Source organism: Lissotriton helveticus, chromosome 5_1, assembly GCF_964261635.1.
Source record: "Lissotriton helveticus chromosome 5_1, aLisHel1.1, whole genome shotgun sequence".
NCBI classification, from domain to species: domain Eukaryota; kingdom Metazoa; phylum Chordata; class Amphibia; order Caudata; family Salamandridae; genus Lissotriton; species Lissotriton helveticus.
The window spans coordinates 1623611368-1623753932 of record NC_136065.1 but is presented as its reverse complement, the minus strand read 5'-3'; the positions used below and the strand labels follow the sequence as shown (position 1 = coordinate 1623753932).

General features: G+C 40.5%; 41 non-coding genes across 41 annotated transcripts; all 41 read left to right on the top strand.

Annotated features, from left to right (window-relative positions):
* The first annotated feature begins 64979 nt into the window (after window positions 1–64979).
* TRNAR-CCU (transfer RNA arginine (anticodon CCU)) lies at window positions 64980–65052 on the top strand. The gene has a single exon. It is a non-coding gene; the product is annotated as a tRNA-Arg (tRNA).
* A 646-nt stretch (window positions 65053–65698) lies between these two features.
* On the top strand, window positions 65699–65771 carry TRNAR-UCG (transfer RNA arginine (anticodon UCG)). Its single transcript has one exon. It is a non-coding gene; the product is annotated as a tRNA-Arg (tRNA).
* A 3157-nt stretch (window positions 65772–68928) lies between these two features.
* Window positions 68929–69001, top strand: TRNAR-UCG (transfer RNA arginine (anticodon UCG)). Its single transcript has one exon. It is a non-coding gene; the product is annotated as a tRNA-Arg (tRNA).
* Window positions 69002–72110: 3109 nt separating this feature from the next.
* TRNAR-UCG (transfer RNA arginine (anticodon UCG)) lies at window positions 72111–72183 on the top strand. Its single transcript has one exon. It is a non-coding gene; the product is annotated as a tRNA-Arg (tRNA).
* An 802-nt stretch (window positions 72184–72985) lies between these two features.
* On the top strand, window positions 72986–73058 carry TRNAR-CCU (transfer RNA arginine (anticodon CCU)). The gene has a single exon. It is a non-coding gene; the product is annotated as a tRNA-Arg (tRNA).
* A 646-nt stretch (window positions 73059–73704) lies between these two features.
* Window positions 73705–73777, top strand: TRNAR-UCG (transfer RNA arginine (anticodon UCG)). The gene has a single exon. It is a non-coding gene; the product is annotated as a tRNA-Arg (tRNA).
* Window positions 73778–75299: 1522 nt separating this feature from the next.
* Window positions 75300–75372, top strand: TRNAR-UCG (transfer RNA arginine (anticodon UCG)). The gene has a single exon. It is a non-coding gene; the product is annotated as a tRNA-Arg (tRNA).
* Window positions 75373–76894: 1522 nt separating this feature from the next.
* Window positions 76895–76967, top strand: TRNAR-UCG (transfer RNA arginine (anticodon UCG)). Its single transcript has one exon. It is a non-coding gene; the product is annotated as a tRNA-Arg (tRNA).
* Window positions 76968–77769: 802 nt separating this feature from the next.
* On the top strand, window positions 77770–77842 carry TRNAR-CCU (transfer RNA arginine (anticodon CCU)). The gene has a single exon. It is a non-coding gene; the product is annotated as a tRNA-Arg (tRNA).
* Window positions 77843–78488: 646 nt separating this feature from the next.
* On the top strand, window positions 78489–78561 carry TRNAR-UCG (transfer RNA arginine (anticodon UCG)). Its single transcript has one exon. It is a non-coding gene; the product is annotated as a tRNA-Arg (tRNA).
* An 802-nt stretch (window positions 78562–79363) lies between these two features.
* TRNAR-CCU (transfer RNA arginine (anticodon CCU)) lies at window positions 79364–79436 on the top strand. Its single transcript has one exon. It is a non-coding gene; the product is annotated as a tRNA-Arg (tRNA).
* Window positions 79437–80082: 646 nt separating this feature from the next.
* TRNAR-UCG (transfer RNA arginine (anticodon UCG)) lies at window positions 80083–80155 on the top strand. The gene has a single exon. It is a non-coding gene; the product is annotated as a tRNA-Arg (tRNA).
* An 803-nt stretch (window positions 80156–80958) lies between these two features.
* TRNAR-CCU (transfer RNA arginine (anticodon CCU)) lies at window positions 80959–81031 on the top strand. The gene has a single exon. It is a non-coding gene; the product is annotated as a tRNA-Arg (tRNA).
* A 2241-nt stretch (window positions 81032–83272) lies between these two features.
* TRNAR-UCG (transfer RNA arginine (anticodon UCG)) lies at window positions 83273–83345 on the top strand. Its single transcript has one exon. It is a non-coding gene; the product is annotated as a tRNA-Arg (tRNA).
* A 3109-nt stretch (window positions 83346–86454) lies between these two features.
* TRNAR-UCG (transfer RNA arginine (anticodon UCG)) lies at window positions 86455–86527 on the top strand. Its single transcript has one exon. It is a non-coding gene; the product is annotated as a tRNA-Arg (tRNA).
* A 1563-nt stretch (window positions 86528–88090) lies between these two features.
* TRNAR-UCG (transfer RNA arginine (anticodon UCG)) lies at window positions 88091–88163 on the top strand. Its single transcript has one exon. It is a non-coding gene; the product is annotated as a tRNA-Arg (tRNA).
* An 802-nt stretch (window positions 88164–88965) lies between these two features.
* On the top strand, window positions 88966–89038 carry TRNAR-CCU (transfer RNA arginine (anticodon CCU)). Its single transcript has one exon. It is a non-coding gene; the product is annotated as a tRNA-Arg (tRNA).
* Window positions 89039–93791: 4753 nt separating this feature from the next.
* On the top strand, window positions 93792–93864 carry TRNAR-CCU (transfer RNA arginine (anticodon CCU)). Its single transcript has one exon. It is a non-coding gene; the product is annotated as a tRNA-Arg (tRNA).
* Window positions 93865–98617: 4753 nt separating this feature from the next.
* TRNAR-CCU (transfer RNA arginine (anticodon CCU)) lies at window positions 98618–98690 on the top strand. Its single transcript has one exon. It is a non-coding gene; the product is annotated as a tRNA-Arg (tRNA).
* A 3158-nt stretch (window positions 98691–101848) lies between these two features.
* On the top strand, window positions 101849–101921 carry TRNAR-CCU (transfer RNA arginine (anticodon CCU)). Its single transcript has one exon. It is a non-coding gene; the product is annotated as a tRNA-Arg (tRNA).
* A 1555-nt stretch (window positions 101922–103476) lies between these two features.
* On the top strand, window positions 103477–103551 carry TRNAR-CCU (transfer RNA arginine (anticodon CCU)). The gene has a single exon. It is a non-coding gene; the product is annotated as a tRNA-Arg (tRNA).
* Window positions 103552–105782: 2231 nt separating this feature from the next.
* On the top strand, window positions 105783–105855 carry TRNAR-UCG (transfer RNA arginine (anticodon UCG)). Its single transcript has one exon. It is a non-coding gene; the product is annotated as a tRNA-Arg (tRNA).
* Window positions 105856–106657: 802 nt separating this feature from the next.
* Window positions 106658–106730, top strand: TRNAR-CCU (transfer RNA arginine (anticodon CCU)). Its single transcript has one exon. It is a non-coding gene; the product is annotated as a tRNA-Arg (tRNA).
* A 3117-nt stretch (window positions 106731–109847) lies between these two features.
* On the top strand, window positions 109848–109922 carry TRNAR-CCU (transfer RNA arginine (anticodon CCU)). The gene has a single exon. It is a non-coding gene; the product is annotated as a tRNA-Arg (tRNA).
* A 1521-nt stretch (window positions 109923–111443) lies between these two features.
* Window positions 111444–111516, top strand: TRNAR-CCU (transfer RNA arginine (anticodon CCU)). Its single transcript has one exon. It is a non-coding gene; the product is annotated as a tRNA-Arg (tRNA).
* Window positions 111517–112162: 646 nt separating this feature from the next.
* On the top strand, window positions 112163–112235 carry TRNAR-UCG (transfer RNA arginine (anticodon UCG)). The gene has a single exon. It is a non-coding gene; the product is annotated as a tRNA-Arg (tRNA).
* An 839-nt stretch (window positions 112236–113074) lies between these two features.
* On the top strand, window positions 113075–113147 carry TRNAR-CCU (transfer RNA arginine (anticodon CCU)). Its single transcript has one exon. It is a non-coding gene; the product is annotated as a tRNA-Arg (tRNA).
* Window positions 113148–116305: 3158 nt separating this feature from the next.
* Window positions 116306–116378, top strand: TRNAR-CCU (transfer RNA arginine (anticodon CCU)). Its single transcript has one exon. It is a non-coding gene; the product is annotated as a tRNA-Arg (tRNA).
* A 1554-nt stretch (window positions 116379–117932) lies between these two features.
* Window positions 117933–118007, top strand: TRNAR-CCU (transfer RNA arginine (anticodon CCU)). Its single transcript has one exon. It is a non-coding gene; the product is annotated as a tRNA-Arg (tRNA).
* A 2231-nt stretch (window positions 118008–120238) lies between these two features.
* TRNAR-UCG (transfer RNA arginine (anticodon UCG)) lies at window positions 120239–120311 on the top strand. Its single transcript has one exon. It is a non-coding gene; the product is annotated as a tRNA-Arg (tRNA).
* An 802-nt stretch (window positions 120312–121113) lies between these two features.
* TRNAR-CCU (transfer RNA arginine (anticodon CCU)) lies at window positions 121114–121186 on the top strand. Its single transcript has one exon. It is a non-coding gene; the product is annotated as a tRNA-Arg (tRNA).
* Window positions 121187–124302: 3116 nt separating this feature from the next.
* On the top strand, window positions 124303–124375 carry TRNAR-CCU (transfer RNA arginine (anticodon CCU)). The gene has a single exon. It is a non-coding gene; the product is annotated as a tRNA-Arg (tRNA).
* Window positions 124376–127533: 3158 nt separating this feature from the next.
* Window positions 127534–127606, top strand: TRNAR-CCU (transfer RNA arginine (anticodon CCU)). Its single transcript has one exon. It is a non-coding gene; the product is annotated as a tRNA-Arg (tRNA).
* A 1554-nt stretch (window positions 127607–129160) lies between these two features.
* Window positions 129161–129235, top strand: TRNAR-CCU (transfer RNA arginine (anticodon CCU)). Its single transcript has one exon. It is a non-coding gene; the product is annotated as a tRNA-Arg (tRNA).
* A 1521-nt stretch (window positions 129236–130756) lies between these two features.
* On the top strand, window positions 130757–130829 carry TRNAR-CCU (transfer RNA arginine (anticodon CCU)). The gene has a single exon. It is a non-coding gene; the product is annotated as a tRNA-Arg (tRNA).
* Window positions 130830–131475: 646 nt separating this feature from the next.
* TRNAR-UCG (transfer RNA arginine (anticodon UCG)) lies at window positions 131476–131548 on the top strand. Its single transcript has one exon. It is a non-coding gene; the product is annotated as a tRNA-Arg (tRNA).
* An 839-nt stretch (window positions 131549–132387) lies between these two features.
* On the top strand, window positions 132388–132460 carry TRNAR-CCU (transfer RNA arginine (anticodon CCU)). Its single transcript has one exon. It is a non-coding gene; the product is annotated as a tRNA-Arg (tRNA).
* A 1554-nt stretch (window positions 132461–134014) lies between these two features.
* On the top strand, window positions 134015–134089 carry TRNAR-CCU (transfer RNA arginine (anticodon CCU)). Its single transcript has one exon. It is a non-coding gene; the product is annotated as a tRNA-Arg (tRNA).
* A 2231-nt stretch (window positions 134090–136320) lies between these two features.
* On the top strand, window positions 136321–136393 carry TRNAR-UCG (transfer RNA arginine (anticodon UCG)). The gene has a single exon. It is a non-coding gene; the product is annotated as a tRNA-Arg (tRNA).
* Window positions 136394–137195: 802 nt separating this feature from the next.
* TRNAR-CCU (transfer RNA arginine (anticodon CCU)) lies at window positions 137196–137268 on the top strand. The gene has a single exon. It is a non-coding gene; the product is annotated as a tRNA-Arg (tRNA).
* Window positions 137269–140384: 3116 nt separating this feature from the next.
* Window positions 140385–140457, top strand: TRNAR-CCU (transfer RNA arginine (anticodon CCU)). Its single transcript has one exon. It is a non-coding gene; the product is annotated as a tRNA-Arg (tRNA).
* The last annotated feature ends 2108 nt before the right edge of the window (window positions 140458–142565 follow it).

Here is a 142565-nt window from a genome sequence, read left to right as displayed (position 1 = left end):
CACAAATGCAATAGGTTTGGACATGTAAGGTTTTAGGTTCAGTGTCTGCCTGCCCTCAGTTATTGAAAAATGCAGTCACCAGTGTATCGCTTGTGTGCATTGTCAATTTAAATAAATGTGGAAAAATACTAGCTGTAGTGTCGTCTTTTACTGTGGCAAAAATAAATGTGGATAAATACAGAAAAAATGCCCAAAAAATAAATATGGATAAATACAGACGGAAATGGCAAAAAAATAAATACCATAAAACCGGGAGCCCTATTTGTGATGCAGCCAACCATATACTTTTAAGTACATTATAACCTCGCAGTAAATGCTAACTTTAAAACGGCTGCATAGAAACATGTTGTGTTTGGTGTCAAACACCTTGGAATCATACCTCCCCGCAAGTAACTAATGGGGGAGGTATGATTCCACCCTCCTAAAGGGACATATGCGACACACTGGCACACCCAGGATCAGCTTTCTCGACCTGGGCATCACAAAATGGATGGTGCCAGCCACAGACACAATTCTGCCCTCCTGCTGCTGAGCCAAGCTCGAGCAGGGGAATGCTTGACAATAGGCTTCCTGTCACAGGGAGGTGTAACCACCTCCCAGACAGGCTTTAGGTTGGGGCTGGGTGGGTGCACTCTGAGAGTGCTTAGATGTCTGCACTGGGGCACATTTGGTGTCCTTGTGCATAGTCCAGCTCAAACCGATTGCAGGAGCCATTTACTCCTGCTCTGGTGCAAAACTAGACAAAGGACATGGGTGTAGCCACCCCTCTGTCCTGACCCTCCCATAGGTGGGTCCCCTGAGTTTGTCCCACCCCTTCTTTGCGTATAAAGTAGGAACTCCTGACTACAGGACTTTAGCTTTTTATCTGCACTAAACTCTGCTACAGAAACCAAGTACTTAGATGATCCACACTACACTGGATGACTGAAGAATCTCCCTTGGAGTAAAGGAGGTACTCCCCTGCAAGGCAGGCACCTAAACGCATCTGACCGGTTTGCATCTGCCGAGCTCCTGAGGACTCCGAAAATTTCTGCGACACAAGAGTTGGGTTCCCGAGATCTATGAGGTTCATCTGCGATCTCAGCTATTCTGAGGCCCGTGTCCCTCATGGGGACCGAACCCCGTGTACTTTTGCAGCAGTATATGCTTTTCTGCCACCCCTGATGCTGTGCGTTTGGCTACTTGTAGTCCTGATCCCGAGCAGTCTTTCCACTGAAGATTTCTGGTCTACACTCCACGAGTGTTCTGTGGGTTGGTATTTCGTAATTCATCTCAAGGTCCCTTTATGATCCCTGGTCTGTTGGCCTGTGGGTCCCTGTGAAGGTAACTTTAACTTTCCATGGGCTTTCCAGGTTGCTCCAGATATGCCCTGACTCGTCATTGCTTGGAGAGCCCCAGGACCTTGCTGGTCCTCACCAAAGCTGATTTCCTCTGACTGCATGGGTTGCAGTTGCCAATGCTTGTTGGTGTTCCATCTGGACACTGACCCCCCGGCACTCGACATCGTTAGTGGGACAGCTCACCTCCAGACTTTGGTCATTGTCGACATCTCCTGGTCCCTGTGGCTGCAGAGTCAAGCATGGTGTCAACTCACCTGAATCGTCCGACTTCGGTGCGCATTCTTCTACCGAGCCCCTGGTCACCCTGAAGTGACCCAGACTCTGTCCCCTCTGCTTTCAGGTTCTTCTCACCTCAAATCAAGGCTTGCATTCCACTGGACACTTTTCACCTTCCCGGCAGCAGCACTTTTCCACATCACAGCATTGTAAATGACGAAGATTCCTGACATCACTTGACACCTATGCACCCGGCTTCCCTGCGTTAGGTAACACTGGTACTCTGGTACCTACAAGGGTGCTGGCCATAGAAACTTCTATTCTATCACGTTAAACTTCGTTTTGGTTGCTCAGTGACTTCATTATTTGCCATTTTAATCTGAGAAGAAATTTTCTCCTCTTTCTTTCTTCACTTTGGTAATTGAAACGTTTGTTTTTAAGGTGGTCTCAATTTTCTTTCATCAATTTGTGTAGCATTTTCTTCTTGTGATTCTTTATTTGAATATAAATTCTCAAATTCCTCTAGTATTACATAGGTCCACTCAGGGGTCTTCTATTTATTGTTTAAAATTCTCAGTCGTGGGCTTCTTTTTGTGTTTCTCACAGTTGACTGTTAAGACTGAGTTTGACTAGTGACCTCATTCACTTGCTCTAGTCTCTCCTTTGTTTTCCTCAAATAGTATCTCATTTTTTTCACTACACTTGGACAGTTATCACCCTTGATGACTCTTGTAACCTGAACTGAAGTTTCACCCTCTTCATCTTTTTCTAAAGTTCTTTCATTTTCAGTATGTCTAGGCACAATCTGTTCCTGATCTGAATCCCTCTTTACCTGTTCCTGTACAGGTCTTATTATTGTTATTTCATTCGCCTGAACTTGTTCTTCTTCCTCCAGTGGCGTAACGAAACTTGAGGGGGCCCCCTGCAAAGCACATGGAAGGCCCCCCCCTCGCGGCGCGGGCCACCATGCCTCCCCGGCGGCGCGGCCCACCATGTACCACTTTGCCCTACCACCCAGAAATCTAGCATATTTTGCTTTGAAACCTCCAACATTTAAATGAAATGCCTCTATCTTGTCTTTCTGTAAGTTCTAGTGAGAAAGTGGGAAACACTCTCAACATACACGCTATGGCATGTGCAACAATCCTGTCAAAAGCAGATTATGTAACTGAGGCAAGCAATCAACAATGCCAAGGAGTGATCCTATTGTCTCATGAACTGCCTATGGCTGAAGAACAATGAAACCCAAACCTGTAATTCCATAAAAACTACTGGACTGACAATATACATGAGAAGTACACAAGCTATAACTCAGTATCCTGCGAAAGTCAAGAGAAATAGACTGTTGAATTATCTGCATGCTACACAGTAGCGACTGTCAAGGGTTGTGCATGATAATAACGTGAACTGAGGAAGGAATTTCAATCATAATGTCTTTATTAGTAAGCACTGCAAAACAGGCAGGCAAACAAGCCAGGCTGAGGAAGAAAACGGTTTGGATGCTTCAGAACACTGATGCAGATGTTTGTTTTAATTTATAATTTCTGTAGTGTAAACAATGACTAAATACAAGATTTAAAGTACACGTATTACAGACAAGTGCAAGCAACACCATAAATAACACTGTATGTAGAATAAAAACAAACCATATCAGCAAGTACCTAATGACAATCTATACAAACTGTAGTTGGTAAAGGAAAAGAAAAAGTGCAAATACTTTCAAAGTGCAAAATTAAGCAATCACCAGTCCAGCAATATACATAAAGCAAGCATGTTTTGCAAAACAATCCAACTTTCTTCTTGCATCAAGGTGAAAATACTTTCAAAGTGCATGGTAAAAACAAGTCCAGCAGTATGCAAAAATGAAGCCAAGTTAGTCAAACAATTCCCCGCTTGGTGTGTGCATAAAGGCACATATATTTCAAACCAACTGATAAACAACAACTACAGCACATTCAATAATCAAACCAGTTTAAACTATCAATTCCCTTTTTGAAGGCTCAAATATGTCAAAGTGACTAGCAAAACAGTAACAAGTACAGCAGACAGCAAAGCAGCATACATAAATCAAACCTATTTAGTCAGGCTAATCCCCTTTGTTTGTGCATGAAGGCATAAATATTTCAAAGTGCCTTGTAAAGTAAAAACAATTTAGCAGCATAAACATCAAACCCACCCAGTCAAACAATGCCCCTTGTATTTTTGCATAAAGGTGCAAATATTTAAACGTGAGTGATAAAAACAACAACAAGTTTAGTAGCATAAACATTAAACCAGTTATGACAAAGTATGCCCCTTTAGTTTGGGCATAAAGGAGCAAATATGTAAGGGACCGTCAAAACAATAACAAGTGCAGCAGCAAAATAAACAAAGCTGTTTACTTAAATAATGGCCCTTTTGTCTGTGCAAAAGAAAAGTGTCAAGGGGGTGCATATATGTCAGGTTAATCTGTATACATTTCTTCTTGCCTCTATAAACGCATGTTCAGAATACTGAGGTTGCCTATATATAAGCGAACAATATTTAAAGTATGATATACTGGCAGACAGGCAGAATACCATATTACTTACTGCTTCCTCATGGGACTCCTCACAGGACAGATACATGAAGTAGGAACAGTACTTGCAGGAGCCTGATGAAATGTATTGCAGAGTTTTAAGGGTGATACAGCAGAAAACAATAGTTGAACACAAGGCTGAAGACTGCTGCTTACATCAGGAAGAGTGACTGGCAAATTAGACCGGTGGCTGAAGGCTACTACTGCTTGGTTCACTGAACTGGAGAGATTTACTTGACTGAAAGAATGTTTGCCTCTTGGCCTTTCTTTGTGCAAAGTCTTCTGTAAAAGCTTTCACATTTATTTTTCTTGCTCGATCGCTCTCGATGCTTAAAGTGGCAAGCCCCGACAGCCTTTCCTGCGTCATTGTGCTTCGGAGATAGTTTTTGATTAATTTTAACTTTGAAAATGACCTTTCTGCACTGGCTACAGTAACTGGAATTGTTAGAAAAAGTTTCAGTGCTGTTGCAACATCCAAAACACTGGGCAGAATTGCATGGTTTCTCAAAAATAAAAGGTCAGCCAGATCCTTTATTGTGCCATCTGAGATAAGTTTTATTTGTTCTTTCAACACTGCCTTGAAAGCGATGAGTTGTTGTGGAAACTCTGGGGACAAGTCTTTTTCTTAATGAGCTGCAAGGGTCATGGCTGCTTCAAACGACTCCTCCTCAGTAGCTCTGAGGATTTCTGAAGGCATCATGGAATGGAAGCATTGGATTATGGTGTTCAAACCAGCAAAACAACTTTTTATCTGATTTTCAACAATATCTATGTTAGCATAAAACACAGACACCTTAAAATTGTCTTCAGGATTGCACAGCCTTTGGTATTCACAGAGTTCATCGAAGTGTTTTTTTATGCGTTATGGTCGTTTTTATGTGTAAAATGCAATTGAATTCCCCATGCAGCTGCAAGTAAAGATGCTGAGCTTTAACATCGTCAAACTGTTCTCTGAAACTGGCAAATGTATTCGCTGCAGTACTTAACATATTTGATGCTTGTAAAAGGTCCAGATCTTTAGACTGAAGCAGTTTCAACACAATATTTATTGTCTCCAGCACTTTGGACTGGATTACAACCATTACCACAAATTCAAAAGTCTCCATGCACTTCCGAAGACCCTGAGATTCTGTGCGCTCCTCAGCCTTTTTAGACTGCAGTAAAATTGTAGTGAGTGCTTTCATGATGTCCATAAAACGATAGCGTACAGCATGGAGCGCATCATGTCTGGATGCCCAACGTGTTGGACAGAGTCTCTTCAGTGTTGGCTTTGAATGAGTTGTGCTCTCTTTTGTAACCGTAAGAAGTTCCCACCGTTTGATGCTTTGGCTGAAAAATACATACACTTTCTGTATAATATCATAAAATTCTGCAATTTCAGGAATGTGCATGCAGGCATCATTCAACACCAAATTGAGATTATGAGCAGCACAGTGTACATAGACCGCATTGGGTTCTTTCTGTCGTATTCTGGTTTGCACTCCACTATATATACCACTCATTGTGCTGGCACCATCATATCCCTGACCTCTACGTTTATTAAGCATTAGGCCTTTGTCCTCTACAAGCTTTACAAGTTCTGTTGCTTTCCCCTCAGCACTTTGGTCTGTAATTTTATAGAAACCAACAAAGCTTTCATTAATTTTGATTTCAGTTGGAATTTCCTCAGTGTTCAGGGATAGTGTCACATATCAGATGACCAGGCTTAATTGGTCTTCTTTTTTAATGTCCTGCGTTGTATCCATTATAACGGAGTAAAATGGTGCATTTTTGATTTCACTTACTATCTCATTTTGCACTTTATTTGAAAGTATTTCAATCAGCTAATTTTGAATAGCAGGACTCAAGTATTTAACTCTACTCTCTCTTGTAATCTGATGGTTTAGAACAGGATCATATTGGGCCAAAAGTTCAATGACTGCCAGAAAGTTCCCACCATCTTTTTCTTGCAGTTTTTCTCTATGTCCTCTGAAAGGTAAATTGCAAGTTGACAACAGAAGTGTAACATCGATGATCCTACTCAGAATTAGTGTCCAATAGTTCACCTGCTCTTTGTAGTCGGATACCAGTTGTGTATAGATCATCTCATCCTGCCTCCATCTTCCATGTACAGCACAAGCCGCTAAATGTGAGTGCATCATTTCATGTTCTTTAATTTTTCGAGATATGCCTTGCCAATCTTTAATACCATTAGCCCATGCTTGCTGATAGGATGAAAGTTTTCTATCTCCAAAAAGCCAACAAGGTTCACAGTATGCACTGTCCATTTTTAAAGCGGAGCACAACCACAGTCTTGGAGTCTTATCTCCAGTCCTATTTTCCTTTTAGTAGTACTTTGTGGAAAAGCACCTGTTTTTATTATCTCGTGGGAAGGGTCCTCTAGGCTTGCATGGGCCACTTGCAATGACAAACCTTCGTAACTCAGTATCATGCCAAGGTTTGTCTAAAAAGTCTAAAAAGTTCCCTCTATCACTCGGGTACAAATCCTGGCAAAACTGGGTACTGCTTGATTCTAGTTCTTCTAAGTCTAAATCCACATCCTTACTCATGTCTTCAGTTTCTTCTTCAATGTTAGGCAATACTTCAAAAACAAGTAACACATTTGAAGGTTCTTCACGTTCTTTTGATACATCTGGTGCACTTATAATTGCATAATAAGCTGGATTTTTACAGTTTCTGTTTTTTCAATTCATTCAAACCTCATGTCACTTTTATTTTGAGGCTTACACCCTTTTCTTCAAATCACCACTTCTTTTCTTGCACCCCCCTTTTTAGAAGCAGGTTGCTCTCCCCTTTCACCGTTAGCATTGAAGATGTATAAATGTATATAAACAATTTTGTTGCGATGGAGTAATTAATTAAAACTCTCCCTTTTTTGATTAAAAACTGTTTTTGTGTCAGATAGTTGCTTTACCTTGCTAAGACTTTTTGCTGATTGTTTCTATGGAGTAGAACAATTCTTATACTCATCTAAATAATGAAAAATGAGTAACTGTGAGCTCATCATTTGTCTGATTTAAAGAATTATTTCGGTTTGGACCACTGTTTTTTGATATCAACGATCACCCAGGTCCACGAACCGTATTGGGTTACCCCATTCTTGTAATGGGCACTTACAATTTCAGCACTTCCTTCACTTGTTTGTAATATTAGACTCAGAGATTCGTCTGCTGGTGGTGTTTTCTCAGTCTCTGAGCTTCCTTCAGTCACTGGTAGCAGTGGCAATGCTGCTTTGTCTCCTGTTGATGAGGCAGCTGCATCGTCTTCCAGTAATGATGCATGAGATGATGATGCGTCATGATCACCTTGAGACCTAAACATAGAGTCAATTTTCATAAATTTGCCTTTAAACTCCTCTTGTTTTGATTTAATTTGCCGCTTTTGAGCACCGCTTAAATACTTTCTTGGCTGTTTGCTCATTTCTTTGATTAAAATGTAATTGTAGAAAGTCAATGTAGTAGTAGAGTCCACGAATATGAAGGTAGCAGTAAGAATATTTTGTGTACACCTGACCACCAAGATTGTAATTGTAGGTTTGGTTCCACCAATACTGCCTAAAAGGAAGCGAAATACAAAGCATTATTATTAAACACTACGGTAGCTTAACCATAATAACTATTCATGTAGAGAGTTAAGTAAGGCCGGGATACTTGAAGGCAGGCACTGGCGGAATGGATGCAAAAAGGGGAGAGATACAAGAGAGGAGAGGAGTTGGCCTAACGGCTGGGGTGGTCGACCTCGAATCTGGGGAACTGGGTCCGACTCTAGCCAATGACGCTGAACATCCTGTGCAAATCGCTTAATCTCCCTGCCTAACAAAAATGAATGTGTCCTCATGTAACGCAACTGGTGCGATGTAAAGCGCTCTGATAGCAGATATCTTCGGGTCAAGTTCGTGCTATTTAAAACTCAGTAAAAGATGAAACAAACATGCACTGAGTACTGACCAGCATGTAGAGCACAGCGACTGTGACCATCGGAACTCGTGGCTGCTCGAGCTAGATACCTCAAAATCACTTGAGTAGCCTTTCCAATGAGAAGCACTGGCAAATGCCATTGAGTTAGAATTGTGTTTGCTGAAATGTTTTAACAAGCTTCACTGGCCTACAGCAGGGTTACAGGTAGCATGGGTGGCAACAGCTTGCCTTAAGCTTCCCTAACACGAGGAGCAAGCACTGAGCAGACAATAAGTGCATGCAGTAGAGGTGGAAATTTTCCTCTCAGACTCTCACCTCACCCCCCCCCCCATACACACACACCAGTGCCCCCTTCATCTTGCACAGATTCTCCTCTCAAAATCGCTAGTATTGGTACATGCCTCAGTGGTGGTGTCAAATGTAATGTCGCAGCGGCGATGCAAGCTTCTGGCCTCTCACTCTCTCTCCCACAGTTTCCAGAACTGTTATGAATATTGAATAGCCTTCTGGTTTCCTCACGACACACGTGCAGCAGAGCAGCAGGTCATGTGTCCCAAAATTGCCCTTCCCTTCCTACTATCTGTATGTTTAATTGTTGACTACTGTGGGCCAAGGGCAAAATACGGAAGAAGAGTGGACTTGGTCAGACCCAATTATAAGAGGGTCCCACAAACATTTTCATGCAAGGGTTAGCGAGGCTTTTAATTATGCTTCACGCTAATTAATTCCCCTAATCCCACCTCCTCCACCAGACAGGAACCATCAACAAAAATATAAATATGTTAATAGGCGCCATTTGTCCTCGCCTCATCTGTAATACTGGGAGCATACCTACCAGGCCTTCTCTTTACAAAGTGTGTATGCGGTGGGTTAGAGCGAGGGCGGTGGGGTGTTGTTGGTTGAAACCAGCATTTCTGTAAAAACTTAGCAGGATAAGGATGTTCCAGACCAGTCTAATAGTTCAATGCAAGCTACAGAAGTGCAAACGCAAACGTCTAATAATATGCCTGATCATAAGTAACTGACAAAGTATGAATAGGCAAAACTTTTCACAAATAAACAGATCAGACCTATAGCGTTGATCACAGGTTTGTCAACGTAACAACGCACCCTTGTACTGAGCACAGGTTGTCGCACAAGGCAGAAAGTGCAATACATGCACTCTTTCAGCTGAGCTATAATTTGTACTCAATCATATCAACATTTGGGCTCTCTCACTAGTGCTTCTAAGAGTTTCATTTCTACTGATCAAACCAGATCAGGCGACACCTACACTGTCAACCCAGACCTAAAGAGAAGTCATATGTGCATCCATCCACATTAAAATAAACATTCTGGTGTGCTCCAGCCTGTATCAGGATAATACTCCCCATAACTCCTTCCCTTGCCTAATGCAGAAACAAAATGGCTCCAGCTTTCTTTTGGCTTAAGGCCTCGCTCTAGGTTCCTGGAAAAATAGCTTCTTCTAGTTTACAACTTTGTAAGAATCATTTGTCTGCTTTAGCGGGTAGGACAGTTCAGCACAATAATGCAACTGCTTGAGCAGTCTTTTTAAAAACATTTAGCCACAAGCTTGGCTCATAAATCTGTCCTTAGGAGATCAATAAAAAGAGCTCCAGCGAGGTGGCTTATAGTAACACTGGTATGAACAACAACATAAGCTGATCAGATTCGGCCTGTTAAGGCTTGCCTTGCCATTTTCTACAATACAAGAGTTTTAGAAGGATCGTTCTCTGTGGATGAGGTTTTGTGCAGCTGAATGACATGGGAGATTCACGAGTTCCAGCAATATGTCTCACAAACAGCTGCGCACAACAGTACTTACACCCTTGTCCAACAATGGAAATTCACTCAACAGTTTGGTTCCATGTAGGACAAACAGATATGCATTCGATTATACGTGTAACAAACCCTCCTGGTACAGCGATAATATTTGTTAAAAAATGCATTCTTCCCAAAGCAGATGCAACCATGACAAACTCTTGTAAATGCCAGAACAAGAACATCAAATTCATATCTCACTCCGTTGTCACTCAACGCCAACCGCAGTATAGCTCTGCAAAATACCATTCATTATTAGTCACTCAAGCCAAGCAGCGTTTATCAGTGCTGCAGCAATGTGTCACATGACACAACACAAGCAAGATGGAGTTGGTTTAGTTTTTGTGTTTGCTGCCTGGGCGCCCACAGTAAAAGGCATATTTCCACAAACTATCCTTCCTCCCAATTACAGCTGCGCAGAGCAATACACGTGTGCAGTAATTGTGTAAACGTTACATTTGTTATCGTTCCTGCAGGTTATAGTGACAGTAACACAGCTGCTCTCGGCAGACGCAGTTCAAATATTGATCCCACCCACCTGCAAAAGGCAAAAGGTAACGTGCAAATTTATCAGGGTGGGTGGTTATCGATGGGTGTGTTATTTCTTTCACGTATCTTAGTCTAAGCCCACCTGATTCTATGAAATGGCGGCGGGCCGCGGGACAGGCCTTTCATTCTTTCACTTTCCGCCCAGTCCAGTCCGACACTCACTCACAGGGTGACGGAGGCCATGGCCGGAAGCCCCCCCACCATTTCGCACTTGCTCTCGGGGCCCCGGCCCCCCAGGCCATCGAAGACTCTGACTCGGGCCCGGCCGGGGCCCCACACGCACCATGATTTCGAACACTGACTAGACTGTCTCAGGGTGGCCCTGGCTGGGGCCCGGCTGGCGGCCGCACCATTTACAAGACTCCAGTCCCACTCCAGCCAGCCTCCCAGGGGGGCCCCCAGCCGGGGCCCAGCCCGCACCATCTCAAATACTCGCAGGCGCCCCGGCCCCCTGCCGGCCGAGGTCGGCAGCGCTGCGCACCATTTAAGAGCCTCACTGCCTCAGCCTACAGGCCAGCGTATTGTATTGTCCTGCTGAGTGACGTGAGGAGGGGCCCGGCCGGGGCCCCCAGGAACGTGGGGCCCCCCTGCAACACGTGGTCTGCGGGGGCTTGTGTTACGCCCCTGTCTTCCTCTATCTACAATTTGTTCTTCTGCTGCCTGAACATGTTCTTCTTCTCCAATCTGTCCATGCTCAGGTCTTTGAATAGTTCTGGTTGCCGTTGCCTAAGTATGTTCTTCTTTTCCTATCTGGTCCTGCTCAGAGTCACGAGTAGCTTTGTTCACTTCTTCCTGAGCGTGTTCTTCTACACCAATCTGAACTAACTACTTTCTTGTCTCTCTAATCTGGTTCTTCTTCTTGTTTGAATAACAACTTCAGGTATGTCAATCACTGGTGTCCACCCCCCCTGACTTGTGCTCGGTTGTTCCTCGTCTATCACTTCAGAATCTATCACTCTAGATTCTCCGACTTCACAACCTTCAGCTGTCTCAACTGGTTCAATCAGTTGCTGTGCTCCTTCAGTAGGGCCTGCAACTCTATTGGTATGACTGGCATGTGGAGGAGTGTGGCTCACTGGTTAGAGGAGGCAGACCTGGAAGCAGACCTGGAAGCAGAGGTCAGCCCGGGACCAGCGTTCAATTCCCGGCTTGGTGGGGTCTTGAGTCCTAAAAATGTCCATGGACTCAACAATTCTCGCTCCGGTGCCTACTCAATTCACGGGTTCCGACTCTGGGCAATAGCTTGCTTAATCTCCACAACGGCCCCTCGTGGCAGGATGCCTGGCTTTCACCTTGCGGATACCCTGCCGGGGTTATCTCACAGGGGAATACCAGGAAGGGTTCCCTAAGCAAGCGCTTAGAAACCGCTCGGTGATTTGAGCTATATAAATTCCTGTACATTTACATGTATATAATACAAGAAAGTTTAAATAGGGTCTGAGGCCAAAGTTTAAAGACTTAACAGGATATGTAGCCCTTTTTTACCACAGGGTTAAGGAAGAAGTCTACAAACGTAGACAATGGTTCAAGGAGTGAACCAATCCCGGAAATGATTGGACGACCCAGAGGTGGTCTCGTGGGCTTGTGAACCTTTGGGAGGACATAAAAATAAGGCATAATTGGATGCTTAATCTGTAAATAGATCGCCTCATGTTGTGTAATCCAGCCTTCACTTAAAGCTTCCTCTACTATATTAGAGATGTTGGATTTGATTCTCTCAGTGGCATCCTCTTTAAGGGGTCTGTAAGCATTTCTATCACCCACTGTTGGTGTCTCATGTTCCCCTACAGAGCGGTGCCTCCTTTATCCTGAGCTGTTGCCAGGTGGGGTGAGGTGTTTTCTCCATACTGTTGAGTTAAGGAGTGATGGAGCATAGTCCAATTTAGATGGATAAGTCTGACATACTAATTATGTAATGCATAGACTGTTGTGAAGGGACAGTGTTATCATTTTCTTAGACTTTTGTGGTCTTCTTTGTATCTCTTGCAGATTTCTTAACAAATACGAGAAGTGGAACCTGTGAGAAATAGACCATTGAGCTATTTCCTTTCACATTGTATCCTTTTGTGCTATTCTTTTTTTGCACTTATACATATTATCACTGTTCGTTGCAGTAGCATCAATATTTTATATTAGCGTTAGGTGAATTTTTGCCTATTTCGCTGAAACATGTCGACCAATTGAACTAAAACAGACAGCTATCTGGTCAAACTGTCTTTTTCTGCACTGTTTTTAACTTTTGAACGTAGTAGACTACAATAAATCGCTGGGTCTTATTACGCCTCAATTTTATATTTCACTTCATTCACAGCACTGCACTTTCCCATACATTTTCTATTTTCACTTGCTCACATCTGGTCCCCCCAAAATTGAAAACATCCTTGGGCTCCTCCATCACTAGGGTGGAGTTGCAGCCCTGTTAAAGGAGACCCAGATGATGAAGTATGTCACCTGGAATGGTGAGTGATGGGAATCCATACAAGTGTTGTATATTTTTACACACATCTTTTTAGTCTCAGTTCATGACCACACTTTTTCCCTTCACTAGACTTCAGGATATTATGTTGGTGTTATGACTGGCATGTATCCAATTGGGTAAACCTGCACACTTCACTGCTGTAGTAGCTACCAGTATGACTTGACGTGTTTTATCCCACCTGGGGGCTAGGCACAACTTTCTGGCATGTTTCTTCACTATCACCCAGTCTCCAGGATTCCAATCATGCGCCTTTGTTGGCTGCCTGGCAATGGCATCTTCTCAAACCTGGTGAGAAACAGAACGCACTAGGTCAGCCAGTCCTTTGCAATAGTCCAATACCTGATCATCAGTTATATTGATCAATTAATGTCCTGGAATAAATGCTTGTTTTATTGCCCTTCCAATGAGTATTTCATGTGGACTCAATCCTGTTTTTTTTTTTTTCAGGAATACTTCGGAGTCCCATCAACACAAGGGGCAATGCATCTGGCCATTTCAGTGATGTTGATGCACACACCTTTCCTAACCTTGACTTGATTGTGCCATTTACTTGCTCAACCACTCCAGAAGCCTCTGGATGGTATGCACAGTGCAGTTTTTGTTCAATATTAAATGTTTCACAGATTAATCGGATTATTTAATTTTAAAATGAGGTCCTCTATCTGATTCCAAAGTGACTGGGAAACCGAAATGAGGAATCAACTCTTTTAACAGTAATTTAGCAACTGTTAGACTGTCTGTTCTCCTAGTGGGATATGCCTCCACCCATCGTGAAAACAAACACACTATGACAAGGACGTACTTCATTCCGTTGCTTGGAGGCAACTTTATGAAGTCAAGATGCAGTCTTGTGAATGGTCCTTCTGCCTTTCCAATTTTTACCCAACTGACCACTGTCTTCCTGCCTGGATTTAAATCCTGACAGATTAAGCATCTTTGGCAAAGACTCTCTGCGACTACCCTGGACTTTGGATTGTGCCAATTCTGTCTGAATAGTCTAATCATTGCATCCCTACCAACATGTGTGTCCCCATGATACATTCTTGTCATTCTGGAGAGTAAAAAGTCTGTCATGACTGGTCTGCCATCGGTGTATACCCATACATCATCCCCTGTTCTTTTTTCACAACCTGACCTCATCCAGTTTTCCTTTTCATTTGTCTCTAATTCAACCTGTAATTGTCTAACCTCAACCCATGTTTCTAAAGCTGAAAAAAAACATAAGTTGGCAGCTGATTTTACTTGTTTAAAATTTCTGTTAAGTGCCTTGTAATTTCTTGCACAATATTGAGCAATTTGGTCAGTATATCTGTTACTTGCTGCCACATAGTCACTTCCTGACTGTGAGCAGCACACTTGACCACTGCTATTTCCTTTGGCAATTGTATTGCTTCCAGCAACTCCTTTATATTTTTGCCATTTCTTATAGGAGGTCCTGAATAAGTTAGAAATTTCCTCTGCATCCAGAGCTGGCCAAAGTCGTGCACAACCCTGAAACCATATTGACTATCCGTAAATATGGTTATTCTCCAATTTTTCTCAATTTTGCATGCCTTTGTTAAGGTCACCAATTCGACTACTTATGTAGACTTGACTCCCGGTAAATAGGATGCTTCAATGACCTCTGATATTTTACATACAGCGTAAGCTGCACTGAGTCCTCCCCCCGCTGTTTTCATGCATGACCCATCTACAAATAGCTCATGATCTGGTTCTTTCAGGGACACTTCTTTTATGTCTGGATGGGGTTTGGTACACATTTCAGTCACATCCAGACAATCATGATCCAACTCATCTTTCACTTCTTCACAACATGGGTCTGGCAATAATGTGGCAGGATTCATTATTGTACATCTTATTACTGTCACATTTTCTGCTCCCAGAATCACTCTTTCATACTTAGTCATCCAACTAGGGGTAAGGTGCTGTATTCTTGTTAAAAGAATCTCAACAGAATGTGGAATGTAAACTTTGGCTGGATGTCCCATCATAATCGATTCACTTTGCTCCAGTCTCAAACCAGTGGCAGCTACTACTTTTAAGCAGCCAGGTAAAGCTGAATCCTCAGGATCCAGAGTAGCAGAGAAATATGCTACTGGACTGCGGCTTAATCCATGCCTTTGAGCCAGAACTGAAAGTGCACAATTTTCTTTCTCACAACAGAACAGTGCAAATTATTTTGTATAGTCAGGCATGCCTAAGGCAGGGGCCTCACACAGACAATTTCACAATTTCACGAATGTTTCCATGCACTCATCATTCCAGATAATCGGATTCTTTGCTCTTTTTCAAGACAACTCAATCAATGGTTTTGCCAGCAGGGAAAACTCGATTATCCACTGCTTACAATACCCAACTACTCCAAGAAGTAGGCTCATCTCCCTTTGTGTCTGAGGTAGTTGCGTTTGTTTGATTATTTTTATTCTCTCTGGGGTAACTTTTCTGACTCCTCTTGTGGCCTAAATATTTAACTTCTTGCTGACAAAACTGCCATTTTCCTGGAGACACCTTGTGTCCTCCTTCGGCCAAATGGTTCAGTAAAGCAATTGTGTCAGTGACACAATCTTCTTGTGACTTTGATGCCACCAGTAGGTAATCCATGTACTGAACCAGGATTGAATTTCTGGACATGACCAATGTTTCTAGAGACTTTTTCAGAATTTGATTAAAAATTGAGGGACTCTCCGAATACCCTTGAGGAACTCAGCACCATGCTAAGACACGGTCTTCGAACCTAAAGGCGAATAAATATTGGCTGTTTGGATGCAAAGGAATAGAGAAAAAGGCTTGTCATAAATCAATTACTGTAAACCAACCTGCATTCCAGAGTATCTGATAAAGGATCACAGCTGGATTTGGCACTACTGGGCAACAAGGCACTACAATTTTGATAATCTTTCTCAAATCCTGTACTATCCTGTATTTTCCACTAGGCTTTTTAAGTCCCATTATTGGCGAATTACAAGGACTACCCATTATTTCTTTTAAAATGCCTTGTTTAATTATTCAATTAATTTGTGGAGCAATTCCTGCTTTCACTTCTGGACTCATGTTGTACTGTTGGGTGTTTGGATAAACTGCACCTTCTTTCACCATCACTTTCACTGGATCTACCTTTGACATCAAGCCTATATATTTTCCTGTAAAATCCCACACTTCTGGACTCACTGTGGTTCTCAGCTCTTCTGGTAATGCATTTTCAGTCATCATTGAATACATCTCATCTACTTCAGTACTTTGCTTAGCAAGCATCATTTTGAACACAATGTCTTCATCAAGGGTTTGGAAAGCAACACCATCTGTTGTACAGTAGATCGTGCATTTCATTTTGTACAATAGATCTCTTCACAACAGATTTACTGGGCTGGAATTGCAAACTACAAACCGATGCATGTCTTTAAAATTTCCAATATGTACTTCCATTGTTTTTGTGATTGGGTGTGGCGGGATGGATGAGAATAAGTACGCTTTGGGTTGAGGTAACGCAGCCTTTATTGATTTTACCAGACGCCTTCGCCTGGGCACATTCCTATAATATGGCAGGGGTGGTTCACTGTCTCGACGCGCTGGGGAACTCCTCTCCTTCCTCTGGTCTAGGCCTGGTTTTCCTCCCTCCCGTGGAGTTCTGGGAGATGTAGTCGCCCTTGCTTCCGTCTTGAGGGCCGGTTTCAGCTCACATAAAAAGAAAAGAAAGGCTCTAAGAAAAGGGCTCTGATTCACTCAGCGTGATAGGGAAAAGGGAGTGAGGAGACACACGTTAATAAGAATTACGTCATGTCGGTAGTGCTGGCAGGGAATGGGGAGCAGTGTAGGGATGACGGCGTCGGGTGCTCTATGGAGGTTTACAACCTCTTCTACCCGCCCAGCCCACGATACGATCACGTACCTGGTTGAGCCACACTTCCCTTGAAGCGTGGCTGGGCGAAGCGCCTTGTCGTTGGCCTCCTGGCTCTGCACTCGCTGTCCTCATTTCTTTGGGGGCTTCTCCTTCCGTCTCTCGCTGCTCTCGTTGTTCCCCGCTTGTTCCTCTCCTTGACTGCACGTCTCCTCCTCTCCAGACCTCCTCGTCTTCTCCCGGTCTTGAACAACACTCTCTCTCGGTAGAGCCGGCTTTTACTTCCGGGGACTCAGCTGACCAGGGGGCGTGTCCGGACTCAAACTCCGTCCAGTGAAAGAAACAGTCCCCCTCCTCGCGTTGGACGACCGAAGGGTAAGAAGACCCTCCTTTCCAGCCCTTCGGTTGTTGCTGTAGCGGAGAGAAAGAAGGGAACAGGCGTCGAGGGGATGTAGAAGAAGAGGGAACCCCTTCCGTCCCCTGGTCACATTGGGGTTCTAATCTGTTGATTCGACACTCATACAACTTGGATAGATTTTCCCGAGAGGGGTAGGTTTGGGATGTCTGCTGTTCTCACAGCAGACCACGTAGCCCCAGTATCCAATAGAAAAGTGATATCACTACCTTCCACTTTCCCATCAGTATATGGACTTGACTGATCTACAGGCAAGGATGCACCAAGCATGCACTCCTCTTCCTCCCCCCTCACACACCGTAATTGCACAAAGTCCATCTCATCATTATCGTTCTGCAAAAAATATTGTTTAACCACAGAATTTTTCTTACCAATTCCTTCTTATTTGTTATCATCAATAAAGGCACTGCTACTGTTAGAAATAATGATACTGAGATCACTAATAAAATACTACATATGCAAGCCGTAGGAGAGTAGGATCTGCTTCTTATACTTACCCCCACTTTTTGATGATGTTTTATTGTTTTCGAATTAGAGTGACTGGGATCCTGCTGTTCAGGACCCCAGTCAAGCTGATTTCTCCTCTAAATTCATTGAATGTTCTTTAGGTACTCTCCAGTTTTGATTCTCGGGTACCCTTATAAGTCCCCAGTATATGGTATGCTATGTATCTAGGGCATAGATACCCTAGAGGCCTCCCACGGGCTGCAGCATATATTATGCCACCCCTGAGAGACCATTCAAAATGACACCACAGGTCTGCTACTGCAGCCTGTGTCAGGTGGTGCATGTACCCCTTACTTAGATATAGGTTCACTATATCTACCTTACATCACTGCACATATAAACCTATCAGTCACCCCTATGGCAGGCCTCATCAATCCTGAAGGCAGGGTGCTGGGGTTTATGTGAGAGGGTGCCCATGCATGAGCAGAGCCCCTCTGCAGCCTATGGAACCTATTATCTGGGGTTGTTTGTGATGCAGCCAACCATATACTTTTAAGTACATTATAACCTCGCAGTAAATGCTAACTTTAAAACGGCTGCATAGAAACATGTTGTGTTTGGTGTCAAACACCTTGGAATCATACCTCCCCGCAAGTAACTGATGGGGGAGGTATGATTCCACCCTCCTAAAGGGACATATGCGACACACTGGCACACCCAGGACCAGCTTTCTCGACCTGGGCATCACAAAATGGATGGTGCCAGCTACAGAGACAATTTTGCCCTCCTGCTGCTGAGCCAAGCTCGAGCAGGGGAATGCTTGACAATAGGCTTCCTGTCACAGGGAGGTGTAACCACCTCCCAGACAGGCTTTAGGGTATTGGGGCTGGGTGGGTGCACTCTGAGAGTGCTTAGATGTCTGCACTGGGGCACATTTGGTGTCCTTGTGCATAGTCCAACTAAAACCGGTTGCAGGAGCCATTTACTCCTGCTCTGGTGCAAAACTAGACAAAGGACATTGGTGTAGCCACCCCTCTGTCCTGACCCTCCCATAGGTGGGTCCCCTGAGTTTGTCCCAACCCTTCCTTGGGTATAAAGTAGGAACTCCTGACTACAGGACTTTAGCTTTTTATCTGGACTAAACTCTGCTACAGAAACCAAGTACTTAGATGATCCACACTACGCTGGATGACTGAAGAATCTCCCTTGGAGTAAAGGAGGTACTCCCCTGCAAGGCAGGCACCTAAACACATCTGACCGGTTTGCATCTGCCGAGCTCCTGAGGACTCCGAAAATTTCTGTGACACAAGAGTTGGGTTCCCGAGGTCTAGGAGGTTGATCTGCGATCTCAGCTATTCTGAGGCCCATGTCCCTCATGGGGACCGAACCCCGTGTACTTTTACAGCAGCATATGCTTTTCGGCCACCCCTGATGCTATGCTTTGGACTACTTGTAGTCCTGATCCCGAGCAGTCTTTCCACTGAAGATTTCTGGCCTTCACTCCACGAGTGTTCTGTGGGTTGGTATTTCATAATTCATCTCAAGGTCCCTTTACGATCCCTGGTCTGTTGGCCTGTGGGTCCCTATGAAGGTAACTTTAACTTTCCATGGGCTTTCCTGGTTGCTCCAGATGTGCCCTGACTCGACATTGCTTGGAGAGTCCCCAGGACCTTGCTGGTCCTCACCAAAGCTGATTTCCTCTGACTGCGTGGGTTGCAGTTGCCAATGCTTTTGGTGTTCCATCTGGACACTGACCCCCCAGCACTCGACATCCTTAGTGGGACAGCTTACCTCCAGACTTTGGTCATTGTCGACATCTCCTGGTCCCTGTGACTGCAGAGTCAAGCATAGTGTCAACTCACCTGAAGCGTCCGACATCGGTGTGCATTCTTCTACCAAGCCCCTGGTCACCCTGAAGTAATCCAGACTCTGTCCCCTCTGCTTTCAGGTTCTTCTCACCTCAAATCATTTTTTTTTATTTTTATTTTTTTTATTATTGAGAGTTCATACAAATACAATGCAATACACAGTAAAACGAATTTTTCCCATTTTAAATACATAAATACATATATATACCATCAATGATAAAAATTTCCGGAAGCCATTAAACTCTTGCCACCCTCCAGGCCGCAACCGGAGCCCAGAGTCACAGACCCATTTCCCTTGTCTTAGCTCCCTTTAATTCATAAAGTGCTTCCTCGATATTATGTATACCCAACATTCTACACATCCACATTTGAAAAGTCGGTGCTTCTGTATCCTTCCATGCAGCGCTAATTAAAATCCTCAGTATTGCTACAAAGATAAAAACTAGCGCTTCAGCCTCAGTGCACATATTCAATTTCGCATCACATCCAGTAATTATCAGGGTTGGGGATAGATTAATCTTAACATCTAGCAGCCCCTCTAAAAACAACTCTATCTCAGTTTTGATGATATTCAATTTTTCGCAGCCATAGAACATGTGTATGATGTCAGCTGGTCCATTTCCACATCTAGGACAATTGCTGTCCGCCATTTTCCCCCAGGAAAATAATTTTGCCGGTGTGTAATACAAGTTGAATAAAGTTTTATAATGTTGGGCCCTAAGATTCGAGGATCGAAGAAATCTTTTATCCATCGCTAGGGCCTTATCCAGATCTACTTCCGGATCTCCCAACTTTATGGACCAAACTGATTCCATTTTAACCATATCGTCCGATGACCCTTCAATAAATATTTTGTATATGTCCTTAATTCTCCGGCCCCCCGACTTCAAATACTCCAATAATTCACATCTCTTCGTCAGGGTAATACGTGGCCTTATTGATTTAATTCCGTTAACAATCTGTAAGTACTTAAACTCTTGACAACCTTGTAGCAAGAACCGCTGCTTGAGTTCTTCCAACGATCTGCACTCATCCTTGACCATTATTTGCCCCAACGTGACAATACCCTGACTCTCCCAGTACCGCCATGGTCCATCCCTACTCAGGTTTGGGAATAGTGTTGAATTCCAAAGTGGTGTGAGATGGTGATACCTGGGTATAACTAGGGTTTTCTTAACGATTGACCACATACGCCATACATCTTCCAACGTTTTATACCCAAGTTTCTTATAATAGCTCTTCTGGGTTCTCCTCAGCAACACACCTACTGCTTCACTACCCAGTGTTAGCTGAAAGATTGATGGTATATCCTCCTGCCTAAAGGTTGGACCACCTGGATGAAATAGGATTGCCATATCAATAAGAAGACATGCCCAGTGGTAACTCCTTAGATCTGGGAGTCCCAACCCACCTCTTTCCTGTGGCAATGACATATATCTATTTGACCTCCTTATTTTACCATAATGCCATAGGAATTTCATAAATATGTCTTCAATTTCCTTAATGACCTTCTCATCAATTTTAAATGGAATAGCCCTGAATGTATATAAAACCTTGGGAAACATGGTCATTTTTATGACATTAGCCCTACCAATTATTGACAACTGGAGTGAGTCCATCCTTTTTAGGTCTTTTTCCATTGATTCCATGAGTGGTGAAAAGTTACTGTTAATTATTTTTCCTGGTTCTGCATCTATTGTTACACCCAGGTAGATGACAGAGTCTACATATCTGACATCCTGTTTGGCTACCTTTTTGGAACATAATACTTGTGTTTTATCCACATTTAATCGGTAGCCCGACACACCACCAAACTGCCCGGTTATATTAACTAGTTCCCTCATAGCTGACTCTGGATCATTAGTGATAACGGCTAGGTCATCTGCATATGCGAGAAGTTTTGTCTGGAACCCATTGGTGACTACCGGATTGATGGCAACGCTATTCATTATTTGGGCAATTAAAGGATCTATATAAAGCGCAAACAGGATTGGTGAGCACGGACACCCCTGTCGCGTACCCCTTGTTATATTTATCCTCCCAGATCTTTCTCCCATCAACTGGATTCTTGCCGTAGGTGTGGAGTACATTGCCTGGATAGCTTGACAGAATCTTGGGCCAAACCCCCTTGCCTCCAAGACCTTCCACAGGAAGCTCCATCTGACACGATCGAATGCCTTCTCCGCATCGAGGAGGATCATTGCCACCCTTTCACCCCTAGCAGCCCCGATGTCAAATAGGGTTATAGCTCTCCTGATATGGTCGGTAGTACCCCTGCCTGGGATAAACCCATGCTGCCAGGGGGAAACCAAGGTAGCAACAATCCTCCCCATGCGAACGGCCATGATCTTTGCATACAGCTTATTGTCACTATTTATCAAGGATATTGGTCTGTAGGAGCCGGGGTTAGTCTTTGGTTTCCCTTTTTTATGGAAAATCACTATGTTGGTTTCTTTCCAAGACTCGGGTATTACACCTGTATTCATGACACCTTTGAACAAATCTAAGAGCATCGGAGTTGTTTCGCCCCTTAAACTCTTATACATCTCTAGCGGTATAGCATCAGGACCCGCAGCCTTCCCACTTGCCAGATCTTGCAAGGCCTCTGATACTTCAGACATGGTGATATCTTGTTCCAAGGAATCTATATGAGCCTGTTGTAACTTGCTACCCATGTCTAGCCAACTTGTATTTAGAACCTCTGCTCCCACTTCCTCCTGATACAATTCTTGATAACATTTTCTAAAGGCATCTAGAATTTCACCTGATTTATCATATGTTTGACCCTCATATTCTATTTGTGTCACTATATTCTTGGAAGCCACCTGCCTAATTCGTAGTGCCAGTGCTCTTCCTGCTTGCTCCCCTGTTTCATATAGCCTTGATCTCTGCGACTGATATTCAGCTGCCGCCTTTTTAGCTAGCTGTTTCTGGATCTCTGCTTTTAAAGAATTTACTCTTTGTAGACTCTCAGTGGATTGAGCCCCTAAACTTATATCCTGTCTATGCTGTGCCTCGGCCTCAATCAACTTGCCCATCAAAAGTTCTCTTTCCTGATTGATCCTTTTCCAAACCCGAGTAGTGTAACTAATGGTCTCACCTCTTAGTCCTGCCTTGAAACTGTCCCATACTACACCTCTAGATGCGCTGTACCTATTAGCATCAAAAAAGGCCTGGGTCCAAATCTTCATATGTTTTAGATAATCCATATCCGCTAATAGTTTTTTATCAAAGGTCCATGGCCTAGGGGCTTTTCGTGGTTTGTTAATATCCATGGTTAAGACTAGAGGATTATGGTCTGACAGAACTTTTGGAAATTTGGTTATTTGGACCCTATTTAACTGGGTGGTCGAGATCATAAAGTAATCCAATTTCGAGTATTTATTAAAAGGATGCGAGAAGTACGTGTACCCTGGGTCGCCTGTCTCTAAGTTCCCCCACACGTCAGTTAATCCATGTGACTGCATCATTGATGTTACTGCTCTGTAAACTCTCGGCTTCCTACCTGCGTAGGGTCTATCATCCGAGAAATTAGCTGAGATATTGAAGTCTCCACATAATACTATAGGGGTTGGCCAGTCAATTAATTCATTTTCTATATGACTGAAGACCTCAGACACATCTATGTTAGACCCGTGTACCGAGCATATAGTAAAACCCAAGTTCATTTCACAGATAGCCCATCTACCCATAGCATCCGCCTTGCACCTTTTAGCACCCCCTAGCCCGACCTTACTGATAATAGCCACCCCTCTTATCATAGAGGTCTGGGTTGAACAAGACAGTAGTTCATATCCTTTTAGGTTTAACCAATGTTTTTTATTCCAGGGTAGGTGGGTCTCCTGTAGACATATGATATCTAGGCCCAACACATTAAGATATTGTTCAAACCTACCCCTCTTTTTCCAATCATTTAATCCTCCTATATTAAGAGATTCAATCCTGAGCTTAGGCAAAACTATACATCAAACATTGCCAACTCAACAGCCTGTCCAGATAACTAGTAGATACACGATGGGAATATGTCCTTTGTTTAGAAATTACTCTTGCATTTATGAACACATTGTCGGTACAAACTCTCTTCATTTTAATGTTTTCGCCCCCCTCACCCACCTCCCTCCATCCCTCCCTCCCCCTTAACTTTCCCCCCACCTCCTTGAACCCTACCCCCCGCACTCTCCCTGGCAAGGCGCCCAGACATAGTCTGTGCATGTGATGGGTGCAGCATAGCAATGGACTCAATAAACCTACTTACTAGTGTATACCTCGAGAGGAAACCCAAATCAATACATGTCTTTTAGGACTATTTTCAACTTTTTCAACATAGAACAGCCCAAATCCTCACATAACCTATAATTATTGCCCCAAAAGCACTTTCCCCCCGTGTAAATGCCCCTGGTACATGAACGTGTGGTTAGAATGCTTCAATTCCTATCTATTAATTATACAGAATCAAGGAACTCTTGGGCTTTAACCTCTGAGGAAAAGTACATTGTTTTGGCCAAATAAATTACTTTCAGCTGTGCCGGATTTATAAGATAGACCTGGATTTTTTTATCTTGAAAGGGCCTAATTAATTGTCGTAGCCTCCACCGCCACTCCACCGTGGAATGGCAGAAGTCCGGTCTAACGATAAAAGTGACCCCCTCTCCGGTTCTCCTTGCATCCGGTCTTGCTTTCTCTGCCACAGATTGTCTTAGGATAAAGTTTCCAAAAAATACCAAGATTGCTCTGGGCTTATCACCTTCTTTCGTGTTCTGGCGGATCCTAAATGGTGTCCGGTGTGCCCTCTGAATTTCTAGGGCCCAATTCCAGCTGGCCAGCTCCGGGAAAGCTTTCTCAAATAGATTCACTATGTAGGCTTTAACATCGCCCCCTTCCCGACCTTCAGGAATGTCAAGGACTCTTAGATTGTTTCTCCTCAACCTATTCTCCAAATCTTCCAGCTTCCACTGGACATCCTGTGCCTGAGCTCCAAATGATTCCACCTTAACAGTGGCTGCAGCGGCTTCATTCTCGGTGGCGACCACTCTTTCCTCTAGGTTTGAAACCCTATCCCCCACATTCGCAGTCGCCTTGGACAGCTTCCTAACCACATTCTTCATTTTCCTCATGGCCGCTTGCGCTTTCACGCTATCCTCTTCCCGATGTGCAAGAATTTCGTGATGAATTGCCTCCAGCATCGCTCGCTGAGTAGCCTCCTGGGAATCCTCAAAGTTATGTTCTCGAATCGAATTGCCTTGGAGCAGTGTAGATGGCGAGTGATCAAAGGCCAGCTTCATCTGTTTTTTTGATGGTGCCAACGTCTTGACCGCAGTAGTAACCAGCTCCCCCTCTGGGTCACTCTCTGTCTCTGGGTTACTTCCATCTATGTCTGAGCTTTGTTCCTCTTCATCCTCTGACCAGTCTGCCTCCTCCGGCACTGAAACAAAGCCCTCACTTGGTGTCTTCTCCTCCTCCCTTTCTTGCACCTGATTCCCGTTTGTCAGGGGGATATCGCTCGACTGCGCTGCTCCTGGCTGTACCCTATCGTGATTTTTCCCCATGCTGCCCGTAACCTTCTTAACTGTAGGGCTGTTGCGGGTGCTGATATCGACCCCTATTAAGCTCTTAGTCTCGCCTCCGGGCTCCTCACCCTGGTTGAACTCATTGCCTCCTGACATGCAAAGTATGCCCGAGTCTTGAGTAGAGATTTGGCCCTGGGTCATACTTCCAAACATACACTCAGAGTCACCAGTCGTTTTTGAGCTTACCCCGGCTTCCGGCAATTCTGTCTCAGCCCGTTCCTCAGCATCAATCTCCAGTTCGATATCCGCCTCACCTCCTGAGGCTTTGATCTCCTTCTCCCTTCCAACGCGGCTGAACATATCAACAATGCTCAGATTGGCCGTGGCCAACCTGGTCCTCACTGTAAGTGGCCTCATTTCCTTTGATGATTCCTGCGATTTCGGTTTCACCTTTCCGCATACTTCGGGCTGAGTGTTAACTTCGTCCGGGTTTATTTGCCCTTCTGAACTGGGATTGATATTTTCCACCACTTTCTTTTTAGCGGCTTTACCAACATTATTTTGCTTCGGGGCATCTTACACAGCTGCCGCTTCTCTCCCACACCGCGCTGCCTTGTAGTCACCCAACCCGTGATCTCCGCCTTGACTCTGACCACAAGCTTCACTCCGGCGCCTCTGGTGCCTCTGAGTCCACTCCGCCTTCCTGCTCCACGAACTCCCCCTGCTCCGCCTGCTGTGATTGGTATGCCGCTACTGGAAGCCGCTGAGAGGCTGTCGGTGCACAGATCCGAGAACGCCCGGAGCATGTCGACTGAAAGATGGTATGTTATATCCATCCGTGCCGTCCCTTTCTTCGCAGTTTCTTCTTTTCTTTCCGAGGAGGGTTTTATGGAGAGTTTTTACGAGATCTGCGAGGTCTACACAACAGCTATCATGTTAAATCTGGAGCCCTTGCTTCTCAACTCAAATCAAGGCTTGCATTCCACTGGACACTTTTCACCTTCCCGGCAGCAGCACTTTTCCACATCACAGCATTGAAAATGACGAAGATTCCTGACATCCCTTGACACCTATGCACCCGGCTTCCCTGGGTTAGGTAACACTGGTACTCTGGTACTTACAAGGGTGCTGGCCTTAGAAACTTATATTCTATTGCGTTAAAATTCGTTTCAGTTGCTCAGTGACTTCATTATTTGCCATTTTAATCTGAGAAGATATGTTCTCCTCTTTCTTTCTTCACTTTGGTAATTGAAACGTTTGTTTTTAAGGTGGTCTCAATTTTCTTTCATCAATTTGTGTAGCATTTTCTTCTTGTGATTCTTCATTTGAATATAAATTCTCAAATTTCTCTAGTATTACATAGGTCCACTCAGGGCTCTTCTATTTATTGTTTAAAATTCTCAGTCGTGGGCTTCTTCGTGTGTTTTTCACAGTTGACTGTTAAGACTGAGTTTGACTAGTGACCTCATTCACCTGCTCTGGTCTCTCCTTTGTTTTTCTCAAATAGTATCTGTTGGAACTGGCCCTTTTTGCAGGGTCATCCCCAAACTTTTTGCTTCTTCCTCCCTTATTTTTCCTGACCCGTGGCTGTTGGCAATAGGACTCTTCGCACTTTACCACTGCTGATCAGTGCTAAAGTGCATATGCTCTCTGTGTAAATTGTATTGTAATTGGATATACATGATTGGCATATTTGTATCACTATGAAGTCCCTAGTAAAGTGCACTGGGTGTGCCAGGGCTGGTGATGACAAATGCTACTAGTGGGCCAGCAGCACTGATTGTGCCACCCACAGGAGTAGCCCTAAAATGATGTCTCAGGCCTGACACTGCAGTGCCTGTGTGCAGTTTAGAACTGCCATGTCCTCCTGGTCAGTGTCCCCACTGACCAGGCCTAACCCTTCCCTTTTTGTGCACATCAGCCACCCCTATGGAAGGCCCAAGGTACCCCCCTGGGCAGGGTGCAGTGTATGTGAAAGGTAGAGCATGTACTGGTGCAGGTAACATGTTCTGGTAGTGAATTTCAGCCATTTTCGTTTTTCACTATTGTAAGGCTATCTTGCTCCACAGGCTGCTACTAGTAGTACTTGCCACTAGTACTGCCACTAGTAGTATTTGCATTACCAGCCCTGGCACACTTAGTGCACTTTACTAGTGTCCAAAGCATCTAAACCAGCAAAAACGAAATCCAGCTCAACATCAAAAATACAGGAGGTAGAGGCAAAAAGATAGGGGGAAACCACGCCAAGGATGCCAGGTTTAACATTCACCATTCGTTCTCAGGGTAGAACACTTGCGATCTTGGCTTCCATTTAACAATAAAGTCATCATTCCGGGTTTACTTTCAGTGAACATGTGCAGTCTTCCCCTTACTCAGCTTACTTCAGTTATACATGAGAGTCCCAATTGAGCACTAGTGATAAAGTCAGAAAGACAAATAATAATTTCACAAACAAAATGGTTTCACTGTATAACACCCATCTCTACTCTATTCCCTTTACTTATTAATACCTTCCCCACATTATCATTAGTAAAATAGCTTGTTTTTGTTTCAGCTAAGCAGATGCCATGCACGGGAGTCTTCAAGACTCCATTTTAGTGTTTTCTGCTCATGCACAAGAATTTCCCTCCAAGCGTTAGCTCATCATACTGCGTAGATGCAGTTGACACATGCGCAATAAAGATTTCCCCATTTAAAGCAGTTTTAGTCCTTCGTCCATGTTATTCACGTTAATAAAAACATAAGCAAACTTCACTAACCTGCATGTTTATGTGGTGTGATGGAGCGAGATAGAAAACAAAATTTTGTTTAAACTCGCAAAGTCACATTTCCATAACATGAATAAAATTATTAATGATTTGTGATATGTCGTGCTAATACAACTTAGATTAAAACTTTACACGTGGGGGGACTAACATGTGTGCTCATAAACGTGCATATTTGTTGCATCTTTTTGTTCGTGCAAAATAATAAAATAATTTATTGTTTTTGTTTTTGTCATTACTAACTGCTGCAAACTTAAAAGAAGCATGTGCTTGTTTTGCTTTTCCTTGTCTGTGTGATGTCATTTCTACTATTCTAGGTGCATATGGGTCTCATAGAAAAACGGAGACTGGTAAATATAAATGCTGCTTTATTTGTTTGCAATGGCTAGGTAACATTTTGATTAATCGGGTGGGTTAATTAATTAGTAAACCATGGGGTGGATACAGAATATACTTTATTTCTTACATTAATACTTTTCTTGTGTTTGTTTTATACTAGAAAACATAAGTTGCCTGCTTTTGGGCCTAGTCATTTGAGCCGCAGAAAAAGAGCTGATCTATAATTCTGCAGAAAGTCACGAGACGCCCATTCTGAATTAAAACGTTTATTGAAGCTGCATTCACAAAGCAAAAACTGATGAGCTGACATCATTCTGTCGGACATGGCCAAGGTCGAAAGTGAACATTTTGTCAGTCCTTAACTTGGCATCCGCGGAAGTTGTACTGAAAGTCTATGGAAGCTGCGAGGATGACTTAATACAAAGTTGCAATCGCAGGAAGCTTCTGGCTTCACGTGGAAGAGACAATGGTCTTTGTAAGACATGATTTTGTGGAACTTTTTAAGAATCGGGTGACATGTCACTTGTCACTCTCAACCAATGGGACGTCGAAGATTTCTGAAAACTTTCCTTTGCTAGTTTAGTTAGCGTAGAAAGGTATAAAAAGTCATGCCCTTAGGGTTGGGCTGGCTGCTGCTTTCTGACTTTCCGATGAGGGTGATGTGCTGCTGGACTTTGCGTGGAGCACGTAAGAATCCTCAAAGATCTTTACTTTAATTTCTGTCTATTTAGCTCAGTTAGGGAAATAGGTTTTAGAAATGCTAAACTTTATATAATTTCTTTAAAATTGATTCAATTGCTTAAATTGTATTTTTCTCATATTTCTTACCATCATGCTTGCTATATTGCAAATAAATTTCATTTATAAAACTTTCAACTTATATACCATAATTTAGAAAATAAAATCTTACTTTTGACAAACAAGCTGGTCTTGGTTATTCAGAAGTATAGGTTACCATTAGCTAGATCACGTCGCCTATGGTGGTCGTTTAAATGGTTGGGTTTTATTCTAATGACAATATTCTTTCTGCAAATGTATAAATATGTATATAGTTTGTAGATAATGTGTATATAGATTTATTCTGACCACCTGATTCAGTAGGCCCCAAATATATCAGGTTCATAAATGGGTCCATATTTAGCATAGAATTTTGTTTATAGGTTATGAAGTTGGGTAGCGTAGTTTATGATATATTTTCTATAGCCCGCTGGATCAATTCTCTGGTAGCAGAAATTGATGGTTGCTAAGAGGTAACCAAGGTAATATGTTGGTTGCTAAGGGTTACGTCATGGTATGGAAATAGGATCAATGTTTTAACACATGTTAAGTTCGTTTTTCGTGCCTATCTGTAAGCTATACCGGTATAGATTGTGTGGCGAGAAATTAGTCACGCAAGCCATCTGTTCAGTTTGTAGTGATATCGCCGAGTATCACAAGAGGTATCGCCGTGTACCATAGTGTTGTCGCCGAGCAGCACAGTTTTAGGGCTAGGTCTGAATCTTGTATAGTGAGGATTTTCTAAGAAATCAAAGCAGCATGAGAATAGGGACAAAGCGCCTTCCATAAAACTCACTGTGATGAGAGTATTAGTTATATCCGAGCTTGAGTGAAGGGTAAAATTAACGTCGGTGCATGATTATCTATAAACAGGTTAGAGTCCTGTACGGGTACATGTTTCATATCTATAAACAGGTGAGAGCCCTGTACGGATAACGTCGTTATTTTGCTAACGGTGCATGAATTCTATAAACAGGTGAGAGTCCTGTACGGATTTCATGTGTGTTTAAATTTAGGGAATTTTCCGTGTAAAAGTGCGAGTTTGAATTGTATTTTATGTTCAAGTGGAACTCTTAGAACTTTCACTTCGCGGTGGGTTCAGAGCAAAGCGAGTTCATAATTATACGTGTTAGAAGGGTGGGGTAAGGTTACTCTACTGACAATTGAAAATTATCCTTAGTGTGAATAGCGCCGTCTATTCCGAAGTGTGGATACTTGAATGTATGTAAACTATCCTAAATAGTGAAACGAACAGATGTTGTCTTTATAGTCATTGTTAAGAATTAATTTACATTGAAAAGTGTCCTTAAAATGGCGCTGTGAAAAGATTTTGTGAAGGAGGGGTAAGCGCCTGGAGTGAGAAGCGAGAAACCGCAGCTGCTGTGTACGTCACAGAGCCGCGCTGAGATTGGGTGACCTACGTCACAAGCTGTATTCTGATTGGCTCCTGAGTCTCTGACGGCCTGTGAGCTGATTGGTCCTTCGGAAAATCTCCAAAATTATTGGTCGAGCTGAAAAGTGACACAGCTCAACTGCCATTGGCCTGTTGGTGTGTTTCGCGCACGGATTGGTTGTTTTGCGGAACATCCCGGAAATATTTTACGAACGATTTTGTGAATTAAATTTAACTTTTAAAAATGAGTTATCATTTTAAACATGTTGAGAAAAAGACAACATTATTTCAGAAATGTAAGAATTTATTTTCACCTGACAAGAAAATCGAAACGCGAGGTGGTAAACTACTTCATAAGTATAAAACACCTGCAGCGTACATGGAAGGTGAATACGGATATCATACTGTCTTATGGTTCGACAGTTGGAAACGCTATACTAAAAACGACGGTGTTTTAGCTTGGCCTGATGATGGTTCATTTAATGTAAGAGTTTTAAGAAACTTACGAGAGAAAATGAATGCTCTTGTTCCAAAACCGAGACCAACTCAATTTGAAGCTTTAGTTGAGTGGGAAGACGAGATGTATCAGTTACAAAGAGAAGCTAGTGGAATTAAAAGACCTTCTAAAAATCCATCATGGAAAAGAGAAACTCATGAAGATAGATTGCGAATGTGGAGACAGGGAAACATGAGTGAAGGATTATATTTAATTCATGAAATGGTAATGGGTTCTCCTACAGGGAAATCTATGGAAAGTGAATCTGAGGATGCAGTTATGGAAGAAATATATACAACTGCTAGAAAGAAACAGCCTAATCAGCCTTTGAGACCTCCTAGATCATGGTCTACTCCGGTGGTTTCTACTGAAACTTCACCGAGTGCACCTCCAATTAGTGAAGCTCCTAAACTTTATCCAAATAATAGTGAAATCACTGAAACTCCTAGAAGATCAGAATTTGAGAATGTTCGAAATGAAGGTAGACATTTTTCAATGACTCCAAGAGCAAGGGAACCTCCAAAAGATTATGCAAGAGAGACAAGAAATGTTGAGGATGTTGATTATAATGAATATTTAAGGTCTAAAGAAGAATTAATTAAAAGAATGACAAAAGGCATGGAAGCTGTCACAGTTCCAGTAACAATAGGTCCTGTTCAGCCTGTATTTGATCAAAGAGATACAAACAAAAACGGATTAACTATTCCTTTAAATACAGAAACTCAAAAGATTACTGAAAAATTTTATTCAGACTTGACTGAATTAAACACTTCTAGATCGAGAATGCCTGATTTAACCTTTAATGAGGATTTATCTCCAAAAACACCAATGGGTGCTATGTCAGATGTAGGAAGTCCTGAAGTCAGGGTAACCACACCAAAACTTGATGTGGCCAAATTAAAAGCGAATATAGAAGAATTAATAATTGGAACAATTGGCCCAGATAGTTTAAATTACTATCGGGATGATGAACTACTATTCATTTGCAAAAGTATTCAGTGGAAAACGAAAAATAAATATGATCAATTAGAGGACCTAGCTGCAGAACTTGAAATCGATGTAAGTAAACAAAAGAATTTTGCAAAGCATTACAGATTAGACTTTTCAGAAAGTGACATTGAGAGTTTGAACTCAATGGGAAGAATAGTTCACATTAAAGATTTGATTGTCTATATCAAAAAGCTAGGAGAACTGAACAAATGGAGAGTGAAATGGACCAAAAGAAAGGAAGATGAAAGATTGGAAAAATTGTCAAAACAATTTCCAATGAGAGAAGTTGCAGGTGGAGGATATGTTCATGTCCCATGGTCGAGACAAGACATTCTGTTATTCACAAATGACTTTCCAAAATTGAGGGAAAAACCAGTTGAGTGGTACAGACAAGTCGATAGATTTATCAAAGTGTCAAAAGTTCTGTGGATTGATTTAGATGGATTTTTTGATATTGTCGTTCCATCTGATCTTTGGACAGAATGCAAAATATCGATTAGTTGGCCAAAAGCAGAACCTGAACGAATTAAAGAAACAGGTGCCCCAAATCCACTTGTAATGGATTTTTATGAGAAAGTAATTGTTTGGATGAAAAACAAGATTCCACCCAAAGAAGTTGATTGGGTTAAAATAGAAAGAACAGAACAAGAAACAAAAGAATCAGTTCATTCTTTTTATGAAAGACTATTGTTAATCTTTAAACAATACAGTGGTTATGAAAAATTAGATGAAAAAGACATGAGTCATTTTATCTATAGATTTGTTTATGGACTAAAACCTGAAATTGGAGAAATGATCAGAACTAGTATTGTCGGATGGCAAGCACTATCTGTAGATGATATTCTAAGAAAAGCAAAATATTGTAGCGATGAATTAGAAGTAAAACAGAAGAAGCTGAAGGAGAAAGCCATGTGGGCTCAGGTAAAGGTGGCTGAGCAACAGATTGCCAGCATGGGAAATAAGAACACTAATTTTGTTCAAACTGGAAATACAAACCAGATACAAGGAAAGTTTAAAGGTAATAATTTCCCAAAGAAATTTAGCCCAAAGATAGAAGAGCTGAAACAAAGATTACCTTGTTTTAATTGTGGCGAAATTGGACATTGGAGGGACGAGTGTCCTCATCCTCCTAAAAACTTAAAGAATCCCTTATTGAATCCACAGATGCAGAATGGTGTTAACCTGCAGCAACAGCTACAGATGCAACAGGGGTTAAATGAATTTAATATTCAGCGACAGTTACAACAACAGCAACAACAACAGGTGAATAATCGTCAAGACCAATTGCCACAACCACCTTTTCCGAATTGTGGGGGAGTTCAAAAATATAATCCAAACGTGGGATTTCAGGGATGTGAACAGGTAATAAAACCACAAAAACAGCAAAAGCAGCAAAGGGTTCAAATGCAAAATGCTTCACAACAATTTTTATTAACAGAAAGTCAAGACAGTGATTCTGATGATTATTGCTGACGGTGCCCGAGAGAGGAGGAAGAGTGTGTTGTTGGAGCCACTCTTGAGGTTGACCAGTCTGGTCCTTATGTAAACGGGAAAGTTAATGATGTAGACATCACTTTTCTAGTGGACACTGGTGCTACCCGTTCTACTGTTAGATCAGTGGAAATTGAAAACCTACCTCTCTCTGGGGATACCATCCAAGTTGTGGGAGTAAGTAATCAGCAAATTAAAACAGACTTAACTGATCCAGTACCAGTTGAAATTGGAAATTACAGAGACAAACACAGATTTGTGGTTTGTAATAGTAGTCCAGTAAATCTATTAGGTAGAGACATCCTATGTAAAATGAATTGCAGAATATATTGTTCTCCTGAAGGAGTTGAGTTACAAACAATGGAGGAAGATGGTTTGTACAGAATGACAATGATGATGATGGAAGCAGAAGAAACGAAATTGTTTCCTGCATTTGAAGAAAAGGATTTACCTCAAGAGCTAAAGGAAACAGTGAAATCCGAAATATGGGATTTTACTGGGAATGAGATGGGTCTGATGAAAAACGTAGATCCTGTAAAAATAGCATTAAAACAGGGGATAGAATTTCCAAACACTCCACAGTATAAAATGAAAATAGAGACAATTGAAGGTATTACACCTATAATTGAAAAGTTAATCAAGCAAGGTGTATTAAAGGAAATGAAGAGTAGCTCTTGTAATTCACCAATTATGGGAGTTAAAAAGTCTAATGGAACATTTAGGATCGTACAAGATTTGAGAAAGGTTAATCAAATTGTCATTCCATGTTGTCCTGTGGTTCCAAATCCAGCAGTAATTCTATTTCAGATTCCACATGATGCTGAATGGTACACAGTTATTGACCTTTGCAATGCATTCTTTACTGTTCCCTTACACCCAGACAGTTATGAAATCTTTGCTTTCAGATTCCAAGGTAAGACCCTTGGATGGACAAGAATCCCTCAGGGCTATACTGAAAGTCCTTCAATCTTTAATGAATTGTTAAAAAGATCATTAGAAGATTTAGACTTACCAGGTAGGTCTACGCTGGTGCAGTATATTGATGATTTGTTAATAGCTGCAAAGACAAGAGAAAATTGTGTAACAGACACAATAATTTTGTTAAATCGCCTTGCAGAAGAAGGACATAAAGTGTCCCCAGCAAAACTACAGTTTTGCAAACAAGAAGTAAAATATCTTGGTCATAGAATTGCAAAAGGAAAAAGACAAGTAACAATAGAGAGAATAAAAATGATTCAAGCAATGTTACCGCCAAGAACACAAAGACAGGTCAGAATGTTCCTGGGAATGGTAGGTTACTGTCGACAATGGATAAGTGGATTTTCAGTAATTGCAAAACCACTACAAAAATTGACAAAATCAGATGTAAAAGATCCAATTATTCTCAATGATGCTGAGATGGAATCTTTTGAGAACCTGAAAAAGAGCTTATGCCAAGCTCCTGCTTTGGGTATGCCAAATTATGAGAAAGATTTTGAACTGTATTGCAGTGAGAGAGAAGGATGTGCATTATCTGTGTTAATTCAGAGACATGGAAATCTAAAGAAACCTATTGCATACTTCTCTGCAGTTCTTGATCCAATTGCAAAAGCATTACCAGGTTGTTTGAAAGCAGTTGCAGCTACAAGTATCAGCCTTGAACAAAGTGAAGGAATCATTATGGGATTTCCTGTGAAAGTTTTTGTGCCTCATTCAGTTGAAATATTACTGACAAGAGGTAAGACTCAACATTTAACAAGTAGCAGATTGACAAAGTATGAGAAAATCATACTGGGAGCAGATAATGTTTCGATTTCAAGATGTTTGAATCTGAATCCTTCTACATTACTGCCTGATTCTGAAATTGTTGATGATATTGAAACTGAACATGAATGTTTAGATGTCATGGAATTCTGCACAAAACCAAGAAAAGACATCAAAGACAGACCCTTGTCTGAATCGGATTTTGTCTACTTTGTAGATGGCTCATGCTTAAGATCTGAAGGAGGCGTCTTGAAAGCTTCATACTCAGTTTGTACAGTTGTAGATGTTGAAGAAGCATCATGTCTTGAAGGAGTTCGTTCAGCACAAGTGGCTGAATTGATTGCTTTAATTCGTGCATGTGAAATATCAAAAGATATTAGAGTTACCATCATTACTGATAGTCAGTATGGGTACGGAGTTGTGCATGATTATGGACAACTCTGGTCACAGAGAGGATACATGACATCAACAGGATCACCAATTAAAAATGCAGTTTTCATTAGAAGATTAATTGAAGCAATACAATTGCCAAAAGAAATTGCCATAGTCAAGTGTGCAGCGCACACTAGAGGAACTGATTATATTTCCAAGGGAAATGCCTTCGCAGACGAAACAGCAAAGTACTGCGCAAGGAAAAATTATTCATATAATCGGGAGAGGAGTAAAGAAACTGATTCAAATTCATTAATGCTAACAACTGTTGTAGAAACGTGGCATGAGATTAGAGATTTACAAAACGAAGCAGATGATGAAGAAAAAGACCTATGGTTAAGATCAGATTGTAGACCACGTGAAGAAGATGGAGTGTGGGTTTACAAAGATGGCAGAATAGTCTTACCAAATTGCTTGATTGCTGACATGGCCAGATTATATCATGGTCCTGCACATTTAGGAAGAGATTCTATGGTCAGACTTTTTAGAGAAACATGGTTCAATACCAAATTTAGAACCATTGCAGAATCTTTTTGTCAAAGGTGTTTGTCATGCCAACAAATGAATCCAAACAGAAAATCAGTGGTGGGGACAGGAATAATTGGTCGAGAGGGTGGTCCCTTTACCAGGTTACAAATAGATTTCATTGAAATGCCCTTACACAACTGTTTGAAATATGTACTTGTAATTGTATGCTTATTCTCAAGATGGGTAGAGGCTTTCCCTACACGACATTGTGATTCAATTACAGTAGCAAAACTAATGCTCAGAGAAATCATCCCAAGGTACGGTTTTCCAGTCACTATTGAGAGTGATGGAGGAAGCCATTTTGATAACAAACTGTTGAAGTTAATTTGTGAAGCTTTGAGCATTGAGCAGAAAATACACTGTGCATACAGACCAGAGGCATCAGGTGTAGTCGAACAAATAAATGGAACTATCAAAAACAGAATTGGAAAAATGTGTCTAGAGACAGGAGTTAAGTGGACTGATGCTCTTCCACTTGTTTTGATGTCATTAAGAAGTACACCAGATAAAAAGACAGGTCTGAGTCCTCATGAAATTTTAATGGGAAGAGTTATGAGGCAAGCTTTTGTACCTGTAGGTAAACTGTTGAGCATAAATGACAGTGCAATTTTGGATTACTGTAAAAGGTTATCTGATATGGTAACTTCTGTGTCTAATCAGGTGGGAACTGAAGCTCAATCAAATGAAAAAGTTTTGACTCATGATCTGAGACCTGGCGATTGGGTCAGAACGAAAGTACATCGGAGGAGGAATTGTCTATCTCCTAGATGGCAGAAACCTAGGCAGGTAATCTTGATCACTACTAATGCTGTAAAGTGCAGAGGATTGAAGCGCTGGATTCATCCAAGTCATACTATTCCAGTACCAACTCCTGAGAGTTCTGATGTTGAAAGTGATACCACAGATGATTCTGATTCTGAAGCAGAAGATAGAACAGAAGGTGAAGTAATTCCAGATTCTGAAGATCGACAAGAAAGTCGACATCTGGAAACTGTGCCAGTGAATGGAAATCTGACAAGAAAAGACTTAGAAATAATTGAAATAGATTCTGAAGGTGAAGAGAATCTGTTAAAAGGAAAGATAACTGAGGATTCGGTTGTCTCTATTGAAGACAAAGAAGCTGAACCAAAAGAAGTTTCAGACCAGGAGAGTATCGAAAGGCAGAGAACAAGCTCTGAAGTAAGGAACAATAATCCGAAATCTGGGAAGCTAGAGGTAATTGAGGAAGAAGAGGAGAACGAATTACCAAGTACCAGTGATGGAAGACAAAGTGAAGTTCCTGAAGGAGTGAAATTGCCGAATAGAGAAGTTCCTGAGTCAATTGAAATTTCAGACTACGAAACTGAAGAAAGTGACGTGGAAGGTGGAAGTGAAAACGGAAAGAAAAGGACTTGGAAGTCAGAATCAAATAATTCTGAACCAAAGAAGAAGTACGTGAGAAAAGCAGACTACTGGCCTGGTGGAAGATTGAGAGTAAGATTGATCAAAAAGCCAATAGAACAAGTTGAAGAAATCAGTAGTCAAAAGAGTCCAGGAAAAGAAGTTGGAGTTGGAAGAAAAATTGAAGTGATATCGAGAAAAGGGAAGAGAATAATTAGACCAAACCAGAAATACAAGTCTCCTGAGTGGACTTACTTAGTAATTCCACCTGTTATTGACATATATGATAGTAGTGAAGAAGAAAACGAAATCCAAGAAATTAGTGACAATGATTGAAGTACAAAATTATTAAATTGGCAAAAGGCTGAAGAAATCCTGTTAGTTGACATAAGGTCGAAGAAAAACTGTTTAGTTAAAGAAAACTTATGTATGACATAAGGTCGAAGAAATCTTGTTTAGGATTATAAAAGAAAAATATATTTTAAAAGGGAGGTGTATATAAATTTTAAAATTTATTTTTATTTTTGAGGCTAAAACTAACCTAAAAATGCCTTATGTTAAGGAGAGCACTTCAAAGTGTTCTGTTTTTAAAAGATGCTGTAAGATGACTCTGGTGTGTCTGCTCATTTTAGTTCTGCTCTGGTTGGTACTAGCTGTGATTATACCTTTAGAAATGAATAGAGAATTACACAAAGTTAACATAACAAGCAAAGCTCTGGTTAGCCAAACTAAACATAGTGCATCTGCAAAAGTAATTGATCATCAGCCTAACATTCATCAAGATAAATCAATTGGTGATTTTTCAAGCAATACATTCACAAAGCTATTGAGTGAATATGTAAAGGTAATGGATGCAAAGGACTGTTATGTCTGTGTTAAGTTACCTGCTTCTGTTTCTGAGGGAGTAACATATAATATGCTTCCTCTCACTTATGCTGTTACATGTAGTGTATTAACTAGTTTATTTTATCAAACTGGTCGTTTAGAATATTACTATTCAAATTATGATGAAATTTTTGCTAATGTTAAGATTGATAATGCTTTAAATAAGCATAAGAAAGCAAAACAATTGAGAGAATATTTCCTTGTTACTAACGAACTCACTTACGAGTATGCTTACAAGAATAATCTAACATGTAAATTAAGTGCTGAAGGAAAGAAATTTTTGAATATGGTTGAGGAGAGAAGAGCAATTTATAAGAGAAATGAATTAGTCAAGCAGACTAAGTCATCCTTCTGGCAAAAAGAGGATGAGAAATTAAATGGCAAAATGCTTGAAAATATTGCAATTCACATAGACAAACCAGTTAGTGGAAAACTTTGCATTAGAAGAGATAACACACTTTTTGATAATTATTTTGTAGGTGCAAGCAACTGTGAAGATACTTATCAGATTATGGGAGGATGGGGATTTAAAGGTGGAAAAGATCCTATCTTCCCTGGAATTTATTTTGTTTGTGGTGACAAAGCTTACTATAACCTTCCTGACCATTGGTATGGAACTTGTTATGTGGGAATTGTTTTTCCTAAAGTGTTTCATGTTGACAGAGATTCAGAAGGATTGTTTAAAATTCATAATTATGTAAATAGAGCTAAAAGAGAAACTTTTACTGAAGTTCTGGGAGATATTTTTCAAGCTGTAATACCTTTTGTTGGTATAACCCTAAATGCAGGGAGAATCAGAAAATTGTCCACTATAGTTGATAGATTATCAACAGACACTGCTGATGGATTTCAATTAGTGAATGTTGAAGTTATTGCAATTAGATCCATGGTAATTCAAGATCGTCTTGCTTTAGACATACTCTTAGCAAAAGAGGGAGGAGTCTGTGGCATTTTACATATCCAACATTGCTGTACATATATACCGGATGAAAGTAAGAATATTGAAATGTATATTAAGAATATTACACAAATGCATTCAGAGATAATTCCTTTAGAAGAAGAAGATTTTACAGGGAAACTTTCAAAAAGGTTTCAAGCAATTAAAAACTGGTTTCATAATATCGGAAGTTCAATTCTTGGCAAGATTCTGGCACCTTTGATTATAATAGTATTCATTTTTATTTTGACTAAAGTAGGTTGTTTGTTACATAAAAGAAAGAAACAGTTGAAGGAAAAGAAGAGAATCTATAAACTCAGAAAAGAAGAGGAAAGGGAGATCGAGTTACAGGAGTTACATAGAGAGCGTCATGTTAATTGCAAAGATTATGCTGAAACAGACTTTTAGGTTTACTAATACAATTGAATTTGAATCGATTTCTTAAAAATTTAATTTACCAAAATTTTGAGTGCTGGTGTGGGGATTTGTTAATCACCAGATGAGGGAGTTGATGGAGCGAGATAGAAAACAAAATTTTGTTTAAACTCGCAAAGTCACATTTCCATAACATGAATAAAATTATTAATGATTTGTGATATGTCGTGCTAATACAACTTAGATTAAAACTTTACACGTGGGGGGACTAACATGTGTGCTCATAAACGTGCATATTTGTTGCATCTTTTTGTTCGTGCAAAATAATAAAATAATTTATTGTTTTTGTTTTTGTCATTACTAACTGCTGCAAACTTAAAAGAAGCATGTGCTTGTTTTGCTTTTCCTTGTCTGTGTGATGTCATTTCTACTATTCTAGGTGCATATGGGTCTCATAGAAAAACGGAGACTGGTAAATATAAACGCTGCTTTATTTGTTTGCAATGGCTAGGTAACATTTTGATTAATCGGGTGGGTTAATTAATTAGTAAACCATGGGGTGGATACAGAATATACTTTATTTCTTACATTAATACTTTTCTTGTGTTTGTTTTATACTAGAAAACATAAGTTGCCTGCTTTTGGGCCTAGTCATTTGAGCCGCAGAAAAAGAGCTGATCTATAATTCTGCAGAAAGTCACGAGACGCCCATTCTGAATTAAAACGTTTATTGAAGCTGCATTCACAAAGCAAAAACTGATGAGCTGACATCATTCTGTCGGACATGGCCAAGGTCGAAAGTGAACATTTTGTCAGTCCTTAACTTGGCATCCGCGGAAGTTGTACTGAAAGTCTATGGAAGCTGCGAGGATGACTTAATACAAAGTTGCAATCGCAGGAAGCTTCTGGCTTCACGTGGAAGAGACAATGGTCTTTGTAAGACATGATTTTGTGGAACTTTTTAAGAATCGGGTGACATGTCACTTGTCACTCTCAACCAATGGGACGTCGAAGATTTCTGAAAACTTTCCTTTGCTAGTTTAGTTAGCGTAGAAAGGTATAAAAAGTCATGCCCTTAGGGTTGGGCTGGCTGCTGCTTTCTGACTTTCCGATGAGGGTGATGTGCTGCTGGACTTTGCGTGGAGCACGTAAGAATCCTCAAAGATCTTTACTTTAATTTCTGTCTATTTAGCTCAGTTAGGGAAATAGGTTTTAGAAATGCTAAACTTTATATAATTTCTTTAAAATTGATTCAATTGCTTAAATTGTATTTTTCTCATATTTCTTACCATCATGCTTGCTATATTGCAAATAAATTTCATTTATAAAACTTTCAACTTATATACCATAATTTAGAAAATAAAATCTTACTTTTGACAAACAAGCTGGTCTTGGTTATTCAGAAGTATAGGTTACCATTAGCTAGATCACGTCGCCTATGGTGGTCGTTTAAATGGTTGGGTTTTATTCTAATGACAATATTCTTTCTGCAAATGTATAAATATGTATATAGTTTGTAGATAATGTGTATATAGATTTATTCTGACCACCTGATTCAGTAGGCCCCAAATATATCAGGTTCATAAATGGGTCCATATTTAGCATAGAATTTTGTTTATAGGTTATGAAGTTGGGTAGCGTAGTTTATGATATATTTTCTATAGCCCGCTGGATCAGGTGCGCATTAGTTTTACACAAAACAATAGTATTAACTTGGTAGTAACTTAAAGGAGCGGATTGCTTTCAAGCAAGTTCCTTTTCTACGAGTCCTTGCTCCTTCAATACCATTTTCTAAGCATAGTTTATTGAGAAAAGCAGTAAGGGAAGAAGAAGTGTGGGGTTGTAAGTTGTTCTCCTCCTATTTCTCTCCACTTGTTAGCAATGCAAAGTCTCCATTATAGCATAGAACAGAGCGTTAAAGTCGTGGATGGAAGAGGATGAAAATGGGAAGTTTACTTATGAAGAGAACTGAAAAATATCCTGTGTGCAGACACCGGTGTCTTACCTTTGAATACATTTAAATAATGCCTCTAGAAAATAGGTATAAACGTGTGCCTCAGTGGCCTAATGGATAAGGCACTGGCCACCAAAGCATCCACCTGAGGTACAAAATAATATCCTGACTCTTCTTTTTCCAGAAAACTAGATATATTTATTACAGGCTTCCTCTGAGAAGCTTAGGAGGGATTAGGTACTTTGAAACTGTCCCATTTTACTTTTGTACACTTCAGAGTCATGTTGGTGTTAGGAAGCTACAAAGTTGATTTTTAAACACCTATCTTTGTCAGATGCATGTTTGACCCGGCAGAAGATATTCCTTTGGCAAAAATGATTTGAATTGGATTGGTGTGAATGTTGTTTCTAGAGGTGGTGACAGGTTTCAGCTACTTGAGTAGGTCAAGTCAGGATTCATGAAACTTTTACAACCTATGTGAGTTTGTAAATTTGCATATCCAGGAAAGAGCAGTTTGTACTACATTCAAAGCTGTTTCACTCCACTTCTGGAAACATCCAGAGCTATGTAGAGCATTCGACTGAGCTTTAAACTCATGAAGAAAGAGGTTTAAGTGCAAAAAAGAAAACAAAAGCTAATCGTGCAGGTGACATTTTCTTTATCTAGATTCCTAAAAAGTGCTTTAATTGAAAGGAGCTGAAAAAACACAATGGGATGTAAACCTGAATAACTGTCAATAATATATTCTCCATCCATTCATACCACCTACATTATAAAAATCGGTGTGGTGGAACGCATGAACGCGGGGCCTAATGGATAAGGCGTCTGTCTTCGGATCAGAAGATTGAGGGTTCGAGTCCCTTCGTTGTCGGTTTTTGACAATGGTCACACAATTCAGGTTTCCATTCAGAATGGAAGCAGGCTCTTCGAATACTCTTATAGCCATCATGTTCTCATTCCTAATTAATAATAAAGTGGAGTACATACTGCACAGTCATTTAGATTGGAACTTCAGTCTAAAATCATGTGCATTTTAGTGGCATTAAAAAGTGCTTCAATGCTAACTCAATGAATATGTACTAGGTTTGCAGAATTTTGACTTGACAGAATGGTTTTTAGCTTAAGTGCGTGTCGATGAACGGCAAGGTGTGTATGTATGTGTTCATGGAGTGCTTCAAGTGTAAAATCTGTATGATTTGTGCAGTTAAAGTGCTAATTTTGCCTATGAGAAAGAAAAGTACTAAGAAGAGTTATAAAGGATTGGCACATTGGCTGCCGTTGCTGATGACACAGTTGGCTAATTTGTAATGCACTGGCCTATTAAGTTGCAGAGTGTGGTTGAACTTGGTTAGGAGACTTGGTGCCTGTTTCTGTGTCCTGCTGAAGAAAAGGACGGTTTGATACCACTGTCAAAGCCCAGTTTATTGCGAAAAGCATCCATGGAAGAAGAAGTGTGGAGTCGAAAGTGGTTCTCTCTAATTTGTCTCCACTTGCTAGAAATGCAGTGTCTCCATTATAACATAGAACAGAGTGCATTATAGTTTGTTTATTGTATAGTTAATAAAAACCGTAACAATGTACATAGAACAACGTTCTGCAAACATTAATTTGAAATAATTACCATTTTTTTTAACTTATCACAAAAGGCATAAAAGACAATTCATGAATCAATATTTATACATTTCACAAACTTATAAAATAACCTATTGTGTGAATATGTGTGACTGTATTTTTTGGCCAAAAATACACTCATCTTGCTCCTAGCCCTGAGTTTGAAAAATAATATATGGCAGTAGTTCAATAGGTGATGTTTTTAACTCAAGTAGTCAGTGATCACACCTGTTTCATCTTCTCATTTTGTCACGATCGCCCCATATTGAGATTATCTCATTAAAGTGCTGCTGCTTTCAATAGTTGATCATGAACTTGTAAAAACTTTATCATTCTACAGTTCATTTGGGGATCAGTTGGATCCAGACCTCTAATGATGGCGGTTCTACACAAGCTTATTCCTCTATCTAGGAAGACTCTCTTTAGAAAAGCGACACACTCTGGTTGCAGCTTCTTACAATGACATATAAGATGAGTTAAGTCTTCCTTTTCATAGCCGCAAAGACGACATTCTTTTGAGTCAATGTGCTTCCAATGTGGCTCATCGCCCAGGGTAGGAAATTTGCCAAAACGCAACGCCATCAGTTGTTTTTTAATGTAGATAGAGAACGTAGTGTCTACATAGGCCACCGGTTTAAGATTTTTATTATTATTAATCACTGTCCATGAATGAGAACGATGAGAAAAGATGCCTTTATCCGTTATCAACAAATGAAATTTTGCTGCTCTGTTTAGTGCCAGCTTAAATGATGAGATAGGCATATTTGTATGCCAAAGATTAGTAAAACATGTTGCCTTAAGTGCACTGGTCAACAATTTGTTAGCCTGCGATTTTTTATGCATTTCTAATTCCAGCCATAACAATTTGTTGAGGCTATTTTCCCCTGCGCTTTGCTTAATTTGATACCACACCTTTATATATGCATAAAGTCTGCCCAGCAATTCGTTCATTAGTTCAAATTCTAATCGCATTTGCGCAGGCAAAGCGATTGTGGGAATTTGAAAAACCTTTTTATAGATTCTTGTAGTTAATTTATTAAGATTTTCAGAGTCCTTTCCATGCATGGCCGCACTGACATATGATAAGGTTGGCAGAGCTTTTGCCAGAGATAATCGCCAGGAGCAGCCTTAGGGATGGCCCTACCAACTTCTTTGCCAATTACCTAAATGCAAATATTAATGGTGACCCGTCCTGAGTTCTTCAGAAGCGGTCGCTCCCCACGCTGCTCCCTGCTCCTATCTGTGGTATCGTAAGAAACGCCATTGAACTTTGGAACCTACTCGACACTACATCGCCGGAAGTCGCCTTCCTTACAGAAACCTGGATGAGCGCTTCCTCAGCTCCAGACATCGCCATAGCCATCCCGGACGGCTACAAGATCATCCGAAAGGACCGCACCAACCAAACAGGAGGAGGCATCGCCATCGTCCGTAAGAACACCATCTGCATCACGACCAGTTCCGACAACAACCTCAAAACCGCCGAACACCTTCACTTCCAGATCCACACCGACCCCAAGACCACACTCAGAGGCACCCTCATCTACAGGCCACCAGGACCCCGCACACAATTCAGCGAAGACATCACTGACTTCATCAGCCCACACGCCCTCCCCTCCAAGGACTACATTCTACTGGGAGACCTCAACTTCCACCTTGAAATGAAAAACGACAGCAACACCACCGCCCTCCTGGACAACCTGGCCAACCTCGGACTCAAAAAACTTGTTGATACCCCCACCCACTATGCCGGACACACGCTTGACCCAATCTTCAACCACACCACAGCTCTCCCTTGGACAGACCACAGCTGCGTTCATTTCATCTACAATAAGTCCACAACCCACAACCTCCCACAACCAGTTACCTGAAGAAACTGGAACAAAATTACCACCGACCAGCTCTTCACATCGCTCCACCAAAACCCTCCTGCCAAATCACTGGACCCAAACCAAGCTGCCACCAACCTCACACAATGGATCACCCTCAGCGCCGACGAACTTGCACCCCTGAAAAACCATCAATTCAAGCAAGGTAGCAAAAAAGCCCCCTGGTTCAACGATGACCTTAAGAAATCCAAGAAGTTCTGTTGCACTCTCGAGAAAGCCTGGAGAAAAAACCCAACCACTGACAACCTGACCACCTTCAAGAACGCCACCCGCAAATACCACCAACTGATCCGATCCTTCAAGAAATCAGCATTCAAGGATCGACTTGACAACAACGCCCACAACAGCAAGGAACTATTCAACATCGTCAAAGAATTTACCAACCCCACCGCCGGCACCAATGACATCACTCCCTCCCAAGACCTCTGCGACTCCCTAGCCTCATTCTTCCACAACAAAATCGCCAACATACATAACAGCTTTGAAAACCAGCCCGGAGACCAGTCCGCTCCACCCACCTCCGAACCAAAACCCCCCTCTAACAACCTTTGCGCTTGGAACCCAATCACCACTGAAGACACCATCCGCCTGATGAACTCCATCCACTCAGGATCGCTAACCGACCCATGTCCCCACCACATCTTCAACAACGCAGACTCCATCATCGCACCCCATCTCCAAAACGTCATCAACTGCTTCCTCAACTCCGCCACCTTCTCGGAAAGCTGGAAACATGCCGAACTCAGCGCCCTCCTGAAGAAACCCACAGCAGACCCCACTAACCTTAAGAACTACCGCCCCATCTCGCTCCTCCCATTCCCTACCAAAGTCATTGAGAAAGCCGTCAACAGTCAGATCGCCGCCTTCCTCGAATCCAACAAATCCCTCGACCCCTCACAGTCCGGCTTCCGAGCCAAACATAGCACCGAAACCGCCCTCATCGCAGCAACAGACGACATTCGAACACTACTGGACAACGGAGAAACAGTTGCCCTCATCCTACTTGACCTCTCCGCAGCCTTCGACACAGTCTGTCATAGCACCCTCATACAACGCCTCAGCAATGTCGGAATACAAGGAAAAGCATTGGACTGGATCATCTCATTCCTCGCCGGAAGACCCCAGAGAGTCCGCCTCCCCCTTTTAGATCAGAGGCCACCGAAGTCATCTGCGGCGTACCACAAGGATCATCACTCAGTCCCACCCTCTTCAACGTATACATGAGTCCCCTCGCATCCATCGCGCGCCAACACAACCTCAACATCATCTCCTACGCTGACGACACCCAGCTGATCCTCTCCCTCACCAAAGACCCAAACACCGCCAAAACCAACTTACACGAAGGAATGAAAGATGTAGCCGAGTGGATGAAGAACAGCCGTTTAAAACTGAACTCGGACAAAACGGAAGTCCTCATCTTAGGCTCATCCCCCTCTGCTTGGGACGACTCATGGTGGCCACCGGCCCTGGAAACCGCACTCATACCAACGGACCACGAACGTAACCTGGGCTTCATCCTGGACTCCTCCCTCTCGATGACCAGACAAGTCAACGCCGTCTCATCATCACTGGTTCAACATCCTACGCATGCTCAAAAAAATCTTCCGTTGGTTCCCCACCGAAACAAGAAAAACGGTCACCCACGCACTGGTCACTAGCCGACTGGATTACGGAAACACCCTTTGCGCCGGAACCACAGCTAAACTACAGAAAAAACTCCAACGCATCCAAAACGCCTCAGCCAGACTCATATTAGACATCCCCCGCCAAGATCACATTTCCGATCACCTGAAAGACCTCCACTGGCTCCCCGTCAACAAGAGAATAACGTTCCGTCTCCTCACCCACGCACACAAAGCCCTCTACGACCTAGGACCCGAATGCCTCAACACGCACTTGTCCTTTTACACCCCCACCCGACAACTGCGATCGTCCAATCAAGCCCTCGCCGCAATTCCGCGCATCCATAGATCCACCATGGGAGGTAGATCCTTCTCCTTCTTAGCGGCCAAGACTTGGAATTCTCTCCCCACCCACCTCCGCCTTACACAGAACCACCTCTCCTTCAGAAAGCAACTAAAAACTTAGATATTCGATAGGTAAAATACCCCCCATCCCTCAAGCGCCTTGAGACCCTCTGGGTGAGTAGTGCGCTATACAAATTGTTGAACTTGAACTTGAACTTGAATGCCCCTGCTCTCTGTGTCATGTAATTTTTCTGGTCACGAAGGGATAACTTATCATCTATGTAGTATCCCAAGTACATATAGCTGGATATTTTTTCCAATTGTTTGCCTTCTAGCCAGATGCTGCTTTGTGGGGCTAGTCCATTGGTAATGAGCATTGTTTTTGTTTTAGATGAATTAAGTTCCAACTTATTTGTAGAGCCTAGTCATACCAACTTTAGTTAAGCTCAAGAGGATAATGTCGTCTGCATAGGCAAGATGAGAGAGTTGTAACTTGCCTAATTTCGGAGAATGTGAGTTGGTACTGTGAAGTTTTCCAGAAAGATCTGATATAAATAAGTTAAATAGATGCGGAGCCAGCACGCATCCCTGTTTCAAGCCAATAGTTGTATATACTTTTCTCGAGACACCATACCCGAGTTTCACTTGAATCCAGGTATCTGTGTAAAATAATAACAAACCACTCAATATTCTCTCCGGTATTTTCCATGCTTTCAACTTTGCCCACAGCAAATTCCGGTCCACACTGTCAAAAGCAGCTTTTAGATCTATGAAACACAGATGCAAGTGCTGTTTCTCACGGTTACATTTTTCTGCTATCATAGTGATTGATAGGATATTCAAGATAGTTCCAATCTCCTTTCTAAAACCTGTTTGGTTAATTGGGATCAGATTACGTTCCCCAGACCAGTTTACCAGATCTTCAAGAATTAATGAGGCATAATATTTAGGTTCTACATCCTGTAAGGCAATTAGCCTGTAATTAGTTGGGTTTGTTCTTTCTCCTCCTTTAGAAAAGGGGGATTTGATTGATCTTTGCCAGCAGTCGGGTACTTGATTATTAATCTCTACATCCACATAAAGCTTCTCTAAGTGTGAGCTCCAGTATTCAGAGGCATGTTTATAGATCGCCGACGGAATGCCATTCGGGCCTGGAGCCCCGTCGTTTTTGCCTTATTTTATTATATTTTCTATATCCTCTCCTCAAAGTGGTTTGTTACTAGGACTAAGTCTTGCATAAATGATTGAGTCAAATCCGTTGGTAGTGAGTGACAGTCACCTATGTCCATTCATTTTAATTTATTTGAAGTTACTGTTGCTAGTTGTTTCTGTTGACCGTTCGGTGACATCTGTTTGAATTTCTGAGAAAGAAAGTTGACCCATTCCAGCTCCTGAACGTTTGGCATTAGGATGTTTCGGTGCCTAGTCAGTTGATTTATCGTATGCCAAAATTTGTTTGAGTTTGGGTGCCTTATGCTGAAAATTAGTTTGGTCCAAAAGCTCTCCGTTTTCCCTCTTTTGAATTCCCATATCTTCTTTTTGTATTGTTTTCTTAATAAACAAAATTTCTCCAATGCTTCCTCTTCTGTGTTTTTTGATTGTGACTTCCTTTGTGTTCTTTTTAAGTCCTTTTTTAGATCTTGCGCCTCTTTCGGTAGATCTATAGTTGGGTAATATCTTTTATCCTTACCTTGGGTTTTTTCATTTTCATCTTTAGTTTGCCTAGGAAAAGAAACCAGGTTGAATCTTATTCATAGGTTAATTTGCCAATTCAACCAGGATATCTTTTATTATTGAGAACCACTCCGATTTATTAGTGTTTGTCCACGTAATACGTTTTAAATTAGTTGTGTTTATTTGGCCCTCTGGTATATTGGAGGACTGACATCTTTCCACGTGAAAGTTGAATTTGATGTGTTGAAACGCATGGTCGCTCAAGGTGGTGTACTCTATATAAAAACAGACCAGCAATGGCATTAAGGAAAGAGTTAGAATTGTAAAAACAGGTATCGTTTGTGCCCTGGGGCCATAGTATGTTTTTTCGCGGGCGGTCTTCCTCCGTCCTTCCATTGAGCACTCACATTCCTTGGTATTCGAGATCTGTTACTAATTGCTGGCACAGTCGATCCTTATGAGCCTTCACCCCAGCTTGAGATTGCTGTTGAACACACCAATATGTGTTCATCCGGTGTGAATATCAAGTTAGAGTTAAAATCTCCAGTCACTATTAGACTCCATGTAGGCTCGGCACAGCGTAGACCTGAAATTGTTTTGCTCAAAAGAGCATTTTTTTCCTTTTTAGTTCAAAACCTCGGTTGTGTATAGTAGTTAATGAATATTATCGTTCTTTTATTGACTGTGTTTTGATCCGAGAATTTAATAAGTTGTATACTAGGGTCAGGAGATTTCAACTGTTCAGTTTTAATTTTTAGAGCAGTAGATACGTAGACTGTCAGTCCGCCTATTGCACAGCCATATTGCTTACATTTTTCTGCTGCTACAATATAATGGATGAAGCCTGATATCGGGAGATCTTCTTGTGGCTATGTCTCTTGCAATGCAAATATGTTACAATTTGCCCATTCCTTTAGTGGAAAACCCTTCTCGAGTAGTTGCCTTGTCCCAGCTATATTCCAAGAAAACATATGTATAAATCCAGATTCAGCGTAATCCTCCCTTTCTTTCTTTTGTCAATTACTCCTCTTATTGCTAAGTAAGCTGGGAAGCCAATTCCATTGATCTAAGTTTGAATTGAACTCCCCATTAGGATCTTTATATGATCTCTCTGCGGACTGGGCTGTATTACTCCTACCTTTAGCATTTTGTAAAATTGAGTAGATCTGTGTATGTGCTACCGTCTTATCTGATTTCCTATGTTTTTGCTCTGTATGAAGTTCTTTCAAGAGAAATGGATAATGGGGAATAATGGGTGCTGATATTTGTGTACCCCATGCTAAAAATGGATCAGAACTATTTAATATTATTTGCGCTAGCTCTGGCGTTTTCCATGTGGTTAATGTTTGTTCTTTAGCTACTTCATTATTCCCTGGAAGAAATTGGATAGCTACGAGATCTGTTGATTGTATATTCTTTAGTTCCGTAGTTTCAGCCATAAGTTTCAAAAAATTGCTTCTATTCAGAGTGTTGTGCCTGCCCTGCGTTTCATATTCAGGTGTCCATATTACCTGTTGGTGTATCTCATTGTACTGTGTTGTTCCCCATTTTATATCCCTAACTTCACGATTCTTCAAATGCGATTTGTCCTGATTTGAGATACAGAAGCTTAGTTGACCATGTAACAAGCTGCATTGCTTTGCTGTATTGAGTCGTGGTATTGGGCATTGGCATGCTTCTGAAAGGCATTGGTCACTCGCTTCTTTTACTGTCTGTAGAGATGAAGAAGTCATTTTCTCTTTCTCTGCTTCTGTGTTAATTTCCATAGGGGTAATTATTCGAATAATTGCATTATCTGTTTCCCTATTTACTGGGGGTTCCAATGTCGATTTTTGGGCATTCAGCTGGGTTTGTGGCTTTGATATTGATTTTAACTCAGTTGTTTTTAGATGTCCCTCAATGTGGTTTCTTCCTATACCGCTTTTCCTTTCTTGCGACTGCAATCTCATTGGGGTAGCTGTTGTCTGTGTTTTATACTACTTATGGCAATGGCTAACCGCATCGTCAGCAGTTTAGCAATCCGTGTGTTTTTTTCCCATTTTCCTATATTAAAGGGTTTACCTGGTAGCACCACCTTCTAAGAATCTTTCATTGGTTGTGATGAACAAACCTCTCTTTCCGGTATGGTTGGACCCTTAAGTTTTTTTTCAGAACCTGAGTCGTGTAAATGTACTTATCTCCTGTTCCTTCAGTAGAAGAAGCGGAGTTACGTAAAGATCAGTCCAGTTTATTTTCAGAGATGTTCTTCTTAAGATCCATCTGCTTTGGATTTAGAAAAGATTGAGTATACTCCAATGCCTCGCTGAGGCTCAGAGGCAGGTGTTTTGTTTCTTGCTTTCCTTTCCTTCTGTCTTTGTCTTCTTGATTGCGTCGGCTTCATTTCTTGTTGTTCAATTATATTGTTCTTTGCTATTGCATTATTAGTTCCCATGTATTCCGCGTTCCCGGCTAAGGGGTTTTGTGCTTCGTTCTTTTGTTCTGGTGTGGAATTTGTAACTACTTGAGATTGTATCTGATTTATAGGTGCTCCAGATTGTTCTGTATAAGTTGTCTCTGATTTAAATGCAGGGGTGATCAAACATTTGTTCAGATTGAGTATCTGTTCTAACATTGTTGGTAATGAGCTTAATTTGTCTAAAATTGGCCCACATGTAAAGGCTGGTTCCGGTGGGGGATAAATTGTTTGTACTCTTTTAATTAGATTGGTTAAAATTGTCAAGTTTCGTGTTTATTCCAGCTATATGTGATGCAATGACATTCATTAAATCTGTTTGTGTATCCAATTTGTCTGATTGCATTATCAAAGTTGCTGTTGATGTTTGCAATGCTTGGAATAACGGTGTAATGAATTTGGTTTGCCCAGCAGTATTGCTAATGTTGATGTTTATCCCTTTTTGGGAGTTCTGCCAGATCTCTCTATTTGTTTTGGTGATGAATTGTCTCTGGCATCTGTTATCCTGCATTCACCACCTCTGTGACAAGTACTAAATAATGTATTCTCCACTTCTTCACTTCCTTGGGCCTCCTCAATTGTCTCCTCTGCTTCAACTGAGGATTTGTTTGCCTGAGGCTCATCCATGTTAGCAATGGATAAACATGAGTTTAGCCATAGGTGTGCGAGATCGTCAGTACTTGATTATAGAGATTGTGAGCTAATTGTTTGATCGTGCTTAGTAGCGTGGGAAGTGAGAGTCATTGTGATATTAATATCTTGAGTCTTTTGAGTCTTTTGGTTTATAACCAGACCACCTGGCGTACTTTCTCCATTAGTTATACTAGGGGCGAGTGGTAGCTCTTGCTGTCAGGGTTTAGAAAGCGCGCCTGCCTAAGACTACAATTCCCAGCATCCTCTAGCGAAGAACTACTTTTCCCAGACTACCTCGGGAGTAGCAGGATATCACTGGGTGGAGTCCGACGATCGGTGCTAGTGATTCCTGTTCTTTCTTGGATGCGGTCGCTTGCCTGCACCTTGGGCTTCGTTTGATTTCTCCTTCCTATTGTGATCAGCGGGGAAGTGGAGGCCGACAGCGGTAACGTTTTTGGAACGCGCTGGCTAGCGCGTTCATTTCTGAAGTACTTTGTTTGTTGTTTGGGCTGTGCGCAACGGAATCAAGCGTTGTTTCCTTTTTGCCTCGCGGCTGCGAGGGTTCTGTGCCTTCTAAAGGATTGTCCGTGTAATTGCATTTCCACACGTCGCGGACGTGTAACTTTCTTTCTGGCATTAGTGGCGGAGTGCAGGGGGCGGGGTTCGTTTTCCTCCGCACTACCGTCACGAAGGCTTTGTTTGGATACCTACTTATGTGTATGGACTTAAAACACCAAAGCGGAGGGTAGTGGTGGTGATTATAACCACGCTCTGCCGTGTTTGGGTTTCACTCTTGTTGTTTGCCAAAGGACATTGCTTCCCAAAGCGGAGGGCAGTAGTGACAGGAACTACGCTCTGCCGTATTTGGTGAAATTCATGGTATATTGGAACTATGTGAACTTGGTGCTACTTACTCAAAGGAGCGGATCCCATTGCATCATTCTAGCACGGGTGTGCTCTAACTATTGTTTATCTACCTCATATCAGAATCCACATATTAAGCTCCTTGTTCGTATGTTGGGGTATGTGTATGTTAGCAAGGCTGGTTCATAGTAGTAAGATGAGGAGTGCCTGACTTCATGTTAATCCTTTGTTTGTTTTGTGCAGGAGTGAAGGAAGACGGGGGTTCCAGCAAGTGGGTGTTTAGTGCCTATCTTTTACAGGTGATTGCAGGGGTTCTTGTTTAGTAAGACTTTATGAGAGTAGGATTGTATATGGTATTAACATATGCCCTTTTGTCTTTCAGTTTCTTTTTCCCTGCTGCCCCTTCCTTTCTCCCCCTTTATTCTTTGTTGGGTTTTTTCCCCTTTATGGGGTTTTTCCCTCGCCGTATCGTCTGAACACCCTGTGTTTACTATTCAGGGTGTTTGGAGGGTCCGGAGGTGGAGCATTGTTGCTGCATGCGGATCCTGCGGAGTGTCAACCTGACACTTGCTGCTCTGTTTTACTATTAGTATTAGGTTGGGTTTGCTTTCTCCAGAGTAATTGTTTGAAGTTCATCTTCCTCCTTTGGGTCTGTCCGCAATGTATGTTTTAAGGGTGCCAGCGAAGTCATCAGTCCCGATATTCCCCCAGGAGTTGCACAGAGAGATGAGCCGGGATCCTTTTAAAATTTAAATCTCGTATTTTGTGTAATTTTTTTGTTTGATTTGACTTTTTCAAACAAGGAGGCTATTGGCGAGATTAATGGGCTCTTTAGAGTATAACTTGTATCGTTTACATTTCTTGTTTTCCCGACTTTTTTCCTTTTAGGGAGTCCCTTAAGGGCGACAGCCTTCTCTCCCGGTGTCTTCCTCACCCTGCCAGAATGCATGGTTGACTTTTTGGTGCTAACACCTCCTCAACCGCACCAGGCTGGGTTGTGCGGAGAGTAGGTGGTGCGTGAGTGGCGCTGGAGGAAAGTCATCCCTATGTAGCTGCCGTAGAATTGTAAATAGTCATTTGTAGAGTCAGCAGGAGTCTCCCCTGTACTGGCACAGCCTCTCCTCTGCAGCAGGCCTCACCACAACCCTTGCTGCAGGGAAGTCGCTCAGCCCCCAGCCGTAACTCCAAGAGCTCCAAGCACCAGGACGGTGGGCAGGGCAAGGCTGGGCTGATGGTCAGAAAGGCAACATACCAGAACAGAAGTAAGAGAGTGGAGGGGCAAGCGGGGCTCTCAGGGCCGGGTCGTAGGCTGCATCTGATCTAATCAGGCCTCCTCTGCCATACCGCCTGGGCCACTCTCACTGCATCCGCCGTGCTAAAGGCAGCCGCGCTTGCCAATGCCCTCCCACTCAGGTACCTGCCGTGACCGCCTCGTACTGGACGTCCAGTTATGCCCCAGAGGCTAGAACAGCTGGGGCGGGCAAGGACATCAGTCTCAGTGTCAGTGTGAGGAGCTATTAGAACTGCAGAGTGGCGCCTTTTCCCACTTTGCACTCGAGCTCCTAGCTTCTGAGCGTTTTCCCTCTTTGCACTCGGGCTCCTAGCTTTGGAGCCTTTTCCCACTTTGCACGCAAGCTCCTAGCTTCTGAGCCTTTTCCTACTTTGCACTCGGGCTCCTCAGCTTCTGAGCCTTTTCCCACTTTTCACTCGGGCTCCTAGCTTCTGCGCCTTTTCCCACTTTGCACTCGGGCTCCTAGCTTCTGAGCCTTTTCCCACTTTGCACTCGGGCTCCTCAGCTTCTGAGCCTTTTCCCACTTTGCACTCGAGCTCCTGGCTTCTGAGCCTTTTCCCACTTTGCCCTCGGGCTCCTCAGCTTCTGAGCCTTTTTCCACTTTGTACTCTAGCTCCTAGCTTCTGAGACTTTTCCCACTTTGCACTCGAGCTCCTAGCTTCTGGGCCTCCTTTTCCCACTTTGCACTCGGGCTCCTCAGCTTCTGAGCCTTTTCCCACTTTTCACTCGAGCTAGTCCTAGCTTCTGAGCCTTTTCCCATTTTGCACTCCGGCTCCTCGGCTTCTTGCTTCTCACTCACTCGCTTGCTCGCTCATGCTGCCTCTATTTTATCTCTCTGCCCCCTGAGCACAAATCACAATGACAGACCCCACAGTCCCAAAATCCTGACAAACCTCAAACTGCGGTGATTGAAGGACGTGGGATCACAGGAGGTCTCGAGGAGTCACAGCAAAAGCTTACGGCGGAGCTTTAGCCTCAGGAGTGCGTTTTTTTTTTTTTATGGAGGCAGCAAAGGAGCGAAAGCTTAGTCCTTCCTCCTTCGACTCTGCTCGGGGAAACGTCGGAGCAGCATCAGCAATCTCAAAAACTAGAACCGGATCTCACCACCACAAGAGCATTAAAGTCGGGGGTGGAAGAGGATGGAAGAGGATGAAAATGGGAAGTTTACTTATGGAAAAAACTGAAACATGTCCTGTGTGCACACACCAGTATACGACAATCGATTAGATTTAGGACTGTGTGGCCTAATGGGTAAGGCAGTGGTCTCCTAAAGCAAAGAGTGTGGTTCGAGTCCCATCTGAGGTGCACACCAATATCCCCTCGTACATTTCTAGAAAACCTTTGTCAGATGCATTTTTGACCCGGCAGAAGATATTCCTTTGGAAAAAATGATTTAAAGTGTATTGGTGTAACTGTTGTTTCTAGAGGTGGTGAAAGGCTTTCAGGCACTTGAATAGGGCAAGTCAGGATTCATGAAACGTATACAACCTTTGAGTGTGTGTAAATTGGAATATCCAGGAAGGAGCAGTTTGTACTACTTTCAAAACAGTTTTTCTCCACTTCTGGAAACATCCAGAGCTATATAAAGCATACTCTGAGCTTTAATCTCATGAAGAAAGAGGTTTAAATGCAAAAAAGAAAACAATAGCTTATCGTACTGGCGACATTCTCATTATATAAATTCCAAAAAAGTGATTTAATTGAAAGGAGCTGAAAAAACCCCACAATGGTTTGTAAACCTAAATAACTATACATAATATATTTTCCATCCTTGCATACCACCTACAGTATAAAAATAAACGCAGGACACATGACCTCGTGGCCTGATGGATAAGACGTCTGACTTCGAATCAGAAGATTAAGGGTTCGAGTCCCTTAGTGGTCGGTTTTTGCCAAACGTCACACAATTCAGGTTTCCATTCAGAATGGAAGCAGGCTCTTCCAATAGTCTCATAGCCATCATGTTCTCATTCCTAATTAATAATAAAGTGGAGTACATACTGCACAGTCATTTAGATTGCATCTTCAGTCTAAAATCTAGTGCATTTAAGTGGCATTAAAAAGTGCTTCTATGTACACGCACTGAATATGTACTAGGTTTGCAGAATTTTGACTTGACAGAATGGGTTTTTAGCTTAAGTGTGTGTAGATGAACTGCAAGGTGTGTAAGTATGTGTTCATGGAGTGCTTCAAGTGTAAAATCTGTATGATTTGTGCAGTTAAAGTGCTAATTTTGCCTACGAGAAAGAAAAGTACTACAGAAGAATTATAAAGGATTGGCACATTGGCTGCCTTTGCTGATGACACAGTTGGCTAATTTGTAAAGCACTGGTCTATTAAGTTGCAGAGTGTGGTTGAACTTGGTTAGTAGACTTGGTGCCTGTTTCTGTGTCCTGCTGAAGACAAGGACGGCTTGATACCACTGTCAAAGCCCAGTTTAATGAGAAAAGCATCCATGGAAGAAGAAGTGTTGATTCGAAAATGGTACTCCTCCAATTTCTCTGCACTTGCTACAAATGCAGAGTATCCATTATAGCACAGAACAGAGTGTTAAAGTCGGGATGGAAGAGGATGAAAATGGGAAGTTTACTTATGGAGAGAACTGAGAAATGTCCTGTGTGCAGACACCAGTGTTGGACGATTGAATACATTTAAATAATGCCTCTAGATTGCTAGTATTTATCTGTGCCTCAGTGGCCTAATGGATAAGGCTTTGTCAGATGCATTTTTGACCCGGCAGAAGATATTCCTTTGGAAAAAATGATTTGAATTGGATTGGTGTAACTGTTGTTTCTAGAGGTGGTGAAAGGCTTTCAGGCACTTGAATAGGGCAAGTCAGGATTCATGAAACGTATACAACCTTTGAGTGTGTGTAAATTGGAATATCCAGGAAGGAGCAGTTTGTACTACTTTCAAAACAGTTTCTCTCCACTTCTGGAAACATCCAGAGCTATATAAAGCATACTTTGAGCTTTAATCTCATGAAGAAAGAGGTTTAAATGCAAAAAAGAAAACAATAGCTTATCGTACTGGTGACATTCTCATTATATAAATTCCCAAAAAGTGATTTAATTGAAAGGAGCTGAAAAAACCCCACAATGGTTTGTAAACCTAAATAACTATAAATAATATATTTTCCATCCTTGCATACCACCTACAGTATATAAATAAACGCAGCAGGACACATGACCGTGTGGCCTAATGGATAAGGCGTCTGACTTCGAATCAGAAGATTGAGGGTCAGAGTCCCTTCGTGGTCGGTTTTTGCCAATGGTCACACAATACAGGTTTCCATTCAGAATGGAAGCAGGCTCTTCCAATACTCTCATAGCCATCATGTTCTCATTCCTAATTAATAATAAAGTGGAGTACATACTGCACAGTCATTTAGATTGCATCTTCAGTCTAAAATCTAGTGCATTTAAGTGGCATTAAAAAGTGCTTCTATGTACACGCACTGAATATGTACTAGGTTTGCAGAATTTTGACTTGACAGAATGAAAAGGGGGGGCCCTCGGCCCCCCCGCCCGCATGGCGGCGCGGCGACCGTCGCCCCCCCTTTCTCTGGTGTTGCCATTCGGCGGTGGGGGCGTGCCCTGGGGGGGCGCGGCCCACCGCCGATTGGCCGGCGGCCTCCCTGACCCGGATCCTAGGTAGTGGGTCCGGGTCAGGGGGGGTGGGCTATAGGAGGGGCCGCCTGGCCCCTCGGGAATAAAGAGGTGGGGAGCGCCCAGGAGACCCCCTTGTCCCTGGACGCTCCCTCGCTGAAACGGTGTGCCCCGCGCTCGGGGCTTCTTTGTTTTTTAATTTTCCCTTTTTTTTTTTCTTGCAGGGTTGGTGTCGGCGCTGTGAGCAAACGAGCCGCGTGGAGCCAGCGTTATCGGGCAGGAGGAGCCGCGTCGGAGCAACGTCGGGACAGCGAGAGGAGAACTCGGGGCTCGGCGGAGCAACGTTGGGACAGCGAGAGGAGAACTCGTGGCGCCGGTGTAGGGCAGGCAAGAGCGGCTGTGGAGAGTGGTGCGGGCCGCCCCAGGCTCATCGAGGTATTGTGCGAGGGCGGGTGTACCAGCGACGGCGCATCGGCCGGCCAGTGTGTGTAGTGAGCGGCCGGTTGCCAGGGAAAGCCGACTCATCTGTAAGACCGGTAGACTGAACATTCAGCTACCTACAAAATACCTAAAGTTAATCTTGTGTTGCCTGATGCTATTTTATTGAAAAGTGAAGCAGCGTGTTGCCTTGATTCGCGCCTTCGGGGAGTGCGAGCTGTGTGTGGGGCAGGGATTAACTGGGCAGCGATCGGTACAGGAGCAAGGTTTCCCGCCAATTTAGAGCGGAGCGGGGGGGGGGGCTGGTCGAGCGCTAACTGAAGGGTTTGATTCACGCGAGTGAAAGCGAAGCAGGCTCAAACAGGGCAATACTTGGAGGGGAGACCCTGATACGTTTCTTACAAATTGAGACAGTTAACTGTTTTACTGGGGGGGGAATACCGGATGTTTGGTGGTAATTTTAAAAAGGCAATGCATTGTATTATGTGGGATTAATGGTGCTCTCCCAGGTATCAAAGACAATTTTATTTCAGGAGTTACCCTGTTGCAGTGCCGCATGTTTCTTGTGAATTACAATATAACACAATTTGTGAAATTCAACCGTTTACTGGGGTAGAGTACAAGAAGTGGGGTTTAATTAAAGGCAATGCACAAGATTGTGGATAATTAACGGTGTTCTTCCCAGGTATTATTAACAAGTTGTTTCAAGAATTAATGTTAAATCATTAGCTGTGCTACTGTGCAGCACAGGAAGTAGGGTTTGAATTCAAAGGCTTTGCCACAAGGTATTAATGCTATTTGCCACAAGGTATCAATGCTATTTTCCATTTCAGGCTTTTAGCGACATTATTGGTCCAATCCATTCTTCAGAGAGGACGTAAGGAGTGCAAACGCGCAGCCTGGTTGGGGGACATGAACACAGACGGTCTCTCCGCCGAGTGCACGGGACTGGTCGGTAAGAGGGGTACGGGGGCTAGCATTCATTGCTCCAGGTGGCCGCCGGGTGGGTCTACATTAGGTTTACTCACCCCCTTACATAAGCGGACAAGCCGCTAGTGTTGCGGTCGCCGTTGCATGGTGCTGAAAGCCCCCTGGTGACCCTCCATCAAAACAAAAAGGTACACATAGTTGACCGGTTGTGATATTAAGAGAGTAGGCTGCGGTTGTTTGGGGTAAGATCATGCCAGGTCAACGGGGTGGAAAAAGGGGGTCCAACATGGAGGCGATGATGCGGGCTATGATGCGTGAGATGAGTGAAATAAAGCAGCAGCTAGGGAAAGTAAATGAGCTGGAAGCACGGATGAACGAGAGGCATGGGGATGCCCCGGGCCCATCGGGTAGGCCTATCCGCAAGAGGGTGGCACCAGTGCCAAGGGGGGAATTCGTCACCCCACCCAGGAAGTCTAGGTCCAAGAGACCCAGGGATGCTGCCCCCACCCCAGGGCCAGTAGAACCGGTACCTGCCGCGCCGCCGGCGGTCGTCCCACCCCCGCATTTGCCTATGCCTGCACCCCTTGCCCCCGTGGTGCCGGTGCCGGCAGGTCAACCAGTAGACGCTGGGCCTGTTCCCCCACCGGTGCCCACAATCCCGGATACAGGGTTGCCACACCCGGCTCCCGCCCTGCCAGCTGCGCCATTACCACAGGGCATAACCCCAGTGGTACCTGTTGTCCCGGGGGGTAATCTAGATTCAATGCCCCCTGAATTGTTATCCCAGATAACGGCCTTGATGCCATGGCTCCAAAAAGGGGGAGCTTTCCCGAATTCTGCAGACCATGCAGCAGAGGCGGCGAGGTTCGTGGAAAAAATCAGATCGGCAGCGGTCGCCGACAGTGTTGTATTGCCAATATCTTCTCCCCTTGCAGGTCCAAGTGTTCCCCAGCCGGACGGAGTTAAAGGGCAGCCGCCCCCGGTGCCCGCACTTGGTAAGCAAGTGGCATTGCCGCTCTTGGGGGACGGTGTTTTACCTTCCAGGGGCGAGAATTTGGCTCAGCATGTGTCATTAGCTGTGAAAGAGATGATTTGGGCTGACAAATACGTTTATATTTATTCTTTGTTGTTAGACAATAGGGAAATGGAGCAGGTAAAAACACTTAAAGAGTGGATGCTCCCAAGCGAATGGAGGGTGCAGTGTGCTAGATTTAGGGTTGAAGAAACTCTCAACAACTGGATGAAAGCATGGGCTGTATTCACTGCTATTAAAGCTGAGCGTCCTCCAGATTTGCAGGCAGCATTGGCATGCTACTCGAGCAGGATTGTGGGGTGGAGTGAACAGTATTCTGGGGAGGCATGGAAAGGGTATGATGTCAATTTCAGGAAGGCATTGGAATTCAATAGAACATTGGCATGGGACACGGTAGATTCCATGGCTTGGCACAAACAGTTCTCGGATACTGCACCTCCCCCCCAGTTCGGTTCGGTCAAGGTGTTCTCTAGACCTCAACAACCCTTTCGGCCCCCCCAAACGAGTGAGGTACCTGGGAAGTTTAGGGCCAGCGGGTCAGAGAAGAAAGGGGTGTGCTGGGATTTTAATAGGCGCACCTGCACAAGGGCCGCGTGTAAGTTCAGACATGCATGTTCCTCCTGTGGGCACCCCTCTCATCCAGAAACTGCCTGTAGGTCCAAGCAGGGAAACACAGGTCAGAGGGGTAGGGGAAAGGCACTATAAGACAAACAGGTTAGGCCCCCCACTCCAGTGGATGTGGTGGCAATGATTCCATGGCTGAATAGATACCCGGACCACACAGCGGCCACCCTACTCCAAGAAGGTTTCTCTAAAGGCTTTAGGATCCCGGCCACGGGATACACAGGCAGCGCGCACTGTAGAAACCAACTGTCAGTCAAGCACAATCCGGCTGTGGTGGCCGCCAAAATTGACAAGGAGCTATCGTTAGGCAGGATAGCGGGCCCTTTCACCGAAGTGCCGGTACCTGATTTTGTCTGTTCCCTGTTAGGAGTTGTCCCCAAAAAGGAGAAAGGGCAATTCAGATTGATACATAACCTGTCAGCACCTAGGGGGACGTCACTGAATGATGCCATTGACGAGGGTATCTGTAGTGTTAAATACGCCTCTTTTGATCAGGCTGTTAACTTATTACAGGCCACAGGACCCGGAGCGCTGATGGCGAAATCAGACATAGAATCAGCCTTTCGCCTCCTCCCGGTCCACCCAGCCGATCAGCATCTCTTAGGCTTCACCTTTGGGGATATGTTCTACATGGACAAATGCATGCCCATGGGTTGTTCGATATCTTGCGCTTACTTCGAGATGTTTAGCTCTTTTCTTGAATGGGCCATGAGACAAGTGACGGGCCATCAGCGGGTCATGCATTATTTAGATGATTTCCTCTTCCTTGGTACAGCGGGATCTCAGGAGTGTGCACTGGCATTGCAGGAATTTTGCGTGCTCATGCGGGCTTTTGGAGTCCCGCTTGCGCCCGGGAAGACGGTTGGCCCGACCACCTGCTTAGAATTCCTCGGCATTGAGATTGACTCAATGGAAGGATGTTTTAGATTACCTAGGGACAAGGTGGACAAATTCAAGACAGCGCTACAGTTATGCCTCCGGAAGGAGAAGGTCACTTTGCAGCAATTACAGGAGGTGGTAGGGCAATTGAACTTTGCACTGAGGATCATCCCCATGGCTCGCCCATTCTCTCGCTCTATTGCGCAGGCAATGAAGGGGCTGAGGGAGAAGCACCACCGCACCCGGCTGTCGGTTGAAATTCGCCAGGATATGCTTATATGGATGGCATTCCTGGAGGATTTTAACGGCAGGGTAGTCTGGCCCGGCCCGCTGACAACATCAGCAGAGTTGGGCCTGTGGACGGATGCTGCCGGGAGTGTGGGCTTCGGCGCCATTCTAGGGAACAGGTGGGTCGCTCAACAGTGGCCGGGAGAATGGAGGACATGGGGTCTGACCAGCAACATTGGCTTCCTGGAACTCTTCCCAATATGGGTGGCACTGATGGTCTGGCCCGAACACCTATGTAATCAATCAGTGGTGTTTTGGTCAGACAACATGACGGTGGTGGAATGTATCAACCAGCAGGGGGCACGGTGTCCTTTCATACTTCGTCTGATCAAAGAAATTGTGTTGCAGTGCCTTAAATTGAATGTCAACTTTAAGGCCAAACATGTCCCGGGTGTTCTGAACAATGCAGCTGACTCCCTCTCTTGCTTCAAAATGCAGGTTTTCAGGGAGCATCTTCCTACAGCAGACCCCTCGCCAGCGCACTTCCCAGCAGTACTTTGGCAGATTGGTGCCCCAGATTACAGGACCTCGTGGTCGCTAGCCTAGCCCCCAGGACCAAGACGGCTTACGAAGGGGCGTTTTTGTCTTATCGTTCTTTTTTGGGACAACAATGGGAAGTACTTTGGGCACAGGAGGATGGCTTTGCAGCCTATTTAGAATGGATGCATAAGGAAGGGCGCTCGGTGGCAGCGGCAAACAGACATAGGGCAGCGGTGTCATTCTTCGCTCAGGCTAGGGGCTTCCGGGATCCCACTAATACCTTTATGATACGTAAGGCTTTGAGGGGATGGCGCCGTATACAGGGCCACCATAAGGATAAGAGAAAGCCCATAGGATTAGCCCGGCTGACAGCTTTACTGGCCACGCTGGACAATGTTTGTAGCTCGGAGTGGGAGGTGTTTCTTTTTAGGGCAGCATTCTCTTTGGCATTCTATGGGGCGCTGAGAATTAGCGAACTTGTGGCAGGTTCTAAGTCAGACCTACTGGGCGGCTTGCAAAGGGCTAGTGTGACGATAAGGGAGGACACCATGTGGGTGACGATTCCGAAGTCAAAGACCGACCAGGAGTCTAGGGGCCACACCATAGTTCTCCAACGGGCCCCCGCCAACCCTTGCTGCCCAGTGAGGCACGTGGAATTATTGCACGGACTGCTGGTGGGCTCAGCGGGCAGGGCACTGCTCTGTCACGCCGATGGGAGCCCCTTGACCAGATATCAATTCAGGAAGGTATTGGAGATGGGGGTTAGGAAAGCAGGTCTTGACCCTAAAGAGTTTGGCTCTCATTCCTTTAGGATTGGGGCAGCAACTGAGGCGGTGGCGGGGGGCCTCCCAGTGGAGAGAGTGAAGACAATTGGGAGATGGTCCTCAGAATGCTACAAACGTTATGTACGGATTGACATGCTATGATTACATGTCGCTCACGCTTGGTTTGTTTCCGCTCTCTTACAGTTTCTCAGACCTGTTACGCAGGGGAGGAATTTGTCGTCGGGCATCGGCAACATACATCAGCACGGAGCGGCACCCAGGAAACGATGAAGAACAGTGTTTGGATTGTGGGTCACTCATATGTAAAACGAGCAGAATGTGTCTTTATGTCAGGTGACAGGAGGAAAAGGGTGGCACAACTAGGGTTGGACATCACGTTCTTTGGCAGAGGGGGGTTGTGTTTGCACGAGTTTAGGGGATTCTTCCAGGGGCTTTTAGCACGCCGGCAATCTCCACCGTCAGTGGTGATACTTCACCTTGGGGAGAATGATTTGGCAACACTGGGTAGGCGCATTCTGATTGAGGAGATTATCTCAACGGCGGGTTGGATGGCTAGGACCTGCCCCGGTTGCACACTAGTATGGTCACAACTCATACCTCGGCTACAGTGGCGGGGGGGACATTCGGTCAGGGCGTTGAATCACTCGGTAAAGAGGATCAACACACGGTTGGATAGGTTGTTTCGTGCCCCCTTGTTGCAGTCAATACCTCATGGGTGCATCTGGGGCGACAAGTATTACTTGAAGGACGGAGTTCATTTAACAGAGGAGGGTAATGTCTTGTGGTCTGACAATATCTGGGCCTGGCTAGAGGGTTTTGAAAGTAGGAGGGTTTCCTTAGGTAGGGGCTAGAGGGGGGAGGCCAGATCGTCGGTTAACAATGCTGGCCTGTGGCGGTAAGGTCATTATCGGTGAGCACATATTTGAGGTCTGAGGGGGCGGGCATCATCCTATGGAGGTTCCCGCCCAGGGGGAGGGGCCTGCGGGCCACTCCCAGAACTCCAGGGGCAAGGTAATAGGCAAAGGAGCGCGGGTAGGAGTAGTTCACGCTTTCCTTAGGCTGGTAGCCACCCCGCGCGCGTGGACTCATGACGCCACCGGCGCAGAGTAAGGGCCCTCCTTTAGTGGGTAAATGGAGTTCAGGGCGTAGACCGGGCAATTCCCGGGGTAACACTGCGCATGCGCACATCTATAGGGGAGGCGCAGCTTGTAGGACCTGACACCGGTAGTGACCCTGCCATATGGCCAGAAATGTACAAAAATCAAGTTTAGGATGTTTAGTCTAAGTTAGGAAACAACATGTATTAGAGTTTTGTTAAGGTCGGGCTCTCAAACTTGTTGAAGAATTGTGTATCTAAATGTCCTGCTGATTTTTGTATTAATTGTTGATTATGCAATTGAAAAACCTTTTTAATTTCATACTTTAATAAATACGGCCGGGCGACTAGCGCCCGCCTTCCAAAAAGTAAAGACGTCTCGTGTCCACGTTCCTGGGTATTGGGTGCCGGATTGGGGGGGAGGCGGCAGCTAGTCGCTGACCATGTGGGTTTTTAGCTTAAGTGTGTGTAGATGAACTGCAAGGTGTGTAAGTATGTGTTCATGGAGTGCTTCAAGTGTAAAATCTGTATGATTTGTGCAGTTAAAGTGCTAATTTTGCCTACGAGAAAGAAAAGTACTACAGAAGAATTATAAAGGATTGGCACATGACGCCTTTGCTGATGACACAGTTGGCTAATTTGTAAAGCACTGGTGTATTAAGTTGCAGAGTGTGGTTGAACTTGGTTAGTAGACTTGGTGCCTGTTTCTGTGTCCTGCTGAAGACAAGGACGGCTTGATACCACTGTCAAAGCCCAGTTTAATGAGAAAAGCATCCATGGAAGAAGAAGTGTTGATTCGAAAATGGTACTCCTCCAATTTCTCTGCACTTGCTACAAATGCAGAGTATCCATTATAGCACAGAACAGAGTGTTAAAGTCGGGATGGAAGAGGATGAAAATGGGAAGTTTACTTATGGAGAGAACTGAGAAATGTCCTGTGTGCAGACACCAGTGTTGGACGATTGAATACATTTAAATAATGCCTCTAGACTGCTATTTGTGCCTCAGTGGCCTAATGGATAAGGCACTGGCCTCCTAAGCCAGGGATTGTGGGTTCGAGTCCCATCTGAGGTGCAAACCAAAGTTCACTCTTACTTTTCCAGAAAAATAAGTATATTTATTACATGCTTCCTCTCAGATGTTTATGAGGTATTAGGAACTTTGAAATGGTACCATTTTACTTCTGTACTCTTCAGAGTCATGTTGATGTTCTGAAACTACAAAGTCAATTTTTAAACACCTATCTTTGTCAGATGCATTTTTGACCCGGCAGAAGATATTCCTTTGGAAAAAATGATTTGAATTGGATTGGTGTAACTGTTGTTTCTAGAGGTGGTGAAAGGCTTTCAGGCACTTGAATAGGGCAAGTCAGGATTCATGAAACGTATACAACCTTTGAGTGTGTGTAAATTGGAATATCCAGGAAGGAGCAGTTTGTACTACTTTCAAAACAGTTTCTCTCCACTTCTGGAAACATCCAGAGCTATATAAAGCATACTCTGAGCTTTAATCTCATGAAGAAAGAGGTTTAAATGCAAAAAAGAAAACAATAGCTTATCGTACTGGTGACATTCTCATTATATAAATTCCAAAAAAGTGATTTAATTGAAAGGAGCTGAAAAAACCCCACAATGGTTTGTAAACCTAAATAACTATAAATAATATATTTTCCATCCTTGCATACCACCTACAGTATATATATAAACGCAGCAGGACACATGACCGCGTGGCCTAAAGGATAAGGCATCTGACTTCGAATCAGAAGATTGAGGGTTCGAGTCCCTTCGTGGTCGGTTTTTGCCAATGGTCACACAATTCAGGTTTCCATTCAGAATGGAAGCAGGCTCTTCCAATACTGTCAAAGCCATCATGTTCTCATTCCTAATTAATAATAAAGTGGAGTACATACTGCACAGTCATTTAGATTGCATCTACAGTCTAAAATCTAGTGCATTTAAGTGGCATTAAAAAGTGCTTCTATGTAACAGTAAAAAAAAAAAAAAAAAAAAAAGTGCTTCTATGTACACGCACTGAATATGTACTAGGTTTGCAGAATTTTGACTTCACAGAATGGGTTTTTAGCTTAAATGTGTGTAGATGAACTGCAAGGTGTGTAAGTATGTGTTCATGGAGTGCTTCAAGTGTAAAATCTGTATGATTTGTGCAGTTAAAGTGCTAATTTTGCCTACGAGAAAGAAAAGTACTACAGAAGAATTATAAAGGATTGGCACATTGGCTGCCTTTGCTGATGACACAGTTGGCTAATTTGTAAAGCACTGGTCTATTAAGTTGCAGAGTGTGGTTGAACTTGGTTAGTAGACTTGGTGCCTGTTTCTGTGTCCTCCTGAAGACAAGGACGGCTTGATACCACTGTCAAAGCCCAGTTTAATGAGAAAAGCATCCATGGAAGAAGAAGTGTTGATTCGAAAATGGTACTCCTCCAATTTCTCTGCACTTGCTACAAATGCAGAGTCTCCATTATAGCACAGAACAGAGTGTTAAAGTCGGGGATGGAAGAGGATGAAAATGGGAAGTTTACCTATGGAGAGTACTGAGAAATATCCTGTGTGCAGACACCAGTGTTGGACGATTGAATACATTTAAATAATGCCTCTAGATCGCTGGCATTTATCTGTGCATCAGTGGCCTAATGGATAAGGCACTGGCCTCCTACGCCAGGGATTCTGGGTTCGAGTCCCATCTGAGGTGCAAACCAATGTTCACTCTTACTTTTCCAGAAAAATAAGTATATTTATTACATGCTTCCTTTCAGATGTTTATGAGGTATTAGGAACTTTGAAATGGTACCATTTTACTTCTGTACTCTTCAGAGTCATGTTGGTGTTCTGAAACTACAAAGTCGATTTTTAAACACCTATCTTTGTCAGATGCATTTTTGACCCGGCAGAAGATATTCCTTTGGAAAAAATGATTTGAATTGGATTGGTGTAACTGTTGTTTCTAGAGGTGGTGAAAGGCTTTCAGGCACTTGAATAGGGCAAGTCAGGATTCATGAAACGTATAGAACCTTTGAGTGTGTGTAAATTGGAATATCCAGGAAGGAGCAGTTTGTACTACTTTCAAAACAGTTTCTCTCCACTTCTGGAAACATCCAGAGCTATATAAAGCATACTCTGAGCTTTAATCTCATGAAGAAAGAGGTTTAAATGCAAAAAAGAAAACAATAGCTTATCGTACTGGTGACATTCTCATTATATAAATTCCAAAAAAGTGATTTAATTGAAAGGAGCTGAAAAAACCCCACAATGGTTTGTAAACCTAAATAACTATAAATAATATATTTTCCATCCTTGCATACCACCTACAGTATAAAAATAAACGCAACAGGACACATGACCGCGTGGACTAATGGATAAGACGTCTGACTTCGAATCAGAAGATTGAGGGTTCGAGTCCCTTAGTGGTCCGTTTTTGCCAAATGTCACACAATTCAGGTTTCCAGTCAGAATGGAAGCAGGCTCTTCCAATAGTCTTATAGCCATCATGTTCTCATTCCTAATTAATAATAAAGTGGAGTACATACTGCACAGTCATTTAGATTGCATCTTCAGTCTAAAATCTAGTGCATTTAAGTGGCATTAAAAAGTGCTTCTATGTACACGCACTGAATATGTACTAGGTTTGCAGAATTTTGACTTGACAGAATGGGTTTTTAGCTCAAGTGTGTGTAGATGAACTGCAAGGTGTGTAAGTATGTGTTCATGGAGTGCTTCAAGTGTAAAATCTGTATGATTTGTGCAGTTAAAGTGCTAATTTTGCCTACGAGAAAGAAAAGTACTACAGAAGAATTATAAAGGATTGGCACATTGGCTGCCTTTGCTGATGACACAGTTGGCTAATTTGTAAAGCACTGGTCTATTAAGTTGCAGAGTGTGGTTGAACTTGGTTAGTAGACTTGGTGCCTGTTTCTGTGTCCTCCTGAAGACAAGGACGGCTTGATACCACTGTCAAAGCCCAGTTTAATGAGAAAAGCATTCATGGAAGAAGAAGTGTTGATTCGAAAATGGTTCTCCTCCAATTTCTCTGCACTTGCTACAAATGCAGAGTCTCCATTATAGCACAGAACAGAGTGTTAAAGTCGGGGATGGAAGAGGATGAAAATGGGAAGTTTACTTATGGAGAGAACTGAGAAATATCCTGTGTGCAGACACCAGTGTTGGACGATTGAATACATTTAAATAATGCCTCTAGATCGCTGGCATTTATCTGTGCATCAGTGGCCTAATGGATAAGGCACTGGCCTCCTGAGCCAGGGATTCTGGGTTCGAGTCCCATCTGAGGTGCAAACCAATGTTCACTCTTACTTTTCCAGAAAAATAAGTATATTTATTACATGCTTCCTCTCAGATGTTTATGAGGTATTAGGAACTTTGAAATGGTACCATTTTACTTCTGTACTCTTCAGAGTCATGTTGATGTTCTGAAACTACAAAGTCAATTTTTAAACACCTATCTTTGTCAGATGCATTTTTGACCCGGCAGAAGATATTCCTTTGGAAAAAATGATTTGAATTGGATTGGTGTAACTGTTGTTTCTAGAGGTGGTGAAAGGCTTTCAGGCACTTGAATAGGGCAAGTCAGGATTCATGAAACGTATACAACCTTTGAGTGTGTGTAAATTGGAATATACAGGAAGGAGCAGTTTGTACTACTTTCAAAACAGTTTCTCTCCACTTCTGGAAACATCCAGAGCTATATAAAGCATACTCTGAGCTTTAATCTCATGAAGAAAGAGGTTTAAATGCAAAAAAGAAAACAATAGCTTATCGTACTGGTGACATTCTCATTATATAAATTCCAAATAAGTGATTTAATTGAAAGGAGCTGAAAAAACCCCACAATGGTTTGTAAACCTAAATAACTATAAATAATATATTTTCCATCCTTGCATACCACCTACAGTATATAAATAAACGCAGCAGGACACATGACCGCGTGGCCTAATGGATAAGGCGTCTGACTTCGAATCAGAAGATTGAGGGTCCGAGTCCCTTCGTGGTCGGTTTTTGCCAATGGTCACACAATTCAGGTTTCCATTCAGAATGGAAGCAGGCTCTTCCAATACTCTCATAGCCATCATGTTCTCATTCCTAATTAATAATAAAGTGGAGTACATACTGCACAGTCATTTAGATTGCATCTTCAGTCTAAAATCTAGTGCATTTAAGTGGCATTAAAAAGTGCTTCTATGTACACGCACTGAATATGTACTAGGTTTGCAGAATGTTGACTTCACAGAATGGGTTTTTAGCTTAAGTGTGTGTAGATGAACTGCAAGGTGTGTAAGTATGTGTTCATGGAGTGCTTCAAGTGTAAAATCTGTATGATTTGTGCAGTTAAAGTGCTAATTTTGCCTACGAGAAAGAAAAGTACTACAGAAGAATTATAAAGGATTGGCACATTGGCTGCCTTTGCTGATGACACAGTTGGCTAATTTGTAAAGCACTGGTGTATTAAGTTGCAGAGTGTGGTTGAACTTGGTTAGTAGACTTGGTGTCTGTTTCTGTGTCCTGCTGAAGACAAGGACGGCTTGATACCACTGTCAAAGCCCAGTTTAATGAGAAAAGCATCCATGGAAGAAGAAGTGTTGATTCGAAAATGGTACTCCTCCAATTTCTCTGCACTTGCTACAAATGCAGAGTATCCATTATAGCACAGAACAGAGTGTTAAAGTCGGGATGGAAGAGGATGAAAATGGGAAGTTTACTTATGGAGAGAACTGAGAAATGTCCTGTGTGCAGACACCAGTGTTGGACGATTAAATACATTTAAATAATGCCTCTAGATTGCTAATATTTATCTGTGCCTCAGTGGCCTAATGGATAGGGCACTTGGCCTCCTAAGCCAGGGATTGTGGGTTCGAGTCACATGTGAGGTGCAAACCAAAGTTCACTCTTACTTTTCCAGAAAAATAAGTATATTTATGACATGCTTCCTCTCAGATGTTTATGAGGTATTAGGAACTTTGAAATGGTACCATTTTACTTCTGTACTCTTCAGAGTCATGTTGATGTTCTGAAACTACAAAGTCAATTTTTAAACACCTATCTTTGTCAGATGCATTTTTGACCCGGCAGAAGATATTCCTTTGGAAAAAATGATTTGAATTGGATTGGTGTAACTGTTGTTTCTAGAGGTGGTGAAAGGCTTTCAGGCACTTGAATAGGGCAAGTCAGGATTCATGAAACGTATACAACCTTTGAGTGTGTGTAAATTGGAATATCCAGGAAGGAGCAGTTTGTACTACTTTCAAAACAGTTTCTCTCCACTTCTGGAAACATCCAGAGCTATATAAAGCATACTCTGAGCTTTAATCTCATGAAGAAAGAGGTTTAAATGCAAAAAAGAAAACAATAGCTTATCGTACTGGTGACATTCTCATTATATAAATTCCAAAAAAGTGATTTAATTGAAAGGAGCTGAAAAACCCCCTCAATGGTTTGTAAACCTAAATAACTATAAATAATATATTTTCCACCCTTGCATACCACCTACAGTATATAAATAAACGCAGCAGGACACGTGGCCTAATGGATAAGGCGTCTGACTTCGAATCAGAAGATTGAGGGTCCGAGTCCCTTCGTGGTCGGTTTTTGCCAATGGTCACACAATTCAGGTTTCCATTCAGAATGGAAGCAGGCTCTTCCAATACTCTCATAGCCATCATGTTCTCATTCCTAATTAATAATAAAGTGGAGTACATACTGCACAGTCATTTAGATTGCATCTTCAGTCTAAAATCTAGTGCATTTAAGTGGCATTAAAAAGTGCTTCTATGTACACGCACTGAATATGTACTAGGTTTGCAGAATTTTGACTTGACAGAATGGGTTTTTAGCTTAAGTGTGTGTAGATGAACTGCAAGGTGTGTAAGTATGTGTTCATGGAGTGCTTCAAGTGTAAAATCTGTATGATTTGTGCATTTAAAGTGCTCATTTTGCCTACGAGAAAGAAAAGTACTACAGAAGAATTATAAAGGATTGGCACATTGGCTGCCTTTGCTGATGACACAGTTGGCTAATTTGTAAATCATTGGTCTATTAAGTTGCAGAGTGTTGTTGAAAATTGGTTAGTAGACTTGGTGCCTGTTTCTGTGTCCTGCTGAAGACAAGGACGGCTTGATACCACTGTCAAAGCCCAGTTTAATGAGAAAAGCATCCATGGAAGAAGAAGTGTTGATTCGAAAATGGTACTCCTCCAATTTCTCTGCACTTGCTACAAATGCAGAGTATCCATTATAGCACAGAACAGAGTGTTAAAGTCGGGATGGAAGAGGATGAAAATGGGAAGTTTACTTATGGAGAGAACTGAGAAATGTCCTGTGTGCAGACACCAGTGTTGGACGATTGAATACATTTAAATAATGCCTCTAGATCACTGGCATTTATCTGTGCATCAGTGGCCTAATGGATAAGGCACTGGCCTCCTAAGCCAGGGATTCTGGGTTCGAGTCCCATCTGAGGTGCAAACCAATGTTCACTCTTACTTTTCCAGAAAAATAAGTATATTTATTACATGCTTCCTCTCAGATGTTTATGAGGTATTAGGAACTTTGAAATGGTACCATTTTACTTCTGTACTCTTCAGAGTCATGTTGATGTTCTGAAACTACAAAGTCGATTTTTAAACACCTATCTTTGTCAGATGCATTTTTGACCCGGCAGAAGATATTCCTTTGCAAAAAATGATTTGAATTGGATTTTTGTAACTGTTGTTTCTAGAGGTGGTGAAAGGCTTTCAGGCACTTGAATAGGGCAAGTCAGGATTCATGAAACGTATACAACCTTTGAGTGTGTGTAAATTGGAATATCCAGGAAGGAGCAGTTTGTACTACTTTCAAAACAGTTTCTCTCCACTTCTGGAAACATCCAGAGCTATATAAAGCATACTCTGAGCTTTAATCTCATGAAGAAAGAGGTTTAAATGCAAAAAAGAAAACAATAGCTTATCGTACTGGTGACATTCTCATTATATAAATTCCAAAAAAGTGATTTAATTGAAAGGAGCTGAAAAAACCCCACAATGGTTTGTAAACCTAAATAACTATAAATAATATATTTTCCATCCTTGCATACCACCTACAGTATATAAATAAACGCAGCAGGACACATGACCGCGTGGCCTAATGGATAAGGCGTCTGACTTCGAATCAGAAGATTGGGGGTCCGAGTCCCTTCGTGGTCGGTTTTTGCCAATGGTCACACAATTCAGGTTTCCATTCAGAATGGAAGCAGGCTCTTCCAATACTCTCATAGCCATCATGTTCTCATTCCTAATTAATAATAAAGTGAAGTACATACTGCACAGTCATTTAGATTGCATCTTCAGTCTAAAATCTAGTGCATTTAAGTGGCATTAAAAAGTGCTTCTATGTACACGCACTGAATATGTACTAGGTTTGCAGAATTCTGACTTGACAGAATGGGTTTTTAGCTTAAGTGTGTGTAGATGAACTGCAAGGTGTGTAAGTATGTGTTCATGGAGTGCTTCAAGTGTAAAATCTGTATGATTTGTGCAGTTAAAGTGCTAATTTTGCCTACGAGAAAGAAAAGTACTACAGAAGAATTATAAAGGATTGGCACATTGGCTGCCTTTGCTGATGACACAGTTGGCTAATTTGTAAAGCACTGGTCTATTAAGTTGCAGAGTGTGGTTGAACTTGGTTAGTAGACTTGGTGCCTGTTTCTGTGTCCTGCTGAAGACAAGGACGGCTTGATACCACTGTCAAAGCCCAGTTTAATGAGAAAAGCATCCATGGAAGAAGAAGTGTTGATTCGAAAATGGTACTCCTCCAATTTCTCTGCACTTGCTACAAATGCAGAGTATCCATTATAGCACAGAACAGAGTGTTAAAGTCGGGATGGAAGAGGATGAAAATGGGAAGTTTACTTATGGAGAGAACTGAGAAATGTCCTGTGTGCAGACACCAGTGTTGGACGATTGAATACATTTAAATAATGCCTCTAGATTGCTAGTATTTATCTGTGCCTCAGTGGCCTAATGGATAAGGCACTGGCCTCCTAAGCCAGGGATTGTGGGTTCGAGTCCCATCTGAGGTGCAAACCAAAGTTCACTCTTACTTTTCCAGAAAAATAAGTATATTTATTACATGCTTCCTCTCAGATGTTTATGAGGTATTAGGAACTTTGAAATGGTACCATTTTACTTCTGTACTCTTCAGAGTCATGTTGATGTTCTGAAACTACAAAGTCAATTTTTAAACACCTATCTTTGTCAGATGCATTTTTGACCCGGCAGAAGATATTCCTTTGGAAAAAATGATTTGAATTGGATTGGTGTAACTGTTGTTTCTAGAGGTGGTGAAAGGCTTTCAGGCACTTGAATAGGGCAAGTCAGGATTCATGAAACGTATACAACCTTTGAGTGTGTGTAAATTGGAATATACAGGAAGGAGCAGTTTGTACTACTTTCAAAACAGTTTCTCTCCACTTCTGGAAACATCCAGAGCTATATAAAGCATACTCTGAGCTTTAATCTCATGAAGAAAGAGGTTTAAATGCAAAAAAGAAAACAATAGCTTATCGTACTGGTGACATTCTCATTATATAAATTCCAAATAAGTGATTTAATTGAAAGGAGCTGAAAAAACCCCACAATGGTTTGTAAACCTAAATAACTATAAATAATATATTTTCCATCCTTGCATACCACCTACAGTATATAAATAAACGCAGCAGGACACATGACCGCGTGGCCTAATGGATAAGGCGTCTGACTTCGAATCAGAAGATTGAGGGTCCGAGTCCCTTCGTGGTCGGTTTTTGCCAATGGTCACACAATTCAGGTTTCCATTCAGAATGGAAGCAGGCTCTTCCAATACTCTCATAGCCATCATGTTCTCATTCCTAATTAATAATAAAGTGGGGTACATACTGCACAGTCATTTAGATTGCATCTTCAGTTTAAAATCTAGTGCATTTAAGTGGCATTAAAAAGTGCTTCTATGTACACGCACTGCATATGTACTAGGTTTGCAGAATGTTGACTTCACAGAATGGGTTTTTAGCTTAAGTGTGTGTAGATGAACTGCAAGGTGTGTAAGTATGTGTTCATGGAGTGCTTCAAGTGTAAAATCTGTATGATTTGTGCAGTTAAAGTGCTAATTTTGCCTACGAGAAAGAAAAGTACTACAGAAGAATTATAAAGGATTGGCACATTGGCTGCCTTTGCTGATGACACAGTTGGCTAATTTGTAAAGCACTGGTGTATTAAGTTGCAGAGTGTGGTTGAACTTGGTTAGTAGACTTGGTGTCTGTTTCTGTGTCCTGCTGAAGACAAGGATGGCTTGATACCACTGTCAAAGCCCAGTTTAATGAGAAAAGCATCCATGGAAGAAGAAGTGTTGATTCGAAAATGGTACTCCTCCAATTTCTCTGCACTTGCTACAAATGCAGAGTATTCATTATAGCACAGAACAGAGTGTTAAAGTCGGGATGGAAGAGGATGAAAATGGGAAGTTTACTTATGGAGAGAACTGAGAAATGTCCTGTGTGCAGACACCAGTGTTGGACGATTGAATACATTTAAATAATGCCTCTAGATTGCTAATATTTATCTGTGCCTCAGTGGCCTAATGGATAGGGCACTTGGCCTCCTAAGCCAGGGATTGTGGGTTCGAGTCACATGTGAGGTGCAAACCAAAGTTCACTCTTACTTTTCCAGAAAAATAAGTATATTTATGACATGCTTCCTCTCAGATGTTTATGAGGTATTAGGAACTTTGAAATGGTACCATTTTACTTCTGTACTCTTCAGAGTCATGTTGATGTTCTGAAACTACAAAGTCAATTTTTAAACACCTATCTTTGTCAGATGCATTTTTGACCCGGCAGAAGATATTCCTTTGGAAAAAATGATTTGAATTGGATTGGTATAACTGTTGTTTCTAGAGGTGGTGAAAGGCTTTCAGGCACTTGAATAGGGCAAGTCAGGATTCATGAAACGTATACAACCTTTGAGTGTGTGTAAATTGGAATATCCAGGAAGGAGCAGTTTGTACTACTTTCAAAACAGTTTCTCTCCACCTCTGGAAACATCCAGAGCTATATAAAGCATACTCTGAGCTTTAATCTCATGAAGAAAGAGGTTTAAATGCAAAAAAGAAAACAATAGCTTATCGTACTGGTGACATTCTCATTATATAAATTCCAAAAAAGTGATTTAATTGAAAGGAGCTGAAAAACCCCCACAATGGTTTGTAAACCTAAATAACTATAAATAATATATTTTCCATCCTTGCATACCACCTACAGTATATAAATAAACGCAGCAGGACACATGACCGCGTGGCCTAATGGATAAGGCGTCTGACTTCGAATCAGAAGATTGAGGGTCCGAGTCCCTTCGTGGTCGGTTTTTGCCAATGGTCACACAATTCAGGTTTCCATTCAGAATGGAAGCAGGCTCTTCCAATACTCTCATAGCCATCATGTTCTCATTCCTAATTAATAATAAAGTGGAGTACATACTGCACAGTCATTTAGATTGCATTTTCAGTCTAAAATCTAGTGCATTTAAGTGGCATTAAAAAGTGCTTCTATGTACACGCACTGAATATGTACTAGGTTTGCAGAATTTTGACTTGACAGAATGGGTTTTTAGCTTAAGTGTGTGTAGATGAACTGCAAGGTGTGTAAGTATGTGTTCATGGAGTGCTTCAAGTGTAAAATCTGTATGATTTGTGCATTTAAAGTGCTCATTTTGCCTACGAGAAAGAAAAGTACTACAGAAGAATTATAAAGGATTGGCACATTGGCTGCCTTTGCTGATGACACAGTTGGCTAATTTGTAAAGCATTGGTCTATTAAGTTGCAGAGTGTTGTTGAAAATTGGTTAGTAGACTTGGTGCCTGTTTCTGTGTCCTGCTGAAGACAAGGACGGCTTGATACCACTGTCAAAGCCCAGTTTAATGAGAAAAGCATCCATGGAAGAAGAAGTGTTGATTCGAAAATGGTACTCCTCCAATTTCTCTGCACTTGCTACAAATGCAGAGTATCCATTATAGCACAGAACAGAGTGTTAAAGTCGGGATGGAAGAGGATGAAAATGGGAAGTTTACTTATGGAGAGAACTGAGAAATGTCCTGTGTGCAGACACCAGTGTTGGACGATTGAATACATTTAAATAATGCCTCTAGATCACTGGCATTTATCTGTGCATAAGTGGCCTCATGGATAAGGCACTGGCCTCCTAAGCCAGGGATTCTGGCTTCGAGTCCCATCTGAGGTGCAAACCAATGTTCACTCTTACTTTTCCAGAAAAATAAGTATATCTATTACATGCTTCCTCTCAGATGTTTATGAGGTATTAGGAACTTTGAAATGGTACCATTTTACTTCTGTACTCTTCAGAGTCATGTTGATGTTCTGAAACTACAAAGTCGATTTTTAAACACCTATCTTTGTCAGATGCATTTTTGACCCGGCAGAAGATATTCCTTTGCAAAAAATGATTTGAATTGGATTTTTGTAACTGTTGTTTCTAGAGGTGGTGAAAGGCTTTCAGGCACTTGAATAGGGCAAGTCAGGATTCATGAAACGTATACAACCTTTGAGTGTGTGTAAATTGGAATATCCAGGAAGGAGCAGTTTGTACTACTTTCAAAACAGTTTCTCTCCACTTCTGGAAACATCCAGAGCTATATAAAGCATACTCTGAGCTTTAATCTCATGAAGAAAGAGGTTTAAATGCAAAAAAGAAAACAATAGCTTATCGTACTGGTGACATTCTCATTATATAAATTCCAAAAAAGTGATTTAATTGAAAGGAGCTGAAAAAACCCCACAATGGTTTGTAAACCTAAATAACTATAAATAATATATTTTCCATCCTTGCATACCACCTACAGTATATAAATAAACGCAGCAGGACACATGACCGCGTGGCCTAATGGATAAGGCGTCTGACTTCGAATCAGAAGATTGGGGGTCCGAGTCCCTTCGTGGTCGGTTTTTGCCAATGGTCACACAATTCAGGTTTCCATTCAGAATGGAAGCAGGCTCTTCCAATACTCTCATAGCCATCATGTTCTCATTCCTAATTAATAATAAAGTGGAGTACATACTGCACAGTCATTTAGATTGCATCTTCAGTCTAAAATCTAGTGCATTTAAGTGGCATTAAAAAGTGCTTCTATGTACATGCACTGAATATGTACTAGGTTTGCAGAATTCTGACTTGACAGAATGGGTTTTTAGCTTAAGTGTGTGTAGATGAACTGCAAGGTGTGTAAGTATGTGTTCATGGAGTGCTTCAAGTGTAAAATCTGTATGATTTGTGCAGTTAAAGTGCTAATTTTGCCTACGAGAAAGAAAAGTACTACAGAAGAATTATAAAGGATTGGCACATTGGCTGCCTTTGCTGATGACACAGTTGGCTAATTTGTAAAGCACTGGTCTATTAAGTTGCAGAGTGTGGTTGAACTTGGTTAGTAGACTTGGTGCCTGTTTCTGTGTCCTGCTGAAGACAAGGATGGCTTGATACCACTGTCAAAGCCCAGTTTAATGAGAAAAGCATCCATGGAAGAAGAAGTGTTGATTCGAAAATGGTACTCCTCCAATTTCTCTGCACTTGCTACAAATGCAGAGTATCCATTATAGCACAGAACAGAGTGTTAAAGTCGGGATGGAAGAGGATGAAAATGGGAAGTTTACTTATGGAGAGAACTGAGAAATGTCCTGTGTGCAGACACCAGTGTTGGACGATTGAATACATTTAAATAATACCTCTAGATTGCTAGTATTTATCTGTGCCTCAGTGGCCTAATGGATAAGGCACTGGCCTCCTAAGCCAGGGATTCTGGGTTCGAGTCCCATCTGAGGTGCAAACCAAAGTTCACTCTTACTTTTCCAGAAAAATAAGTATATTTATTACATGCTTCCTCTCAGATGTTTATGAGGTATTAGGAACTTTGAAATGGTACCATTTTACTTCTGTACTCTTCAGATTCATGTTGATGTTCTGAAACTACAAAGTCAATTTTTAAACACCTATCTTTGTCAGATGCATTTTTGACCCGGCAGAAGATATTACTTTGGAAAAAATGATTTGAATTGGATTGGTGTAACTGTTGTTTCTAGAGGTGGTGAAAGGCTTTCAGGCACTTGAATAGGGCAAGTCAGGATTCATGAAACGTATACAACCTTTGAGTGTGTGTAAATTGGAATATACAGGAAGGAGCAGTTTGTACTACTTTCAAAACAGTTTCTCTCCACTTCTGGAAACATCCAGAGCTATATAAAGCATACTCTGAGCTTTAATCTCATGAAGAAAGAGGTTTAAATGCAAAAAAGAAAACAATAGCTTATCGTACTGGTGACATTCTCATTATATAAATTCCAAAAAAGTGATTTAATTGAAAGGAGCTGAAAAAACCCCACAATGGTTTGTAAACCTAAATAACTATAAATAATATATTTTCCATCCTTGCATACCACCTGCAGTATATAAATAAACACAGCAGGACACAAGACTGCGTGGCCTATACGATAAGGCGTCTGACTTCGAATCAGAAGATTGAGGGTTCGAGTCCCTTCGTGGTCGGTTTTTGCCAATGGTCACACAATTCAGGTTTCCATTCAGAATGGAAGCAGGCTCTTCCAATACTCTCATAGCCATCATGTTCTCATTCCTAATTAATAATAAAGTGGAGTACATACTGCACAGTCATTTAGATTGCATCTTCAGTCTAAAATCTAGTGCATTTAAGTGGCATTAAAAAGTGCTTCTATGTACACGCACTGAATATGTACTAGGTTTGCAGAATGTTGACTTCACAGAATGGGTTTTTAGCTTAAGTGTGTGTAGATGAACTGCAAGGTGTGTAAGTATGTGTTCATGGAGTGCTTCAAGTGTAAAATCTGTATGATTTGTGCAGTTAAAGTGCTAATTTTGCCTACGAGAAAGAAAAGTACTACAGAAGAATTATAAAGGATTGGCACATTGGCTGCCTTTGCTGATGACACAGTTGGCTAATTTGTAAAGCACTGGTGTATTAAGTTGCAGAGTGTGGTTGAACTTGGTTAGTAGACTTGGTGCCTGTTTCTGTGTCCTGCTGAAGACAAGGACGGCTTGATACCACTGTCAAAGCCCAGTTTAATGAGAAAAGCATCCATGGAAGAAGAAGTGTTGATTCGAAAATGGTACTCCTCCAATTTCTCTGCACTTGCTACAAATGCAGAGTATCCATTATAGCACAGAACAGAGTGTTAAAGTCGGGATGGAAGAGGATGAAAATGGGAAGTTTACTTATGGAGAGAACTGAGAAATGTCCTGTGTGCAGACACCAGTGTTGGACGATTGAATACATTTAAATAATGCCTCTAGACTTTTAGTATTTATCTGTGCCTCAGTGGCCTAATGGATAAGGCACTGGCCTCCTAAGCCAGGGATTGTGGGTTCGAGTCCCATCTGAGGTGCAAACCAAAGTTCACTCTTACTTTTTCAGAAAAATAAGTATATTTATTACATGCTTCCTCTCAGATGTTTATGAGGTATTAGGAACTTTGAAATGGTACCATTTTACTTCTGTACTCTTCAGAGTCATGTTGATGTTCTGAAACTACAAAGTCAATTTTTAAACACCTATCTTTGTCAGATGCATTTTTGACCCGGCAGAAGATATTCCTTTGGAAAAAATGATTTGAATTGGATTGGTGTAACTGTTGTTTCTAGAGGTGGTGAAAGGCTTTCAGGCACTTGAATAGGGCAAGTCAGGATTCATGAAACGTATACAACCTTTGAGTGTGTGTAAATTGGAATATCCAGGAAGGAGCAGTTTGTACTACTTTCAAAACAGTTTCTCTCCACTTCTGGAAACATCCAGAGCTATATAAAGCATACTCTGAGCTTTAATCTCATGAAGAAAGAGGTTTAAATGCAAAAAAGAAAACAATAGCTTATCGTACTGGTGACATTCTCATTATATAAATTCCAAAAAAGTGATTTAATTGAAAGGAGCTGAAAAAACCCCACAATGGTTTGTAAACCTAAATAACTATAAATAATATATTTTCCATCCTTGCATACCACCTACAGTATATAAATAAACGCAGCAGGACACATGACCGCGTGGCCTAATGGATAAGGCGTCTGACTTCGAATCAGAAGATTGAGGGTCCGAGTCCCTTCGTGGTCGGTTTTTGCCAATGGTCACACAATTCAGGTTTCCATTCAGAATGGAAGCAGGCTCTTCCAATACTCTCATAGCCATCATGTTCTCATTCCTAATTAATAATAAAGTGGAGTACATACTGCACAGTCATTTAGATTGCATCTTCAGTCTAAAAACTAGTGCATTTAAGTGGCATTAAAAAGTGCTTCTATGTACACGCACTGAATATGTACTAGGTTTGCAGAATTTTGACTTGACAGAATGGGTTTTTAGCTTAAGTGTGTGTAGATTAACTGCAAGGTGTGTAAGTATGTGTTCATGGAGTGCTTCAAGTGTAAAATCTGTACGATTTGTGCAGTTAAAGTGCTAATTTTGCCTACGAGAAAGAAAAGTACTACAGAAGAATTATAAAGGATTGGCACATTGGCTGCCTTTGCTGATGACACAGTTGGCTAATTTGTAAAGCATTGGTCTATTAAGTTGCAGAGTGTGGTTGAACTTGGTTAGTAGACTTGGTGCCTGTTTCTGTGTCCTGCTGAAGACAAGGACGGCTTGATACCACTGTCAAAGCCCAGTTTAATGAGAAAAGCATCCATGGAAGAAGAAGTGTTGATTCGAAAATGGTACTCCTCCAATTTCTCTGCACTTGCTACAAATGCAGAGTCTCCATTATAGCACAGAACAGAGTGTTAAAGTCGGGGATGGAAGAGGATGAAAATGGGAAGTTTACTTATGGAGAGTACTGAGAAATATCCTGTGTGCAGACACCAGTGTTGGACGATTGAATACATTTAAATAATGCCTCTAGATCGCTGGCATTTATCTGTGCATCAGTGGCCTAATGGATAAGGCACTGGCCTCCTAAGCCAGGGATTGTGGGTTCGAGTCCCATCTGAGGTGCAAACCAATGTTCACTCTTACTTTTCCAGAAAAATAAGTATATTTATTACATGCTTCCTCTCAGATGTTTATGAGGTATTAGGAACTTTGAAATGGTACCATTTTACTTCTGTACTCTTCAGAGTCATGTTGGTGTTCTGAAACTACAAAGTCGATTTTTAAACACCTATCTTTGTCAGATGCATTTTTGACCCGGCAGAAGATATTCCTTTGGAAAAAATGATTTGAATTGGATTGGTGTAACTGTTGTTTCTAGAGGTGGTGAAAGGCTTTCAGGCACTTGAATAGGGCAAGTCAGGATTCATGAAACGTATAGAACCTTTGAGTGTGTGTAAATTGGAATATCCAGGAAGGAGCAGTTTGTACTACTTTCAAAACAGTTTCTCTCCACTTCTGGAAACATCCAGAGCTATATAAAGCATACTCTGAGCTTTAATCTCATGAAGAAAGAGGTTTAAATGCAAAAAAGAAAACAATAGCTTATCGTACTGGTGACATTCTCATTATATAAATTCCAAAAAAGTGATTTAATTGAAAGGAGCTGAAAAAACCCCACAATGGTTTGTAAACCTAAATAACTATAAATAATATATTTTCCATCCTTGCATACCACCTACAGTATAAAAATAAACGCAACAGGACACATGACCGCGTGGCCTAATGGATAAGACGTCTGACTTCGAATCAGAAGATTGAGGGTTCGAGTCCCTTAGTGGTCCGTTTTTGCCAAACGTCACACAATTCAGGTTTCCATTCAGAATGGAAGCAGGCTCTTCCAATAGTCTTATAGCCATCATGTTCTCATTCCTAATTAATAATAAAGTGGAGTACATACTGCACAGTCATTTAGATTGCATCTTCAGTCTAAAATCTAGTGCATTTAAGTGGCATTAAAAAGTGCTTCTATGTACACGCACTGAATATGTACTAGGTTTGCAGAATTTTGACTTGACAGAATGGGTTTTTAGCTCAAGTGTGTGTAGATGAACTGCAAGGTGTGTAAGTATGTGTTCATGGAGTGCTTCAAGTGTAAAATCTGTATGATTTGTGCAGTTAAAGTGCTAATTTTGCCTACGAGAAAGAAAAGTACTACAGAAGAATTATAAAGGATTGGCACATTGGCTGCCTTTGCTGATGACACAGTTGGCTAATTTGTAAAGCACTGGTCTATTAAGTTGCAGAGTGTGGTTGAACTTGGTTAGTAGACTTGGTGCCTGTTTCTGTGTCCTCCTGAAGACAAGGACGGCTTGATACCACTGTCAAAGCCCAGTTTAATGAGAAAAGCATTCATGGAAGAAGAAGTGTTGATTCGAAAATGGTTCTCCTCCAATTTCTCTGCACTTGCTACAAATGCAGAGTCTCCATTATAGCATAGAACAGAGTGTTAAAGTCGGGGATGGAAGAGGATGAAAATGGGAAGTTTACTTATGGAGAGAACTGAGAAATATCCTGTGTGCAGACACCAGTGTTGGACGATTGAATACATTTAAATAATGCCTCTAGATCGCTGGCATTTATCTGTGCATCAGTGGCCTAATGGATAAGGCACTGGCCTCCTGAGCCAGGGATTCTGGGTTCGAGTCCCATCTGAGGTGCAAACCAATGTTCACTCTTACTTTTCCAGAAAAATAAGTATATTTATTACATGCTTCCTCTCAGATGTTTATGAGGTATTAGGAACTTTGAAATGGTACCATTTTACTTCTGTACTCTTCAGAGTCATGTTGATGTTCTGAAACTACAAAGTCAATTTTTAAACACCTATCTTTGTCAGATGCATTTTTGACCCGGCAGAAGATATTCCTTTGGAAAAAATGATTTGAATTGGATTGGTGTAACTGTTGTTTCTAGAGGTGGTGAAAGGCTTTCAGGCACTTGAATAGGGCAAGTCAGGATTCATGAAACGTATACAACCTTTGAGTGTGTGTAAATTGGAATATACAGGAAGGAGCAGTTTGTACTACTTTCAAAACAGTTTCTCTCCACTTCTGGAAACATCCAGAGCTATATAAAGCATACTCTGAGCTTTATTCTCATGAAGAAAGAGGTTTAAATGCAAAAAAGAAAACAATAGCTTATCGTACTGGTGACATTCTCATTATATAAATTCCAAATAAGTGATTTAATTGAAAGGAGCTGAAAAAACCCCACAATGGTTTGTAAACCTAAATAACTATAAATAATATATTTTCCATCCTTGCATACCACCTACAGTATATAAATAAACGCAGCAGGACACATGACCGCGTGGCCTAATGGATAAGGCGTCTGACTTCGAATCAGAAGATTGAGGGTCCGAGTCCCTTCGTGGTCGGTTTTTGCCAATGGTCACACAATTCAGGTTTCCATTCAGAATGGAAGCAGGCTCTTCCAATACTCTCATAGCCATCATGTTCTCATTCCTAATTAATAATAAAGTGGAGTACATACTGCACAGTCATTTAGATTGCATCTTCAGTCTAAAATCTAGTGCATTTAAGTGGCATTAAAAAGTGCTTCTATGTACACGCACTGAATATGTACTAGGTTTGCAGAATGTTGACTTCACAGAATGGGTTTTTAGCTTAAGTGTGTGTAGATGAACTGCAAGGTGTGTAAGTATGTGTTCATGGAGTGCTTCAAGTGTAAAATCTGTATGATTTGTGCAGTTAAAGTGCTAATTTTGCCTACGAGAAAGAAAAGTACTACAGAAGAATTATAAAGGATTGGCACATTGGCTGCCTTTGCTGATGACACAGTTGGCTAATTTGTAAAGCACTGGTGTATTAAGTTGCAGAGTGTGGTTGAACTTGGTTAGTAGACTTGGTGTCTGTTTCTGTGTCCTGCTGAAGACAAGGACGGCTTGATACCACTGTCAAAGCCCAGTTTAATGAGAAAAGCATCCATGGAAGAAGAAGTGTTGATTCGAAAATGGTACTCCTCCAATTTCTCTGCACTTGCTACAAATGCAGAGTATCCATTATAGCACAGAACAGAGTGTTAAAGTCGGGATGGAAGAGGATGAAAATGGGAAGTTTACTTATGGAGAGAACTGAGAAATGTCCTGTGTGCAGACACCAGTGTTGGACGATTAAATACATTTAAATAATGCCTCTAGATTGCTAATATTTATCTGTGCCTCAGTGGCCTAATGGATAGGGCACTTGGCCTCCTAAGCCAGGGATTGTGGGTTCGAGTCACATGTGAGGTGCAAACCAAAGTTCACTCTTACTTTTCCAGAAAAATAAGTATATTTATGACATGCTTCCTCTCAGATGTTTATGAGGTATTAGGAACTTTGAAATGGTACCATTTTACTTCTGTACTCTTCAGAGTCATGTTGATGTTCTGAAACTACAAAGTCAATTTTTAAACACCTATCTTTGTCAGATGCATTTTTGACCCGGCAGAAGATATTCCTTTGGAAAAAATGATTTGAATTGGATTGGTGTAACTGTTGTTTCTAGAGGTGGTGAAAGGCTTTCAGGCACTTGAATAGGGCAAGTCAGGATTCATGAAACGTATACAACCTTTGAGTGTGTGTAAATTGGAATATCCAGGAAGGAGCAGTTTGTACTACTTTCAAAACAGTTTCTCTCCACTTCTGGAAACATCCAGAGCTATATAAAGCATACTCTGAGCTTTAATCTCATGAAGAAAGAGGTTTAAATGCAAAAAAGAAAACAATAGCTTATCGTACTGGTGACATTCTCATTATATAAATTCCAAAAAAGTGATTTAATTGAAAGGAGCTGAAAACCCCCCACAATGGTTTGTAAACCTAAATAACTATAAATAATATATTTTCCATCCTTGCATACCACCTACAGTATATAAATAAACGCAGCAGGACACGTGGCCTAATGGATAAGGCGTCTGACTTCGAATCAGAAGATTGAGGGTCCGAGTCCCTTCGTGGTCGGTTTTTGCCAATGGTCACACAATTCAGGTTTCCATTCAGAATGGAAGCAGGCTCTTCCAATACTCTCATAGCCATCATGTTCTCATTCCTAATTAATAATAAAGTGGAGTACATACTGCACAGTCATTTAGATTGCATCTTCAGTCTAAAATCTAGTGCATTTAAGTGGCATTAAAAAGTGCTTCTATGTACACGCACTGAATATGTACTAGGTTTGCAGAATTTTGACTTGACAGAATGGGTTTTTAGCTTAAGTGTGTGTAGATGAACTGCAAGGTGTGTAAGTATGTGTTCATGGAGTGCTTCAAGTGTAAAATCTGTATGATTTGTGCATTTAAAGTGCTCATTTTGCCTACGAGAAAGAAAAGTACTACAGAAGAATTATAAAGGATTGGCACATTGGCTGCCTTTGCTGATGACACAGTTGGCTAATTTGTAAAGCATTGGTCTATTAAGTTGCAGAGTGTTGTTGAAAATTGGTTAGTAGACTTGGTGCCTGTTTCTGTGTCCTGCTGAAGACAAGGACGGCTTGATACCACTGTCAAAGCCCAGTTTAATGAGAAAAGCATCCATGGAAGAAGAAGTGTTGATTCGAAAATGGTACTCCTCCAATTTCTCTGCACTTGCTACAAATGCAGAGTATCCATTATAGCACAGAACAGAGTGTTAAAGTCGGGATGGAAGAGGATGAAAATGGGAAGTTTACTTATGGAGAGAACTGAGAAATGTCCTGTGTGCAGACACCAGTGTTGGACGATTGAATACATTTAAATAATGCCTCTAGATCACTGGCATTCATCTGTGCATTAGTGGCCTAAGTGATAAGGCACTGGCCTCCTAAGCCAGGGATTCTGGGTTCGAGTCCCATCTGAGGTGCAAACCAATGTTCACTCTTACTTTTCCAGAAAAATAAGTATATTTATTACATGCTTCCTCTCAGATGTTTATGAGGTATTAGGAACTTTGAAATGGTACCATTTTACTTCTGTACTCTTCAGAGTCATGTTGATGTTCTGAAACTACAAAGTCGATTTTTAAACACCTATCTTTGTCAGATGCATTTTTGACCCGGCAGAAGATATTCCTTTGCAAAAAATGATTTGAATTGGATTTTTGTAACTGTTGTTTCTAGAGGTGGTGAAAGGCTTTCAGGCACTTGAATAGGGCAAGTCAGGATTCATGAAACGTATACAACCTTTGAGTGTGTGTAAATTGGAATATCCAGGAAGGAGCAGTTTGTACTACTTTCAAAACAGTTTCTCTCCACTTCTGGAAACATCCAGAGCTATATAAAGCATACTCTGAGCTTTAATCTCATGAAGAAAGAGGTTTAAATGCAAAAAAGAAAACAATAGCTTATCGTACTGGTGACATTCTCATTATATAAATTCCAAAAAAGTGATTTAATTGAAAGGAGCTGAAAAAACCCCACAATGGTTTGTAAACCTAAATAACTATAAATAATATATTTTCCATCCTTGCATACCACCTACAGTATATAAATAAACGCAGCAGGACACATGACCGCGTGGCCTAATGGATAAGGCGTCTGACTTCGAATCAGAAGATTGGGGGTCCGAGTCCCTTCGTGGTCGGTTTTTGCCAATGGTCACACAATTCAGGTTTCCATTCAGAATGGAAGCAGGCTCTTCCAATACTCTCATAGCCATCATGTTCTCATTCCTAATTAATAATAAAGTGGAGTACATACTGCACAGTCATTTAGATTGCATCTTCAGTCTAAAATCTAGTGCATTTAAGTGGCATTAAAAAGTGCTTCTATGTAACAGTAAAAAAAAAAAAATTAAAAAAAAAGTGCTTCTATGTACACGCACTGAATATGTACTAGGTTTGCAGAATTTTGACTTCACAGAATGGGTTTTTAGCTTAAATGTGTGTAGATGAACTGCAAGGTGTGTAAGTATGTGTTCATGGAGTGCTTCAAGTGTAAAATCTGTATGATTTGTGCAGTTAAAGTGCTAATTTTGCCTACGAGAAAGAAAAGTACTACAGAAGAATTATAAAGGATTGGCACATTGGCTGCCTTTGCTGATGACACAGTTGGCTAATTTGTAAAGCACTGGTCTATTAAGTTGCAGAGTGTGGTTGAACTTGGTTAGTAGACTTGGTGCCTGTTTCTGTGTCCTCCTGAAGACAAGGACGGCTTGATACCACTGTCAAAGCCCAGTTTAATGAGAAAAGCATCCATGGAAGAAGAAGTGTTGATTCGAAAATGGTACTCCTCCAATTTCTCTGCACTTGCTACAAATGCAGAGTCTCCATTATAGCACAGAACAGAGTGTTAAAGTCGGGGATGGAAGAGGATGAAAATGGGAAGTTTACTTATGGAGGGAACTGAGAAATATCCTGTGTGCAGACACCAGTGTTGGACGATTGAATACATTTAAATAATGCCTCTAGATCGCTGGCATTTATCTGTGCATCAGTGGCCTAATGGATAAGGCACTGGCCTCCTAAGCCAGGGATTCTGGGTTCGAGTCCCATCTGAGGTGCAAACCAATGTTCACTCTTACTTTTCCAGAAAAATAAGTATATTTATTACATGCTTCCTCTCAGATGTTTATGAGGTATTAGGAACTTTGAAATGGTACCATTTTACTTCTGTACTCTTCAGAGTCATGTTGATGTTCTGAAACTACAAAGTCGATTTTTAAACACCTATCTTTGTCAGATGCATTTTTGACCCGGCAGAAGATATTCCTTTGGAAAAAATGATTTGAATTGGATTGTGTAACTGTTGTTTCTAGAGGTGGTGAAAGGCTTTCAGGCACTTGAATAGGGCAAGACAGGATTCATGAAACGTATACAACCTTTGAGTGTGTGTAAATTGGAATATCCAGGAAGGAGCAGTTTGTACTACTTTCAAAACAGTTTCTCTCCACTTCTGGAAACATCCAGAGCTATATAAAGCATACTCTGAGCTTTAATCTCATGAAGAAAGAGGTTTAAATGCAAAAAAGAAAACAATAGCTTATCGTACTGGTGACATTCTCTTTATATAAAGTCCAAAAAAGTGATTTAATTGAAAGGAGCTGAAAAAACCCCACAATGGTTTGTAAACCTAAATAACTATAAATAATATATTTTCCATCCTTGCATACCACCTACAGTATATAAATAAACGCAGCAGGACACATGACCGCGTGGCCTAATGGATAAGGCGTCTGACTTCGAATCAGAAGATTGAGGGTCCGAGTCCCTTCGTGGTCGGTTTTTGCCAATGGTCACACAATTCAGGTTTCCATTCAGAATGGAAGCAGGCTCTTCCAATACTCTCATAGCCATCATGTTCTCATTCCTAATTAATAATAAAGTGGAGTACATACTGCACAGTCATTTAGATTGCATCTTCAGTCTAAAATCTAGTGCATTTAAGTGGCATTAAAAAGTGCTTCTATGTACACGCACTGAATATGTACTAGGTTTGCAGAATGTTGACTTCACAGAATGGGTTTTTAGCTTAAGTGTGTGTAGATGAACTGCAAGGTGTGTAAGTATGTGTTCATGGAGTGCTTCAAGTGTAAAATCTGTATGATTTGTGCAGTTAAAGTGCTAATTTTGCCTACGAGAAAGAAAAGTACTACAGAAGAATTATAAAGGATTGGCACATTGGCTGCCTTTGCTGATGACACAGTTGGCTAATTTGTAAAGCACTGGTCTATTAAGTTGCAGAGTGTGGTTGAACTTGGTTAGTAGACTTGGTGCCTGTTTCTGTGTCCTGCTGAAGACAAGAACGGCTTGATACCACTGTCAAAGCCCAGTTTAATTAGAAAAGCATCCATGGAAGAAGAAGTGTTGATTCGAAAATGGTACTCCTCCAATTTCTCTGCACTTGCTACAAATGCAGAGTATCCATTATAGCACAGAACAGAGTGTTAAAGTCGGGATGGAAGAGGATGAAAATGGGAAGTTTACTTATGGAGAGAACTGAGAAATGTCCTGTGTGCAGACACCAGTGTTGGACGATTGAATACATTTAAATAATGCCTCTAGATTGCTAGTGTTTATCTGTGCCTCAGTGGCCTAATGGATAAGGCACTGGCCTCCTAAGCCAGGGATTGTGGGTTCGAGTCCCATCTGAGGTGCAAACCAAAGTTCACTCTTACTTTTCCAGAAAAATAAGTATATTTATTACATGCTTCCTCTCAGATGTTTATGAGGTATTAGGAACTTTGAAATGGTACCATTTTACTTCTGTACTCTTCAGAGTCATGTTGATGTTCTGAAACTACAAAGTCAATTTTTAAACACCTATCTTTGTCAGATGCATTTTTGACCCGGCAGAAGATATTCCTTTGGAAAAAATGATTTGAATTGGATTGGTGTAACTGTTGTTTCTAGAGGTGGTGAAAGGCTTTCAGGCACTTGAATAGGGCAAGTCAGGATTCATGAAACGTATACAACCTTTGAGTGTGTGTAAATTGGAATATACAGGAAGGAGCAGTTTGTACTACTTTCAAAACAGTTTCTCTCCACTTCTGGAAACATCCAGAGCTATATAAAGCATACTCTGAGCTTTAATCTCATGAAGAAAGAGGTTTAAATGCAAAAAAGAAAACAATAGCTTATCGTACTGGTGACATTCTCATTATATAAATTCCAAAAAAGTGATTTAATTGAAAGGAGCTGAAAAAACCCCACAATGGTTTGTAAACCTAAATAACTATAAATAATATATTTTCCATCCTTGCATACCACCTACAGTATATAAATAAACACAGCAGGACACATGACTGCGTGGCCTATACGATAAGGCGTCTGACTTCGAATTAGAAGATTGAGGGTCCGAGTCCCTTCGTGGTCGGTTTTTGCCAATGGTCACACAATTCAGGTTTCCATTCAGAATGGAAGCAGGCTCTTCCAATACTCTCATAGCCATCATGTTCTCATTCCTAATTAATAATAAAGTGGAGTACATACTGCACAGTCATTTAGATTGCATCTTCAGTCTAAAATCTAGTGCATTTAAGTGGCATTAAAAAGTGCTTCTATGTAACAGTAAAAAAAATAAAATTAAAAAAAAAGTGCTTCTATGTACACGCACTGAATATGTACTAGGTTTGCAGAATTTTGACTTCACAGAATGGGTTTTTAGCTTAAATGTGTGTAGATGAACTGCAAGGTGTGTAAGTATGTTTTCATGGAGTGCTTCAAGTGTAAAATCTGTATGATTTGTGCAGTTAAAGTGCTAATTTTGCCTACGAGAAAGAAAAGTACTACAGAAGAATTATAAAGGATTGGCACATTGGCTGCCTTTGCTGATGACACAGTTGGCTAATTTGTAAAGCACTGGTCTATTAAGTTGCAGAGTGTGGTTGAACTTGGTTAGTAGACTTGGTGCCTGTTTCTGTGTCCTCCTGAAGACAAGGACGGCTTGATACCACTGTCAAAGCCCAGTTTAATGAGAAAAGCATCCATGGAAGAAGAAGTGTTGATTCGAAAATGGTACTCCTCCAATTTCTCTGCACTTGCTACAAATGCAGAGTCTCCATTATAGCACAGAACAGAGTGTTAAAGTCGGGGATGGAAGAGGATGAAAATGGGAAGTTTACTTATGGAGGGAACTGAGAAATATCCTGTGTGCAGACACCAGTGTTGGACGATTGAATACATTTAAATAATGCCTCTAGATCGCTGGCATTTATCTGTGCATCAGTGGCCTAATGGATAAGGCACTGGCCTCCTAAGCCAGGGATTCTGGGTTCGAGTCCCATCTGAGGTGCAAACCAATGTTCACTCTTACTTTTCCAGAAAAATAAGTATATTTATTACATGCTTCCTCTCAGATGTTTATGAGGTATTAGGAACTTTGAAATGGTACAATTTTACTTCTGTACTCTTCAGAGTCATGTTGATGTCCTGAAACTACAAAGTCGATTTTTAAACACCTATCTTTGTCAGATGCATTTTTGACCCGGCAGAAGATATTCCTTTGGAAAAAATGATTTGAATTGGATTGGTGTAACTGTTGTTTCTAGAGGTGGTGAAAGGCTTTCAGGCACTTGAATAGGGCAAGACAGGATTCATGAAACGTATACAACCTTTGAGTGTGTGTAAATTGGAATATCCAGGAAGGAGCAGTTTGTACTACTTTCAAAACAGTTTCTCTCCACTTCTGGAAACATCCAGAGCTATATAAAGCATACTCTGAGCTTTAATCTCATGAAGAAAGAGGTTTAAATGCAAAAAAGAAAACAATAGCTTATCGTACTGGTGACATTCTCATTATATAAAGTCCAAAAAAGTGATTTAATTGAAAGGAGCTGAAAAAACCCCACAATGGTTTGTAAACCTAAATAACTATAAATAATATATTTTCCATCCTTGCATACCACCTACAGTATATAAATAAACGCAGCAGGACACATGACCGCGTGGCCTAATGGATAAGGCGTCTGACTTCGAATCAGAAGATTGAGGGTCCGAGTCACTTCGTGGTCGGTTTTTGCCAATGGTCACACAATTCAGGTTTCCATTCAGAATGGAAGCAGGCTCTTCCAATACTCTCATAGCCATCATGTTCTCATTCCTAATTAATAATAAAGTGGAGTACATACTGCACAGTCATTTAGATTGCATCTTCAGTCTAAAATCTAGTGCATTTAAGTGGCATTAAAAAGTGCTTCTATGTACACGCACTGAATATGTACTAGGTTTGCAGAATGTTGACTTCACAGAATGGGTTTTTAGCTTAAGTGTGTGTAGATGAACTGCAAGGTGTGTAAGTATGTGTTCATGGAGTGCTTCAAGTGTAAAATCTGTATGATTTGTGCAGTTAAAGTGCTAATTTTGCCTACGAGAAAGAAAAGTACTACAGAAGAATTATAAAGGATTGGCACATTGGCTGCCTTTGCTGATGACACAGTTGGCTAATTTGTAAAGCACTGGTGTATTAAGTTGCAGAGTGTGGTTGAACTTGGTTAGTAGACTTGGTGCCTGTTTCTGTGTCCTGCTGAAGACAAGGACGGCTTGATACCACTGTCAAAGCCCAGTTTAATTAGAAAAGCATCCATGGAAGAAGAAGTGTTGATTCGAAAATGGTACTCCTCCAATTTCTCTGCACTTGCTACAAATGCAGAGTCTCCATTATAGCACAGAACAGAGTGTTAAAGTCGGGGATGGAAGAGGATGAAAATGGGAAGTTTACTTATGGAGGGAACTGAGAAATATCCTGTGTGCAGACACCAGTGTTGGACGATTGAATACATTTAAATAATGCCTCTAGATCGCTGGCATTTATCTGTGCATCAGTGGCCTAATGGATAAGGCACTGGCCTCCTAAGCCAGGGATTCTGGGTTCGAGTCCCATCTGAGGTGCAAACCAATGTTCACTCTTACTTTTCCAGAAAAATAAGTATATTTATTACATGCTTCCTCTCAGATGTTTATGAGGTATTAGGAACTTTGAAATGGTACAATTTTACTTCTGTACTCTTCAGAGTCATGTTGATGTTCTGAAACTACAAAGTCGATTTTTAAACACCTATCTTTGTCAGATGCATTTTTGACCCGGCAGAAGATATTCCTTTGGAAAAAATGATTTGAATTGGATTGGTGTAACTGTTGTTTCTAGAGGTGGTGAAAGGCTTTCAGGCACTTGAATAGGGCAAGACAGGATTCATGAAACGTATACAACCTTTGAGTGTGTGTAAATTGGAATATCCAGGAAGGAGCAGTTTGTACTACTTTCAAAACAGTTTCTCTCCACTTCTGGAAACATCCAGAGCTATATAAAGCATACTCTGAGCTTTAATCTCATGAAGAAAGAGGTTTAAATGCAAAAAAGAAAACAATAGCTTATCGTACTGGTGACATTCTCATTATATAAAGTCCAAAAAAGTGATTTAATTGAAAGGAGCTGAAAAAACCCCACAATGGTTTGTAAACCTAAATAACTATAAATAATATATTTTCCATCCTTGCATACCACCTACAGTATATAAATAAACGCAGCAGGACACATGACCGCGTGGCCTAATGGATAAGGCGTCTGACTTCGAATCAGAAGATTGAGGGTCCGAGTCACTTCGTGGTCGGTTTTTGCCAATGGTCGCACAATTCAGGTTTCCATTCAGAATGGAAGCAGGCTCTTCCAATACTCTCATAGCCATCATGTTCTCATTCCTAATTAATAATAAAGTGGAGTACATACTGCACAGTCATTTAGATTGCATCTTCAGTCTAAAATCTAGTGCATTTAAGTGGCATTAAAAAGTGCTTCTATGTACACGCACTGAATATGTACTAGGTTTGCAGAATGTTGACTTCACAGAATGGGTTTTTAGCTTAAGTGTGTGTAGATGAACTGCAAGGTGTGTAAGTATGTGTTCATGGAGTGCTTCAAGTGTAAAATCTGTATGATTTGTGCAGTTAAAGTGCTAATTTTGCCTACGAGAAAGAAAAGTACTACAGAAGAATTATAAAGGATTGGCACATTGGCTGCCTTTGCTGATGACACAGTTGGCTAATTTGTAAAGCACTGGTGTATTAAGTTGCAGAGTGTGGTTGAACTTGGTTAGTAGACTTGGTGCCTGTTTCTGTGTCCTGCTGAAGACAAGGACGGCTTGATACCACTGTCAAAGCCCAGTTTAATTAGAAAAGCATCCATGGAAGAAGAAGTGTTGATTCGAAAATGGTACTCCTCCAATTTCTCTGCACTTGCTACAAATGCAGAGTATCCATTATAGCACAGAACAGAGTGTTAAAGTCGGGATGGAAGAGGATGAAAATGGGAAGTTTACTTATGGAGAGAACTGAGAAATGTCCTGTGTGCAGACACCAGTGTTGGACGATTGAATACATTTAAATAATGCCTCTAGATTGCTAGTGTTTATCTGTGCCTCAGTGGCCTAATGGATAAGGCACTGGCCTCCTAAGCCAGGGATTGTGGGTTCGAGTCCCATCTGAGGTGCAAACCAAAGTTCACTCTTACTTTTCCAGAAAAATAAGTATATTTATTACATGCTTCCTCTCAGATGTTTATGAGGTATTAGGAACTTTGAAATGGTACCATTTTACTTCTGTACTCTTCAGAGTCATGTTGATGTTCTGAAACTACAAAGTCAATTTTTAAACACCTATCTTTGTCAGATGCATTTTTGACCCGGCAGAAGATATTCCTTTGGAAAAAATGATTTGAATTGGATTGGTGTAACTGTTGTTTCTAGAGGTGGTGAAAGGCTTTCAGGCACTTGAATAGGGCAAGTCAGGATTCATGAAACGTATACAACCTTTGAGTGTGTGTAAATTGGAATATACAGGAAGGAGCAGTTTGTACTACTTTCAAAACAGTTTCTCTCCACTTCTGGAAACATCCAGAGCTATATAAAGCATACTCTGAGCTTTAATCTCATGAAGAAAGAGGTTTAAATGCAAAAAAGAAAACAATAGCTTATCGTACTGGTGACATTCTCATTATATAAATTCCAAAAAAGTGATTTAATTGAAAGGAGCTGAAAAAACCCCACAATGGTTTGTAAACCTAAATAACTATAAATAATATATTTTCCATCCTTGCATACCACCTACAGTATATAAATAAACACAGCAGGACACATGACTGCGTGGCCTATACGATAAGGCGTCTGACTTCGAATTAGAAGATTGAGGGTCCGAGTCCCTTCGTGGTCGGTTTTTGCCAATGGTCACACAATTCAGGTTTCCATTCAGAATGGAAGCAGGCTCTTCCAATACTCTCATAGCCATCATGTTCTCATTCCTAATTAATAATAAAGTGGAGTACATACTGCACAGTCATTTAGATTGCATCTTCAGTCTAAAATCTAGTGCATTTAAGTGGCATTAAAAAGTGCTTCTATGTAACAGTAAAAAAAATAAAATTAAAAAAAAAGTGCTTCTATGTACACGCACTGAATATGTACTAGGTTTGCAGAATTTTGACTTCACAGAATGGGTTTTTAGCTTAAATGTGTGTAGATGAACTGCAAGGTGTGTAAGTATGTTTTCATGGAGTGCTTCAAGTGTAAAATCTGTATGATTTGTGCAGTTAAAGTGCTAATTTTGCCTACGAGAAAGAAAAGTACTACAGAAGAATTATAAAGGATTGGCACATTGGCTGCCTTTGCTGATGACACAGTTGGCTAATTTGTAAAGCACTGGTCTATTAAGTTGCAGAGTGTGGTTGAACTTGGTTAGTAGACTTGGTGCCTGTTTCTGTGTCCTCCTGAAGACAAGGACGGCTTGATACCACTGTCAAAGCCCAGTTTAATGAGAAAAGCATCCATGGAAGAAGAAGTGTTGATTCGAAAATGGTACTCCTCCAATTTCTCTGCACTTGCTACAAATGCAGAGTCTCCATTATAGCACAGAACAGAGTGTTAAAGTCGGGGATGGAAGAGGATGAAAATGGGAAGTTTACTTATGGAGGGAACTGAGAAATATCCTGTGTGCAGACACCAGTGTTGGACGATTGAATACATTTAAATAATGCCTCTAGATCGCTGGCATTTATCTGTGCATCAGTGGCCTAATGGATAAGGCACTGGCCTCCTAAGCCAGGGATTCTGGGTTCGAGTCCCATCTGAGGTGCAAACCAATGTTCACTCTTACTTTTCCAGAAAAATAAGTATATTTATTACATGCTTCCTCTCAGATGTTTATGAGGTATTAGGAACTTTGAAATGGTACAATTTTACTTCTGTACTCTTCAGAGTCATGTTGATGTTCTGAAACTACAAAGTCGATTTTTAAACACCTATCTTTGTCAGATGCATTTTTGACCCGGCAGAAGATATTCCTTTGGAAAAAATGATTTGAATTGGATTGGTGTAACTGTTGTTTCTAGAGGTGGTGAAAGGCTTTCAGGCACTTGAATAGGGCAAGACAGGATTCATGAAACGTATACAACCTTTGAGTGTGTGTAAATTGGAATATCCAGGAAGGAGCAGTTTGTACTACTTTCAAAACAGTTTCTCTCCACTTCTGGAAACATCCAGAGCTATATAAAGCATACTCTGAGCTTTAATCTCATGAAGAAAGAGGTTTAAATGCAAAAAAGAAAACAATAGCTTATCGTACTGGTGACATTCTCATTATATAAAGTCCAAAAAAGTGATTTAATTGAAAGGAGCTGAAAAAACCCCACAATGGTTTGTAAACCTAAATAACTATAAATAATATATTTTCCATCCTTGCATACCACCTACAGTATATAAATAAACGCAGCAGGACACATGACCGCGTGGCCTAATGGATAAGGCGTCTGACTTCGAATCAGAAGATTGAGGGTCCGAGTCACTTCGTGGTCGGTTTTTGCCAATGGTCACACAATTCAGGTTTCCATTCAGAATGGAAGCAGGCTCTTCCAATACTCTCATAGCCATCATGTTCTCATTCCTAATTAATAATAAAGTGGAGTACATACTGCACAGTCATTTAGATTGCATCTTCAGTCTAAAATCTAGTGCATTTAAGTGGCATTAAAAAGTGCTTCTATGTACACGCACTGAATATGTACTAGGTTTGCAGAATGTTGACTTCACAGAATGGGTTTTTAGCTTAAGTGTGTGTAGATGAACTGCAAGGTGTGTAAGTATGTGTTCATGGAGTGCTTCAAGTGTAAAATCTGTATGATTTGTGCAGTTAAAGTGCTAATTTTGCCTACGAGAAAGAAAAGTACTACAGAAGAATTATAAAGGATTGGCACATTGGCTGCCTTTGCTGATGACACAGTTGGCTAATTTGTAAAGCACTGGTGTATTAAGTTGCAGAGTGTGGTTGAACTTGGTTAGTAGACTTGGTGCCTGTTTCTGTGTCCTGCTGAAGACAAGGACGGCTTGATACCACTGTCAAAGCCCAGTTTAATTAGAAAAGCATCCATGGAAGAAGAAGTGTTGATTCGAAAATGGTACTCCTCCAATTTCTCTGCACTTGCTACAAATGCAGAGTCTCCATTATAGCACAGAACAGAGTGTTAAAGTCGGGGATGGAAGAGGATGAAAATGGGAAGTTTACTTATGGAGGGAACTGAGAAATATCCTGTGTGCAGACACCAGTGTTGGACGATTGAATACATTTAAATAATGCCTCTAGATCGCTGGCATTTATCTGTGCATCAGTGGCCTAATGGATAAGGCACTGGCCTCCTAAGCCAGGGATTCTGGGTTCGAGTCCCATCTGAGGTGCAAACCAATGTTCACTCTTACTTTTCCAGAAAAATAAGTATATTTATTACATGCTTCCTCTCAGATGTTTATGAGGTATTAGGAACTTTGAAATGGTACAATTTTACTTCTGTACTCTTCAGAGTCATGTTGATGTTCTGAAACTACAAAGTCGATTTTTAAACACCTATCTTTGTCAGATGCATTTTTGACCCGGCAGAAGATATTCCTTTGGAAAAAATGATTTGAATTGGATTGGTGTAACTGTTGTTTCTAGAGGTGGTGAAAGGCTTTCAGGCACTTGAATAGGGCAAGACAGGATTCATGAAACGTATACAACCTTTGAGTGTGTGTAAATTGGAATATCCAGGAAGGAGCAGTTTGTACTACTTTCAAAACAGTTTCTCTCCACTTCTGGAAACATCCAGAGCTATATAAAGCATACTCTGAGCTTTAATCTCATGAAGAAAGAGGTTTAAATGCAAAAAAGAAAACAATAGCTTATCGTACTGGTGACATTCTCATTATATAAAGTCCAAAAAAGTGATTTAATTGAAAGGAGCTGAAAAAACCCCACAATGGTTTGTAAACCTAAATAACTATAAATAATATATTTTCCATCCTTGCATACCACCTACAGTATATAAATAAACGCAGCAGGACACATGACCGCGTGGCCTAATGGATAAGGCGTCTGACTTCGAATCAGAAGATTGAGGGTCCGAGTCACTTCGTGGTCGGTTTTTGCCAATGGTCGCACAATTCAGGTTTCCATTCAGAATGGAAGCAGGCTCTTCCAATACTCTCATAGCCATCATGTTCTCATTCCTAATTAATAATAAAGTGGAGTACATACTGCACAGTCATTTAGATTGCATCTTCAGTCTAAAATCTAGTGCATTTAAGTGGCATTAAAAAGTGCTTCTATGTACACGCACTGAATATGTACTAGGTTTGCAGAATGTTGACTTCACAGAATGGGTTTTTAGCTTAAGTGTGTGTAGATGAACTGCAAGGTGTGTAAGTATGTGTTCATGGAGTGCTTCAAGTGTAAAATCTGTATGATTTGTGCAGTTAAAGTGCTAATTTTGCCTACGAGAAAGAAAAGTACTACAGAAGAATTATAAAGGATTGGCACATTGGCTGCCTTTGCTGATGACACAGTTGGCTAATTTGTAAAGCACTGGTGTATTAAGTTGCAGAGTGTGGTTGAACTTGGTTAGTAGACTTGGTGCCTGTTTCTGTGTCCTGCTGAAGACAAGGACGGCTTGATACCACTGTCAAAGCCCAGTTTAATTAGAAAAGCATCCATGGAAGAAGAAGTGTTGATTCGAAAATGGTACTCCTCCAATTTCTCTGCACTTGCTACAAATGCAGAGTATCCATTATAGCACAGAACAGAGTGTTAAAGTCGGGATGGAAGAGGATGAAAATGGGAAGTTTACTTATGGAGAGAACTGAGAAATGTCCTGTGTGCAGACACCAGTGTTGGACGATTGAATACATTTAAATAATGCCTCTAGATTGCTAGTATTTATCTGTGCCTCAGTGGCCTAATGCATAAGGCACTGGCCTCCTAAGCCAGGGATTGTGGGTTCGAGTCCCATCTGAGGTGCAAACCAAAGTTCACTCTTACTTTTCCAGAAAAATAAGTATATTTATTACATGCTTCCTCTCAGATGTTTATGAGGTATTAGGAACTTTGAAATGGTACCATTTTACTTCTGTACTCTTCAGAGTCATGTTGATGTTCTGAAACTACAAAGTCAATTTTTAAACACCTATCTTTGTCAGATGCATTTTTGACCCGGCAGAAGATATTCCTTTGGAAAAAATGATTTGAATTGGATTGGTGTAACTGTTGTTTCTAGAGGTGGTGAAAGGCTTTCAGGCACTTGAATAGGGCAAGTCAGGATTCATGAAACGTATACAACCTTTGAGTGTGTGTAAATTGGAATATCCAGGAAGGAGCAGTTTGTACTACTTTCAAAACAGTTTCTCTCCACTTCTGGAAACATCCAGAGCTATATAAAGCATACTCTGAGCTTTAATCTCATGAAGAAAGAGGTTTAAATGCAAAAAAGAAAACAATAGCTTATCGTACTGGTGACATTCTCATTATATAAATTCCAAAAAAGTGATTTAATTGAAAGGAGCTGAAAAAACCCCACAATGGTTTGTAAACCTAAATAACTATAAATAATATATTTTCCATCCTTGCATACCACCTACATTATATAAATAAACACAACAGGACACATGACTGCGTGGCCTATACGATAAGGCGTCTGACTTCGAATCAGAAGATTGAGGGTCCGAGTCCCTTCGTGGTCGGTTTTTGCCAATGGTCACACAATTCAGGTTTCCATTCAGAATGGAAGCAGGCTCTTCCAATACTCTCATAGCCATCATGTTCTCATTCCTAATTAATAATAAAGTGGAGTACATACTGCACAGTCATTTAGATTGCATCTTCAGTCTAAAATCTAGTGCATTTAAGTGGCATTAAAAAGTGCTTCTATGTAACAGTAAAAAAAAAAAAAATTAAAAAAAAGTGCTTCTATGTACACGCACTGAATATGTACTAGGTTTGCAGAATTTTGACTTCACAGAATGGGTTTTTAGCTTAAATGTGTGTAGATGAACTGCAAGGTGTGTAAGTATGTGTTCATGGAGTGCTTCAAGTGTAAAATCTGTATGATTTGTGCAGTTAAAGTGCTAATTTTGCCTACGAGAAAGAAAAGTACTACAGAAGAATTATAAAGGATTGGCACATTGGCTGCCTTTGCTGATGACACAGTTGGCTAATTTGTAAAGCACTGGTCTATTAAGTTGCAGAGTGTGGTTGAACTTGGTTAGTAGACTTGGTGGCTGTTTCTGTGTCCTCCTGAAGACAAGGACGGCTTGATACCACTGTCAAAGCCCAGTTTAATGAGAAAAGCATCCATGGAAGAAGAAGTGTTGATTCGAAAATGGTACTCCTCCAATTTCTCTGCACTTGCTACAAATGCAGAGTCTCCATTATAGCACAGAACAGAGTGTTAAAGTCGGGGATGGAAGAGGATGAAAATGGGAAGTTTACTTATGGAGGGAACTGAGAAATATCCTGTGTGCAGACACCAGTGTTGGACGATTGAATACATTTAAATAATGCCTCTAGATCGCTGGCATTTATCTGTGCATCAGTGGCCTAATGGATAAGGCACTGGCCTCCTAAGCCAGGGATTCTGGGTTCGAGTCCCATCTGAGGTGCAAACCAATGTTCACTCTTACTTTTCCAGAAAAATAAGTATATTTATTACATGCTTCCTCTCAGATGTTTATGAGGTATTAGGAACTTTGAAATTGTACAATTTTACTTCTGTACTCTTCAGAGTCATGTTGATGTTCTGAAACTACAAAGTCGATTTTTAAACACCTATCTTTGTCAGATGCATTTTTGACCCGGCAGAAGATATTCCTTTGGAAAAAATGATTTGAATTGGATTGGTGTAACTGTTGTTTCTAGAGGTGGTGAAAGGCTTTCAGGCACTTGAATAGGGCAAGACAGGATTCATGAAACGTATACAACCTTTGAGTGTGTGTAAATTGGAATATCCAGGAAGGAGCAGTTTGTACTACTTTCAAAACAGTTTCTCTCCACTTCTGGAAACATCCAGAGCTATATAAAGCATACTCTGAGCTTTAATCTCATGAAGAAAGAGGTTTAAATGCAAAAAAGAAAACAATAGCTTATCGTACTGGTGACATTCTCATTATATAAAGTCCAAAAAAGTGATTTAATTGAAAGGAGCTGAAAAAACCCCACAATGGTTTGTAAACCTAAATAACTATAAATAATATATTTTCCATCCTTGCATACCACCTACAGTATATAAATAAACGCAGCAGGACACATGACCGCGTGGCCTAATGGATAAGGCGTCTGACTTCGAATCAGAAGATTGAGGGTCCGAGTCACTTCGTGGTCGGTTTTTGCCAATGGTCACACAATTCAGGTTTCCATTCAGAATGGAAGCAGGCTCTTCCAATACTCTCATAGCCATCATGTTCTCATTCCTAATTAATAATAAAGTGGAGTACATACTGCACAGTCATTTAGATTGCATCTTCAGTCTAAAATCTAGTGCATTTAAGTGGCATTAAAAAGTGCTTCTATGTACACGCACTGAATATGTACTAGGTTTGCAGAATGTTGACTTCACAGAATGGGTTTTTAGCTTAAGTGTGTGTAGATGAACTGCAAGGTGTGTAAGTATGTGTTCATGGAGTGCTTCAAGTGTAAAATCTGTATGATTTGTGCAGTTAAAGTGCTAATTTTGCCTACGAGAAAGAAAAGTACTACAGAAGAATTATAAAGGATTGGCACATTGGCTGCCTTTGCTGATGACACAGTTGGCTAATTTGTAAAGCACTGGTGTATTAAGTTGCAGAGTGTGGTTGAACTTGGTTAGTAGACTTGGTGCCTGTTTCTGTGTCCTGCTGAAGACAAGGACGGCTTGATACCACTGTCAAAGCCCAGTTTAATTAGAAAAGCATCCATGGAAGAAGAAGTGTTGATTCGAAAATGGTACTCCTCCAATTTCTCTGCACTTGCTACAAATGCAGAGTATCCATTATAGCACAGAACAGAGTGTTAAAGTCGGGATGGAAGAGGATGAAAATGGGAAGTTTACTTATGGAGAGAACTGAGAAATGTCCTGTGTGCAGACACCAGTGTTGGACGATTGAATACATTTAAATAATGCCTCTAGATTGCTAGTATTTATCTGTGCCTCAGTGGCCTAATGCATAAGGCACTGGCCTCCTAAGCCAGGGATTGTGGGTTCGAGTCCCATCTGAGGTGCAAACCAAAGTTCACTCTTACTTTTCCAGAAAAATAAGTATATTTATTACATGCTTCCTCTCAGATGTTTATGAGGTATTAGGAACTTTGAAATGGTACCATTTTACTTCTGTACTCTTCAGAGTCATGTTGATGTTCTGAAACTACAAAGTCAATTTTTAAACACCTATCTTTGTCAGATGCATTTTTGACCCGGCAGAAGATATTCCTTTGGAAAAAATGATTTGAATTGGATTGGTGTAACTGTTGTTTCTAGAGGTGGTGAAAGGCTTTCAGGCACTTGAATAGGGCAAGTCAGGATTCATGAAACGTATACAACCTTTGAGTGTGTGTAAATTGGAATATCCAGGAAGGAGCAGTTTGTACTACTTTCAAAACAGTTTCTCTCCACTTCTGGAAACATCCAGAGCTATATAAAGCATACTCTGAGCTTTAATCTCATGAAGAAAGAGGTTTAAATGCAAAAAAAGAAAACAATAGCTTATCGTACTGGTGACATTCTCATTATATAAATTCCAAAAAAGTGATTTAATTGAAAGGAGCTGAAAAAACCCCACAATGGTTTGTAAACCTAAATAACTATAAATAATATATTTTCCATCCTTGCATACCACCTACATTATATAAATAAACACAACAGGACACATGACCGCGTGGCCTAAAGGATAAGGCGTCTGACTTCGAATCAGAAGATTGAGGGTTCGAGTCCCTTCGTGGCTGGTTTTTGCCAATGGTCACACAATTCAGGTTTCCATTCAGAATGGAAGCAGGCTCTTCCAATACTCTCATAGCCATCATGTTCTCATTCCTAATTAATAATAAAGTGGAGTACATACTGCACAGTCATTTAGATTGCATCTTCAGTCTAAAATCTAGTGCATTTAAGTGGCATTAAAAAGTGCTTCTATGTACCAGTAAAAAAAAAAAAAAGTGCTTCTATGTACACGCACTGAATATGTACTAGGTTTGCAGAACTTTGACTTCACAGAATGGGTTTTTAGCTTAAATGTGTGTAGATGAACTGCAAGGTGTGTAAGTATGTGTTCATGGAGTGCTTCAAGTGTAAAATCTGTATGATTTGTGCAGTTAAAGTGCTCATTTTGCCTACGAGAAAGAAAAGTACTACAGAAGAATTATAAAGGATTGGCACATTGGCTGCCTTTGCTGATGACACAGTTGGCTAATTTGTAAAGCATTGGTCTATTAAGTTGCAGAGTGTTGTTGAAAATTGGTTAGTAGACTTGGTGCCTGTTTCTGTGTCCTGCTGAAGACAAGGACGGCTTGATACCACTGTCAAAGCCCAGTTTAATGAGAAAAGCATCCATGGAAGAAGAAGTGTTGATTCGAAAATGGTACTCCTCCAATTTCTCTGCACTTGCTACAAATGCAGAGTATCCATTATAGCACAGAACAGAGTGTTAAAGTCGGGATGGAAGAGGATGAAAATGGGAAGTTTACTTATGGAGAGAACTGAGAAATGTCCTGTGTGCAGACACCAGTGTTGGACGATTGAATACATTTAAATAATGCCTCTAGATCACTGGCATTTATCGGTGCAACAGTGGCCTAATGGATAAGGCACTGGCCTCCTAAGCCAGGGATTCTGGGTTCGAGTCCCATCTGAGGTGCAAACCAATGTTCACTCTTACTTTTCCAGAAAAATAAGTATATTTATTACATGCTTCCTCTCAGATGTTTATGAGGTATTAGGAACTTTGAAATGGTACCATTTTACTTCTGTACTCTTCAGAGTCATGTTGATGTTCTGAAACTACAAAGTCAATTTTTAAACACCTATCTTTGTCAGATGCATTTTTGACCCGGCAGAAGATATTCCTTTGGAAAAAATGATTTGAATTGGATTGGTGTAACTGTTGTTTCTAGAGGTGGTGAAAGGCTTTCAGGCACTTGAATAGGGCAAGTCAGGATTCATGAAACGTATACAACCTTTGAGTGTGTGTAAATTGGAATATCCAGGAAGGAGCAGTTTGTACTACTTTCAAAACAGTTTCTCTCCACTTCTGGAAACATCCAGAGCTATATAAAGCATACTCTGAGCTTTAATCTCATGAAGAAAGAGGTTTAAATGCAAAAAAGAAAACAATAGCTTATCGTACTGGTGACATTCTCATTATATAAATTCCAAAAAAGTGATTTAATTGAAAGGAGCTGAAAAACCCCCACAATGGTTTGTAAACCTAAATAACTATAAATAATATATTTTCCATCCTTGCATACCACCTACAGTATATAAATAAACGCAGCAGGACACGTGGCCTAATGGATAAGGCGTCTGACTTCGAATCAGAAGATTGAGGGTCCGAGTCCCTTCGTGGTCGGTTTTTGCCAATGGTCACACAATTCAGGTTTCCATTCAGAATGGAAGCAGGCTCTTCCAATACTCTCATAGCCATCATGTTCTCATTCCTAATTAATAATAAAGTGGAGTACATACTGCACAGTCATTTAGATTGCATCTTCAGTCTAAAATCTAGTGCATTTAAGTGGCATTAAAAAGTGCTTCTATGTACACGCACTGAATATGTACTAGGTTTGCAGAATTTTGACTTGACAGAATGGGTTTTTAGCTTAAGTGTGTGTAGATGAACTGCAAGGTGTGTAAGTATGTGTTCATGGAGTGCTTCAAGTGTAAAATCTGTATGATTTGTGCATTTAAAGTGCTCATTTTGCCTACGAGAAAGAAAAGTACTACAGAAGAATTATAAAGGATTGGCACATTGGCTGCCTTTGCTGATGACACAGTTGGCTAATTTGTAAAGCATTGGTCTATTAAGTTGCAGAGTGTTGTTGAAAATTGGTTAGTAGACTTGGTGCCTGTTTCTGTGTCCTGCTGAAGACAAGGACGGCTTGATACCACTGTCAAAGCCCAGTTTAATGAGAAAAGCATCCATGGAAGAAGAAGTGTTGATTCGAAAATGGTACTCCTCCAATTTCTCTGCACTTGCTACAAATGCAGAGTATCCATTATAGCACAGAACAGAGTGTTAAAGTCGGGATGGAAGAGGATGAAAATGGGAAGTTTACTTATGGAGAGAACTGAGAAATGTCCTGTGTGCAGACACCAGTGTTGGACGATTGAATACATTTAAATAATGCCTCTAGATCACTGGCATTTATCTGTGCATCAGTGGCCTAAGTGATAAGGCACTGGCCTCCTAAGCCAGGGATTCTGGGTTCGAGTCCCATCTGAGGTGCAAACCAATGTTCACTCTTACTTTTCCAGAAAAATAAGTATATTTATTACATGCTTCCTCTCAGATGTTTATGAGGTATTAGGAACTTTGAAATGGTACCATTTTACTTCTGTACTCTTCAGAGTCATGTTGATGTTCTGAAACTACAAAGTCGATTTTTAAACACCTATCTTTGTCAGATGCATTTTTGACCCGGCAGAAGATATTCCTTTGCAAAAAATGATTTGAATTGGATTTTTGTAACTGTTGTTTCTAGAGGTGGTGAAAGGCTTTCAGGCACTTGAATAGGGCAAGTCAGGATTCATGAAACGTATACAACCTTTGAGTGTGTGTAAATTGGAATATCCAGGAAGGAGCAGTTTGTACTACTTTCAAAACAGTTTCTCTCCACTTCTGGAAACATCCAGAGCTATATAAAGCATACTCTGAGCTTTAATCTCATGAAGAAAGAGGTTTAAATGCAAAAAAGAAAACAATAGCTTATCGTACTGGTGACATTCTCATTATATAAATTCCAAAAAAGTGATTTAATTGAAAGGAGCTGAAAAAACCCCACAATGGTTTGTAAACCTAAATAACTATAAATAATATATTTTCCATCCTTGCATACCACCTACAGTATATAAATAAACGCAACAGGACACATGACCGCGTGGCCTAATGGATAAGGCGTCTGACTTCGAATCAGAAGATTGGGGGTCCGAGTCCCTTTGTGGTCGGTTTTTGCCAATGGTCACACAATTCAGGTTTCCATTCAGAATGGAAGCAGGCTCTTCCAATACTCTCATAGCCATCATGTTCTCATTCCTAATTAATAATAAAGTGAAGTACATACTGCACAGTCATTTAGATTGCATCTTCAGTCTAAAATCTAGTGCATTTAAGTGGCATTAAAAAGTGCTTCTATGTACACGCACTGAATATGTACTAGGTTTGCAGAATTCTGACTTGACAGAATGGGTTTTTAGCTTAAGTGTGTGTAGATGAACTGCAAGGTGTGTAAGTATGTGTTCATGGAGTGCTTCAAGTGTAAAATCTGTATGATTTGTGCAGTTAAAGTGCTAATTTTGCCTACGAGAAAGAAAAGTACTACAGAAGAATTATAAAGGATTGGCACATTGGCTGCCTTTGCTGATGACACAGTTGGCTAATTTGTAAAGCACTGGTCTATTAAGTTGCAGAGTGTGGTTGAACTTGGTTAGTAGACTTGGTGCCTGTTTCTGTGTCCTGCTGAAGACAAGGACGGCTTGATACCACTGTCAAAGCCCAGTTTAATGAGAAAAGCATCCATGGAAGAAGAAGTGTTGATTCGAAAATGGTACTCCTCCAATTTCTCTGCACTTGCTACAAATGCAGAGTATCCATTATAGCACAGAACAGAGTGTTAAAGTCGGGATGGAAGAGGATGAAAATGGGAAGTTTACTTATGGAGAGAACTGAGAAATGTCCTGTGTGCAGACACCAGTGTTGGACGATTGAATACATTTAAATAATGCCTCTAGATTGCTAGTATTTATCTGTGCCTCAGTGGCCTAATGGATAAGGCACTGGCCTCCTAAGCCAGGGATTGTGGGTTCGAGTCCCATCTGAGGTGCAAACCAAAGTTCACTCTTACTTTTCCAGAAAAATAAGTATATTTATTACATGCTTCCTCTCAGATGTTTATGAGGTATTAGGAACTTTGAAATGGTACCATTTTACTTCTGTACTCTTCAGAGTCATGTTGATGTTCTGAAACTACAAAGTCAATTTTTAAACACCTATCTTTGTCAGATGCATTTTTGACCCGGCAGAAGATATTCCTTTGGAAAAAATGATTTGAATTGGATTGGTGTAACTGTTGTTTCTAGAGGTGGTGAAAGGCTTTCAGGCACTTGAATAGGGCAAGTCAGGATTCATGAAACGTATACAACCTTTGAGTGTGTGTAAATTGGAATATACAGGAAGGAGCAGTTTGTACTACTTTCAAAACAGTTTCTCTCCACTTCTGGAAACATCCAGAGCTATATAAAGCATACTCTGAGCTTTAATCTCATGAAGAAAGAGGTTTAAATGCAAAAAAGAAAACAATAGCTTATCGTGCTGGTGACATTCTCATTATATAAATTCCAAAAAAGTGATTTAATTGAAAGGAGCTGAAAAAACCCCACAATGGTTTGTAAACCTAAATAACTATAAATAATATATTTTCCATCCTTGCATACCACCTACAGTATATAAATAAACACAGCAGGACACATGACTGCGTGGCCTATACGATAAGGCGTCTGACTTCGAATCAGAAGATTGAGGATCCGAGTCCCTTCGTGGTCGGTTTTTGCCAATGGTCACACAATTCAGGTTTCCATTCAGAATGGAAGCAGGCTCTTCCAATACTCTCATAGCCATCATGTTCTCATTCCTAATTAATAATAAAGTGGAGTACATACTGCACAGTCATTTAGATTGCATCTTCAGTCTAAAATCTAGTGCATTTAAGTGGCATTAAAAAGTGCTTCTATGTACACGCACTGAATATGTACTAGGTTTGCAGAATTTTGACTTCACAGAATGGGTTTTTAGCTTAAATGTGTGTAGATGAACTGCAAGGTGTGTAAGTATGTGTTCATGGAGTGCTTCAAGTGTAAAATCTGTATGATTTGTGCAGTTAAAGTGCTAATTTTGCCTACGAGAAAGAAAAGTACTACAGAAGAATTATAAAGGATTGGCACATTGGCTGCCTTTGCTGATGACACAGTTGGCTAATTTGTAAAGCACTGGTCTATTAAGTTGCAGAGTGTGGTTGAACTTGGTTAGTAGACTTGGTGCCTGTTTCTGTGTCCTCCTGAAGACAAGGACGGCTTGATACCACTGTCAAAGCCCAGTTTAATGAGAAAAGCATCCATGGAAGAAGAAGTGTTGATTCGAAAATGGTACTCCTCCAATTTCTCTGCACTTGCTACAAATGCAGAGTCTCCATTATAGCACAGAACAGAGTGTTAAAGTCGGGGATGGAAGAGGATGAAAATGGAAAGTTTACTTATGGAGGGAACTGAGAAATATCCTGTGTGCAGACACCAGTGTTGGACGATTGAATACATTTAAATAATGCCTCTAGATCGCTGGCATTTATCTGTGCATCAGTGGCCTGATGGATAAGGCACTGGCCTCCTAAGCCAGGGATTCTGGGTTCGAGTCCCATCTGAGGTGCAAACCAATGTTCACTCTTACTTTTCCAGAAAAATAAGTATATTTATTACATGCTTCCTCTCAGATGTTTATGAGGTATTAGGAACTTTGAAATGGTACAATTTTACTTCTGTACTCTTCAGAGTCATGTTGATGTTCTGAAACTACAAAGTCGATTTTTAAACACCTATCTTTGTCAGATGCATTTTTGACCCGGCAGAAGATATTCCTTTGGAAAAAATGATTTGAATTGGATTGGTGTAACTGTTGTTTCTAGAGGTGGTGAAAGGCTTTCAGGCACTTGAATAGGGCAAGACAGGATTCATGAAACGTATACAACCTTTGAGTGTGTGTAAATTGGAATATCCAGGAAGGAGCAGTTTGTACTACTTTCAAAACAGTTTCTCTCCACTTCTGGAAACATCCAGAGCTATATAAAGCATACTCTGAGCTTTAATCTCATGAAGAAAGAGGTTTAAATGCAAAAAAGAAAACAATAGCTTATCGTACTGGTGACATTCTCTTTATATAAAGTCCAAAAAAGTGATTTAATTGAAAGGAGCTGAAAAAACCCCACAATGGTTTGTAAACCTAAATAACTATAAATAATATATTTTCCATCCTTGCATACCACCTACAGTATATAAATAAACGCAGCAGGACACATGACCGTGTGGCCTAATGGATAAGGCGTCTGACTTCGAATCAGAAAATTGAGGGTCCGAGTCCCTTCGTGGTCGGTTTTTGCCAATGGTCACACAATTCAGGTTTCCATTCAGAATGGAAGCAGGCTCTTCCAATACTCTCATAGCCATCATGTTCTCATTCCTAATTAATAATAAAGTGGAGTACATACTGCACAGTCATTTAGATTGCATCTTCAGTCTAAAATCTAGTGCATTTAAGTGGCATTAAAAAGTGCTTCTATGTACACGCACTGAATATGTACTAGGTTTGCAGAATGTTGACTTCACAGAATGGGTTTTTAGCTTAAGTGTGTGTAGATGAACTGCAAGGTGTGTAAGTATGTGTTCATGGAGTGCTTCAAGTGTAAAATCTGTATGATTTGTGCAGTTAAAGTGCTCATTTTGCCTACGAGAAAGAAAAGTACTACAGAAGAATTATAAAGGATTGGCACATTGGCTGCCTTTGCTGATGACACAGTTGGCTAATTTGTAAAGCATTGGTCTATTAAGTTGCAGAGTGTTGTTGAAAATTGGTTAGTAGACTTGGTGCCTGTTTCTGTGTCCTGCTGAAGACAAGGACGGCTTGATACCACTGTCAAAGCCCAGTTTAATGAGAAAAGCATCCATGGAAGAAGAAGTGTTGATTCGAAAATGGTACTCCTCCAATTTCTCTGCACTTGCTACAAATGCAGAGTATCCATTATAGCACAGAACAGAGTGTTAAAGTCGGGATGGAAGAGGATGAAAATGGGAAGTTTACTTATGGAGAGAACTGAGAAATGTCCTGTGTGCAGACACCAGTGTTGGACGATTGAATACATTTAAATAATGCCTCTAGATCACTGGCATTTATCTGTGCAACAGTGGCCTAATGGATAAGGCACTGGCCTCCTAAGCCAGGGATTCTGGGTTCGAGTCCCATCTGAGGTGCAAACCAATGTTCACTCTTACTTTTCCAGAAAAATAAGTATATTTATTACATGCTTCCTCTCAGATGTTTATGAGGTATTAGGAACTTTGAAATGGTACCATTTTACTTCTGTACTCTTCAGAGTCATGTTGATGTTCTGAAACTACAAAGTCGATTTTTAAACACCTATCTTTGTCAGATGCATTTTTGACCCGGCAGAAGATATTCCTTTGGAAAAAATGATTTGAATTGGATTGGTGTAACTGTTGTTTCTAGAGGTGGTGAAAGGCTTTCAGGCACTTGAATAGGGCAAGTCAGGATTCATGAAACGTATACAACCTTTGAGTGTGTGTAAATTGGAATATCCAGGAAGGAGCAGTTTGTACTACTTTCAAAACAGTTTCTCTCCACTTCTGGAAACATCCAGAGCTATATAAAGCATACTCTGAGCTTTAATCTCATGAAGAAAGAGGTTTAAATGCAAAAAAGAAAACAATAGCTTATCGTACTGGTGACATTCTCATTATATAAATTCCAAAAAAGTGATTTAATTGAAAGGAGCTGAAAAAACCCCACAATGGTTTGTAAACCTAAATAACTATATAAATAAAATATTTTCCATCCTTGCATACCACCTACAGTATATAAATAAACACAGCAGGACACAAGACCGCGTGGCCTAATGGATAAGGTGTCTGACTTCGAATCAGAAGATTGGGGGTCCGAGTTCCTTCGTGGTCGGTTTTTGCCAATGGTCACACAATTCAGGTTTCCATTCAGAATGGAAGCAGGCTCTTCCAATACTCTCATAGCCATCATGTTCTCATTCCTAATTAATAATAAAGTGAAGTACATACTGCACAGTCATTTAGATTGCATCTTCAGTCTAAAATCTAGTGCATTTAAGTGGCATTAAAAAGTGCTTCTATGTACACGCACTGAATATGTACTAGGTTTGCAGAATTCTGACTTGACAGAATGGGTTTTTAGCTTAAGTGTGTGTAGATGAACTGCAAGGTGTGTAAGTATGTGTTCATGGAGAGCTTCAAGTGTAAAATCTGTATGATTTGTGCAGTTAAAGTGCTAATTTTGCCTACGAGAAAGAAAAGTACTACAGAAGAATTATAAAGGATTGGCACATTGGCTGCCTTTGCTGATGACACAGTTGGCTAATTTGTAAAGCACTGGTCTATTAAGTTGCAGAGTGTGGTTGAACTTGGTTAGTAGACTTGGTGCCTGTTTCTGTGTCCTGCTGAAGACAAGGACGGCTTGATACCACTGTCAAAGCCCAGTTTAATGAGAAAAGCATCCATGGAAGAAGAAGTGTTGATTCGAAAATGGTACTCCTCCAATTTCTCTGCACTTGCTACAAATGCAGAGTATCCATTATAGCACAGAACAGAGTGTTAAAGTCGGGATGGAAGAGGATGAAAATGGGAAGTTTACTTACGGAGAGAACTGAGAAATGTCCTGTGTGCAGACACCAGTGTTGGACGATTGAATACATTTAAATAATGCCTCTAGATTGCTAGTATTCATCTGTGCCTCAGTGGCCTAATGGATAAGGCACTGGCCTCCTAAGCCAGGGATTGTGGGTTCGAGTCCCATCTGAGGTGCAGACCAAAGTTCACTCTTACTTTTCCAGAAAAATAAGTATATTTATTACATGCTTCCTCTCAGATGTTTATGAGGTATTAGGAACTTTGAAATGGTACCATTTTACTTCTGTACTCTTCAGAGTCATGTTGATGTTCTGAAACTACAAAGTCAATTTTTAAACACCTATCTTTGTCAGATGCATTTTTGACCCGGCAGAAGATATTCCTTTGGAAAAAATGATTTGAATTGGATTGGTGTAACTGTTGTTTCTAGAGGTGGTGAAAGGCTTTCAGGCACTTGAATAGGGCAAGTCAGGATTCATGAAACGTATGCAACCTTTGAGTGTGTGTTAATTGGAATATCCAGGAAGGAGCAGTTTGTACTACTTCCAAAACAGTTTCTCTCCACTTCTGGAAACATCCAGAGCTATATAAAGCATACTCTGAGCTTTAATCTCATGAAGAAAGAGGTTTGAATGCAAAAAAGAAAACAATAGCTTATCGTACTGGTGACATTCTCATTATATAAATTCCAAAAAAGTGATTTAATTGAAAGGAGCTGAAAAAACCCCACAATGGTTTGTAAACCTAAATAACTATAAATAATATATTTTCCATCCTTGCATACCACCTACAGTATATAAATAAACACAGCAGGACACATGACCGCGTGGCCTAAAGGATAAGGCGTCTGACTTCGAATCAGAAGATTGAGGGTTCGAGTCCCTTCGTGGTTGGTTTTTGCCAATGGTCACACAATTCAGGTTTCCATTCAGAATGGAAGCAGGCTCTTCCAATACTCTCATACCCATCATGTTCTCATTCCTAATTAATAATAAAGTGGAGTACATACTGCACAGTCATTTAGATTGCATCTTCAGTCTAAAATCTAGTGCATTTAAGTGGCATTAAAAAGTGCTTCTATGTAACAGTAAAAAAAAAAAAAAAAAAGTGCTTCTATGTACACGCACTGAATATGTACTAGGTTTGCAGAATTTTGACTTCACAGAATGGGTTTTTAGCTTAAATGTGTGTAGATGAACTGCAAGGTGTGTAAGTATGTGTTCATGGAGTGCTTCTAGTGTAAAATCTGTATGATTTATGCAGTTAAAGTGCTCATTTTGCCTACGAGAAAGAAAAGTACTACAGAAGAATTATAAAGGATTGGCACATTGGCTGCCTTTGCTGATGACACAGTTGGCTAATTTGTAAAGCATTGGTCTATTAAGTTGCAGAGTGTTGTTGAAAATTGGTTAGTAGACTTGGTGCCTGTTTCTGTGTCCTGCTGAAGACAAGTACGGCTTGATACCACTGTCAAAGCCCAGTTTAATGAGAAAAGCATCCATGGTAGAAGAAGTGTTGATTCGAAAATGGTACTCCTCCAATTTCTCTGCACTTGCTACAAATGCAGAGTATCCATTATAGCACAGAACAGAGTGTTAAAGTCGGGATGGAAGAGGATGAAAATGGGAAGTTTACTTATGGAGAGAACTGAGAAATGTCCTGTGTGCAGACACCAGTGTTGGACGATTGAATACATTTAAATAATGCCTCTAGATTGCTAGTATTTATCTGTGCCTCAGTGGCCTAATGCATAAGGCACTGGCCTCCTAAGCCAGGGATTGTGGGTTCGAGTCCCATCTGAGGTGCAAACCAAAGTTCACTCTTACTTTTCCAGAAAAATAAGTATATTTATTACATGCTTCCTCTCAGATGTTTATGAGGTATTAGGAACTTTGAAATGGTACCATTTTACTTCTGTACTCTTCAGAGTCATGTTGATGTTCTGAAACTACAAAGTCAATTTTTAAACACCTATCTTTGTCAGATGCATTTTTGACCCGGCAGAAGATATTCCTTTGGAAAAAATGATTTGAATTGGATTGGTGTAACTGTTGTTTCTAGAGGTGGTGAAAGGCTTTCAGGCACTTGAATAGGGCAAGTCAGGATTCATGAAACGTATACAACCTTTGAGTGTGTGTAAATTGGAATATCCAGGAAGGAGCAGTTTGTACTACTTTCAAAACAGTTTCTCTCCACTTCTGGAAACATCCAGAGCTATATAAAGCATACTCTGAGCTTTAATCTCATGAAGAAAGAGGTTTAAATGCAAAAAAGAAAACAATAGCTTATCGTACTGGTGACATTCTCATTATATAAATTCCAAAAAAGTGATTTAATTGAAAGGAGCTGAAAAAACCCCACAATGGTTTGTAAACCTAAATAACTATAAATAATATATTTTCCATCCTTGCATACCACCTACATTATATAAATAAACACAACAGGACACATGACTGCGTGGCCTATACGATAAGGCGTCTGACTTCGAATCAGAAGATTGAGGGTCCGAGTCCCTTCGTGGTCGGTTTTTGCCAATGGTCACACAATTCAGGTTTCCATTCAGAATGGAAGCAGGCTCTTCCAATACTCTCATAGCCATCATGTTCTCATTCCTAATTAATAATAAAGTGGAGTACATACTGCACAGTCATTTAGATTGCATCTTCAGTCTAAAATCTAGTGCATTTAAGTGGCATTAAAAAGTGCTTCTATGTAACAGTAAAAAAAAAAAAATTTAAAAAAAAGTGCTTCTATGTACACGCACTGAATATGTACTAGGTTTGCAGAATTTTGACTTCACAGAATGGGTTTTTAGCTTAAATGTGTGTAGATGAACTGCAAGGTGTGTAAGTATGTGTTCATGGAGTGCTTCAAGTGTAAAATCTGTATGATTTGTGCAGTTAAAGTGCTAATTTTGCCTACGAGAAAGAAAAGTACTACAGAAGAATTATAAAGGATTGGCACATTGGCTGCCTTTGCTGATGACACAGTTGGCTAATTTGTAAAGCACTGGTCTATTAAGTTGCAGAGTGTGGTTGAACTTGGTTAGTAGACTTGGTGCCTGTTTCTGTGTCCTCCTGAAGACAAGGACGGCTTGATACCACTGTCAAAGCCCAGTTTAATGAGAAAAGCATCCATGGAAGAAGAAGTGTTGATTCGAAAATGGTACTCCTCCAATTTCTCTGCACTTGCTACAAATGCAGAGTCTCCATTATAGCACAGAACAGAGTGTTAAAGTCGGGGATGGAAGAGGATGAAAATGGGAAGTTTACTTATGGAGGGAACTGAGAAATATCCTGTGTGCAGACACCAGTGTTGGACGATTGAATACATTTAAATAATGCCTCTAGATCGCTGGCATTTATCTGTGCATCAGTGGCCTAATGGATAAGGCACTGGCCTCCTAAGCCAGGGATTCTGGGTTCGAGTCCCATCTGAGGTGCAAACCAATGTTCACTCTTACTTTTCCAGAAAAATAAGTATATTTATTACATGCTTCCTCTCAGATGTTTATGAGGTATTAGGAACTTTGAAATTGTACAATTTTACTTCTGTACTCTTCAGAGTCATGTTGATGTTCTGAAACTACAAAGTCGATTTTTAAACACCTATCTTTGTCAGATGCATTTTTGACCCGGCAGAAGATATTCCTTTGGAAAAAATGATTTGAATTGGATTGGTGTAACTGTTGTTTCTAGAGGTGGTGAAAGGCTTTCAGGCACTTGAATAGGGCAAGACAGGATTCATGAAACGTATACAACCTTTGAGTGTGTGTAAATTGGAATATCCAGGAAGGAGCAGTTTGTACTACTTTCAAAACAGTTTCTCTCCACTTCTGGAAACATCCAGAGCTATATAAAGCATACTCTGAGCTTTAATCTCATGAAGAAAGAGGTTTAAATGCAAAAAAGAAAACAATAGCTTATCGTACTGGTGACATTCTCATTATATAAAGTCCAAAAAAGTGATTTAATTGAAAGGAGCTGAAAAAACCCCACAATGGTTTGTAAACCTAAATAACTATAAATAATATATTTTCCATCCTTGCATACCACCTACAGTATATAAATAAACGCAGCAGGACACATGACCGCGTGGCCTAATGGATAAGGCGTCTGACTTCGAATCAGAAGATTGAGGGTCCGAGTCACTTCGTGGTCGGTTTTTGCCAATGGTCACACAATTCAGGTTTCCATTCAGAATGGAAGCAGGCTCTTCCAATACTCTCATAGCCATCATGTTCTCATTCCTAATTAATAATAAAGTGGAGTACATACTGCACAGTCATTTAGATTGCATCTTCAGTCTAAAATCTAGTGCATTTAAGTGGCATTAAAAAGTGCTTCTATGTACACGCACTGAATATGTACTAGGTTTGCAGAATGTTGACTTCACAGAATGGGTTTTTAGCTTAAGTGTGTGTAGATGAACTGCAAGGTGTGTAAGTATGTGTTCATGGAGTGCTTCAAGTGTAAAATCTGTATGATTTGTGCAGTTAAAGTGCTAATTTTGCCTACGAGAAAGAAAAGTACTACAGAAGAATTATAAAGGATTGGCACATTGGCTGCCTTTGCTGATGACACAGTTGGCTAATTTGTAAAGCACTGGTGTATTAAGTTGCAGAGTGTGGTTGAACTTGGTTAGTAGACTTGGTGCCTGTTTCTGTGTCCTGCTGAAGACAAGGACGGCTTGATACCACTGTCAAAGCCCAGTTTAATTAGAAAAGCATCCATGGAAGAAGAAGTGTTGATTCGAAAATGGTACTCCTCCAATTTCTCTGCACTTGCTACAAATGCAGAGTATCCATTATAGCACAGAACAGAGTGTTAAAGTCGGGATGGAAGAGGATGAAAATGGGAAGTTTACTTATGGAGAGAACTGAGAAATGTCCTGTGTGCAGACACCAGTGTTGGACGATTGAATACATTTAAATAATGCCTCTAGATTGCTAGTATTTATCTGTGCCTCAGTGGCCTAATGCATAAGGCACTGGCCTCCTAAGCCAGGGATTGTGGGTTCGAGTCCCATCTGAGGTGCAAACCAAAGTTCACTCTTACTTTTCCAGAAAAATAAGTATATTTATTACATGCTTCCTCTCAGATGTTTATGAGGTATTAGGAACTTTGAAATGGTACCATTTTACTTCTGTACTCTTCAGAGTCATGTTGATGTTCTGAAACTACAAAGTCAATTTTTAAACACCTATCTTTGTCAGATGCATTTTTGACCCGGCAGAAGATATTCCTTTGGAAAAAATGATTTGAATTGGATTGGTGTAACTGTTGTTTCTAGAGGTGGTGAAAGGCTTTCAGGCACTTGAATAGGGCAAGTCAGGATTCATGAAACGTATACAACCTTTGAGTGTGTGTAAATTGGAATATCCAGGAAGGAGCAGTTTGTACTACTTTCAAAACAGTTTCTCTCCACTTCTGGAAACATCCAGAGCTATATAAAGCATACTCTGAGCTTTAATCTCATGAAGAAAGAGGTTTAAATGCAAAAAAAGAAAACAATAGCTTATCGTACTGGTGACATTCTCATTATATAAATTCCAAAAAAGTGATTTAATTGAAAGGAGCTGAAAAAACCCCACAATGGTTTGTAAACCTAAATAACTATAAATAATATATTTTCCATCCTTGCATACCACCTACATTATATAAATAAACACAACAGGACACATGACCGCGTGGCCTAAAGGATAAGGCGTCTGACTTCGAATCAGAAGATTGAGGGTTCGAGTCCCTTCGTGGCTGGTTTTTGCCAATGGTCACACAATTCAGGTTTCCATTCAGAATGGAAGCAGGCTCTTCCAATACTCTCATAGCCATCATGTTCTCATTCCTAATTAATAATAAAGTGGAGTACATACTGCACAGTCATTTAGATTGCATCTTCAGTCTAAAATCTAGTGCATTTAAGTGGCATTAAAAAGTGCTTCTATGTACCAGTAAAAAAAAAAAAAGTGCTTCTATGTACACGCACTGAATATGTACTAGGTTTGCAGAACTTTGACTTCACAGAATGGGTTTTTAGCTTAAATGTGTGTAGATGAACTGCAAGGTGTGTAAGTATGTGTTCATGGAGTGCTTCAAGTGTAAAATCTGTATGATTTGTGCAGTTAAAGTGCTCATTTTGCCTACGAGAAAGAAAAGTACTACAGAAGAATTATAAAGGATTGGCACATTGGCTGCCTTTGCTGATGACACAGTTGGCTAATTTGTAAAGCATTGGTCTATTAAGTTGCAGAGTGTTGTTGAAAATTGGTTAGTAGACTTGGTGCCTGTTTCTGTGTCCTGCTGAAGACAAGGACGGCTTGATACCACTGTCAAAGCCCAGTTTAATGAGAAAAGCATCCATGGAAGAAGAAGTGTTGATTCGAAAATGGTACTCCTCCAATTTCTCTGCACTTGCTACAAATGCAGAGTATCCATTATAGCACAGAACAGAGTGTTAAAGTCGGGATGGAAGAGGATGAAAATGGGAAGTTTACTTATGGAGAGAACTGAGAAATGTCCTGTGTGCAGACACCAGTGTTGGACGATTGAATACATTTAAATAATGCCTCTAGATCACTGGCATTTATCGGTGCAACAGTGGCCTAATGGATAAGGCACTGGCCTCCTAAGCCAGGGATTCTGGGTTCGAGTCCCATCTGAGGTGCAAACCAATGTTCACTCTTACTTTTCCAGAAAAATAAGTATATTTATTACATGCTTCCTCTCAGATGTTTATGAGGTATTAGGAACTTTGAAATGGTACCATTTTACTTCTGTACTCTTCAGAGTCATGTTGATGTTCTGAAACTACAAAGTCAATTTTTAAACACCTATCTTTGTCAGATGCATTTTTGACCCGGCAGAAGATATTCCTTTGGAAAAAATGATTTGAATTGGATTGGTGTAACTGTTGTTTCTAGAGGTGGTGAAAGGCTTTCAGGCACTTGAATAGGGCAAGTCAGGATTCATGAAACGTATACAACCTTTGAGTGTGTGTAAATTGGAATATCCAGGAAGGAGCAGTTTGTACTACTTTCAAAACAGTTTCTCTCCACTTCTGGAAACATCCAGAGCTATATAAAGCATACTCTGAGCTTTAATCTCATGAAGAAAGAGGTTTAAATGCAAAAAAGAAAACAATAGCTTATCGTACTGGTGACATTCTCATTATATAAATTCCAAAAAAGTGATTTAATTGAAAGGAGCTGAAAAACCCCCACAATGGTTTGTAAACCTAAATAACTATAAATAATATATTTTCCATCCTTGCATACCACCTACAGTATATAAATAAACGCAGCAGGACACGTGGCCTAATGGATAAGGCGTCTGACTTCGAATCAGAAGATTGAGGGTCCGAGTCCCTTCGTGGTCGGTTTTTGCCAATGGTCACACAATTCAGGTTTCCATTCAGAATGGAAGCAGGCTCTTCCAATACTCTCATAGCCATCATGTTCTCATTCCTAATTAATAATAAAGTGGAGTACATACTGCACAGTCATTTAGATTGCATCTTCAGTCTAAAATCTAGTGCATTTAAGTGGCATTAAAAAGTGCTTCTATGTACACGCACTGAATATGTACTAGGTTTGCAGAATTTTGACTTGACAGAATGGGTTTTTAGCTTAAGTGTGTGTAGATGAACTGCAAGGTGTGTAAGTATGTGTTCATGGAGTGCTTCAAGTGTAAAATCTGTATGATTTGTGCATTTAAAGTGCTCATTTTGCCTACGAGAAAGAAAAGTACTACAGAAGAATTATAAAGGATTGGCACATTGGCTGCCTTTGCTGATGACACAGTTGGCTAATTTGTAAAGCATTGGTCTATTAAGTTGCAGAGTGTTGTTGAAAATTGGTTAGTAGACTTGGTGCCTGTTTCTGTGTCCTGCTGAAGACAAGGACGGCTTGATACCACTGTCAAAGCCCAGTTTAATGAGAAAAGCATCCATGGAAGAAGAAGTGTTGATTCGAAAATGGTACTCCTCCAATTTCTCTGCACTTGCTACAAATGCAGAGTATCCATTATAGCACAGAACAGAGTGTTAAAGTCGGGATGGAAGAGGATGAAAATGGGAAGTTTACTTATGGAGAGAACTGAGAAATGTCCTGTGTGCAGACACCAGTGTTGGACGATTGAATACATTTAAATAATGCCTCTAGATCACTGGCATTTATCTGTGCATCAGTGGCCTAAGTGATAAGGCACTGGCCTCCTAAGCCAGGGATTCTGGGTTCGAGTCCCATCTGAGGTGCAAACCAATGTTCACTCTTACTTTTCCAGAAAAATAAGTATATTTATTACATGCTTCCTCTCAGATGTTTATGAGGTATTAGGAACTTTGAAATGGTACCATTTTACTTCTGTACTCTTCAGAGTCATGTTGATGTTCTGAAACTACAAAGTCGATTTTTAAACACCTATCTTTGTCAGATGCATTTTTGACCCGGCAGAAGATATTCCTTTGCAAAAAATGATTTGAATTGGATTTTTGTAACTGTTGTTTCTAGAGGTGGTGAAAGGCTTTCAGGCACTTGAATAGGGCAAGTCAGGATTCATGAAACGTATACAACCTTTGAGTGTGTGTAAATTGGAATATCCAGGAAGGAGTAGTTTGTACTACTTTCAAAACAGTTTCTCTCCACTTCTGGAAACATCCAGAGCTATATAAAGCATACTCTGAGCTTTAATCTCATGAAGAAAGAGGTTTAAATGCAAAAAAGAAAACAATAGCTTATCGTACTGGTGACATTCTCATTATATAAATTCCAAAAAAGTGATTTAATTGAAAGGAGCTGAAAAAACCCCACAATGGTTTGTAAACCTAAATAACTATAAATAATATATTTTCCATCCTTGCATACCACCTACAGTATATAAATAAACGCAGCAGGACACATGACCGCGTGGCCTAATGGATAAGGCGTCTGACTTCGAATCAGAAGATTGGGGGTCCGAGTCCCTTTGTGGTCGGTTTTTGCCAATGGTCACACAATTCAGGTTTCCATTCAGAATGGAAGCAGGCTCTTCCAATACTCTCATAGCCATCATGTTCTCATTCCTAATTAATAATAAAGTGAAGTACATACTGCACAGTCATTTAGATTGCATCTTCAGTCTAAAATCTAGTGCATTTAAGTGGCATTAAAAAGTGCTTCTATGTACACGCACTGAATATGTACTAGGTTTGCAGAATTCTGACTTGACAGAATGGGTTTTTAGCTTAAGTGTGTGTAGATGAACTGCAAGGTGTGTAAGTATGTGTTCATGGAGTGCTTCAAGTGTAAAATCTGTATGATTTGTGCAGTTAAAGTGCTAATTTTGCCTACGAGAAAGAAAAGTACTACAGAAGAATTATAAAGGATTGGCACATTGGCTGCCTTTGCTGATGACACAGTTGGCTAATTTGTAAAGCACTGGTCTATTAAGTTGCAGAGTGTGGTTGAACTTGGTTAGTAGACTTGGTGCCTGTTTCTGTGTCCTGCTGAAGACAAGGACGGCTTGATACCACTGTCAAAGCCCAGTTTAATGAGAAAAGCATCCATGGAAGAAGAAGTGTTGATTCGAAAATGGTACTCCTCCAATTTCTCTGCACTTGCTACAAATGCAGAGTATCCATTATAGCACAGAACAGAGTGTTAAAGTCGGGATGGAAGAGGATGAAAATGGGAAGTTTACTTATGGAGAGAACTGAGAAATGTCCTGTGTGCAGACACCAGTGTTGGACGATTGAATACATTTAAATAATGCCTCTAGATTGCTAGTATTTATCTGTGCCTCAGTGGCCTAATGGATAAGGCACTGGCCTCCTAAGCCAGGGATTGTGGGTTCGAGTCCCATCTGAGGTGCAAACCAAAGTTCACTCTTACTTTTCCAGAAAAATAAGTATATTTATTACATGCTTCCTCTCAGATGTTTATGAGGTATTAGGAACTTTGAAATGGTACCATTTTACTTCTGTACTCTTCAGAGTCATGTTGATGTTCTGAAACTACAAAGTCAATTTTTAAACACCTATCTTTGTCAGATGCATTTTTGACCCGGCAGAAGATATTCCTTTGGAAAAAATGATTTGAATTGGATTGGTGTAACTGTTGTTTCTAGAGGTGGTGAAAGGCTTTCAGGCACTTGAATAGGGCAAGTCAGGATTCATGAAACGTATACAACCTTTGAGTGTGTGTAAATTGGAATATACAGGAAGGGGCAGTTTGTACTACTTTCAAAACAGTTTCTCTCCACTTCTGGAAACATCCAGAGCTATATAAAGCATACTCTGAGCTTTAATCTCATGAAGAAAGAGGTTTAAATGCAAAAAAGAAAACAATAGCTTATCGTGCTGGTGACATTCTCATTATATAAATTCCAAAAAAGTGATTTAATTGAAAGGAGCTGAAAAAACCCCACAATGGTTTGTAAACCTAAATAACTATAAATAATATATTTTCCATCCTTGCATACCACCTACAGTATATAAATAAACACAGCAGGACACATGACTGCGTGGCCTATACGATAAGGCGTCTGACTTCGAATCAGAAGATTGAGGATCCGAGTCCCTTCGTGGTCGGTTTTTGCCAATGGTCACACAATTCAGGTTTCCATTCAGAATGGAAGCAGGCTCTTCCAATACTCTCATAGCCATCATGTTCTCATTCCTAATTAATAATAAAGTGGAGTACATACTGCACAGTCATTTAGATTGCATCTTCAGTCTAAAATCTAGTGCATTTAAGTGGCATTAAAAAGTGCTTCTATGTACACGCACTGAATATGTACTAGGTTTGCAGAATTTTGACTTCACAGAATGGGTTTTTAGCTTAAATGTGTGTAGATGAACTGCAAGGTGTGTAAGTATGTGTTCATGGAGTGCTTCAAGTGTAAAATCTGTATGATTTGTGCAGTTAAAGTGCTAATTTTGCCTACGAGAAAGAAAAGTACTACAGAAGAATTATAAAGGATTGGCACATTGGCTGCCTTTGCTGATGACACAGTTGGCTAATTTGTAAAGCACTGGTCTATTAAGTTGCAGAGTGTGGTTGAACTTGGTTAGTAGACTTGGTGCCTGTTTCTGTGTCCTCCTGAAGACAAGGACGGCTTGATACCACTGTCAAAGCCCAGTTTAATGAGAAAAGCATCCATGGAAGAAGAAGTGTTGATTCGAAAATGGTACTCCTCCAATTTCTCTGCACTTGCTACAAATGCAGAGTCTCCATTATAGCACAGAACAGAGTGTTAAAGTCGGGGATGGAAGAGGATGAAAATGGAAAGTTTACTTATGGAGGGAACTGAGAAATATCCTGTGTGCAGACACCAGTGTTGGACGATTGAATACATTTAAATAATGCCTCTAGATCGCTGGCATTTATCTGTGCATCAGTGGCCTGATGGATAAGGCACTGGCCTCCTAAGCCAGGGATTCTGGGTTCGAGTCCCATCTGAGGTGCAAACCAATGTTCACTCTTACTTTTCCAGAAAAATAAGTATATTTATTACATGCTTCCTCTCAGATGTTTATGAGGTATTAGGAACTTTGAAATGGTACAATTTTACTTCTGTACTCTTCAGAGTCATGTTGATGTTCTGAAACTACAAAGTCGATTTTTAAACACCTATCTTTGTCAGATGCATTTTTGACCCGGCAGAAGATATTCCTTTGGAAAAAATGATTTGAATTGGATTGGTGTAACTGTTGTTTCTAGAGGTGGTGAAAGGCTTTCAGGCACTTGAATAGGGCAAGACAGGATTCATGAAACGTATACAACCTTTGAGTGTGTGTAAATTGGAATATCCAGGAAGGAGCAGTTTGTACTACTTTCAAAACAGTTTCTCTCCACTTCTGGAAACATCCAGAGCTATATAAAGCATACTCTGAGCTTTAATCTCATGAAGAAAGAGGTTTAAATGCAAAAAAGAAAACAATAGCTTATCGTACTGGTGACATTCTCTTTATATAAAGTCCAAAAAAGTGATTTAATTGAAAGGAGCTGAAAAAACCCCACAATGGTTTGTAAACCTAAATAACTATAAATAATATATTTTCCATCCTTGCATACCACCTACAGTATATAAATAAACGCAGCAGGACACATGACCGTGTGGCCTAATGGATAAGGCGTCTGACTTCGAATCAGAAAATTGAGGGTCCGAGTCCCTTCGTGGTCGGTTTTTGCCAATGGTCACACAATTCAGGTTTCCATTCAGAATGGAAGCAGGCTCTTCCAATACTCTCATAGCCATCATGTTCTCATTCCTAATTAATAATAAAGTGGAGTACATACTGCACAGTCATTTAGATTGCATCTTCAGTCTAAAATCTAGTGCATTTAAGTGGCATTAAAAAGTGCTTCTATGTACACGCACTGAATATGTACTAGGTTTGCAGAATGTTGACTTCACAGAATGGGTTTTTAGCTTAAGTGTGTGTAGATGAACTGCAAGGTGTGTAAGTATGTGTTCATGGAGTGCTTCAAGTGTAAAATCTGTATGATTTGTGCAGTTAAAGTGCTAATTTTGCCTACGAGAAAGAAAAGTACTACAGAAGAATTATAAAGGATTGGCACATTGGCTGCCTTTGCTGATGACACAGTTGGCTAATTTGTAAAGCACTGGTCTATTAAGTTGCAGAGTGTGGTTGAACTTGGTTAGTAGACTTGGTGCCTGTTTCTGTGTCCTGCTGAAGACAAGGACGGCTTGATACCACTGTCAAAGCCCAGTTTAATGAGAAAAGCATCCATGGAAGAAGAAGTGTTGATTCGAAAATGGTACTCCTCCAATTTCTCTGCACTTGCTACAAATGCAGAGTATCCATTATAGCACAGAACAGAGTGTTAAAGTCGGGATGGAAGAGGATGAAAATGGGAAGTTTACTTATGGAGAGAACTGAGAAATGTCCTGTGTGCAGACACCAGTGTTGGACGATTGAATACATTTAAATATTGCCTCTAGATTGCTAGTGTTTATCTGTGCCTCAGTGGCCTAATGGATAAGGCACTGGCCTCCTAAGCCAGGGATTCTGGGTTCGAGTCCCATCTGAGGTGCAAACCAAAGTTCACTCTTACTTTTCCAGAAAAATAAGTATATTTATTACATGCTTCCTCTCAGATGTTTATGAGGTATTAGGAACTTTGAAATGGTACCATTTTACTTCTGTACTCTTCAGAGTCATGTTGATGTTCTGAAACTACAAAGTCGATTTTTAAACACCTATCTTTGTCAGATGCATTTTTGACCCGGCAGAAGATATTCCTTTGGAAAAAATGATTTGAATTGGATTGGTGTAACTGTTGTTTCTAGAGGTGGTGAAAGGCTTTCAGGCACTTGAATAGGGCAAGTCAGGATTCATGAAACGTATACAACCTTTGAGTGTGTGTAAATTGGAATATACAGGAAGGAGCAGTTTGTACTACTTTCAAAACAGTTTCTCTCCACTTCTGGAAACATCCAGAGCTATATAAAGCATACTCTGAGCTTTAATCTCATGAAGAAAGAGGTTTAAATGCAAAAAAGAAAACAATAGCTTATCGTACTGGTGACATTCTCATTATATAAATTCCAAAAAAGTGATTTAATTGAAAGGAGCTGAAAAAACCCCACAATGGTTTGTAAACCTAAATAACTATAAATAATATATTTTCCATCCTTGCATACCACCTACAGTATATAAATAAACACAGCAGGACACATGACTGCGTGGCCTATACAATAAGGCGTCTGACTTCGAATCAGAAGATTGAGGGTCCGAGTCCCTTCGTGGTCGGTTTTTGCCAATGGTCACACAATTCAGGTTTCCATTCAGAATGGAAGCAGGCTCTTCCAATACTCTCATAGCCATCATGTTCTCATTCCTAATTAATAATAAAGTGGAGTACATACTGCACAGTCATTTAGATTGCATCTTCAGTCTAAAATCTAGTGCATTTAAGTGGCATTAAAAAGTGCTTCTATGTAACAGTAAAAAAAATAAAATTAAAAAAAAAGTGCTTCTATGTACACGCACTGAATATGTACTAGGTTTGCAGAATTTTGACTTCACAGAATGGGTTTTTAGCTTAAATGTGTGTAGATGAACTGCAAGGTGTGTAAGTATGTGTTCATGGAGTGCTTCAAGTGTAAAATCTGTATGATTTGTGCAGTTAAAGTGCTAATTTTGCCTACGAGAAAGAAAAGTACTACAGAAGAATTATAAAGGATTGGCACATTGGCTGCCTTTGCTGATGACACAGTTGGCTAATTTGTAAAGCACTGGTCTATTAAGTTGCAGAGTGTGGTTGAACTTGGTTAGTAGACTTGGTGCCTGTTTCTGTGTCCTCCTGAAGACAAGGACGGCTTGATACCACTGTCAAAGCCCAGTTTAATGAGAAAAGCATCCATGGAAGAAGAAGTGTTGATTCGAAAATGGTACTCCTCCAATTTCTCTGCACTTGCTACAAATGCAGAGTCTCCATTATAGCACAGAACAGAGTGTTAAAGTCGGGGATGGAAGAGGATGAAAATGGGAAGTTTACTTATGGAGGGAACTGAGAAATATCCTGTGTGCAGACACCAGTGTTGGACGATTGAATACATTTAAATAATGCCTCTAGATCGCTGGCATTTATCTGTGCATCAGTGGCCTAATGGATAAGGCACTGGCCTCCTAAGCCAGGGATTCTGGGTTCGAGTCCCATCTGAGGTGCAAACCAATGTTCACTCTTACTTTTCCAGAAAAATAAGTATATTTATTACATGCTTCCTCTCAGATGTTTATGAGGTATTAGGAACTTTGAAATGGTACAATTTTACTTCTGTACTCTTCAGAGTCATGTTGATGTTCTGAAACTACAAAGTCGATTTTTAAACACCTATCTTTGTCAGATGCATTTTTGACCCGGCAGAAGATATTCCTTTGGAAAAAATGATTTGAATTGGATTGGTGTAACTGTTGTTTCTAGAGGTGGTGAAAGGCTTTCAGGCACTTGAATAGGGCAAGACAGGATTCATGAAACGTATACAACCTTTGAGTGTGTGTAAATTGGAATATCCAGGAAGGAGCAGTTTGTACTACTTTCAAAACAGTTTCTCTCCACTTCTGGAAACATCCAGAGCTATATAAAGCATACTCTGAGCTTTAATCTCATGAAGAAAGAGGTTTAAATGCAAAAAAGAAAACAATAGCTTATCGTACTGGTGACATTCTCATTATATAAAGTCCAAAAAAGTGATTTAATTGAAAGGAGCTGAAAAAACCCCACAATGGTTTGTAAACCTAAATAACTATAAATAATATATTTTCCATCCTTGCATACCACCTACAGTATATAAATAAACGCAGCAGGACACATGACCGCGTGGCCTAATGGATAAGGCGTCTGACTTCGAATCAGAAGATTGAGGGTCCGAGTCACTTCGTGGTCGGTTTTTGCCAATGGTCACACAATTCAGGTTTCCATTCAGAATGGAAGCAGGCTCTTCCAATACTCTCATAGCCATCATGTTCTCATTCCTAATTAATAATAAAGTGGAGTACATACTGCACAGTCATTTAGATTGCATCTTCAGTCTAAAATCTAGTGCATTTAAGTGGCATTAAAAAGTGCTTCTATGTACACGCACTGAATATGTACTAGGTTTGCAGAATGTTGACTTCACAGAATGGGTTTTTAGCTTAAGTGTGTGTAGATGAACTGCAAGGTGTGTAAGTATGTGTTCATGGAGTGCTTCAAGTGTAAAATCTGTATGATTTGTGCAGTTAAAGTGCTAATTTTGCCTACGAGAAAGAAAAGTACTACAGAAGAATTATAAAGGATTGGCACATTGGCTGCCTTTGCTGATGACACAGTTGGCTAATTTGTAAAGCACTGGTGTATTAAGTTGCAGAGTGTGGTTGAACTTGGTTAGTAGACTTGGTGCCTGTTTCTGTGTCCTGCTGAAGACAAGGACGGCTTGATACCACTGTCAAAGCCCAGTTTAATTAGAAAAGCATCCATGGAAGAAGAAGTGTTGATTCGAAAATGGTACTCCTCCAATTTCTCTGCACTTGCTACAAATGCAGAGTATCCATTATAGCACAGAACAGAGTGTTAAAGTCGGGATGGAAGAGGATGAAAATGGGAAGTTTACTTATGGAGAGAACTGAGAAATGTCCTGTGTGCAGACACCAGTGTTGGACGATTGAATACATTTAAATAATGCCTCTAGATTGCTAGTATTTATCTGTGCCTCAGTGGCCTAATGGATAAGGCACTGGCCTCCTAAGCCAGGGATTGTGGGTTCGAGTCCCATCTGAGGTGCAAACCAAAGTTCACTCTTACTTTTCCAGAAAAATAAGTATATTTATTACATGCTTCCTCTCAGATGTTTATGAGGTATTAGGAACTTTGAAATGGTACCATTTTACTTCTGTACTCTTCAGAGTCATGTTGATGTTCTGAAACTACAAAGTCAATTTTTAAACACCTATCTTTGTCAGATGCATTTTTGACCCGGCAGAAGATATTCCTTTGGAAAAAATGATTTGAATTGGATTGGTGTAACTGTTGTTTCTAGAGGTGGTGAAAGGCTTTCAGGCACTTGAATAGGGCAAGTCAGGATTCATGAAACGTATACAACCTTTGAGTGTGTGTAAATTGGAATATCCAGGAAGGAGCAGTTTGTACTACTTTCAAAACAGTTTCTCTCCACTTCTGGAAACATCCAGAGCTATATAAAGCATACTCTGAGCTTTAATCTCATGAAGAAAGAGGTTTAAATGCAAAAAAGAAAACAATAGCTTATCGTACTGGTGACATTCTCATTATATAAATTCCAAAAAAGTGATTTAATTGAAAGGAGCTGAAAAACCCCCACAATGGTTTGTAAACCTAAATAACTATAAATAATATATTTTCCATCCTTGCATACCACCTACATTATATAAATAAACACAACAGGACACATGACCGCGTGGCCTAAAGGATAAGGCGTCTGACTTCGAATCAGAAGATTGAGGGTTCGAGTCCCTTCGTGGCTGGTTTTTGCCAATGGTCACACAATTCAGGTTTCCATTCAGAATGGAAGCAGGCTCTTCCAATACTCTCATAGCCATCATGTTCTCATTCCTAATTAATAATAAAGTGGAGTACATACTGCACAGTCATTTAGATTGCATCTTCAGTCTAAAATCTAGTGCATTTAAGTGGCATTAGAAAGTGCTTCTATGTACCAGTAAAAAAAAAAAAAAGTGCTTCTATGTACACGCACTGAATATGTACTAGGTTTGCAGAACTTTGACTTCACAGAATGGGTTTTTAGCTTAAATGTGTGTAGATGAACTGCAAGGTGTGTAAGTATGTGTTCATGGAGTGCTTCAAGTGTAAAATCTGTATGATTTGTGCAGTTAAAGTGCTCATTTTGCCTACGAGAAAGAAAAGTACTACAGAAGAATTATAAAGGATTGGCACATTGGCTGCCTTTGCTGATGACACAGTTGGCTAATTTGTAAAGCATTGGTCTATTAAGTTGCAGAGTGTTGTTGAAAATTGGTTAGTAGACTTGGTGCCTGTTTCTGTGTCCTGCTGAAGACAAGGACGGCTTGATACCACTGTCAAAGCCCAGTTTAATGAGAAAAGCATCCATGGAAGAAGAAGTGTTGATTCGAAAATGGTACTCCTCCAATTTCTCTGCACTTGCTACAAATGCAGAGTATCCATTATAGCACAGAACAGAGTGTTAAAGTCGGGATGGAAGAGGATGAAAATGGGAAGTTTACTTATGGAGAGAACTGAGAAATGTCCTGTGTGCAGACACCAGTGTTGGACGATTGAATACATTTAAATAATGCCTCTAGATCACTGGCATTTATCTGTGCAACAGTGGCCTAATGGATAAGGCACTGGCCTCCTAAGCCAGGGATTCTGGGTTCGAGTCCCATCTGAGGTGCAAACCAATGTTCACTCTTACTTTTCCAGAAAAATAAGTATATTTATTACATGCTTCCTCTCAGATGTTTATGAGGTATTAGGAACTTTGAAATGGTACCATTTTACTTCTGTACTCTTCAGAGTCATGTTGATGTTCTGAAACTACAAAGTCGATTTTTAAACACCTATCTTTGTCAGATGCATTTTTGACCCGGCAGAAGATATTCCTTTGGAAAAAATGATTTGAATTGGATTGGTGTAACTGTTGTTTCTAGAGGTGGTGAAAGGCTTTCAGGCACTTGAATAGGGCAAGTCAGGATTCATGAAACGTATACAACCTTTGAGTGTGTGTAAATTGGAATATCCAGGAAGGAGCAGTTTGTACTACTTTCAAAACAGTTTCTCTCCACTTCTGGAAACATCCAGAGCTATATAAAGCATACTCTGAGCTTTAATCTCATGAAGAAAGAGGTTTAAATGCAAAAAAGAAAACAATAGCTTATCGTACTGGTGACATTCTCATTATATAAATTCCAAAAAAGTGATTTAATTGAAAGGAGCTGAAAAAACCCCACAATGGTTTGTAAACCTAAATAACTATATAAATAAAATATTTTCCATCCTTGCATACCACCTACAGTATATAAATAAACACAGCAGGACACAAGACCGCGTGGCCTAATGGATAAGGTGTCTGACTTCGAATCAGAAGATTGGGGGTCCGAGTTCCTTCGTGGTCGGTTTTTGCCAATGGTCACACAATTCAGGTTTCCATTCAGAATGGAAGCAGGCTCTTCCAATACTCTCATAGCCATCATGTTCTCATTCCTAATTAATAATAAAGTGAAGTACATACTGCACAGTCATTTAGATTGCATCTTCAGTCTAAAATCTAGTGCATTTAAGTGGCATTAAAAAGTGCTTCTATGTACACGCACTGAATATGTACTAGGTTTGCAGAATTCTGACTTGACAGAATGGGTTTTTAGCTTAAGTGTGTGTAGATGAACTGCAAGGTGTGTAAGTATGTGTTCATGGAGAGCTTCAAGTGTAAAATCTGTATGATTTGTGCAGTTAAAGTGCTAATTTTGCCTACGAGAAAGAAAAGTACTACAGAAGAATTATAAAGGATTGGCACATTGGCTGCCTTTGCTGATGACACAGTTGGCTAATTTGTAAAGCACTGGTCTATTAAGTTGCAGAGTGTGGTTGAACTTGGTTAGTAGACTTGGTGCCTGTTTCTGTGTCCTGCTGAAGACAAGGACGGCTTGATACCACTGTCAAAGCCCAGTTTAATGAGAAAAGCATCCATGGAAGAAGAAGTGTTGATTCGAAAATGGTACTCCTCCAATTTCTCTGCACTTGCTACAAATGCAGAGTATCCATTATAGCACAGAACAGAGTGTTAAAGTCGGGATGGAAGAGGATGAAAATGGGAAGTTTACTTACGGAGAGAACTGAGAAATGTCCTGTGTGCAGACACCAGTGTTGGACGATTGAATACATTTAAATAATGCCTCTAGATTGCTAGTATTCATCTGTGCCTCAGTGGCCTAATGGATAAGGCACTGGCCTCCTAAGCCAGGGATTGTGGGTTCGAGTCCCATCTGAGGTGCAGACCAAAGTTCACTCTTACTTTTCCAGAAAAATAAGTATATTTATTACATGCTTCCTCTCAGATGTTTATGAGGTATTAGGAACTTTGAAATGGTACCATTTTACTTCTGTACTCTTCAGAGTCATGTTGATGTTCTGAAACTACAAAGTCAATTTTTAAACACCTATCTTTGTCAGATGCATTTTTGACCCGGCAGAAGATATTCCTTTGGAAAAAATGATTTGAATTGGATTGGTGTAACTGTTGTTTCTAGAGGTGGTGAAAGGCTTTCAGGCACTTGAATAGGGCAAGTCAGGATTCATGAAACGTATGCAACCTTTGAGTGTGTGTTAATTGGAATATCCAGGAAGGAGCAGTTTGTACTACTTCCAAAACAGTTTCTCTCCACTTCTGGAAACATCCAGAGCTATATAAAGCATACTCTGAGCTTTAATCTCATGAAGAAAGAGGTTTGAATGCAAAAAAGAAAACAATAGCTTATCGTACTGGTGACATTCTCATTATATAAATTCCAAAAAAGTGATTTAATTGAAAGGAGCTGAAAAAAACCCACAATGGTTTGTAAACCTAAATAACTATAAATAATATATTTTCCATCCTTGCATACCACCTACAGTATATAAATAAACACAGCAGGACACATGACCGCGTGGCCTAAAGGATAAGGCGTCTGACTTCGAATCAGAAGATTGAGGGTTCGAGTCCCTTCGTGGTTGGTTTTTGCCAATGGTCACACAATTCAGGTTTCCATTCAGAATGGAAGCAGGCTCTTCCAATACTCTCATACCCATCATGTTCTCATTCCTAATTAATAATAAAGTGGAGTACATACTGCACAGTCATTTAGATTGCATCTTCAGTCTAAAATCTAGTGCATTTAAGTGGCATTAAAAAGTGCTTCTATGTAACAGTAAAAAAAAAAAAAAAAAAGTGCTTCTATGTACACGCACTGAATATGTACTAGGTTTGCAGAATTTTGACTTCACAGAATGGGTTTTTAGCTTAAATGTGTGTAGATGAACTGCAAGGTGTGTAAGTATGTGTTCATGGAGTGCTTCTAGTGTAAAATCTGTATGATTTGTGCAGTTAAAGTGCTCATTTTGCCTACGAGAAAGAAAAGTACTACAGAAGAATTATAAAGGATTGGCACATTGGCTGCCTTTGCTGATGACACAGTTGGCTAATTTGTAAAGCATTGGTCTATTAAGTTGCAGAGTGTTGTTGAAAATTGGTTAGTAGACTTGGTGCCTGTTTCTGTGTCCTGCTGAAGACAAGTACGGCTTGATACCACTGTCAAAGCCCAGTTTAATGAGAAAAGCATCCATGGTAGAAGAAGTGTTGATTCGAAAATGGTACTCCTCCAATTTCTCTGCACTTGCTACAAATGCAGAGTATCCATTATAGCACAGAACAGAGTGTTAAAGTCGGGATGGAAGAGGATGAAAATGGGAAGTTTACTTATGGAGAGAACTGAGAAATGTCCTGTGTGCAGGCACCAGTGTTGGACGATTGAATACATTTAAATAATGCCTCTAGATTGCTGGCATTTATCGGTGCCTCAGTGGCCTAATGGATAAGGCACTGGCCTCCTAAGCCAGGGATTGTGGGTTCGAGTCCCATCTGAGGTGCAAACCAAAGTTCACTCTTACTTTTCCAGAAAAATAAGTATATTTATTACATGCTTCCTCTCAGATGTTTATGAGGTATTAGGAACTTTGAAATGGTACCATTTTACTTCTGTACTCTTCAGAGTCATGTTGATGTTCTGAAACTACAAAGTCAATTTTTAAACACCTATCTTTGTCAGATGCATTTTTGACCCGGCAGAAGATATTCCTTTGGAAAAAATGATTTGAATTGGATTGGTGTAACTGTTGTTTCTAGAGGTGGTGAAAGGCTTTCAGGCACTTGAATAGGGCAAGTCAGGATTCATGAAACGTATACAACCTTTGAGTGTGTGTAAATTGGAATATCCAGGAAGGAGCAGTTTGTACTACTTTCAAAACAGTTTCTCTCCACTTCTGGAAACATCCAGAGCTATATAAAGCATACTCTGAGCTTTAATCTCATGAAGAAAGAGGTTTAAATGCAAAAAAGAAAACAATAGCTTATCGTACTGGTGACATTCTCATTATATAAATTCCAAAAAAGTGATTTAATTGAAAGGAGCTGAAAAAACCCCACAATGGTTTGTAAACCTAAATAACTATAAATAATATATTTTCCATCCTTGCATACCACCTACATTATATAAATAAACACAACAGGACACATGACCGCGTGGCCTAAAGGATAAGGCGTCTGACTTCGAATCAGAAGATTGAGGGTTCGAGTCCCTTCGTGGCTGGTTTTTGCCAATGGTCACACAATTCAGGTTTCCATTCAGAATGGAAGCAGGCTCTTCCAATACTCTCATAGCCATCATGTTCTCATTCCTAATTAATAATAAAGTGGAGTACATACTGCACAGTCATTTAGATTGCATCTTCAGTCTAAAATCTAGTGCATTTAAGTGGCATTAGAAAGTGCTTCTATGTACCAGTAAAAAAAAAAAAAAGTGCTTCTATGTACACGCACTGAATATGTACTAGGTTTGCAGAACTTTGACTTCACAGAATGGGTTTTTAGCTTAAATGTGTGTAGATGAACTGCAAGGTGTGTAAGTATGTGTTCATGGAGTGCTTCAAGTGTAAAATCTGTATGATTTGTGCAGTTAAAGTGCTCATTTTGCCTACGAGAAAGAAAAGTACTACAGAAGAATTATAAAGGATTGGCACATTGGCTGCCTTTGCTGATGACACAGTTGGCTAATTTGTAAAGCATTGGTCTATTAAGTTGCAGAGTGTTGTTGAAAATTGGTTAGTAGACTTGGTGCCTGTTTCTGTGTCCTGCTGAAGACAAGGACGGCTTGATACCACTGTCAAAGCCCAGTTTAATGAGAAAAGCATCCATGGAAGAAGAAGTGTTGATTCGAAAATGGTACTCCTCCAATTTCTCTGCACTTGCTACAAATGCAGAGTATCCATTATAGCACAGAACAGAGTGTTAAAGTCGGGATGGAAGAGGATGAAAATGGGAAGTTTACTTATGGAGAGAACTGAGAAATGTCCTGTGTGCAGACACCAGTGTTGGACGATTGAATACATTTAAATAATGCCTCTAGATCACTGGCAATTATCGGTGCAACAGTGGCCTAATGGATAAGGCACTGGCCTCCTAAGCCAGGGATTCTGGGTTCGAGTCCCATCTGAGGTGCAAACCAATGTTCACTCTTACTTTTCCAGAAAAATAAGTATATTTATTACATGCTTCCTCTCAGATGTTTATGAGGTATTAGGAACTTTGAAATGGTACCATTTTACTTCTGTACTCTTCAGAGTCATGTTGATGTTCTGAAACTACAAAGTCAATTTTTAAACACCTATCTTTGTCAGATGCATTTTTGACCCGGCAGAAGATATTCCTTTGGAAAAAATGATTTGAATTGGATTGGTGTAACTGTTGTTTCTAGAGGTGGTGAAAGGCTTTCAGGCACTTGAATAGGGCAAGTCAGGATTCATGAAACGTATACAACCTTTGAGTGTGTGTAAATTGGAATATCCAGGAAGGAGCAGTTTGTACTACTTTCAAAACAGTTTCTCTCCACTTCTGGAAACATCCAGAGCTATATAAAGCATACTCTGAGCTTTAATCTCATGAAGAAAGAGGTTTAAATGCAAAAAAGAAAACAATAGCTTATCGTACTGGTGACATTCTCATTATATAAATTCCAAAAAAGTGATTTAATTGAAAGGAGCTGAAAAACCCCCACAATGGTTTGTAAACCTAAATAACTATAAATAATATATTTTCCATCCTTGCATACCACCTACAGTATATAAATAAACGCAGCAGGACACGTGGCCTAATGGATAAGGCGTCTGACTTCGAATCAGAAGATTGAGGGTCCGAGTCCCTTCGTGGTCGGTTTTTGCCAATGGTCACACAATTCAGGTTTCCATTCAGAATGGAAGCAGGCTCTTCCAATACTCTCATAGCCATCATGTTCTCATTCCTAATTAATAATAAAGTGGAGTACATACTGCACAGTCATTTAGATTGCATCTTCAGTCTAAAATCTAGTGCATTTAAGTGGCATTAAAAAGTGCTTCTATGTACACGCACTGAATATGTACTAGGTTTGCAGAATTTTGACTTGACAGAATGGGTTTTTAGCTTAAGTGTGTGTAGATGAACTGCAAGGTGTGTAAGTATGTGTTCATGGAGTGCTTCAAGTGTAAAATCTGTATGATTTGTGCATTTAAAGTGCTCATTTTGCCTACGAGAAAGAAAAGTACTACAGAAGAATTATAAAGGATTGGCACATTGGCTGCCTTTGCTGATGACACAGTTGGCTAATTTGTAAAGCATTGGTCTATTAAGTTGCAGAGTGTTGTTGAAAATTGGTTAGTAGACTTGGTGCCTGTTTCTGTGTCCTGCTGAAGACAAGGACGGCTTGATACCACTGTCAAAGCCCAGTTTAATGAGAAAAGCATCCATGGAAGAAGAAGTGTTGATTCGAAAATGGTACTCCTCCAATTTCTCTGCACTTGCTACAAATGCAGAGTATCCATTATAGCACAGAACAGAGTGTTAAAGTCGGGATGGAAGAGGATGAAAATGGGAAGTTTACTTATGGAGAGAACTGAGAAATGTCCTGTGTGCAGACACCAGTGTTGGACGATTGAATACATTTAAATAATGCCTCTAGATCACTGGCATTTATCTGTGCATCAGTGGCCTAAGTGATAAGGCACTGGCCTCCTAAGCCAGGGATTCTGGGTTCGAGTCCCATCTGAGGTGCAAACCAATGTTCACTCTTACTTTTCCAGAAAAATAAGTATATTTATTACATGCTTCCTCTCAGATGTTTATGAGGTATTAGGAACTTTGAAATGGTACCATTTTACTTCTGTACTCTTCAGAGTCATGTTGATGTTCTGAAACTACAAAGTCGATTTTTAAACACCTATCTTTGTCAGATGCATTTTTGACCCGGCAGAAGATATTCCTTTGCAAAAAATGATTTGAATTGGATTTTTGTAACTGTTGTTTCTAGAGGTGGTGAAAGGCTTTCAGGCACTTGAATAGGGCAAGTCAGGATTCATGAAACGTATACAACCTTTGAGTGTGTGTAAATTGGAATATCCAGGAAGGAGCAGTTTGTACTACTTTCAAAACAGTTTCTCTCCACTTCTGGAAACATCCAGAGCTATATAAAGCATACTCTGAGCTTTAATCTCATGAAGAAAGAGGTTTAAATGCAAAAAAGAAAACAATAGCTTATCGTACTGGTGACATTCTCATTATATAAATTCCAAAAAAGTGATTTAATTGAAAGGAGCTGAAAAAACCCCACAATGGTTTGTAAACCTAAATAACTATAAATAATATATTTTCCATCCTTGCATACCACCTACAGTATATAAATAAACGCAGCAGGACACATGACCGCGTGGCCTAATGGATAAGGCGTCTGACTTCGAATCAGAAGATTGGGGGTCCGAGTCCCTTTGTGGTCGGTTTTTGCCAATGGTCACACAATTCAGGTTTCCATTCAGAATGGAAGCAGGCTCTTCCAATACTCTCATAGCCATCATGTTCTCATTCCTAATTAATAATAAAGTGAAGTACATACTGCACAGTCATTTAGATTGCATCTTCAGTCTAAAATCTAGTGCATTTAAGTGGCATTAAAAAGTGCTTCTATGTACACGCACTGAATATGTACTAGGTTTGCAGAATTCTGACTTGACAGAATGGGTTTTTAGCTTAAGTGTGTGTAGATGAACTGCAAGGTGTGTAAGTATGTGTTCATGGAGTGCTTCAAGTGTAAAATCTGTATGATTTGTGCAGTTAAAGTGCTAATTTTGCCTACGAGAAAGAAAAGTACTACAGAAGAATTATAAAGGATTGGCACATTGGCTGCCTTTGCTGATGACACAGTTGGCTAATTTGTAAAGCACTGGTCTATTAAGTTGCAGAGTGTGGTTGAACTTGGTTAGTAGACTTGGTGCCTGTTTCTGTGTCCTGCTGAAGACAAGGACGGCTTGATACCACTGTCAAAGCCCAGTTTAATGAGAAAAGCATCCATGGAAGAAGAAGTGTTGATTCGAAAATGGTACTCCTCCAATTTCTCTGCACTTGCTACAAATGCAGAGTATCCATTATAGCACAGAACAGAGTGTTAAAGTCGGGATGGAAGAGGATGAAAATGGGAAGTTTACTTATGGAGAGAACTGAGAAATGTCCTGTGTGCAGACACCAGTGTTGGACGATTGAATACATTTAAATAATGCCTCTAGATTGCTAGTATTTATCTGTGCCTCAGTGGCCTAATGGATAAGGCACTGGCCTCCTAAGCCAGGGATTGTGGGTTCGAGTCCCATCTGAGGTGCAAACCAAAGTTCACTCTTACTTTTCCAGAAAAATAAGTATATTTATTACATGCTTCCTCTCAGATGTTTATGAGGTATTAGGAACTTTGAAATGGTACCATTTTACTTCTGTACTCTTCAGAGTCATGTTGATGTTCTGAAACTACAAAGTCAATTTTTAAACACCTATCTTTGTCAGATGCATTTTTGACCCGGCAGAAGATATTCCTTTGGAAAAAATGATTTGAATTGGATTGGTGTAACTGTTGTTTCTAGAGGTGGTGAAAGGCTTTCAGGCACTTGAATAGGGCAAGTCAGGATTCATGAAACGTATACAACCTTTGAGTGTGTGTAAATTGGAATATACAGGAAGGGGCAGTTTGTACTACTTTCAAAACAGTTTCTCTCCACTTCTGGAAACATCCAGAGCTATATAAAGCATACTCTGAGCTTTAATCTCATGAAGAAAGAGGTTTAAATGCAAAAAAGAAAACAATAGCTTATCGTGCTGGTGACATTCTCATTATATAAATTCCAAAAAAGTGATTTAATTGAAAGGAGCTGAAAAAACCCCACAATGGTTTGTAAACCTAAATAACTATAAATAATATATTTTCCATCCTTGCATACCACCTACAGTATATAAATAAACACAGCAGGACACATGACTGCGTGGCCTATACGATAAGGCGTCTGACTTCGAATCAGAAGATTGAGGATCCGAGTCCCTTCGTGGTCGGTTTTTGCCAATGGTCACACAATTCAGGTTTCCATTCAGAATGGAAGCAGGCTCTTCCAATACTCTCATAGCCATCATGTTCTCATTCCTAATTAATAATAAAGTGGAGTACATACTGCACAGTCATTTAGATTGCATCTTCAGTCTAAAATCTAGTGCATTTAAGTGGCATTAAAAAGTGCTTCTATGTACACGCACTGAATATGTACTAGGTTTGCAGAATTTTGACTTCACAGAATGGGTTTTTAGCTTAAATGTGTGTAGATGAACTGCAAGGTGTGTAAGTATGTGTTCATGGAGTGCTTCAAGTGTAAAATCTGTATGATTTGTGCAGTTAAAGTGCTAATTTTGCCTACGAGAAAGAAAAGTACTACAGAAGAATTATAAAGGATTGGCACATTGGCTGCCTTTGCTGATGACACAGTTGGCTAATTTGTAAAGCACTGGTCTATTAAGTTGCAGAGTGTGGTTGAACTTGGTTAGTAGACTTGGTGCCTGTTTCTGTGTCCTCCTGAAGACAAGGACGGCTTGATACCACTGTCAAAGCCCAGTTTAATGAGAAAAGCATCCATGGAAGAAGAAGTGTTGATTCGAAAATGGTACTCCTCCAATTTCTCTGCACTTGCTACAAATGCAGAGTCTCCATTATAGCACAGAACAGAGTGTTAAAGTCGGGGATGGAAGAGGATGAAAATGGAAAGTTTACTTATGGAGGGAACTGAGAAATATCCTGTGTGCAGACACCAGTGTTGGACGATTGAATACATTTAAATAATGCCTCTAGATCGCTGGCATTTATCTGTGCATCAGTGGCCTGATGGATAAGGCACTGGCCTCCTAAGCCAGGGATTCTGGGTTCGAGTCCCATCTGAGGTGCAAACCAATGTTCACTCTTACTTTTCCAGAAAAATAAGTATATTTATTACATGCTTCCTCTCAGATGTTTATGAGGTATTAGGAACTTTGAAATGGTACAATTTTACTTCTGTACTCTTCAGAGTCATGTTGATGTTCTGAAACTACAAAGTCGATTTTTAAACACCTATCTTTGTCAGATGCATTTTTGACCCGGCAGAAGATATTCCTTTGGAAAAAATGATTTGAATTGGATTGGTGTAACTGTTGTTTCTAGAGGTGGTGAAAGGCTTTCAGGCACTTGAATAGGGCAAGACAGGATTCATGAAACGTATACAACCTTTGAGTGTGTGTAAATTGGAATATCCAGGAAGGAGCAGTTTGTACTACTTTCAAAACAGTTTCTCTCCACTTCTGGAAACATCCAGAGCTATATAAAGCATACTCTGAGCTTTAATCTCATGAAGAAAGAGGTTTAAATGCAAAAAAGAAAACAATAGCTTATCGTACTGGTGACATTCTCTTTATATAAAGTCCAAAAAAGTGATTTAATTGAAAGGAGCTGAAAAAACCCCACAATGGTTTGTAAACCTAAATAACTATAAATAATATATTTTCCATCCTTGCATACCACCTACAGTATATAAATAAACGCAGCAGGACACATGACCGTGTGGCCTAATGGATAAGGCGTCTGACTTCGAATCAGAAAATTGAGGGTCCGAGTCCCTTCGTGGTCGGTTTTTGCCAATGGTCACACAATTCAGGTTTCCATTCAGAATGGAAGCAGGCTCTTCCAATACTCTCATAGCCATCATGTTCTCATTCCTAATTAATAATAAAGTGGAGTACATACTGCACAGTCATTTAGATTGCATCTTCAGTCTAAAATCTAGTGCATTTAAGTGGCATTAAAAAGTGCTTCTATGTACACGCACTGAATATGTACTAGGTTTGCAGAATGTTGACTTCACAGAATGGGTTTTTAGCTTAAGTGTGTGTAGATGAACTGCAAGGTGTGTAAGTATGTGTTCATGGAGTGCTTCAAGTGTAAAATCTGTATGATTTGTGCAGTTAAAGTGCTAATTTTGCCTACGAGAAAGAAAAGTACTACAGAAGAATTATAAAGGATTGGCACATTGGCTGCCTTTGCTGATGACACAGTTGGCTAATTTGTAAAGCACTGGTCTATTAAGTTGCAGAGTGTGGTTGAACTTGGTTAGTAGACTTGGTGCCTGTTTCTGTGTCCTGCTGAAGACAAGGACGGCTTGATACCACTGTCAAAGCCCAGTTTAATGAGAAAAGCATCCATGGAAGAAGAAGTGTTGATTCGAAAATGGTACTCCTCCAATTTCTCTGCACTTGCTACAAATGCAGAGTATCCATTATAGCACAGAACAGAGTGTTAAAGTCGGGATGGAAGAGGATGAAAATGGGAAGTTTACTTATGGAGAGAACTGAGAAATGTCCTGTGTGCAGACACCAGTGTTGGACGATTGAATACATTTAAATATTGCCTCTAGATTGCTAGTGTTTATCTGTGCCTCAGTGGCCTAATGGATAAGGCACTGGCCTCCTAAGCCAGGGATTCTGGGTTCGAGTCCCATCTGAGGTGCAAACCAAAGTTCACTCTTACTTTTCCAGAAAAATAAGTATATTTATTACATGCTTCCTCTCAGATGTTTATGAGGTATTAGGAACTTTGAAATGGTACCATTTTACTTCTGTACTCTTCAGAGTCATGTTGATGTTCTGAAACTACAAAGTCGATTTTTAAACACCTATCTTTGTCAGATGCATTTTTGACCCGGCAGAAGATATTCCTTTGGAAAAAATGATTTGAATTGGATTGGTGTAACTGTTGTTTCTAGAGGTGGTGAAAGGCTTTCAGGCACTTGAATAGGGCAAGTCAGGATTCATGAAACGTATACAACCTTTGAGTGTGTGTAAATTGGAATATACAGGAAGGAGCAGTTTGTACTACTTTCAAAACAGTTTCTCTCCACTTCTGGAAACATCCAGAGCTATATAAAGCATACTCTGAGCTTTAATCTCATGAAGAAAGAGGTTTAAATGCAAAAAAGAAAACAATAGCTTATCGTACTGGTGACATTCTCATTATATAAATTCCAAAAAAGTGATTTAATTGAAAGGAGCTGAAAAAACCCCACAATGGTTTGTAAACCTAAATAACTATAAATAATATATTTTCCATCCTTGCATACCACCTACAGTATATAAATAAACACAGCAGGACACATGACTGCGTGGCCTATACAATAAGGCGTCTGACTTCGAATCAGAAGATTGAGGGTCCGAGTCCCTTCGTGGTCGGTTTTTGCCAATGGTCACACAATTCAGGTTTCCATTCAGAATGGAAGCAGGCTCTTCCAATACTCTCATAGCCATCATGTTCTCATTCCTAATTAATAATAAAGTGGAGTACATACTGCACAGTCATTTAGATTGCATCTTCAGTCTAAAATCTAGTGCATTTAAGTGGCATTAAAAAGTGCTTCTATGTAACAGTAAAAAAAATAAAATTAAAAAAAAAGTGCTTCTATGTACACGCACTGAATATGTACTAGGTTTGCAGAATTTTGACTTCACAGAATGGGTTTTTAGCTTAAATGTGTGTAGATGAACTGCAAGGTGTGTAAGTATGTGTTCATGGAGTGCTTCAAGTGTAAAATCTGTATGATTTGTGCAGTTAAAGTGCTAATTTTGCCTACGAGAAAGAAAAGTACTACAGAAGAATTATAAAGGATTGGCACATTGGCTGCCTTTGCTGATGACACAGTTGGCTAATTTGTAAAGCACTGGTCTATTAAGTTGCAGAGTGTGGTTGAACTTGGTTAGTAGACTTGGTGCCTGTTTCTGTGTCCTCCTGAAGACAAGGACGGCTTGATACCACTGTCAAAGCCCAGTTTAATGAGAAAAGCATCCATGGAAGAAGAAGTGTTGATTCGAAAATGGTACTCCTCCAATTTCTCTGCACTTGCTACAAATGCAGAGTCTCCATTATAGCACAGAACAGAGTGTTAAAGTCGGGGATGGAAGAGGATGAAAATGGGAAGTTTACTTATGGAGGGAACTGAGAAATATCCTGTGTGCAGACACCAGTGTTGGACGATTGAATACATTTAAATAATGCCTCTAGATCGCTGGCATTTATCTGTGCATCAGTGGCCTAATGGATAAGGCACTGGCCTCCTAAGCCAGGGATTCTGGGTTCGAGTCCCATCTGAGGTGCAAACCAATGTTCACTCTTACTTTTCCAGAAAAATAAGTATATTTATTACATGCTTCCTCTCAGATGTTTATGAGGTATTAGGAACTTTGAAATGGTACAATTTTACTTCTGTACTCTTCAGAGTCATGTTGATGTTCTGAAACTACAAAGTCGATTTTTAAACACCTATCTTTGTCAGATGCATTTTTGACCCGGCAGAAGATATTCCTTTGGAAAAAATGATTTGAATTGGATTGGTGTAACTGTTGTTTCTAGAGGTGGTGAAAGGCTTTCAGGCACTTGAATAGGGCAAGACAGGATTCATGAAACGTATACAACCTTTGAGTGTGTGTAAATTGGAATATCCAGGAAGGAGCAGTTTGTACTACTTTCAAAACAGTTTCTCTCCACTTCTGGAAACATCCAGAGCTATATAAAGCATACTCTGAGCTTTAATCTCATGAAGAAAGAGGTTTAAATGCAAAAAAGAA